The sequence below is a fragment of the Sebastes fasciatus genome, chromosome 11, assembly GCF_043250625.1.
Source record: "Sebastes fasciatus isolate fSebFas1 chromosome 11, fSebFas1.pri, whole genome shotgun sequence".
NCBI classification, from domain to species: domain Eukaryota; kingdom Metazoa; phylum Chordata; class Actinopteri; order Perciformes; family Sebastidae; genus Sebastes; species Sebastes fasciatus.
Genome location: NC_133805.1, coordinates 32725463 through 32869641, shown reverse-complemented (window position 1 = coordinate 32869641; position 144179 = coordinate 32725463). Strand labels below are relative to the sequence as shown.

At 40.2% G+C, this 144179-nt stretch overlaps 4 protein-coding genes and 1 non-coding gene across 16 annotated transcripts in view; 2 read left to right on the top strand and 3 right to left on the bottom strand.

Annotated features, from left to right (window-relative positions):
- The window catches only part of pitrm1 (pitrilysin metallopeptidase 1), a 20343-nt gene extending 5799 nt beyond the window's left edge, over nucleotides 1–14544 (top strand). Inside the window, exons 8-27 of the mRNA XM_074652277.1 lie at nucleotides 24–150; nucleotides 921–1009; nucleotides 1992–2120; nucleotides 2359–2472; nucleotides 2928–3024; nucleotides 3772–3906; nucleotides 4853–4991; nucleotides 5682–5798; nucleotides 5911–6040; nucleotides 7592–7712; nucleotides 8104–8180; nucleotides 8301–8466; nucleotides 9007–9107; nucleotides 9228–9348; nucleotides 9451–9501; nucleotides 11119–11231; nucleotides 11349–11471; nucleotides 13279–13424; nucleotides 13948–14050; nucleotides 14172–14544. Coding sequence (XP_074508378.1) covers nucleotides 24–150; nucleotides 921–1009; nucleotides 1992–2120; nucleotides 2359–2472; nucleotides 2928–3024; nucleotides 3772–3906; nucleotides 4853–4991; nucleotides 5682–5798; nucleotides 5911–6040; nucleotides 7592–7712; nucleotides 8104–8180; nucleotides 8301–8466; nucleotides 9007–9107; nucleotides 9228–9348; nucleotides 9451–9501; nucleotides 11119–11231; nucleotides 11349–11471; nucleotides 13279–13424; nucleotides 13948–14050; nucleotides 14172–14265 — 2293 coding nt within the window. The 3' untranslated portion in view covers nucleotides 14266–14544. The remainder of the gene's footprint in view (nucleotides 1–23; nucleotides 151–920; nucleotides 1010–1991; nucleotides 2121–2358; nucleotides 2473–2927; nucleotides 3025–3771; nucleotides 3907–4852; nucleotides 4992–5681; nucleotides 5799–5910; nucleotides 6041–7591; nucleotides 7713–8103; nucleotides 8181–8300; nucleotides 8467–9006; nucleotides 9108–9227; nucleotides 9349–9450; nucleotides 9502–11118; nucleotides 11232–11348; nucleotides 11472–13278; nucleotides 13425–13947; nucleotides 14051–14171) is intronic.
- A 1755-nt stretch (nucleotides 14545–16299) lies between these two features.
- On the bottom strand, nucleotides 16300–54034 carry LOC141777754 (ATP-dependent 6-phosphofructokinase, platelet type-like). Of its 5 annotated transcripts, XM_074652300.1 has the most exons (23): nucleotides 53767–54024; nucleotides 47227–47300; nucleotides 44192–44269; nucleotides 43573–43762; nucleotides 43318–43483; nucleotides 43158–43202; nucleotides 41641–41749; nucleotides 37540–37635; nucleotides 36697–36789; nucleotides 36397–36522; nucleotides 35854–35918; nucleotides 35473–35542; nucleotides 32579–32725; nucleotides 29593–29663; nucleotides 28954–29041; nucleotides 26412–26564; nucleotides 24399–24551; nucleotides 22121–22285; nucleotides 20875–20936; nucleotides 19934–20045; nucleotides 18707–18806; nucleotides 18486–18591; nucleotides 16300–17348 (listed from the first exon to the last, which is right to left on the bottom strand). In XM_074652300.1, the coding sequence occupies exons 1-23, from the start codon at nucleotides 53879–53881 to the stop codon at nucleotides 17192–17194; spliced, it is 2541 nt and encodes an 846-aa protein (XP_074508401.1). In that variant the 5' UTR covers nucleotides 53882–54024; the 3' UTR covers nucleotides 16300–17191. The 5 variants fall into 5 exon arrangements, with proteins under 5 accessions (XP_074508401.1, XP_074508400.1, XP_074508398.1 ...); XM_074652299.1 differs by lacking the exon at nucleotides 24399–24551 and having other exon boundaries at nucleotides 53767–54034; XM_074652297.1 differs by lacking the exons at nucleotides 24399–24551; nucleotides 37540–37635 and adding an exon at nucleotides 39150–39245.
- trnar-ucu (transfer RNA arginine (anticodon UCU)) lies at nucleotides 40621–40712 on the top strand. Its single transcript is given in 2 exon segments — nucleotides 40621–40657; nucleotides 40677–40712. It is a non-coding gene; the product is annotated as a tRNA-Arg (tRNA).
- Nucleotides 54035–67086: 13052 nt separating the features above from the next.
- Nucleotides 67087–134139, bottom strand: LOC141777741 (nuclear receptor coactivator 2-like). Of its 8 annotated transcripts, none has more exons than XM_074652259.1 (23): nucleotides 133956–134139; nucleotides 119417–119465; nucleotides 101169–101279; nucleotides 99429–99601; nucleotides 94727–94830; nucleotides 92986–93163; nucleotides 92174–92362; nucleotides 89046–89147; nucleotides 88587–88727; nucleotides 87166–87313; nucleotides 82935–84159; nucleotides 78094–78343; nucleotides 77680–77898; nucleotides 76461–76658; nucleotides 76259–76367; nucleotides 75961–76129; nucleotides 75392–75712; nucleotides 71833–71904; nucleotides 70062–70518; nucleotides 68601–68832; nucleotides 68346–68499; nucleotides 67967–68041; nucleotides 67087–67490 (listed from the first exon to the last, which is right to left on the bottom strand). In XM_074652259.1, the coding sequence occupies exons 3-23, from the start codon at nucleotides 101258–101260 to the stop codon at nucleotides 67479–67481; spliced, it is 4620 nt and encodes a 1539-aa protein (XP_074508360.1). In that variant the 5' UTR covers nucleotides 101261–101279; nucleotides 119417–119465; nucleotides 133956–134139; the 3' UTR covers nucleotides 67087–67478. The 8 variants fall into 8 exon arrangements, with proteins under 8 accessions (XP_074508360.1, XP_074508362.1, XP_074508361.1 ...); XM_074652261.1 differs by having other exon boundaries at nucleotides 77680–77895; nucleotides 133956–134137; XM_074652256.1 differs by having other exon boundaries at nucleotides 67333–67490; nucleotides 68346–68514; nucleotides 133956–134137.
- A 2553-nt stretch (nucleotides 134140–136692) lies between these two features.
- On the bottom strand, nucleotides 136693–143977 carry lactb2 (lactamase, beta 2). The gene is made up of 7 exons (XM_074652255.1): nucleotides 143743–143977; nucleotides 143081–143241; nucleotides 142720–142840; nucleotides 142200–142378; nucleotides 141692–141840; nucleotides 141225–141312; nucleotides 136693–138441 (listed from the first exon to the last, which is right to left on the bottom strand). Exons 1-7 carry the CDS (start codon nucleotides 143862–143864, stop codon nucleotides 138398–138400), a joined length of 864 nt encoding a protein of 287 aa, XP_074508356.1. The 5' UTR covers nucleotides 143865–143977; the 3' UTR covers nucleotides 136693–138397.
- Nucleotides 143978–144179: the final 202 nt, after the last annotated feature.

Genomic DNA, 144179 nt, shown 5'->3' with positions numbered 1-144179 from the left:
TACACCCTCTATACGTTCTTCAGGTTCTTCACCTACGGAGATTTGCCGTTGGAGCAGCATCTGCAGCAGATTGAAGAGGAAGCTCTGTCCAAGTTTGAACGCATCAACCCGAACACTGAGGTCCCCTCCCAGCCACACTGGGGCAGCCCTGTGAGTTCATAATTCAGAAATATTACTATAACATCTAAGTGTGAAAGGGTATTTGAGATGACAAAACAAACAATCCACTACAGTCAAACTCAAAGGATTCCTGCTGCTTCTGTTAAAGAAAATCCAATTTGATCTGTATTAACAACATAGGCTGAGTAAAATAACGTGCTTTCATCATTTTATCCAAGGTGCTTGGGAGGTTACGCTCCTGTTGCACCTGCCGTTACTAAGCAACCAAAACCTGTACGATGATGATGAAGTTGCGGTAATTTAGCGGTAAAAGCTTCACTGACTAAACAAAGTCAAAACAAAGATAAATGGATTTGCAGCACCATGAATCCCTCACAGTAGCTGATTGGTTAATTATTGTCACATGACTTCTGCTGTGTTTGCTGCATTCGAAAAAGTTGGGATAAAAAAAAAAACGAACAAAAAATAGGCGTGTTGCCATATACAGTATGTGCACCACGACAACGTTGCTCTCGCTTTTGAGCACGACTTCCGCGCATCTACATAGACAACAAAAGGTTGTCTACAGTCTCACTGAAAATACAAAACAAATAAAGACACAAGTCACGTCTTGCATTTCATTCTTTTGGAAAATGGTTTCCAGTACTATCTAAGTATTGTGTTGATTTCAGTTTGAATTATTTAATCTCATCATGTATTTAATTATCACTTGCATGCATGGTTCCATTGTTTTATTTTTAGAAACAGAAATGCATGGAATAGCCAGTGTGACCTCACTGTGAATCTCATTGGTTTCCCAGAGAGAAGACCATGTGACCTGCAGCCCTGATGCGATGGCTCCAGATCCAGCCAGGCAGGACACGCTGTGTGTGAGCTACCTGCTGGGAGAGTAAGATCACATCACTACTCTCTATTTCCTGCTGTGTTTCACGGAGACATTTGTACTTACTTACTTAAAGGGACTATTTGTAAGATTCAGAAATGCTGCTTAATAGCGACACCTGTGGCCTTGAAATCAACGAAAGTCAGCGTCGAGCTCACGCTTGCTCGCTCTACATAGACATGAACGAGCATCGCTCAAAACAGTGAGGCGGCAGACGTCAGCTAAAAGCACAATATCACTCTTATATTTCAGCTGCTTGGCAGTAATGTTAGCTGACCAGACCAAGGTCTCTCCATGAATCAATGCTGATCCTAGTGTTGGCTTTTCCTGCTCAGCGCAGGCTTCAGAAGCGGGGCTCCTCAACAAGTTACGTTATTGCCTCCCGACCGCAGCCGAAGACACCGGCACCCGGTCGGTTATGAGACGATAATGTAACTCGTTGAGGAGCCCCGTCACTTCACAAGACACGGGAAACCTCTGTTGGTCTGAAGGAGCTGCAGTATTTATTTCTGCACAAACGTCCACTGTACATTCACTAGATATTCTCAGAGCTAAACTAACTCTTCTGCAGTGTGGAGTGAGCGCGCGTTCACGTCTAGAGGTGGAGCGAGACAGCGAGGACGCGCGTGCTGTCTGAGTGAAGGAGAGCAGGCAGCGGAGACGAGGCTCCGGCCACACGCGAGCGCGCATATGCGAACGCGCATGTGTGCCGACCCGCTACATTTATACGCTTAAAAAGTTACAAACAGTCCCTTTTAAATAGGATGGCATTTATGAGATTCTGAAGCCACAGATACGCATCCTCTGTTTCTCCTGATCTTCTTGTTGACCCTTGTTTACAGTGGTTTATATAGTCATGTTGACAGCTTTTGTTTCTTCCTCAGTACAAAAAGACATCATACAGCATGTCTCTTTAAAAAGTGAAGCTTTGGAGTCTGCCCTGTTATTCAGTAACATCTGATCTCCTGTTCTTGTTCCTCTGTTGCAGCATCACTGACACGTTTGAAGGCTTTACTCTCAGCCTGCTGTCATCTCTAATGATCTCTGGACCAAACTCTCCCTTCTACAAGGCTCTCATTGAACCCAAGATAGGAACCGACTTCTCTTCTGTCGCAGGGTGTGTATATGGGCTTTAAGAACAGCAAATCTACATTATACTAAGATGGGATCAGTTACAGTTTGATTTTACTGGTTCGATTGGGAAGCCAACTACTGCATCCCCTCTTGTCCAGCTCATCTGTGGGATAAAACAAATCATCTTCAGTATTTGACCACGTGTCTTTGACGCAGTGCCATTAAGTGTCCATGACATTCATGTATTTGTTGAGAGCGTGTTGAAATGTCCTGTTGTTCAGGTATGACGGCAGCACCAAAGAGGCTTCGTTCAGCATTGGACTGCAGGGAATGGCTGAGGAGGACACGGAGAGGGTGAAACAAATCATCAGTCAAACCATCGATGACATCATCAAGTAAGTACCACAGTCATATTTGGTACTGTGGTTTATGATTTCATGGCTTGATATTAAATGTGCACTGATTCAAGTGAAGAGTACAACTCAAAGTTGATGACAGTATCATTTATTTTACAAAGTTGCTCCTAAAGTTGTTTTAATAAAGCCACGAATGTTTGATAGAACAGCCATAGTTTTATAAAGGTGGAAGCTCCTCATCTTTCATCTCATCTCTGTTCAATGACTATCATAAATTGGTATATTTTGGGGGTTAACTACGTAGAAAGAGTCAACTTTTTACATATAGCACTTTTCAAATGGTTTTGAAATGGTAGTTACAAAGTGTTTAACAGGAAAAGGGGAAAAGAGAAAATAGCATGTTGGTAAATGAGCCAGTTGGAAGAGACAGAACAGATTTCCACAGTATGTACTGTTAGAGCAACTTGACTCACTTCTCTTGTCGTCGTTCACAGGGAAGGCTTTGAGGAGGAAAGAATTGAGGCTCTCCTCCATAAGATTGAGATCCAGATGAAACACCAGTCCACAAACTTCGGCCTGTCTCTGGCCTCGGTGAGTTCACTGCTGTGTATCTGTAACCTTCGTTTTGTTTCCACAAAATAAACACTACATGTACAGTGGAAACCGCTTACAGTGATCACGTCTGTCTATGTCGAATTGATCACTAAGCTGATGATTATTATAACAAATGATATGTATTTCTCATGCAGATTACCATCTAATGACATTTGTATTTTTATTATTTATTACTTGCTATTTACTGGCTCTCTGCCAATTCTTCTGCCTTTTCCCTCACTAAGGGCCCCATGTGGGAGGCATGTTAGCGACACTAGGGATGTTGGTTTGCATTAAATCTTGTGCTTCTATTTGTTCCCCGTGTTTTTCTGTATATTTATATACAAATCAAGAATGTAAACATCCATGGTTATTGTCCTGGGAGACTATCTTGTGACCTGAGCAATTTATTTGCTGATTTCCTCCTGTTGGATATTTTACTATAATTCTAGAGACCTTCCTCTTTGTCCAAAATCCATGATAACAAAAAGAATACAATGTTTAAAAGTTAAACATTTACATCAATATTTAAAATTAATTATATATGTGCATTAGTAGACAACTTGTCTGTATTATTAAGTATAAGTCATGCTATGAAATCCAGCTCTGAAATAAGAGGAAGAAAGAGTAAAACAAGATACTTGACTGCTTTAGCTGTTTGAGGAAATCTTCTTTTTTTTCAGAGCTGCTGTTTTTACATGTTGGTTTTCCTCACTCTTGTCATTTTGTTTGTGTATTTCCTAGTACATAGCATCATCGTGGAACCATGACGGCGACCCGGTGGAGCTGCTGCAGCTCAGTGACAGCGTTGCAGAGTTTAGACAAGCCCTGAAGGAAAACCCTCGCTTCCTGGAGGACAAAGTTCAGCACTACTTCAAGGTGAATAAAAACAATTTTTTGTGTGTCTCGAGTATACAGTAGTTGCAAGTTGATTGCAGATGAAAAAAGGGGGCAACGTGCAGCAGTCTGGATTCATATCTTAACTGACTCCCAGTGGTTGGGAGTAAGAGAGAGAGGGGGGTGTGATTTCGTAATTGAAAGTGTGAATTTGAGGGTAAAAATCATGACTTGTTTGAGTGTTTGAAAATAGAAATAAATAGACATGGGTCATTGAAAGTGCTTGATTATCAATATTATTATTTTTACACAACATTAGTAAATAAATACATATGTCATGTTCCACCTTCTTTGAGAATACGCAACGGTCACGTGCATGAGTGATTAAAGTCAAATCAAATGATGCAGGTTAAACAGCGGCGAGAAAGCCAGCGTTTAGCGAACCTCCAGCTATACCTGGAAAATGTGAACTCCAGGACTCGTGGCTCACCAGACATTTACAAAAACTGGCTTGTTAAAGATCAGTGAGACATCCATATAATTAACCTTGATCCCTGTCTCAAACTATGCCGTGTTGGATCCTTGAATCTGAGGAAATTTGGCCTGAAAAGTCCTTGAATGTAAAGTTTAAGAAGGTGTGGGAACTCTGCTTTTTTAACAAAAAAGTTCTAAATCTGTTAACAAAAAAATATAAAAGCTTACTATTGCAAGGATATATTATTGTTTGGCAAATGAAAAGAACACATACAGGCTGTAACTTTAATGAAATGGAAATCTTTTTTCTATGATGAAATACACTTTAACTGTATTTTCCAGTTGACATCCCCAGCATCCTTTTCAGGAAGAGGTCCGCCCTGGTGCTGGTTGGGTTTTAAGTCTCTTTTCTGGCATCAGCACAGATACTGGCTGTCACCAGTAGCTTTACCTCAAGTCCTCTAGTTGAATTTTAGGATTTAATGCTAATTTGTGTTTTTCTGTCCTTCTGCAGGAAAACACACACAGGCTGACCCTGTCCATGAGCCCAGATGAGGCCTACTTGGAGAAGCAGGCCAAGGCTGAGGAGGAGAAGCTCCAGAAAAAGATTCAGGCTTTGTCTGACGGTGACAGAAAAGACATCTATGAGAAAGGTAAGAATGAGGGCCGTCAGAGTTAATGCAATAATAATAATGTGTTAACAAACAGTTGCCTGTTGGGCTGCAGTTTGCCATGTTATGAGTTGAGCATATTGTTTTATGCTAAATACAGTACCTGTGAGGGTTTCTGGACAATATTTGTCATTGTTTTGTGTTAATTGATTTACAATAATAAATATATGCATACATTTGCATAAAGCAGCATATTTGCCCACTCCCATGTTGATAAGAGTATTAAATAATTGACAAATCTCGCTTTAAGGTACATTTTGAACAGATAAAATATATTGACATATTGTTATAGTAAGTCACTGCACAATGTGTGCAGTTGAATCTCTTTTCCTTTGCAAGAAGGTCAGTTCACAAAGTCTTAATCAATGTTCTTTTGTATTTTTACTTGTGTGATTTTCTTTTTATACATATTTAATTAGCGTTGTTGGAGGGAGCTTGAGACTTGATAGAAGATTTTCATTGACAACTGCTTCTGTAATTGTTGTGTACATGATAACAAGTAACATGAATCTTAAAACAATGTCAGAAATCAACACCAAGACTTTCACCGGTCATAGATTTCTGATGAGTACCCTGCGAACACGTGACTAAACTAGGATGTAATGGAAGGCACTTCTGATTCAAGGGTCTACTCGACATCACAGTGGTGTGTTTTTTTCTCTTCCTGGAAAGGTCTGGAGCTGCTGGCTGCTCAGAGTAAAACTCAGGATGCCTCCTGTTTGCCTGCACTCAAAGTGTCTGACATTGAGCCCACAATACCCATCACTCCTGTTCAAATCGGCACTGCAGGTACAGCACATTGTCTGCGACATTACAGTCATATCACATTTGCATTTTCATCACCCAAGTTAAGAGTGTTCGGTGAAACTCTTAACAGGCATTCCTCTCCTAATCTCCACAGGAGGTGTACCAGTTCAGTACTGTGAGCAGCCCACCAACGGCTTGGTTTACTTCAGAGCCATGTGCAGTCTCAACACCCTGCCGGAGGACCTCAGGCTTTATGTCCCGCTCTTCTGCAGTGTCATTACCAGGTGAGTTAATCTCCCAGTCAGTAAAACCACAACATCTGGAATAGACGAAGTTTAGAAGTCGTAACTTTTTTGTCGTCTATTGTGTTTCTCTGATTGTGTTCATGTTTCATACAGTACATGTACACTGACTGTACAAAAACACATTAGAGGTAGCTTTTATGAAGCACAACGCTGAAATTAATCCAGTTCATCTCGGTTCTTCCTTTTTCATTTCTTTTTATAAATCTATACTGATCACAAGTGGAGGAGAAACAGTGGATCAGTGGATCAGTGGCGGAGTTTGAGGATCCGAGAGCAGTGACGTCTGGATTTTTTTTAAAAAGGCTGCACCTCAATAGCAGGATTTTAGAAATGTTTTGTACAGTCTGTGTATTGTAATTAAAATGTGAGCTTGAGACGGATAGACTGTATCTTTTGTATGTATTTGGTGTGCTTTCACAAGCCAACATTTGGTCTGTTTTAATCTGACTCTGTTGCGGTTCAACCCCTGGTGCGGTTTGTTTTGCCAGTTGTGAACGCGGTAATCGTAGTCTGGTGCGAACCGAAACAATCAGTCCGAGACCACTTGGGAGAGGTGGTCTCGGACCGTTTCCTAGTGAACCCTACGGCAGTTTGATTGAATTGAGAATATAAACCGACCCAACTGCAGGAAGTGAAGCAAAACACAGGCTGCCTGTGCGGGCATTTGCTGAGATGGACACAGGTAAACGACAGGTTAACATGACTGAGAGAGGACGGACCTGGACTCCTGCAGAAGTTAGATGTTTGCTTGACATCTGGGCCGAAGAGAACGTACAGAATATGACAAATAAAGACCACAAAGAATTGACGTTTATAAAGTGATTGGAGATAAACTGGAGGAGAAGGGATTGGAGACAGTAGATCAGTGCCGAGTCAAAGTGGAAAAACTTTGACAGCAATATTTCAAAGTCTGCGTTTCCCTGCAGAGAAGTGGCAGCTCTCAAGACGAAAAAGATACATTCGACCCACAGCGAATTATTGTTTTCATTTTGTCTGCTTTACTAACCAAAAGTGTCCCTTTCACTCTGATTCGGACTAGCTAGCCAAACAGACTATGGCTTGTGAAAGTGCCCTTAAACTGTACATGTTTTATAATAGAGCTGTCCCGAATACCATTTTTTTGGGCTTCAAAGCTTTGGTGATAAATATTTGAAGGTATTTGAAGCTTTGTGGAGCAGCCCAGAAGGCCAATATATATTCTTCCGTTTGTTTCCATTTCCCCCGTTTCAGTGCCTGAGGCAGTGCCGCTGCCGTACTACTGTACACACACGCACCTCTACACACAACAAACGGCGATAATCCATCTGAGAATAACTACTAATAATTATAATGTTGAGGAATTATTCCTTATTTCATGGGCTATTTTGGGATTTATACTTTGTTATTGCATACTTGATTCTATGATACTTGATACTCGATTACCATGGCAACGGTCGAATCTTCGGCGCTTCGAAGCATTCGGGGCGGCCCTATTTTATAAATCGTAAAGCACATTTTAAAGTCTGGCTGTGTTTCTGTCTGTGTAATTAGGATGGGCTGTGGAACTCTGGACTACAGGCAACAGGCCCAGCAGAAGGACCTGAGGACAGGGGGCATGTCTGTCTCCACACAGGTCACCAATGACTCCACCCAGCTGGACATGTACGAGCAGGTCAGTGTCAGCTCGGTGTATTGGTGTCAGAAACAATGCACTGAAGCCTATAAATTTAAAAAGGAAACCTACTGTGTATTTTGCAGAATCAGGTTGGTTTGATTTCCATCCTCAGTGCTCTGTGTGCTGATTACATACGATGCAAATCAGAAACTTAGAAATGTATAAACCTGGGAAGTAGTCCAGTTTGGCTCCCTGATTCCAGCCCAGTGCATGCTGGGATAAGCTCCAGCCTCTTGCCTCTCAAAAGGAATATGTGGATGAAGAAAATGCAGTTAGTGATGTCTTGTCTCGGTTGAGGATGATTCACTGCTGCAGGTTAAAGTACGGCCTCTCAAAACACCAAACAAGGAAGAGTGTCTCTCATTGGACTCTGTGCTCTCTGTTTCAGGGTGTCCTCCTGTTCTCCTCCTGCCTGGAGAGGAACCTTCCTCACATGTTTCAGCTGTGGAGCGACATATTCAACCGGTATGTTCTCCAACACGTCACATCATCAGCAGCTGGAGACGATATTTACACGACAATCAGTTGATGGAGCGGAGTGAGCTGGATGCAGAGAAATTAACATTAGCAAGTGTTCTCTTCCAGCCCCCACTTTGATGATGAGGAGCGCCTCAGAGTGCTGGTGATGATGTCAGCGCAGGAGTTGGCCAATGGGATCTCCTACTCTGGTCACATGTATGCCATGACCCACGCAGGCCGACACCTGACTCCAGCAGGACACCTTCAGGAGACTTTTGGTGGGATGGAACAGGTACTGTGCAGTGAATGCATGAGCAGTCATCACAGGCAAAACATCCATATCACAGTACTGATAAAATATCACTGAACATATGACATATGATGATTTATATTCCATAACAAATACTCATCACAGAAATGATTGAATACAGAAGTCTTCACTAAGACCTCTAGATGTGAGAGCACCCAGTGTATATTTCCAAAATCGTTTTCTCCTCAGAAGCAGAGTGTCGATGTCACCACCTCTGCTAGGAGATATATGTCTGATGTTGCATACATTTTACATTATTGTGAAATAAGAAGTATATGTTTTGGTGGTCCTCTCATTAATATTGTGATATTGGTTTAAACCATATTGTCCATCTGTAGTGATAGTGACACCGGACATCATTATTCTTACTATGGGAGACTTCATGTCTTCATGCTCTGCGTTCTTTATACATGTGTGAGAGAGTTCTTTTTGTTTTTCCCTTCTCTTTGTTTGTACCTGTTGTTTCTCAGCGTCAACAGTTTGTGAAACAGCTGTTTTGTGTTTTGTTTGTTTGAACCTCAGGTGCAGTTTATGAAGAGGATAGCTGAGATGTCAGACCTCAGCCACGTCATCCGGACACTACCCAGGATCAAAAAACACCTTCTCAACCCTGACAACATGAGGTGGGTTCATATTACGGTACACCTCCTTATATCATGTTTTATCATATGACCAGAATATAGCATACTGTACTCTAAATACTTAACATACTTCTCTCTCTTCAAATTCAAATGTCCTTATAGGTGTGCAATCAACGCAACTCCACAGAAAATGTCTGACACCTCAGCACAGTTGGAGAGTTTTATGAAGGATGTCGCCGACAACAGAAGGACAATCAAACCTGTCAGAACTACTATTATTGAGGTATGGAATCAGCAGGCAAACTGGACCAATAAACCAGTCTGAATATTTGTCATATTGAGTTTGTTGATCAAATCAAAATCTAATATTTAGTTATGTTTTTAGAGACCACTAGACCCCCAGGATGACCGCGGACTGAGTAGGAAACTCATCTCTGTAAGTTCATTTCTGCTGATCACCATCTTTAAGTGTTACACTTGGTATTTGTTCCTCTATATATTTCTGTCTTATTGAGTTTACTATAATTACTAAGAACAGAAGTGTTTCTGGTGATGGAAGGTAATTAAAGGAGTGTAAACGTAGGGACGAACCCCTTTCAGAAAAGCAAAACTTTGATGTGAAGAGGCACATTTTGTTCTTGCAAATAGAAGCAACAAGATTTATGAGAAATGTCCTTCTGATTTGAATCAATACTATTTATTAATATTACCAGCCTGGTGGTGAGAGATCATTTGTGTTATGATGGAATATATTCCATAATTGCCTACAACATATTGTATATAAAATACTACACCTTTTTATAGGGGTGACCCCGAATATTTGATCTAAAGAGCCGGATTCGACTGCCAATCTCACAGTTGAATCGTCACAGTGGCAGAACAATGTGGTTATGAAACAAAGGATCATTCCATTCTGGCTATATAAGGGGGGGATGAATGTCTGATTTTACATAGAATTGCTAGGTTTCTCCCAATAAATCATGATATTTAGCCTATTTTGGTATAAATATCAGCATATTGATAAAACGGTTGATAAGAAAATGTAAAATAACTCCTTAGTATACGTGAATAAATCCCCAGACTAAGTTGCGCTGTCCAAATTTGCGGGACCATGGAATTCGGGCCAAAAGTTGTATTTACAACCACGAAAAGCAAGCAGATTAAGAAACCGTGGGTTCATCAATTTCCTCCGCTCTGTTTCAGTACTACGGACAGCGCCGCATCTACACACACATCCCCTACATACAACCAAGCCCCCAGGAAATGCGCCGGTCGTCGACTTTCGTAGTGGCCAAACGGCGGTACTGCAACTTCTGTGTCAGTCAAGAGATGCATTGGACCCAAAAAGACTTTTTCCTATAGACTTAGACATTGGGAAAGAGACGTCTGTCACTCAGAAGATAATTTTTTTTTAGGTGAATCAACTCCCCAGTACGAACACTCTAATAGCCCTTATTTAAAAACTGAAGTTTTTAAAGTTGTAAAACGCACTAATAGCTGAATCCAGAGTTATTTCCTTTCCTCCGTTCATGTGAGTGAGACCCAGACCGAGGCTGGAGCGCAAGCCGTGACGACGGCGTGACGTTAGGACCCCGTGACCAAGTCATGTGACCGAGCGGACGCTACTGTGCCAATCATCTCGGACGCTGCTCCGCCAAGAACCGGGTACTTTTCCAGACGGAAGTGGAGCCATTTTGGCTTCATGCGCCAATGAACAACTCTCATAGGAATGAACGGGGCCCCACCTCCAACGCTGGATCCAGTTCTCTTAATACATCCATGAATACAACACACAGCGTCAATCAATGAGCAAAACAAATGTGCAGCCTAATCAGATCCAACTATGTAAATTCTTGTCGGGGACATCCCTACACCTTTAACTCTATACTGTACGCTGTACTATATGTGAACACCTGTTTTTTTTCACATATTCCTCCAAGACAAAGTCCTGTGCATGTATAGTAGTATGGTATGGTCTTGTTCGATAAATGATGAATAACCCAATTCTGATTTAGGATTAAGCGGTGTGTGTTTTTACTCTTATACTTTTCAGGAGCTGAATTTCCAGCCATGTCAGATGAAAACTTTCTTCCAGCTGCCTTTCCCCGTCAACTTTGTCAGCGAGAGCATTCGTACGGTGGCGTTCTCCCACGAGGACTACGCCAGGTAACCACACCAATGCACGGCAAAGACCAAGCTGACTTGACACTGAATGATTATTTCCAGTAGAACTCACTCCGTCCACATCCTCAGACTGATGTGTTTATTTTCTCTCTTCGTCAGTTTGAACATCTTGGCGAGGATGATGACGGCGAAATTTCTTCATGGAGAGATCCGGGAGAAGGGGGGAGCCTACGGGGGCGGGGCCAGGATGGGAGGAGGTCTTTTCACCTTTTACTCATACAGGTGGGCAGCGGTTCAACACACTGGTCACAGTTTTAGACAGCATTGCACTGTCAAATACACTGCAAAACTGTATATTACCTATTGCACAGAGGTGGAAATGCAATGAGAAATTCGTACCGTAGCATTTGCTGGTTACAGATTATTATTTCATATCTACATTGGACATTTTATATCATTTAGGGATCCTCTTCCTTTAGGAAAACTTGTAAAAGTTGGTGAACTCCTGAAAACAGTCTTCCTATTGTACGCTTCAGTGTACAAACAGTATGGAATAGTTGTACTTTCTTGGATAATCTACGTGAAAGCTATAATCCCTTACTAGCTATGTGTATTAAATCCACCTCATTGGGCACTCTGGTGGCCGAGTGGTTAAGACACCGACGTCCCTGGTTCAACTTTAGCCTGGGACATTCGTTTCCATCTCTCTTACCCGTGTCATCTCTCCACTGCCAACCTAGTGACAAAAGCATAAAATGCTAAAAATACACTCTACCTCAGTTCTGAAGGGGGAGGGAGATGTTGACGGGCTGAAATAGTGTTGTAAGCTTCACGATGAGTTGGAAGTCAATGTACGGGAGAAACAAGAATTACAGCTGCAACAATTCGTCGATTGATAATCATAGTCTTTTTTTTTTTAGAAAAAATACCAACATTCTCAGATTTCAGCCTCTCAGATGTGAACATTTCTGGTTTACTTAAAGTGCTTTCACAACTGTAGTTCCGCTAATTTGGTCCGAACCAAGGGGAACAAATAATGCATCGTTGTGTTTTAGTTCTGGTCCGGCTCCTGTTCACACTGACTTTTTACAAACAAACCAGAGAAGTAAACATGAAGAATACTTCTTTAAATATAGCAAAAATCTTTTTAAAAAATGTAGCCGTTAATTAATTAATTGATAAAATGTGACATAAATTTATATTTCTGTTTAAATTGGCTTCTTTATTTATTTATCTTAATTTATTCCCTTATTTGCTTACTCTTCTGTTTAATTTTCCTTTTTATTATTTATATCATGTGTTTATTTGTATTATTTTTTATGATTATAGAGTATTAAATTCTATAATTAAAAGAAACTGCTGATTCGACAGTTTTGGCGATTGTGATCCTGCATCATCAGGACCCACATGGGGAAATCAAATGATGACGACTGACAGACGTTTATGCACCACTTTAATGCTCCCAGGTGTCTGGTTCCAACACATAGTTCGAACGGCGATCATGCGCACGGACACGTGCATGAGGCGTATTACTGTGGGATTGTTGTCACACACTTTTTACAAAGCACACAGAGTCGGATACAAGCACAGCAGTTTTAACAGCTTTTGACCTAATAATCAGGGAAAATAGCCACACTGACGTGCATGGCCTTAAATACACATCGCTTCCTGAAGAGATTTCACCATCAGCAGATGGATTTATTAATAGTTTAGGTTTTTGAAATCATGCGAAAATCACATATCTGCTATTATAAAATCCGGTGGTTGGTTTGTTTGCTTCCGCTCTCAAAACAAACCGCATCAGAGGCTGCTTGGAGGTGGACCGAGACCCACCTTTTCAAGAAAGAGGTCTTGGTTCGGTTGTTTGGTCCGCACCGGGGATTGATTGACAACTTTCACTCCGGCCCAAAGGAACCGTACTGACCTGAGTTTGTTCCAACCAAACAGGTTAGGTGTGAAAGCACCCTTAGTCTATGTTTTGTAAGATGAAACCACTCTTAGTCTATCTTTTGTAAGATAAACATCTATGTGTTTTAGACTGTTTCACAGTGTGTGTTGACCTCACGTTCATGTCTCATCTGTCTCTAAGGGACCCGAACTCAGTGCAGACCTTGTCTGCGTTTCGTAAAGGTGTGGACTGGGCAAAGTCGGGACAGTTCACCCAGCAGGACATCGATGAAGCCAAACTGTCCGTCTTCTCAGCTGTTGACGCACCCGTGGCGCCCGCAGGCAAAGGTGAGACTCACCCACTGTGCTCAATCATCTCAAAGAAAGTGAGGGTTACTTTTTCACATCAAATCTTTTGAGCATCATTAAATATTATATTCAATCATAATGATCATGGAATACATGAGTTCAGCTTTTTAGACTTCTTAAAATGAGATTTTAAACTTTAACAGTTTTGTTACTAAACTTTCAGTGTTGAGCTGTTTCTGCACAGCAGCTCTCAGTCAAACTGCACCAAGAGAAACTATTCAACAATAAACCTAAAGAAAATATGTCACTTTACATTTACATCATTGCATATAGAGTGTTCTTGGGTTTTTAACTGTTGGTCGGACAATTTAAAGATTTCACTTTGTTTGGTTTAAAAACTTCCCATCACAATTGTTTGATCAAGAAAATAATGGAAAGATAACTTGATCATGAACATAATAATTAGCTAGTCATGTGCCTTGCCTTTTTAAATTTAAGCTGTTTTGGGTTCTGCTGCTTTAAAGCCTGACACTAGTTTGTTCACCGTGTCTTTGTGATGCAGGAATGGGTCGCTTCCTCAGTGGAGTCACAGATGAGATGATCCAGAGTCACAGAGAAAGACTCTTCGCTGTCACTCACACAAGCCTAGTGGATGTGGCCGAAAGGTAAAATGTTTAGAATTGTTACGAAACAGAAATGGAGAGAAAATAAAGAACTAACCATTCTGCATGTAATATAGTTGAAATGAAGTGTAAAACAAATGTCCTTGGTCTTGTTTTCCTGCAGATACCTCAGTGCTGGTCAGAGGACGTGTGGCGTTTCTATCCTGGGCCCGGAGAACGAGACGATTAAAAAAGATCCCTCATGGATTGTTAAATAATCTGATCAGAAGTTATTTCAAAATTGAGAACAATGTTACGGTGTCAAGACGTACTATGTACTGAAAACACAAAGGCACTTCTCTTGTTAGGATTGTTTTGAAATGGTTACAAAAAGGCTGAAGCTTGCGCACAATACCGAGAGGAGGAATGTGGACTGATTAGTGTTGTAGTCATAATCTGATTCTTCAGATTATTGCTTCTCTTTTTATATACTCTGTTGTGTACATATTAATGAAAATGTGATCATGACATTACAGTATAATATTGTCAAAACAAAATCTGAGTCATCTCTTTATTTTTGATTATCTTGTGATCATGAAAAGATTTCAGTGGGGTGAGTTTCTTTTCTCTGCAGTATAATAAGGATTATATGGTTCCTCTGTGGTTCAGGAAATTAACTTTGACCAGATGATTCCTGACATGGGATAATATCAGAAATGTCACCAAATTAAAAACTCATTTTCAACCCAACAGTGATGATAGTGTGTACAAATGATGTAATGTTTTAAATAACAAAAATCACCGGTGCAAACACGCCTACAAAGCTGTGTCATATTAGATTCAATGCAGTTCAACAGTCATCTCTGTTACTTAGATTCTGAAAACCACAGACTATTTTCATTCGTAGCTGTAAATTGATTTATTCTTCTTAGTATTACGTATGTTTTTTTTCCGTCATTTGTTACAAATTCTTGATATGTCAAACACTCTTCTTGATTATGCCTCCATCCTGACCAACTTGAAACTGTTCATAGTGAGGTCTGTGAATTGATTCTAGAAAGACATGGTGATTTTTTTTTTTAGTTCAACAGTTTTGGGAACTACACCAATTCACTTTCTTGCAGAGTAAAACAAGATTGATACCACTTTCGTGTCTGCATGGTAAATATGATATTTCATAACCTGCAGCAGCCGGTTAGCTCAACTCTGCATAAAGACTTGAAACACAGTTCTGTCCAAAGGTAACACAATCTGCCTCCCAGTACCTCTTCATATCATTTGTTTAATCTGTACAAAAGACGAAGTTTAAAAAGGACTCATTGTGGTTATACAGGTGGTTATATGACGGACGATTTCTTGGCCAGGAGTAGTGACTTCTGTGTCCAGGCAACCAGCTGGGACTCCAGGAAGTCACTGCACTTGGCCAAGAAATAGTCTGTCACATAACCTCTCGTAAAACCACAATGTGTTGTTTTTATACAGATAGAGGTTGAGAAGGTTGGTAGGTGTACAGTAGGTGGATTTTATTACCTTTGAATGGCTCCAGGTTAGCTGTTTCCAATCTTTATGCCAAGCTAAGCTAAAGACTTGCTGCTGGTTTACCATACAGTCACAGCACCACAAAAACCAAAACATTGTTTTTAACATACCACTCAAGGTAAGGACATTTTTTTGAATTGTTGATGAGCTGACCCTTTAACTGTATTTTGTATTCTTCCACACAATAAATGCTTCATCACACTGCCAGCACAGTAAGTTTATGTTTTCATACATTTTCCATTTCACTGCCAACGGCAACAGAAGGCAACACCAAGAGACACACACGAGGCCAGCTTTGTTCACTAAACCTCCTGTAGGTCACATTTCCATTTTACAATCAAGATGATGGATGTTTTCCAAGGTGTGAAAAGGCCACATGGGTGTTTACTCATGTTTTTGTCGACATGTTATACTATGACTTTTTTGACATACTATTCGGACTTTTTTCGACATACAATGACTTTTTTGACATACTAAACTATGATTTTTTTCTACATATTTTACTATGTTTTTGTCTACATACTATACTATGACTTTTTTTCGACATACTAAACTTTGACTTTTCGACATATACTATGACTTTTTACGACATACTAGACTTTTTATGACTGTTTTTGACATATTATACTTTGAAAAAATGTTCAATGCCGTGAGCACAAATAAAACAAAAATATTGCTATATACCACTCGAGGTAAGGAAATCTTTAAAATGTGGATGAGCTGACCCTTTAACTTCAGAAGAAGTTACTGATGAATCTCACAAACAGTTCATAACTTTTCACACAATAAATGTTTTATTACTCTGTGACAGGACACACACATTACACTGCCAGCACATCATTAATGTTGCGTACAAGTTTCAGACATTCTCCACTTCATTGCCAAACTACATCAACAGCAGAACCCTACTCACAATACCACTCTAAAGATGCCACATACAAAGCCCAGGGTGGATGCTGAGGCAACACCATAATACACACACACTCATACACACGATTTGCAGGTGATAAGGACACACACACACACACACAGCCAGCTCAGCTCACTAAACCTTCTGTAGGTCACAATTCCATCTAACAGTCAAGATGGTAGATGATTTTCAAGGTGTGAACAGACGTTAGATTAACAGCGTGTGATCCTCCTGGTATATAATATCTCTTTAGAAGCAGCTTTAGGGGATTACATTAATTTTGGGGCTCAAAATGCTGTAGAAAAAAATGAAATGACAAAAGCCAGACATCACCCACCTCAACATGGGTGTTTTCTCAGCTACATAGTTAAAATTAGCTACATTTTCAGGACTAAAACTTAAATACAGTACATAATGAGTGCTTATATATATTTTTATCTCAATAATTACTTTGATTGGGGATCTCGGAATTACGTCAGCTCTAGCTTGTTGAAACTACTTAAGAGCTCTATTCCAAACGACTCACCCTCAAATTTAATCTGTCAATATCTAAAAAATAGAAGATCCCTTCTGTAAAGTGCCATGACTTTACCATACAATATACCTTTTTTAAATTACCAACTATCTTTGAAAATCTACTTTAATTTATTTGCAGTCAATCGGCGTTCGATCAGTCATCGTGTGAGTAGCGTCACTGTTCTGTGAAGCTGTTTTCTTGCAGGAGTGAAGCGCTCCACTGGCAGCGATGCAACGGCTCAGATGGCCGCAGTGGTGTTGGTCTCTTTGGGTCGGATCCGGGTCACGTGTTCCAGCTGGCCGGAGTCGGACACGTCGTAGCTAGTCTTGTACTTGGCAAGGATTTTCATCAGTGGACGGAGCTTCAGCCACCACTGCTCCTTAGGGATCCTGTGGCTGAGGAGACAAAACACAAGGATGACTTATATACTCATGTACTGTGATATTTTTCTTGCTTTTTCCGACACACTGTACAAGGACATTTTGACTATTTTCGACGTATTATACTATGACCTTTTTCAAAATACTATACTATGATTTGTTTTTGCTGTTTTCGACATACGACTTGTTAAAAACTCTAAGTATATGTCGAAAAAAGTAGAAAAAGTCATAGTACTGTATGTCGAAAAAAGTCAGTACAGTATATCGAAAAAAAATTAACACTAAAGTATGGCGACAAAATACTTTTATAAAAACTTTATTCAACATTATATACTATGACTTTTCGACAGACTACACTATGAATTATTTTCGACATACTCTATGACTTTTTTCAACTTTATTTGACATGCTCTACAATGGCTTTTTTCGACATACTATACTATAACTTCTTTAAAATGTTTTTCGGGATACTATATTTTTATAGTATAGTGTGTCGAAATCAGTCCTAAAGTCATAGTATAGTTTTTCAAAATAAGTAAAAAAAAAAAGAAAGTCATAGTATTGTTTGTCCAAAAAGTCATAGTATAGTGTCGAAAAAAGTTGAAAAAAAAAAAATTAAAAAAAAGTCCTAGTATGGTATGTCGAAAAAAAAGTTGAAAAAAAGTCCTAGAATGTCGAAAAAAGTCAGTATAGTATGTTGAAAAAAAGTCAGTTTGGAATGTCAAAAAGTCATAGTATAGTATGTCGAAAAACACAAAGATGTCAGTGTAGCATGTCGAAAAAATTCATAAAAAATTCATAGTATATTATGTCGAAAAAAGTCAGAGTCCTATAGTATGTCGGAAAAGTCATAGTATACTATACTATGATTTTTTTTCGACATACTATAATACTACTTTTTTAACGTACTATACTATAACTTTATTAGAAATTTTAAATTAGAAAATACAATAGTATGATTTTTTTCAACACACTACTATGATTTTTTTTACTATTTTAGACACACTATACTATGACTATTTAATACCTTTTTTGGCATACTATGACTTTTACACTTTGAGAAACTATAAGTGAAGTATAAGTTTGTCTCATCTTTTTAGTGAATCAGGGAGGTGTATTGCTACAGAGGGTAAAACTGAAAGTGTTTCTTACACAAAGTCAGTCTCGTCCCGTAGCTGTGACACGGGCTGAAAGACCAGAGCTCTGCGACGCATCCCCAACAGGCAGGCCGTGTCCTCCGAGTTAGCAAACACTCGCCCTGCGTTGAAGACAAGCATCAGCCTTTATAACCAAACACATAGTGCACCCACTCATACACGGACACGGAGGAATCCAGAAAAACAAGGAACCATGTCTGCAGAGTTTTGTTTTACCTCCTTTGTAAGACTCCTTGAGCGTCCGTGTGATCCATTGTATGGCTTTAGCAGCAACTTTGGTGCCAAAGTTTCTATCAAATGGTGATGGAGCTCCTCCCTGTGAAAAGGGAAGCAGATATTGTTCTATTTTAAAAAAAAAGGCTGGGAAATAATATCACAATATCAAAAAAAAGGATATTTGTATGATATATGTAAAATGCTAATAATGATGATTAATACAACAAAATGTTATATCACACAAAACAACAGAATTCTGTAAAACAGTAACACAATATGATCACATCATCGCAACTCCACTAAAACACAATGTTATTGAATTATCATCCATCCCCAATTTACAATATTTAGCTGACACCCTTATGCACCCCACCTCTCTCTCAGTGCATGCTGGGATAGGCTACAGCTACCTGCGACCATGGAAAGTCTAATGCCCGGGCCACACAGCCTGTGTGAGCAGCGCATGTGCATCGCAAAACCTTTTTCCCTTTTTATTTCGGCACCAATGTTAACAGGTTAAAGCAGCCACACAGCCCGCGTGAGCAGCCCGCGGCACAGCGTGGGTGCCTCTCTTCTAGACATTCAAGGTCTCGCCTATTTTATTTCCCCCATTTACAGCAAAAATAGACAGTGAAAATGATCTTTAGACAGTATATTGACATCGTACCAGCAACATATTCTAGACGTTGAAACTGTAGTAATGTCACAGACATGGAAAAAAGTAAAAATGTATTTCTAACGCAACACTTGTTTCCATTTCAAAATAAAGCCCACTAACATTTTTCTGTGGACAGAATCCCTTCATTACTTAACAAGGCTTTTATTCTGAACTATTTGCAGGACAATGTTGTTGAAAATGCAGTAACTTGCATGGCTTCATAATTAATAAAATACCTGCCTTTAATTGATTTTTATTATAATTTACAGCAACAGCAGCAACGCTGTTGGTGTGGACACCACGCGCGTGTGAGCCGCAGCAGTAAGCAAGGTCGCCGTCTCGAGCAGCTCACGCAGGCAGCCGATTGGCCCAGGCAAAGAGGAGGATTTATGGACTCACTCAATTTCAGGATAACATGACTCCCTACATCACTTCAATTCATTAACTTCCAACAAGTGGAAATAAAGCATGTACAATAAAATGTGATTGTGTGTGTGTGTGTGTGTGTGTGTGTGTGTGTGTGTGTGCGTGCGTGCGTGCGTGTGTGTGTCTCTGTGTCTGTTTCCTACCTGCTGCATATGACCGAGGATGTTCTTCCTACAGTCAAACACTCCTTTTCCCTCCTCAGTGTACAGCTGGTAGATAAAGTCAGTGGTGAAGTTCTCATTGGAGTTCTCATTTCTAAAAAGACGCATTAAAAGGGCAACAGGTTAATTACAGGTTAAAACAAAGAAGTTAGAACCTGCTGTAAAGTTTTCTTAGGAACTACTTTCTACCTTAGAAATAATCCCCTATTGAAAGTTGTTGACGGTGTGTAACAGGGACATAGATTCTGAAATGAGACGTTGCCGTATTTTTTGTAATTTGGGTGTACCAGCCTTTTAAGCAATCTAACTAGTGTCCTCATGCTGTTGGTTCTCTATACCCCCAGTGATCAAGTGCCCTTGAGCCAGGGCATCAGTCCGCTGTCCACCTACCTGCAGAGCCACTTGCAATGCACCACTGTGCTCGAGTGTGTCTTGTAATAATGAAATCATGCAGGTGCAAACCTCAGCACAGGCACACAATGTCACCTACACACTGTCCAAAATACTACATTTGTCCTAGTTCCACAGAATTCCATCCTGCTGGGAGCACTTTAAACAGTGGGATGGTGCAGTGGACTTAAAATAGCCACAACAGATGACACCGAGTTAAGTGTGTAAGGTCGATTAGCTGTCAAACACATTTTAAGAGCAATTCGTTTTGTGTAATTCACTGAAAACAAATACTTATTTACAATAAAGCATCACAAAGAATGATTTACCATTAAGAAATAGATAAATAAAATAAATAGTTTTTACACTCCTATCTCGTGTTCTCTCCCTCAGTGCTATACACACACACACCCATGCAAAATCCCACAGGCTAAACAGTGCGTGTGATGGGGTAATGCCATGGAAACTGCAGCTGAAATGTAACATTTAAAAAAGGAACAAATTGTCTGGCATATCTGAGTGCTGAGACTCACCTGAGCACCATGCCTCTCTGGATACTCGTCTTCATCTTCTGTGTCAGATGCTCCACGTTGGCCTGAAAACAAAGCGCAAAGAATGTTCACGTTCAACCGCAGCGACGGCGGCCTGCAACCTGCAACCTGCACGGGTAGCCGATCCAGCCGTCTCATCACCACCTCAGAACGGAGAGGCTGCAGGGTCTCATCACCACCACAGAACGGAGAGGGTGCAGGGTGACATATACACCACCAGAGGGAACCTGGTGGTATCATACCTGCTGTTTCTCCCCTGCTAACACCCAATCAAACCTAAAACCACTCTTAGCTTACAGGGCTCTTTACCATAGATTCTATAGCAGTCACTTTTTGTTTTCATTTGTCATCATTTCTGCACTTTTCAAAATGTCAGGAGAAAAAAACTTTAACAAATATAACACTTTTTTTTAATCTTGGTTTATGTTTTTGTGATTTGGTCTTATTAATATTGTATAATATCTAATGAAGAATTACTTTACTAACAACCAAATCAAATTCAATCAAATTCAAACTCAATATATTCTCTGTTGCTATGGTATGTTATTATGTGTATGAGCACAAAGTGGCTCACACAAGGCAATCAAAAAACAACTATTATAAAAGCAAATCAAAACCCTAAAAAAAAGACATTAAACTGTACTAGAATAAAGGTAAAATAAAAATAAAACAAGATCACAGACTATCAGGTGCATGTGCATTTGAACATTTTTCATTAGCACTGTGGCGTAGAGGGGTGGCAAGCTTCATCCTTAAAGGGATAAATAAAGCTGTAATGAACTCAATAGAGTTTAAGTCTGACACAATGTGACAGCAACAACATAAACATGGGGACAACCCTGACGCCTCTAATCACCCCGACCTGATCTGTCTGTCATGCAGTGATGCAGTTCAGAGGTTATTAATAAATTGCTTCAGACGTACAGCCATAATCTGGGTCACATACACATTCCTGAAACCTCCAGGGAGAGCCAGTGATGAGCTGTAGGAGCCTCAGAGCCAGGCGTAAACTTTCAAAAGATATATTTATGTATACTACTCAGGTTAACTTAAGGTTATGAAATATAAAGAGACATTCCTGATGATGTGAGGCACTCATCTGAAAACAAGAGGGAGACACAAGGGGAACGGCAGCCCTGTTTTCGAAGTGGCTGTTGTTCTCCTTTAAGTTGGAAACGTTGCCTTATTACAGCTTTACTAAATGCTGAAATGAGACTGTATCTCTGACCTGCAGGTCCCGGATGTTAAACGGCTCCTCGTAGATGTAGACGGTGTCGGCGCCTGCAGCCAGACCGCCCACGGTAGCCAGGTAGCCACAGTAGCCCCCCATGGTCTCGATGATGAAGACCCGCCGCTTGGTGCCACTGGCGGACTGCTTGATGCGATCACATGTCTGAATCATACACGCAGGTTTCACAGTTATTAACAAGCAAAACGGTAGATTTGTTCACCACGGCGACTTCACCAAAGTAGAGCTGAAATTCAATTCAATCAACAGAAAATTTGACAATAATTTTAGATAGTGAGTTAATCATATAAAGAATGAATGAAGTGAAAGGTTGCTACAATTTCTCAAATGTGGGGATTTGTTGTTTTTATCTATTTAAATTGAATTAAATACGTTTGGCTTTTTAGGTTTGCGGTCAGTCTAAGTAAACAATCTGAAATTTGGGCCGTGGAAAATTGTTGGGAATTTAGATATATGTCTATAGACTACACAATAAATCAAAAGTTATCAGAAAAAATAGTTGATGATAATGATCAGCTGCAGCTCTACTTTAGTAGATAAAAGACTGAGTAAACATGCAGTTACCGTTTAATGTCCATGCTACAAGAAGAGTCAGATCAAACATTCTGAGTCTCAGTGATGCACAGGTTAACTCCTTATTAATTAATAAAACATTGATATGCCAGGGCAGTGGGTGCTTTACTTAAGTTTTAACCTGCATTACTGCTTATTTACTTGAAAGCTACATATTATTGTAGGCAACTTTTGCATAATAATTAATGTAATTTCAGTATATTCAGGATTTTACTATTGGATTTGATTGGACATGGTTATCACTTTGTGTTTTGTACAAGGTCTATCTGCTATGAAACAATAAAAGGTTTAACTAACTAACATTTGAACGAGCATTTTTGTTGTTGCAAGATTTACAAAACCTTCGTTTTAACAGTTACAAGCATACATTTTTAAGATTAACTGTAAGATGTTTCACATCAAAAGCCTCTTATTGCTGTACAATAGTAGGTGTAGTAGCTCACACACTGCCTTGGTTTTCTGTAGACACAGGTAGGTTTAGATTCCCATATTAAGAAGAATCATTGAATTGGGATGGCTAGTGATTAAATGCAGACGTGGACATCAGAGTTAATCTGTGCATACTGGAACTCTGTTCTAACTAGGTGAGTGAAGTCGACCAGATCTGAATAGTATACATCAGGGCAGCCTTTTTTATCTTGTTGGTAAACCTCATTGTTTTACCCATCTGGTATCAACAGTACAGCCAACACGTTCTCATCATAACTCGTCACATACTGACGCTTTGTCAGACCCCTCGGTGTCACTTTTCGGTCGCAGTTAACACGTTGTTAATGTTGTGAATTAAACAAAAACACTTGCTTAGGATTAGGCAACAAAACCACTACAGTTAGTTTAAGGAAGAAACAACATGGTTGGGCTTAAAATTACTACGTTTGTACAGTGAAAATGCGTCTCGATGTGGAGAAAACAGGGCACGAATGATCGGTTGATTGTAGCGTTAAAGTGAAACTTGATGCACGGGACACGAACAGCGGCCTCCTGGATGAAAGCCTTGTGTTTGTTGCACCCATCCACCCCCCCGCCCGCCCGCCCGCCATGTGTGTCTCTTTTCCACTTTAGACTATGTCATCACAGCACTATCCCTGAGCCTTTACTGTTGCCGTGGATGGGGTTTCGTTGTAGTTAATGGTGTGTCGCATACTGCCGCCAAAGGGTGCCTTGTGCAGCGGTATTGAACGTTGGCGGCCGTGACAAAGCGTCGGTATTTGACGCCCTGGGAATAAGAACGGGTTGGTGCAGCAGGTAAAACAAAAGCATTGGCAACCAGCATCCAGGCTTGAAAACATATCAGTGTTGCACTCCTCAAACACAAACAGCATCACAAACTTTACTAGCAGGAAGAGAGGGATTTATCACATAGCTGCTTCCAAAATAAAGATCATCAATACAACATAAAAGCAGTCAGCTGACATGCAAATGCATTATGGTCATCAGATTTGCGTATTTTGGATTAGCAGGGAAATGTGTACTCACAGATTGGAGTTCTACTTCTGTTCTCACATACAGCTTTCGAACTGATCATAATTCAACTCTCTAAATATGCAGGACTGATTCTGTTATCAAGGTATCTTCATAGGTTAAACTAGGACTTATCCACATTAACTGTCATTATCATAAGACATGTATCACTAGAAGATGCCTCTAGCTGTTATTTTCCTGTGTTTTTTCCACTGGCCCTTACCTGCACGATGGCGTTGAGGGACGTGTCAGCTCCGATACTGAAGTCGGTGCCGGGCACATTGTTACTAATGGTGACAGGCAGCATGCACATCGGGATGCAAAACTCCTCGTGGTCGGCCCGGGCCTCGTACAACTGCAGCAGGGACTCAAAGGCCTGATGGTGGTGGCCGGTGACATAAGGTTAGACTACCAGGGGTTAACAATGCATATCTGAGACCCAGTCAGTGTGTCCTTGTGTAGGAGACTACAGTGTTTTTACAGGCTGCTTCATGGTGCACAGCGGCTCCCTTGGCTTGTATCCTTCCCTGTAGCTGAAGCTGTGTCCCAATTTGATGCTACATGCTAACTGTTTACAGTATGTACTATGTGTTCATTTTCATATACTATTTTTGCATTATGCAAGAAATCAATGCACTTTTACATTACTTTTTTTCCAGGGATGTTTCTGGAGCTGTTTCACCAACATCTACAACATCATGTATTTACACAACAAAGGAGAACTCAGGAAAACTTAACTCTGAGTTTTAACCACTTACTGTACATTTGGACGTAGCTGATGCTAGTTTAAATATACCAGTTCAACAGTAATCTTTCCCCCTATGGAGTTGGTGAACGATAATCTAAATGCCATTTTAGGAGCTTTCCCAATTCTACATAATTGAACACTTCTAGTCTACCAAGGTTGAAGGACACAAGTAAAGGGAGTCCTTTGAATTAAACCGAGACCATGAAGATGTACCACTGTAACGTGTGTGTATGGCCTGCAGTGTGTGTGCTGCTGCTGGGCTGGCTCTCTCCAGGTGACCGGGGCTTTGGCTTCCCATTGGCTTAGAGGAGATGGGATGGGGGAGGTGGGGGCGAGGGGGGTCACCCTGGCTGACACATAGCGGTGTTGACGCGACAAGATAAAGACTAGGGTGGGTCTCCAGAGGCTGTGGGCGATGCTTCCTTTTATGTGCAAGAATGTACAGAGGGCCTGGCCTGGTTCAAAACAAAGACAAGACTAAAATGTAGACTGCATTCAGCAATGCTGGACTTATACATCACGGCATGCAGACTCTCCAAGAGCACCAACTCTGTGCCATATGGATGCAAGCAGAGTGTCTCTGTTGCGTTGTATATCATCATCGTCCAGTCGTCTGCTGTTTCCCCAAACAAACACAGAGCGGGCCGCATGAACACGCCAGGGCCACGCGCCAAAAACATGCCACAACACGTCACTGCATGCCCTAGCTGCACTTACCTGGGACCTCCGCTGTCCAGCTCGCCTCCAACAACAACCAGTATTGAGGGTTTTTCTGCTGTATGTGTCCTGATGCAGTGTGTGGGCATTAGCTGAATCCTGCTTATTAGCTTCTGTGGTAATTGTGACTATGTTTCTACTGTTCTAGGACCTCTGGTTGCAACATCCACCTCGGTATACTTAATAACTAACTAAATACATTTGTAATTCAAGGATATTAAAAAATATATATACTGTATCAGTGTCTTGCCATTAGCCAATCATTTCCTGTTGCATTTTTGCCTGAAGATGTGTCGCCAAAGCTATATGTGATTTGCGATTTTGGGCTATACAAATAAAATTGACTTGACCTGGCAAGTCTGAATTGTGTTTGAATTTTTGTTCTCATACTTCTTTGCACTGTACCAGTATCATATACTACCATTATGCTATGGTTTTGTTTATGTGAAAGCAGAGGGTTAAGCCTCTACGTTCCATTTAGGTCTAAGGAAGCTCTACTTACAGGTTCAATTGTTGAGTGTCGGGCTGACTGTGTTTACACAGAAAATACTGCAGCCCACTGACACTGTACAGCGTTTGTCAATATCATGTGAGCCCTTTGCTGAACTGTCTTGACTGTCTTAACTTGTCAAATAAAGTCCACCTTCTGGTTGTTAAAGTGAGGATGCGAGCTGTCGATCAGCGAAGCCCCAAACTCTGACAGGCTGGATGGTGTGTGTGTGTTAGGCCAGGGTACACACATACAGTACACTCTAATCCAGCCACACTTACATCAGTAATGGCGTTCAGAGCGGTGTCTGAGCCAATGCTGAGGTCTGAACCAGGTATATTGTTGGAGACGGTGGCGGGGACCATAACCATAGGCACACAGAGCTCGGTATGCTTGTCCCGCGCAGCAGAAAGTTCCAGTAATCCCACGTATGCCTGCAGCAGTGAGAGCCAGCGTCTTATTGGTTGTTGTTGTTGTTGTTGAAGGTGTACAGACAAAGGGGATGAGGTGTGGGAGGAAAGCGAAGAGGCCTAACGCCAAGGACTTTACAAGTACAGCGGACAAGAGGACATAGGAGAGTTTTTAACAAAATCCTGGGGGTAGGGGTCAATTTTTTTTTTTTTTTTTTTTTTATTTATGTGGCATTTAGTAGCTCCAATGTGTATTGCATTGTGGAACAACAGTGTTCACAAAGAACACAATAAAAGGTTAAAGGGATGGTTTGGGTGTTTTGAAGTGAGGTTGTAAAGGTACTTATCCTTAGTCAATGTATTACCTACAGTAGATGGCGGTCGGCATGCCCCTCACAGCAGCAAAACGTATTTTAGACACCTAAAAGAACCAATTTCAGTTTAAGTGTATGCTATATTTAGAATATTTTCACTACTTTACCAGCCCTTTCCGACGGGGAACTGAAGCTGTATCCATCTGTGCTTTTGGCAAAGCCACCAGACTCCACTGAAAAAAAACTGTAATTTTTACGAGGTAAAATTTTGTTTGAAACATAGACTGTACAGCTGTCTCACGGCAACGTAAACCGGCAAAAATATTCTAAATATAGCATACACTTAAACTGATATTATTTTTTTTAGGTGGCTTAAATATATTTTGCTGCCGGCCCCGTCCACAGCAGTACATTGCTTTGCTTCCGTGCGTGCGGTAAAGGCACTGTTACACCAAGCTGACAGCTGTCAGACAGTTTGGAGCCGTCCTAGTTTTTGCAGTGTGTCGGCACCGTCGGCTCTAATCTGCCTGTATTGGAGGTTTTCTGGCCAATTCAGCACGTTGAATAGGCGGCGGAGCCCGTCAGAGAAAGAAATCACTCTGATTGGCTGTTCAGTTTAAACAAATCAGTGCACGATAAGAGAAACGGAAGTGAGGAAAGCAAGCAAACGAAGGCACACAGAAGGCTCTTCTCATTTTTCATCTTCATCACATCATTACATCATTCCAATACACGGATATTTTCACAACGACGGGGCCATCTGAAATGAATCATAACAACGGCTTGTGTAACGGCCTTCGGTCTTTCAGTTTCCCTTTTTGAATGATGAATACAGACTACAGCCGCCTGCTGGAAAATTATTTCCTCTCATGCAGGCACAGAACGTACGTGTAAACTGGCTGTTGGCTCTAGTCTTTGCAGTGTGTTCAAATGCAACTTGTCGACCAAGAAAAGGCGACGTGGGGCGACGAAACAGTCAGCCTTCATCGCCGCTAGTCTTTGATTTGGGCTTGGTGTGTCTGGGTCTTAATTCCTGTCTGCTCCTCCTGAGGGCGTGCCAACCACTATCTACTGTAGTTAATACACTGACTGTGGATAACTATCCCTTTAAGCCAACTTAGCATCTTAGCACCTCTCTGAGTATTAGTTTTATCTTTTCCAGTATGAACACACTAAATGTTGAGGAACATGTAGGGAAGACAAACGTGGCAGGAGGGGCTTATTGAAAAGAGGGCTTTGAAGGGGGACAGGGCCTGTTGGTGTGCAGTAGGAAGATCAGAGACAGCGATGGCGGGTGGGACAGAAAAAAGGTCTGGGGATGACTGTACTGGTGGGAGAAGCCAAAGGGAGAGAGCCAGGCCAATCACAGAGGACAATGAAACTCCACACACAGAAAGACAGACAGGGAGGGAGACAGTGTCCATTTTTTGGCCTAGCTGCCCAAGTCAAAAAAACGCTGTATTTTGGAAAATTTAAAATATTTGTTTAGACATTTAAATATCATTTAAATTAGTGATGGAGTTATACTTTGGGCCCAAACTTTTACCTGCACACTTATATAAATATGAGGCCCATCCTCTTTAACAACTAGTTCACTCTACTGCTGAATATTAAATCCATCGTTTGGTTAAGGTCATTGAGGTTTTACATACAAATCATCATAAGGTTTTGGCTTTGCAGCTTGGCCATAAAGTAATAACCAAATATGGACAGACAAGGAGAGAGCCTATAACATTTACATGTGTCTTAAATGTATACTGAAGATATGGTTATACAGAAGCAGAGACGTGTTTTGCAAACTGAAATGTCCTGTAGGGCAAATCAGTTAAATCAGACAATACAATACATAATGCAGGTAAAATACTAGAAAGAGAGAGCTTAATAATGCTGTACGGCAGGTATAACAAGTTTTATCAGATTTATCTTTCAAAATTACTCAGGAATTCTGCTGTCAAACAATTATCAGTAGCTTCTGAAACATAAAACAAACAGTCAGACTAAAATATTTTAAAAGTATGAGGAAACACTGAAAGATAAAATATTGTGCAATTAAGATAAAACACCGCCATTATGTTCAAAAATCAGGTAGAGTTACAAACCTCGAATCCTCCGATGACCAGCAGGGCGTTGATGTTATGGATCCTAATCTGCTCAGCGATCTTATCCAGATGTTTGCCTGGAAGAGTTCTAGCATATAGAAACAAAATAATTAAATTGTGTTGTTAAGCTATTGTTTATATTTAGAGTCAGCCTTTTTAGTCAGTTAAGGTACAGTTACACTGACTATACACAAAGTGTTTTAGTTGATATACAGTAAATTGGCAGAAGGATGTATTGAGATTTGTAAAGGATTAAACCTCATTCAGATAGGATTAACATTAATATTCTGCCTCGCTCCTTGGTAACTAAGCTCAAGGTCAAGATTTTGTAATTCATCACTTGGTAGAGCAAAGGAAAAGATAGAGTTATTTAAATCTCCCGTCTGAGGATCCACAACTTCCTTGATTTTTAAAGACAGAAATCATGAGCCTAAAGCAAAAAAATAAAACAACAGATGATTAATTTATTAATTTCATTTTAAAAAAAAAAGATTTAATTTGAGAAAAGTAAGAGAAAAAACAGCATCTAATGTCAAGAAACAAAAAAACAACAAATGTATACAAGATTTAAGTCACTAACAATATCAATACAATCTTCAGATTACACATCTACACTTTTTTTCCCCACACACAACTCACCGTTTGGTCCCGAGCAGAGAGCCTCCTTGGCCAGTCCAACCACCAACATCTCCCCATTTGATCTCCTTGATCTGATTTATAAAAACAGGAAGATGTCATAATTATTCACAGTCATTCATTTTTGCAAAAACTACTTCACTTCAAATACTAAACTCATTTTTGATGTGTAGATGATGATTCACAGATCCACAGACTTCATTGACAACAGATTTTATTAGAGCTACTTCCTACAGAAGAGACTGTCCTTTGAAATCTGTCGACAGTGTGTTCTGCGGATTATCCAGACTAACAGGGACACTGATTTCAGAAAAAGATGTGGCTGCTGAATTTCTTTAAATTAATTTTTTTCATGCCGTGAGCACCACAGAGAAAATGTTATTAAAACTAATGTGGTGGAGGCAGAAATCTTAAAAGACCGATATCTCAAAACCTTGGTAAATATAACCAATGGACGATGGAGAGAACGCATGGCTGATATACGACGGCGTATTAGGGCCATTTGAGGTAAGAAAAAAATAATGAAATTTAAAACAAAATTTAAATTCACAGAAACACTGCAGTAACGTGAGCCGCCAAGTGCAAAATATATAAATTATATTAGTATTTATTCATGTTCATAAAAGAACACAGAAAGAACATGAAAGATAATGCATATATGCATCTTTCAGGACCTCTGCCTCGCTCAGAGGCCATCCTTACCGTAAGAATACTACTTTAGGAGCAACAAAATTCAGACAGCAGCTGGCGCTACCACAGTTTTGCACTTGGCATCTCATGTTACCGCAGTGTTTTAACGGTGGCGTCTGAGGTGCGATGAGGTTGATCCAACCTTGCAAAGTGAAGCGATGGGGTTCCTTGACAAAAAAAACAAACTGTTTTTTCAGAGTTTTTTCTCGCAAATGTGTTATGACAATATAATCTCAAAGAATATTCACGTTTTTGTCTCTTAAATTTGTCAGTTATTTCTCATAAATTTACCACTTTAATCTTGTCAAATCTGAGTTTTTTTGTCTGAATATGCCCCCTCCCCCCCTCCCCTGGATACACATTTTTTTTTTGTCCCGTCTTCTTTATATTATCGGTTATTCATTCTTGTCAATGTCCGGTTACTGTGCCAGCGTAGCTACATTTATCCAGCAGCTGTACATTATAATCAGTGTCCTACTTAGTTGGGGTTTTAACAGGGGATCACAGCTTTCCTTTCCAATCAAGTCTAAACCTTCAACATGACAACTCGAGTCACTTCATCGCTTTCAACAAGTCTTTGCTACTCTGCACAGCTGAAAAGGTGTACGTGTGTGTTTGTGGAAAGCATGCATGCAATCGGAGTATAAGTATAACCAAGACTGTGTGTGTATATATGGTATAGCTGCTGTAGGAGTGGAGTAATTGGCTTACACTAAGTATCAGTGTTTATCTGGACACACAGTGTTATCACTGTAGCCAGTGCAGCAGAGGGGAGGAGAGAGACTGCACCGCCACTCTCCTGCTCCCTGCTATTGGTCAGTAAATTCACCATGACCTCCAAGGAATGTAGCTTACCCTCATTGTTTACTCTTAACAATGAGCGCTAGTAGCTTTAAGTAAGTTAATAGTCTGATTCATTGCCCGATGGTAGTATTTGCTCCTGGATCACTGAGGAATGCAGATGTCAGATATAATAAAAGCCATTTATGATAGAGAGGTGCAGAAATAACAGCCACAGAGAAAAGGCAGCATGGCCTGACCAATCATGTCTTAAGATACGTTGGCTTGTCAGCAGTGTCAAGTTCAGGTTGAATAAGGCTCTGCACATACTTGAGTAACATGACAACCCAGAACTACAGCGCTCGCAGCGTGACTAATATTTATTTAGGTTGAATAAACTTCTCTTGTACTTGAGTTCTCAAAATACTGAGAGCAGAGATTTCATGACTGAACTGTGTATTTGTTGTAATTGATAATTAAAACATTTGAAGAGTTTGCTGAAGAAATTGCAACATATACAATGTCATTGCTTGCACTACTGTATTGTTCTGATAAATTGCTGAATACTACAGGGCAAAAGAGGTCCCCTGAATTTAGAAGAATTTAATCTGTACAAAAAAAATGCACATGCACTTGACAGCTAACGTGTATTTTTAGTAGGGCTGTCAATCAATTAATATTAATAAAATATTTAATCGCGATTAATTAAACATTTCTTTTCTGTTCTAAATGTACCTTAAAGGGAGATTTGTCAAGTATTTAATACTCTTATCAACATGGGAGTGGAAAAATATGCTGCTTTATGCAAATGTATGTATATATTTATTACTGGAAATCATTTAACAACACAAAACAATGACAGATATTGTCCAGAAACCCTCACAGGTACTGCATTTAGCATAAAACAATATGCTCAAATCATACTCAAGACCAACAGGCAACAAAAGCTGTCAGTGTGTCAGTGTGCTGACTCGACTATGTTTGTATTTGTATTATCTTAAAGTGGGCATGTCTGTAAAGGGGAGACTCGTAGGTATCCATACATAGAACCCATTTTTTCATGCAACATGGGTAAGATTCTAGATTTTATGTAGATAAATATACTGTAAGTTGAGATCCTTCCTTATTCTGACAAATTACTTTCAGGCAAATTTCTACTGACTGCTGTACTGTGAAATGACAAAAACACTATATAGTTTTTAAAAAAAAAATCTGAATATAGTTAAAATGTTTCAACATTTAAAAAATGTTTTTAATTGAGAGAAAATGCCTATAATTTGGACCAATGTAGTGCTGTTTTATATCACTGTAAATTGAGTTTTGGACGGTTGGTCAGACAAAACAAGTCATTTGAAGACGCCATGTTTGGGTTCTGAGAAACTGATACTTCTGACATTTCATAGACTACAACTCTAATTGATGAATTGAAAAAAAAGAGATTATGTGATGCTGCCCTAGACAAATATACTGAAAACAAATATGTACACTACATAGTTGCATGTTTCTCTTTCACTCTTACCTGTCCCTTGTAGAATCCCTCGAAGCCGTCATTGACGGCAAACATTTTGTGGCCTTCAGTGATTCCCACTCTGACAGCAGCACGCACGGCAGCGTTCATACCTGCTGCCGGGGCACCGACGTTCAGCACCGCAACATTGAAGGAGCTCTGTGGAGGATGGAGAGAGGCAGTCACAAACACACAGTACACACAGAAGTACACTAAACACATAGAGGAGAAAGCAAAACCTGGCACTTACATACAGTATGACCGTATGTTATAACACCCCCAAGCTTTGTCACATTTTAAAACATCTTCACACCTCAGGCTTATATTCAGTGTACAATCACAGCATGTACAGTATGATGCTTGGCTTGAAGAAGATGGTATATCAGCAACTATTAGAGGCAATGAAGACAAGCAGTGATTTCTGTAGCAGACATGAAGTAAGCAAATGACACAAAACTCACTGCAGGTGACTTTTATCATCGCAGGATTATTTTGCAAATTAAGAATAATTGTTCTCCATGCCTGACAGGACAGTTGTCCGTCTCCACTGCCTGATAATACCATCCATGTCTCATTAACTGCTGGAGAGCCAGGCAAGACTTTGCCTCAGAGCAGAACAGCAGCAGGCAAAGATTACCTTGCATGCAAGAAGCCACATGCTGCTAAACAACGCAGTGAAGCAGCAGCTGCTTTCTCAGGACAACCACTGAAAATGTTCAAATGCAAACTTTTACTCACTATCCAAATGTTTTCTTGCTATACAAACTTGAATCATCTGCTCCACTAGTAGCAGAATATACCTTTAGGTCACATTCCAAAATTGCTGCGCAACAACTTTCAACTCCTAATATCAAAATGCACAAGGTCCATATTTCATGACTCACATTTGAATGCAAGCTTCATACACTCAGTCACAAAGGTGTGCTGGGAATTAACGGTACAATAGATAGGGCTTCCAAAGCTTTTCTCCCGCAATTCTTTAACAGGATAATTGAGGACATGGATTGGATTAAAGAACATGAAGACAATGTGGAGAGAATCAAAATGAACAGGCGTCCAACTCTAAGCTGCTGATGAACTTCTCAGTGGCAAAACTCAAGAGCATAACAATATTTAAAATACCACAATTGTGAAGACAAGTTCAGTGAGCAGATTTGTGTTAGTATTAGGGCTGTCAATCTTTTAAAATACTAAATCGCGATTAATCGCATGATTGTCCATAGTTAATCGCCAATTAATCATACGTTTTTAATCTGTTCAAAATGTACCTTAAAGGGATAGTTGTCAAGTATTTAATACTCTTATCAACATGGGAGTGGGCAAATATGCTGCTTTATGCAAATGTATGTATATATTTATTATTGTACATCAATTAACAACACAAAACAATGACAATATTGTGCAGAAACCCTCACAGGTACTGTATTTAGCACAAAATCATAACATGGCAAACCGCAGCCCAACAGGGCTGTTCTGTTCTAAATCATAACTTTCCTAAGACTGTAGGCTGTTTAGGCAAAGTTCTTTTTCAGATACTTCTGTTTGACAACAGTATTAAACACCAATTACTGAGAGGTCTAGAATGTGATCCTATTTTTTTAAAAAAAGAACGGATTTGCATTGGCATCGCTATCAATTTGAAAGGATGCCCAGCCCAAATCATTGTAAAGATGATCAATATTCTTCACAGCTACAAAACATTTCCAGTGTAAGCCTTGTATCTCTAAAGTCTTTAAAATGTTTCAGGGTAAAGAAAAAAAGTAACCACATTCTCAGCATGGCAGCCAGTTTTAAAACACTTTTTTCCAAAGGTTTTTGAGAAATCAAATGTGATAAAAGTTTAAAAATCAGAAAGGAATCATCTAATTCTTTGGCTGACGTTAAAACATTAAAATCACTGGGATCTGTAGTTTTTCCACAATAACATTATTAGTGTCTGCTGCACCTTCACAATGGGTTTACAACTAAATCCAGTTTCATATCAAGACAGTTTGATTTCCCAATCTATTTAATTCCAACATCATATTTTTAAACTCCCCGCACCAGAGCTTTAATTTCCGCAGCCACTGACCATTTTTAACAGAGAGAGTGTGGAGCCTGTCCAGTTTGAGTTATGAATAAGCAAGGACACTCTCGGCCACCATCTCCACAGACTTAACATTAAACTGCAAGGAGGGCTACTTCAGGTTGGTTTGAAGCAGATCACAGCCGACGCTGTGATTGTCCTTGACAGGGAGGCTGGTGGGACGACTTCACTGAAGCACTAATGCAACTCTTTGCGTGTCTACATTTCTTCTTGTAAGCAGAGCAATGAAGGAATAAGCAAAGACAGACAAGAGCGACAGATAATGAGCACTGGCACTGTCATTTTGTGGCACTGTGTTACCATAGAAACATATGTAGTTATAAATGTTCCTCTCCTGTCTCATAAAAGTTTAATAATTAGACTAGATACTGAGCAAAAAAAATTAAATTCACTCATGTTTTTAATTCAATTTGATGTCAGCATGGGGGATTTAGAAGACAAAGTGAATATGGAGGAGGATCAACTAAAAGGTCTAAACTAGTTGCTGAGAAGCTCGTCTGCTCTGTGAACTACGCCTGCAGAAGCTGACCCATAGAGCGTGCTCTGCTGCAGCCTCATTACTCATCACATACGTCAGAACACTCTTCACCCCCCGCCTCCTCCACTCCCTCAGGACAGAGACAGCCACAGAAAAACTGTTAGTGTCACAAAAAGACTGCAGCACCCACAAGGCACCTGACCAGGAAGTACCTTATGCTACCGTACAAATCTCAGAGCTGCTGGTGGAAAGATACATTAGAAGAGTTAAAATTGTGATAATCTTGTCATTTGATATAAATCATTATTTTTTTGTTTATTATTTGGTTGTAAGCGTACTTACATTTGGAAGTTCAGAATCGGCTGTTCGGTAGGAGAGGAGTCTGTAGGTGGTTAGATTGTTTTCAAAGCTCCTGCAGATATCAAATGTGAAAAACAAAGTTAACCGAAGTAGAAAATGTCAGCTCTGTTGCTGCTGGAGGGAAAGCCTTTACACAGTTATACTGGGGCACATACTGTCTAACAGGCAAGAGAGCGAGTGCTATGAATATGTGCAATAAATAAATCTTGTATATCATACAGGACCTCTGATGAAACAGGTGGAAAAAGTGACTTCTTTGCTCTATTTAAGCCTTTTATGTGTTTCATCTACCTTTTAAATTTGTTTGTAGGCAAATGGATTCCATATTTGATCATATTAAAGTAGCTGAAGTTAAAAACATACCTGCCACGCAGTCTCACTGCTTCTTCAAATTTCTTCTCATCCATGGCCTTCTGTACCTCTTGGGTCTGATGACAAAACATAGAAGAGGTTCTTCATCACACACGTCAAAGGCTGCTTTTCTGTTGTGACAGGCTTCTGGGTCTGTTTGTGTGTGTGTGTGTGTGTGTTTGTGTGTGTGTGTGTGTGTTGTTGGTCTTTCTGTCTTGTTGGTAAACGGAGTGCGGGGTTTTGCCAAACTGGGAGCACCTGGACTCAGTGATTCTGAGCACTACCACCTCATTCCTCTTAAACCACATGACACGCAGACTACGGCCCAATCAATAATCTCCACACCCACAGACTTTGAGGCACGTCCCCGCAAAGTCCATGAGGGTTTAGGGCTGTCCCACTGTCAATCATCATTTTGAGCCCTTTATGTACACTTTCCCTAAGTCTGCATTAATGCATTAATGCATTAATGCATTAATGCAGACTTAGGGAAGACTCTGCATGACCTTTCTCTCCAACATGCACACACACACACACACACACACACACTCTTACCATCTGAACACACTCCATAAGTGGTAGTCGAACAGCCTGGTTGCCAACTAGAGACACGACGCAGGCCGGGGTAGTTGGAGAGGCCTCCAGTAACGCCAGCACCGCCTCCACGCCCATACGACTGGCCTGCAAGGGTCAAATGTCATTTCAAGGACATTACTGAGCAGCAGGATGTTTATAGTGTTGGTAAATAAACATGTTAGGGGTCAAGACTTGAGAATGTAATTTTGACTTGACTACCAATTAATCATGTCACAACAAATGTTTCCATTGCGAAGTATTAAATATACTGTGACTCACCAGGATCCTGTCAAAGGCCGAGGGGGTCCCACCTCGCTGCACGTGGCCCAAGATGGTGACCCTGGTGTCAAAACCCAGGCAGCGTACTACCAGCTGGATATGGAGGTAGAGCAAAGTGGGATGACAGCATATAGTGAGGATTAAGTGCTCAATACAAGGAACTGCATTCAATAATGTCCTGTAAAATCTAGTACACAGTATTATATTTTATTACAATTCAGTGTGATTAAACAAAAGAGCTGTAACATGAATTTAAAGGGTCCAAAAGTTACAGATACACAGTATAAAAACATTATCTTAAAGAGTTAAGTTCAAACACATAAAAAAACACAACTCAGACATATAATATAGTATTAATATGTAATTTATTCTTTGTAAAAATTTCACAGCATCTTCAAATGAAACCATCTTAAGAAAATGCCGAAATAAAAAGACAACATAAAAGTGTCAAGCATTAAAAAAAGCAAAAAAAAACAACAACAACAAACAGAAGGAGAAATCATGCAAAATGCATCCTGTCATGTTAGGGAGTGCCAAATAATGTGCATGCGGGAAGTGACCTTGCAGCAGTAAAAAATAAGGGTGCAAAGGGACACGGGATGGGATTCTAAATGCCTGAAGGATATATGGAATCAAGAAACATAAGGGAGTCGGTATTTTAGTAAGAAATATTAAAAATAACTTGAATGAAACGTGCAAAAAATGTGAACACAACAATGACACATAGGGCATTAGACTTTGTGGTGTGTGTTCCCAACAGCAAACCATGAAGGAAAACAATCCATGCTTCTGAAGGAGAGTTTGTGGGTCCGTGACTTGACCAGACTTCTCCACTGTACTTACATCCTTGATATAATCAGGAGTTACTGCCTTGTTGTGGGAATCTATGGCCCCCTCAGCTACAATAATAATGTTCAGCCTTTTCTTATCGGCACGGTTCTAGAGGGATATGAAAGAAGCAAAAGCATTTGAAAACATGACAGAAAACATTTTGCATTGCCAAAAGCTGGATCCGGTAATGGAGGACAATCTCAGATCAACTACTGATAAACCTTAATTTAAAGAACAACAGGGCATTTTGTCATCTTTCTTGAGCAGGCCACCACTTGCCACATTGTGGAAGAAGATTCATACCTACAGCTAACTGGGCCTATTTGTTTTCAACGAGGATTGCTAGCAATGCAGGGAAACTGAAGGTCAGATGAGGAAATTTCTTAAAATGTCATGCACAATAATTAACCTCCTGCAGAGAATGTTTAACTGCATAACATTAAAACTAATTATTTTACCTACTTCTGGTAGGATATTAGACAGAAGAGTTAGCTTAAAGATACCATGTGGGGTTTACTTTGAAACAAGAGTTAGCTTAAAGGGGCGGCAGTAGTAGTAGTAGTAGTAGTGGGACTTGGCTTGGGAACCGGAGGGTCGCCGGTTCAAGTCCCCACATGGACCAAGTACTGAGTGTGAACTGGTAGCTGGAGAGATACCAGTTTGCCTCTTGGGCAATGCCGAGGTGCCCTTGAGCAAGGCACCCCCACCCCCAACTGCTCGTGGTGCCTGTCAGGGGCAGCCCCTTCGCTCTGACATCTCTCCATTAATGCATGTATATAGGTCCTGTTTGTGCATGTGTGTGTATTTGGGCCTGTGTGTACTATGTACTACTTAAAATATAACAGTGAAAAAATTGAATTTCCCCTCGTGATTAATTGAGTGCCTTTCTTCTTCTTCTAAATATACCATGTGGGGTTTCATTTTAAACTAACAGATGAGTTAAATGTAACGTTAGTATGCGTGTTTCCTCGGGGCATAACAAATGTGTTGAATGACTTTCCTTCTTCATAAAACATTTTGAAAGCAAATGTTTTGAATATTTTGAAACTTCCACTCTTTAACTTGAGGAATTCCTGTTTGCTAGCTAGCAATCTTCTTCTTTGCCTTTTTATAGCAAAGTTACAGATGACTAAGATGCACATTACTGCCACCAATTGTCAGTCAGTGGAACTGAGGGAGATCATATCACCCCCTCACTGACAGGCAGGACAATGTTTGAGGTAAATGCCACTTTCATTTACAGACCAACATGTCAGTCAAAGATTGACGTAATTCAAAATAAACGGCTTGAAAGTATGACCATTCAGCGGCTAGTTTTACACATCAGAGAGATGTATTTTCTGCTATTGAGGGTGTCAAAATTGTCGGACAGATTTCTTCCAGTATTATTATTAATCATTGGTGCAAAATGGTAGCTAAAGAAACCACACTGACACCAAAACTTGATTGTAAAAAATATAAAATTTTTCATTCCTTCTCTCAAAATGTGGCAAGTGTCTGGACAAGACAAAAAAAACACTGTGAAAACGCTGTGCTGTAATTTATCACACATATTGCTGTCCACCAGTTGGTCCAGCTTCTGGTTCCCCCTCTGCGTCAGTCTGAAACTGAGCGCTACTCACATCCTTCACAAAATCAGAGGTAATGGGTTGTCCTTGTCTGTCAATGGCTCCTTCAGCAACTATGATAATGTTCAACCTGGAACCTCGAGATCGGCTCTGGACGATAACAAACACACTCACCACATCAAATCTACTGAAAAGGCATCAGTCAGTATCAGATTAAGCAAAATGTGTATTGTTAATTTTTCTATTTTTCTATTTGTTCTATAGAGAACTGTCATAGAATAACAATATTGTACATAGTAACAAATTTAAATTCCTCTTCAAATCATCTGATGATCTAAAATCAATGTCGCAATGTGCTGAAAAGTCTTAAAGGGGAACACCACCCAAATGAAGAATTCCAGTTTGTTATTTCCATGGCCTATGAAAGTTCAATCAATGTTTGTGAACATGAGCTCCTCTCTCTCAAAGCCAGAAACCAGAGAAGTAAGTCTTAGACTTGTGATGTCATGGGGTTTAAAGTCTGGAGCTGCTCCATAGACAATGAATGGATCCACAGAAAGTTTGTTTTCTTTTTTATACCCAGATGAGCTTCATTCTATTGTAGTGTTGTCAGTTGTGAAACAGAAAATGTCCCCATATACTCAGAACATTTCCCTGGGTGCTCTCAGTGTCATCTAGAACATCTCTCCCCATTCATGGTCTATGGAAAAACGCCACACTTTATACCCTAGGACATGACAAGTTTGAGTTTTAGCACTCTGGTTTTTGGTTTTGGGAGAGTTGTTAATGTTTACTAATATTTTTTGCACTGTCTTAGACCATAGGAATAACATGTATGAATTTTGAAAATGGCCGTAGTATTCCTTTAACCCTTTAAAAACGGACCTCACGCAGGCGGCCATGGTAGGTTGCTGTCTGCATGATCCTGTTTAAGTAAATCTCAAATAAAAACCATAAGAGCTAGAGCATTCAATCTTTTTGCAGTGGAAAGCCGAGGCTTCTGTCTTTCACATCATCATGTAGTATGCTCATGATGAGGTCATTAAGTTATGTTATGTGCAGAAAGTATTAAAACTATCAAAACGCCTTTGCACTTTTTCTGCTCATTAAAATGAGCATATCTCAAAAACTAAAAATTGTGCAGAGTTCAGATAACTTATGGGGTGTTAAGAAACATTTTGTCCATGTTGCTATATTTAGAAATCGTTTGGATCAATACGTTTTGTGTGTTTATTTAACATCTGTTTAACATTTTATGAAAAAAACATCCAATTTTTGTATGTTTTTTATTTATGACACAATCTCAATACTTTTGTCAATTACTATAGTTTATTGACTTATATAACCTTTTAGCCTAGGTTGTACAGATTCTAGGGATATGAAGAATTTGAAGATACTCCAAGAAATGACCTCACAATAAGCAAAAATACCAATGTAGGCACTGGCGGACCGTGTCTACTGCAGAGTTCAAAGGGTTAAAGGAGTGTGTGTAGGCATGTGGCTGTGTCTAAAATTAGAAGCAGCCGGCTCTGTGGCGCAATGGATAGCGCATTGGACTTCTAGTCAACAACTTGAGTTGTAATTCAAAGGCTGTGGGTTCGAGTCCCACCAGAGTCGCTCTTTTGTGGAGAGAGAGGACACAAATCTGTGTATTCATGTTCATCAACAGGCTCCTTTTGCTGCTGACATGCACTTTGATTTCCTATATTTAAACAATTGTTTCTCCTATGGAGACGTACCTTTTTTGGCCACAGTAGTGCGGTTGGCCACTGACACAAATAGGCAGCAATATTGACCGGCGTCGCCTTATCCAACTCTCCTAATAAATCCATGGTCGGATTACTCAGAAAAGTGTATTAGTTAAATCACCTTTTAGAACTTGTTGGAAAGACAATGTGAAACATTGAATGGATAAATTATTATTACACCTCTGAAAAAAAGCATATGTGCAGATCAACTAGTCAACTACTATTTTGCAAAACCTTGCAACTTGTAAAAATGAGTAGTATGGGTTTTAGAGGGGAAATATATATATGACTCTTCCTATACATGAATCTCCATTAAAAACAAGCTCCTTTAGCTACCGGCACCCACTTCAAATCCCCACTTTACATTGACTTAAATGGTCAAGTGAAGCTGAGATGAACAACCACAAATTTGATACTGACTTAGAAAAAGCCAGCTGCTCCATGAACTGCTTTTATTCAAGCGGGGTCAGTGTTTGCAGTGTATATGAGAAAAGTTGAGTTAAACAACTCCCTGAAGTGGTAGTCAACTTTTCCTGAAACTGGCAAGTTAGGGAGTTATGATGTCTGCAGATATTGTCCTGTACACGACAGGCTCTGTGGTGCAATAGATAGATAGGTGATTCAAAGGTTGTGGTCGAGTCCCACCCGAGCTGCTCTTTTACACATGAATCTTCTACACCAAAAAGGTCTTTTAGTGTCTGGTCTAGTCTTCTGATGTGTGTGTGTGTGTGTGTGTGTGTGTGTGTGTGTGTGTGTGTGTGTGTGTGTGTGTGTGTGTGTGTGTGTGTGTGTGTTACCTCAGACAGTTTCTGACACATGCTGTCCTCCCAGCCATCTTCAGGAGGCATTTCTGGGATAAACACCCAGTCTGCTCCGCAGGCCAGGGCACTAACCAGGGCCAAGTATCTGCACACACACACACACACATTTTAATAATTACCTTGAATCTTTACTTCCCTGTAACAGATATTTGTTGTGGAATATTTCATTGACACAGACTATTGCCCAACACACACATGCATGGGCCTCATCTATATTTCCACAAAAAATATTTTGACCAAGTCATGACTTATTCAAAGCTCAGAATATGCTTTCCAAAAGAATACGAGAGAAAAAAAAAGTTAATTAATTAATTTAGTTAAGTTAAATCTGCTAATATATATTTAGAATGGATTTGGCTTGTTAGATGAGATTAAATATATTTACTTCAAACATGTAACAAATAAGAAAACAAAACAAGAATAACCAATAAATTGAACAGTAAACATCGACAGCAAATTCTAAATAAACTAAATAAGTTAATATTATATATTCCAAAAGGAGTAGACAGAAGTTAACACTTATATGGTTGTACACTTTTCACCTTTACTTAAATAATGAACTTAATGTTTATCACATACTGTAAAGCTGCAATGATTAATTGATTAGTTGTTGACTATTAAATTAATCACCAACTATTTTAATCCGATAATCAATTGGTTTGAGTAATTAAAAAAAAAAAAAAATCTCTGATTCCAGCTTCTTAAATGTGAATATTTCCTGGTTTCTTTACTCCTCTATGACAGTAAACTGAATATCTTTAAGTTGTGGACAAAACAAGACATTTGAGGACGTCATGTTGGGCTTTGGGAAACACTGATCAACATTTTTCCCCATATTCTGACATTTTATAGACCAAACAACTAGTCGATTAATCAAGAAAATAATTAACAGATTAATCGACAATGAAAATACTCATTAGTTGCAGCTCCTAATATACTGTACACATAAATAATCATCTTAATATAAAAATAAAAGACATCAACGAGCGTCACGGTCCCAAAAGAGGCAAGGCCCCTTCCTCATGCCTGTACCTCTCAAAAACATTTTTTAAAAATTTTTATTAAATTGATTTATATTTGTATTTTGTTTAATTTCTTCATCTGACCCATTCCATAAATTCACCCCACAAATTGAAACATGCTCTTCCTAGTGGTACGAACATAAAGTTTTTTTTTTTTTTATTTAAACCCCCGTCTCTGTCTGAAAACATTTTTGTATGTTGCCAGGAAGTACGTTATTTCTTGCATTGTAAATAATATGTGCACTCTTAAATTCTACCAGATCTATGGACTTCAAAGCATGTGACTTTAAAATGTGCATGTGATATTCAAAATGTTGTCAGCATACATTTTGGTGTGGTTTGTTTGGTTATTGTGAATTAGTATGTGCAGTAACATATCTCACTTGCATATATATTCTTATGTATATGTTCTTATGTGTATGGTGTTTCTATCTCTCTGTGATGTACTGTAACACGAGGTGACGAGCCTACCCGCAGTGTCTGCCCATGACCTCCAGCACAAATGTCCTCTGGTGGCTGGAAAAACAGTGAAAAACAAAAGAAACGTCAGAACATATCAGTGTAATCCCGTGGACTTATCTTCTCATCTTTTATATCATGTCTTGTATGTCTTGTCTTTGGATTTGTTCACCTCTGAGCGGTGGTCATGATGGCGTCCACCACCTCAATGATCCTGTGCAGTGCCGAGTCAGTGCCGATGGTCATGTCGGTGCCGCAGAAGTCATTGTCGATAGAGCCGACCATGCCGACGATATGGAGCTCCGAGTTACTGCGGGCTGCCTCCTTATCGATCAGACCTGAAAGACATGAGAGGGAGGGAGGCGACTCTCTTTACACCTGTAAAGTCAGAGTAGTGTGGAATGTGGAGTCAAGAATGAGCAATCACCTTGTTGGAGGAGCTCATCCAACAGGCCGCTCCACTCCTCTCTGAACAGGTTGGCTCCGGTCAGGCTGCCGTCTCCACCGATCACACACAGGTTGGTGATTCTGCGCTGCACGAGGTTGTGTGCGGCTTTCAAGCGGCCCTCGTGGGTACGGAACTCTTTACAGCGGGCGCTGCCGATGACTGTGCCACCCTGAGGGAAACACAAATTACAATCTGAAATCACATTATTATCTCGTTTACGATATCTACAAGACAAATCGTTTTTCATTGTTGCACTGAATGTCATTTAGACAATGTCAATGACAAACAGTGCAAAGGTCTAATTCAATCACAGACTCATTTGGCTCAAAGCTAAAAGCGTTGCTGCTGAGTCACATCCAATGATCATCACAGATGTCCTACAACACAGCAGATATTCCGCTGTGTTGGCCGAAGCACCAATACTGCTGCTCCTCTGCCAGAAATAATTTACAAATGCCATTTTATGGTGCTAAAATATACAGTGATAATTATAACATTAACACTGGATCAAGTCTTTTATTGATAGCTGAATATAAGAGCCACATGTAACTATATCAAGAGGGCGCGACCTGAAACAGCATCAGAAAGCTCGGCTCACCACTTGCAACATGCTGGAGACGCTTTCCCATGTCGCCTCTTTGATGTAGTCTCCTCCGTCCACCATCCCCTGGTACCCCTGAGAGGACAGACACATATGATAAATGTTCACTGGATCATATAGGACACCTACGTAAACAGTAATCGCGACTGTGGCTCACTATATTCTCATCCTGAGCCGTAATATGTTTAGGGCTACAGCTACTGTAAATGTTATCTTTGCTACAAATTAATCTGTCAAAGATTTTTTTTTTCAAATATTAAATTATTTTTTTAGTATATAAAATGTATGAAAATTGGTAAAATAAAAAAACAGAAGTACCAGAATTAACATGAGAGGATGGAGCTAAGTACAACCGAACGCTGAATAAGACATTTTTAGACGACCAAAATGTTATAATTAACTTTCAAGAACTGAAAACACACTATGAAAGGGTTAAAGTTCTGAGACGAAAACAAGGACGAAACCCAGACGTGGTAGCAACCTGTCAATTGCCCTAAAGCATCCCCTGCTTTATGGTCTATCTGGCTCTAAATGGGACCATAATTTACTAAATGAACATCATGCTGTATTGAAGAAGACTTGAAACTAGAGATTGAGACCATAAACTCATGTTTACAATGTTGACTGAGGTAATAAATCAAGTGAGAAGTAGGCTCATTTTCTTTTCTTCTTTTAGCAACCAGAGGATTCGCCCCCTGCTGGCTATTAGAAATAATGCAAGTTTAAGGCACTTCAGTATTGGCTTCACTTCTCAGACCGAGTGGTTGCCCAAATGTTTGAAAACAATATAATCAAAACAGAATGATAACTTAAATATGATCTTTTGGCGTTGATAGATATGCTTTTTAGGTTCTACATTTTTTTTTCAGTCAGAGTGCTGATCCAAACTACCAGCCAGAGTCCCAACCAAAAGAGAGGCATCATGGCACTCAGCTGTCGTTACTCACAGCCCAGTGGTTGTCTGAGGCTAATGGGGATGACAGTGCAGCCAGAGAAGGATGAAGTCTGCCCCTGGTAATCCAATTATATCCACACTGAGACCAGATCATCTCTAACTGTCATCAGTGGCGTCACGCCCACTCAAACTGCAGATAATATTCTCAGACATTCGATATCGAACGACTTTAAGATATTAATGAAACGGGGATTTATTGTTGCTTTTTTCTGATATTGAATCATAATAGGTCTAACTATGTAAAGCACCATGAATGGCTGTAGTGTGAGATGTGTGACACTAGTGGGAACAAATCCCTCAAAGTTGCATTTACATTTTACATATTCACTGTCTATAAAAGTAGCATTAATGCATGATGGATTAGCCATATGAAACTGGTCTAAGATGCAACAAAAAACATTGAAGATGTTTTATATTTTTGCAAATTCGCACAACTATCTCAGCACACGAGCCATAAATGAAAAAATGAGTGATGAAAGCTTTATCTTTAAATTGTCAAAGAAAGTTCGAATTATCAAAACTCAAATGAAGATACTTGTAAAATGCTAAAACATAAAACAGGTCTTTAGTGAAATAGGAATTACATTTAATAGCTAGAAAAAGAAGTGTAAAGCAAAATGGACATGCATGGTCAACTTTATGCACCGATCGAACAGCCACCAGGCTCATATATATCATATATATATATTTTGTATATTTTTTGCCAGTCAAATTTACACACATTGTGCCGCATGATGGTTTTACGTAAAGCACACAGTCGCACACATCATGTCGTCGATGTGGAAGTTCTTCAGCGTGAGTAAAGAAGACATAAAGCTCCCGCAAGTCCAACATAAGCCATGCAGGAACAACCTTAAAGAAAATGTCTTGTAACAAGAAAGTCTTGTAAATTTAGCAGTTTTGGAGAAAATGTGAGTTATTTTATAGTGAATGTTTTATTGTGAACATACAATAAAATTAAAATTTTCCATGAAAGGAAAGTTACAATAACGTTTGTGCATGCTGTTCTTAGTATGTAGTTCTTATAAAGAAAGAAAATCAGAATCAGTATATTTCTATTATGTACCACTGATCTTCATGTCACTAAACTCAACACATTGAACTGAAAGACTAAATATGAGTTGGCTTTATCTAAATTAGAAAATGTAGCTATTCCCTATGAACAAGCCAGTGTTAACCATCATAAGATCTGTGTTATACATTAAAGTATCTATATGAATGCAAATATTTGCCTTGCTACCAGCAGGTTATAAATAAAGACCGACCTTATAGGGAGTTTAAATAGTTTCAGCAATGAGCAGGAAGTACAATTTACCTCTGGGGACAGTGGATAAATAAGATGACATGGAGACAGGCCCAGAGTCCAGAATTCATATCCACCAAGGAAAGAGGAAAATGGTTATTATTGCAAAGTGCAAATCCCCTGCTTTATGGTCTATTTGACTCTAAATGGGACCATAATTTACTAAATGAACATCATGCTGTATTGAAGAAGACTTGAAACTAGAGATTGAGACCATAAACTCATGTTTACAATGTTTACTGAGGTAATAAATCAAGAGAGAAGTAGGCTCATTTTCTCATAGACTTCTATACAATCAGACTTCTTTTAGTAACCAGAGGAGTCGCCCCCTGCTGGCTGTTAGAAAGAATGCAAGTTTAAGGCACTTCCGCATTGGCTTCACTTTTCAGACATGATGCCGTCCCTGAGTCTAAAACTGATGCTAGAAGGGTACCTAGAGTGTCATAGTCTGAAGCGTAGGGCCACTGACCAAGCGTTGGTATTTGACAAGTTGGGAGTGAGTTGGGAGTGACAGTGTGTTGAATATCAACTATTTTCAGAACCCGGAGTTGCCCACTAATCCAGTTTCTATGTCTCAACACTTATTTAGATTTAAACTTTTTAAGGTCAAATGCAGGGTAACATCAAGTCTTTGAGTCCTGCTGGCTCTCTCAAAGACAATCACAGCCCAACGAGGGAGACTCGTCTACTAATTTAGCTCACTGTCGAGTACGACAGAGACGGCAGACTGCCCAGAGGCCACGTCTGGAGCCTGAGCCATGAGTCACGCCTCACCTCGTAGATGAAGTAGACCTTTGCTCCCACGTAGATGCCCATTCGGACGACGGCCCGGACGGCCGCATTCATACCTGTTAACAGACAGAGAAGATTTAAAGGTTGTCACGGAAACAATTTCTCAATATGCATTCTTGTTGCTGCCATGATGTGTTTGATATGGTATGCAAATAGCCAAAGAATGGAAACGAATAAACTAAGAATGCACACATTGGAGGAGCACAAACAAGTGGAAAATGTGCAAGTCATGAGTATTTGCTATACATTCAAAAATAATAAAATAATTGCCATTGGAAAAAAAGTTTCCTTCTTCCATTCAATTTTGGTAAATCACTATTTAATAAGGTCAAAACTGACAGAGAGAGAAAGAGAGAAATAGTTGACATAACAGCATAAACAGGGAGTGGTAGGAGCCAGACAGACCAGCAGACAACGTGAAAGTAAAAAGGTCAAAAAGAGAAACAGAGAGAGGGAACAGGAGTCTGTCGCAGCACTTAGTGGAATTAGAAACAGCACAGACTATAAATCTCAGACCGAGTCTGTGATCAACACATTGATTGTACAATTTCACATAAGCAGACAGAGGCTGATATTGGTGGTATTGATTGATTAAATGAAAGTATTTGATGTACAACTGGCTGAGAGAGATCCTATCTTGTAGCATCAGCATTGCATCAGATACATGCAGACTGAGAGATATGATTAAACTTTAAATTGGATATGGAAGCCAATGATAAAAGATCACTGCAAAGGGAAATAGTCTACAAATGAGAATTACAGCTGCAATTAATGGTTATTCTCATAATCTGTTCAAAAAACAAGTCATTTTTTTCCAAATAACTGATTAATTGTTAAAGGTACAATATGTATCTTTTCTGCATTAAAATGTCTAAAAATGACTTGACCTGTGTTATATATTTTGTAGGGCTGTCAAAGTTAACGGGATAACGTGTTAACGCAAATTTGTTTAAATGCCACTAATTTCTTTAACGCATTAATGCAATTTGTGATTTTTAGGTGGTAGTTTTAAAGCTAGAGTGAAGATATTATCATATATATCATATCATATGAAACTACAAAAACCTAAGGAATCCATTTGTACCAACCATGTCATACTAGCTTGTCGAGAAGGAGGCTAAATAACACTCCAAACTTAAATTTTGGTGAGGAAAAGCTGGAATGGCCATTTTAAAAAAGGGGTCCCTTGACCTCTGACCTTCAGATGTGTGAATGTAAATGGGTTCTATCGGTACCCACGAGTCTCCCCTTTACAGACATGCCCACTTTATGATAATCACATGCAGTTTGGGGCAAGTCATAGTCAAGTCAGCACACTGACACACTGACAGCTGTTGTTGCCTGTTGGGCTGCAGTTTGACATGTTATGATTTGAGCATATTTTTTTATTCTAAATGCAGTACCTGTGAGGGTTTCTGGACAATATTTGTCATTGTTTTGTGTTGTTAATTTATTTCCAATAATAAATATATACATACATTTACATAAAGCAGCATATTTGCCCACTCCCATGTTGATAAGAGTATTAAATACTTGACAAATCTCCCTTTAAGGTACATTTTGAACAGATAAAAAGTGTTAATTTGCAATTAATTGCGATTAAATATTTTAATCGATTGGCAGCCCTAATATTTTGTTTAGTTGTATACTTACACAATCCCAAATGTTTCCAACCATTTTTAAACCTAGAGAAATCCTTAATTTTAATCAAGGTGTCATAAAATTGACTTTTTATCCAGTTTTAAACCACATTTTTACGATAGACTTTTTAGATATTTGTGGTATATTTGTGTAGTATTTTTCTGGCTCTTAAGTTCTCAGAGAAACAAGCTGAGGAGCTGCTGTGTCTGCCAAACAGCTTTGGAGAAACACTGAATTTGAATGTGAAACTACTTGATTCAGTGTTTTTACTGGTTTTAATCACCACGTCTGTGTGTTTTGGAGAAGAATAACCTCTGCGGATAATTCGGCTCAAAACCTCCTGGATGATGAACGCTGAAGGAATCCTAACCGGGAGACACTGACTGCAATGACTGCAATGGTGGTGAAGACAACAACTCCCATGATTCCACGCTACTTCACAATGTCGCCAAACTCTGTTTTGTTATTGTTTTGATTGAGAGACCCTAGAAAATGACATATTAATGCGCTTAAGTCTGCAAAATCTTAGAAATTAACAAAAAAAATCTAATTAGTAAACCTAAAGCTTGATGGACCAAATTACCAAATTGCTTGTTTTGTCAAAAACCTTCACTGAGGGGTCTCAAGGCCAGCTCACTGTGAATCATCCCACTTATTAAGACTTTTGTCATACGACGCATACTGATATGAAATGATGACTTTTATAAAGGCAGGATGCATTAGATCTTTCTGAGCCCATTCTCTGTGGCAGTATGAGTGAAGCGGAGCACTGAGCACAGCGGGCACAAGCTGCCCCTCCCAGTCAACAGAGCTCACTCTGCCAAATGTCCTCCCACACCGCATGCTTTAAACAACCCGTCCCATTCACTCGCTCTTGTCTGCAGAATGTGCACGGGATGTGACCGCTTCTTGGATGACAACGTCATGATTTAGGCTCTGTTCAGACAGAAAACAGCACTGCATACAACAAACAAATGTAGCCCCTTATTCATTTCACTGAGGTTGGCACACTGCAAAGGGCTCTGGCATAAAAACACAGGATCGTCAGACAGAACAGTTTGAACCTGGCTTGTAGATGACTTTGCAACATGAACCATGTATTTCTACTGGTTGTTTACCGAATGACAGGCACTACAGTGGGTTGTCAGCAATGTTTCTAGGTGCTGTCACGTTCAACAGACGTAAAAAGCATAAAAAATAATCTCAAAAGGCTAAATTTGCATAAACTCAGACGAACACGCTGGGCTGAAGTTAACTTGATCTTTTGGCAGTGTAGACACAGCTGATGTTTGTGGCTGCACTGAACCAGAGCTGCAACAATTATTTTCATAATCGATTAATCTGACGATTATTTTCAGCCGTGAACCCAAAGATATTCACTTTACTGTCACATAAGACAAAAACATGCAGCAAATCCTCACAAGTGAGAAACCGGAACTACGGAATGATTGGCATCTTTTGCGAGAAAAAATGATCGATTATCAAAAACGTTGAAGATTAGTTTTCTGTCAATCGACTAATCATTTCAGGTACAAACTAAACAATCACATCCATCCACAGAAAACTGGATTGTCTCATTTTAAACATGAAACTGATACCAAGTGGAGATTTTTTGTTAACTCGAAGAACTAAGTAAATAAGGTCCCATGCAGGATAGATGCACAAAGGAGGGTTTCCTTCACAGTAGAAACACAGTATGCAAGCTGTGCTGATGGGAGTGCTGGTGGGATGAGCTAGCGTTGCTAAGAGACCAGGACAGAGCTGATTGGTGGGATGGGATCTGTCCAAACATGTGAAATGGGTTTGAATTAGACGATATGTTTAAGAAATTTCACTGAATGACGTATAATGGTGATGAACTACACAAATGCATCTCTTTTCTCTTCTTGTGTGTGTGAGTTATGTTCCAGCTGAGCTCTTGGAACCATTTGTTCTCACAAATCATGAAGTGCTGTGACTATTTCCCTCTGGCCTGAATAAACATATCAAGTGTGTGTGTGTGTGTGAATGTATTCTCCCCAGAGTGGTAAGAAGAACATTTGCCTTGGTAATCATTTTTCATACTGCAGTAAGGTTGAGCTCGGTGCCCCTGTGTGCACAGAACATTCAGTAAAATAAAAGAAGGTTGTAAACGTTTCTCAAAAATAATTAATTATTTTTTAAATAAATTGAATTAATTTGTTAAATCTGAAATCACAGTTTCAAAACTACAGGCCTCGAAAGGCTTTTTTTTTAAAGAAGTCTGACTCTGACCTCCCTGTGAAGGAGGACTTTCTTTGTATCACATACCACAAATTAATATGTAGAAAAGATCTGAACTAGTCAAGAATAGTAAATGAAACCAATAAATGTTCCTTATCTTGATAGGCAGGATGGAAAAGTACTAACCCAATACGGGGAACCTTTGTTAACTAATATTAATTATGCTTAAAGATATAATAATGATACTAATAATCTAGTAATGCATCAGGCTTTCATTACATCTGCAACAGAAAAGCTCATATCCTTGTTTGGCTTTTAATATAACATATTCAGCATTTTAGCTTGTTGCTTTTCTTTGTTGATTTTCTATTTAATTAAATGAACTATATTATTTATTATTATTATTATTATTGCTACTATAATCTAATGTCTGGAGCTAATTTAAACAACACATTCCACTTGTTTGTAACTAATGAAAAATCACGATATGTGTAACATACAGTATGTCTCTTTAGATTCTCTTTAGAGTTTTTGGAAAATAATTCAATTTATTTAATGTTCATGAATAAAATTCTGGGAATAAAATTCTAATACATTCTTAAAACAGTGATTGTTCTTCATCAGATTTATGCAAGCATGGAATAGTTCAGAAACTTTATTTACATATAAATGATGGAAATTAGTGCTTGTGCATGAGGACCAATGACTGATGTTACGGTTTACATAACGGTTACAGCTGCGTTTTCCAAAGTGCTCCGCTTCTGAACTGACATCTACTCAAGACGCAGGCTACATACCCATACAGATGGTAAAGTATTTCCCTTAGACATTGAATCTTCAATTAATAATAAAAACCAGCAGCCAGTAGTTATGAATGGAAGAAATATAGGATGCTGGTAATGCATGTCTGACTCTGTGCATCATCAGTTTCAATTAAATGTTATATGCTGTTTCACGTTAGTTCAACAAAGGTTTGCTGTAATATCCAGCAGCACGGGAGCTGATGTGCTGCAGCCTATAGACACACAGTGTTATGTAACAGCCTGTGGTGAACCTACAGCACTGTATGTAGCTATAGATGGCAGAGCACAACATATATACACCACAGAAGGACAAAATATAAATGGGAATAAAAATACATGTTCTGATGATGTTTCAAATACATTATAAGAGCATTATACAAGGATGCACGAGTGATACAAAAACAGCATAACGTGTTATGAGGTCATTAGTGAAGCTCTAAATACACTTAATACATCCCCATGGAGATATCTCATGAATATTAATTAGCAATGGCATATAATAATTTACTATTTTACTTAATAAAACCCCTCATTTTAAGAGTAACATGTTTTAGTTTATTTGCATTAATTTGACTTCTATTCAGCATCACTACCCACATCACTGCAGTGTTGGTCTACTCGCTGCTTCTCACGTAGGCAGCACAGCCCTCAGTGAAGGATGGGTGAAGTTAACAGCAAACATACCGGAAGTCGATATATAACGCCTTCAAAATTAAAGCGCCACAGAGCAAACTGAAACATCAGATATTTACTTTGAAAGGTTCAATCGGAAGTGGGGTGTTTTACTCTGTCTAACTTGACTCTGGTCCTCTCACTACCTCCTCATCCTCTGTGATGCAAGACAAGTGTTTCTACACATCTACTGGGATATAGGAGCTTTTTTTCCTGATGAGAAGACCATTTGATCACTATTACTTTTCAAAACTTATTTATCCAACTTATCCAAACAAATGACATGGTTTTAATACAACAGGTAACCTAAAAACTCTAGGCAGTCCTAAATAAGGACTATGCATGCACACAGTCCATAATATAAATGCAATGGTGCAGGATGCATGATAATTATAGACTTTATGTAGGGAGATGCATTTTTAATTATTCCATCATCTCTACCACTTGTTGATATTAATGCTGCTTTTTTTTAAAAAATGTTTACAAATTATCCAAAAGCACATCACACTCCAACCTAGACTCATTTTAGCAGGCCTGGATTATTAATATGGGTTAATATAATACTAATAAATGGCTAAATCTCACTGATATTCAAATATATGTGAGACAGGAGTGTGGATGGGAGAGTCAGCTGTTGCATAACAGATTCATTTAGCACCTTACACATTTTAAGGTAGAATAAATATATATCCATATGCTGCTTAAATAAACCAAACTTGTCCTCTTTGATGGTCTGAGACGTTTTTAAACAGCCCCTTCGTCGACTTGCTCTACAGGAGAATGTAACTGTAACGTACTGGATCCTTTATCGGACAAGCTTGCGGCCACACATCCATTATTGGACAGGTCTTTAGCTGACATGTTTCTGTCATGTCTCCTATTGAATATGGAGGATTCATATTGGCAAACCTACACCAAAAAAAAATTGTGAAACAGCGTGAAATGCTACACATAGTTGTCCAACAGCAACATGATGGTGTTATAGCTAGCTAACTAACGTTATAACCTAGCTTAACGCTCCTTAATTTAAACCTTACCAATTTGGGACAATAAATACAATTATCGTGCGTTATTAGAAAAAAACGACCCATGACATGAGAGCTCAGTTATATTCCCCTTGTTGTTAATTGGCAGCATTGAATTGGTAAACTCAAAAGAGGCAGCAGAGCTGTCCGATAATGGAACTCGAGCTACACAACGTTACCTTGAGCATCTCCTCCGCTTGTCAGCACCGCGATGGATTTACCAGCTCCGGTCAGGTTCTCGAACAGTTTGCGGGTGTCCTGTCGCTTCGGTGCTGCCACCACGCCGGCCATCATGTCGGTCTGTCCCTGTCACCTACCAGACCCCCTAAATAACAATGTTGCCCTGCGGAGGCAAGTAACGCTTGACTGTATCTGAGACAGGAGACAGGACAGGAGGAGAGGTGAATGTAGGAGGACTGCAGTGGTGCCCGCCCCTCAACCTGCACGTGCACACCCCCTCAGCAAAGATCCTACATTACTTAAGATGACTCACTCCGTGCTTTAGGACAACAATGAGGCATGAGCAGGTATACGCGTGTATACAATATGTACAGAACTTACAAAAAAAAAATATATATATATATATATATATATGTATATATATATATATTTTTTTTAATATGGCTATCAATAGATACAATAAATTTTTTTAATTAATCGCAAATTAATCACACTTTTTTTTTATCTGTTCAAAATGTACCTTAAAGGGAGATTTGTCAAGTGTTTAATACTCTTATCAACATGGGAGTGGACAAATATGCTGCTTTACACAAATATATGTATACATTTATTACTGGAAATCAATGAACAACACTAAACAATGACAGATGTTGTCCAGAAACCCTCACATGTACTGCATCTAGCATAAAACAATATGCTCACATCATAACATGGCAAACTGCAGCCCAACAGGCAAGATTGATTGCGTTAATGCATTAAAGAAATTAGTGGCGTTAAAACGATTTTGCATTAACGTGTTATTATCGCGTTAACTTTGACAGACCTAGTCTTTATAGACGTGGTTCCCTGCAGAATGGTCAGATAGATATCTATAGCACAAAGTCCAGTTAGCTTACCCTTTTTTAGAAAACAATCTGGATGCCCAAAACGGACAAGTGTCTATGTATAATGACGGAAGCTCAATTGAACTACAAATTGGGACTCACACAAATACCATAAATGCCCATGTTTCTGATATTTCAGACTATGTAAGATGAAATAACACAGCTGTTTTATTACAACTTAAAAGTTGTATTAATAAGCAATAAGACACAACACTCTTTGCTGCTAGCTTATGTTGACTAATGTTAGCAAACTTGTATTAGCTAACGTTACAGCTCTGGGCCATCAGTACCCGACATGTCCGTTAGCTGACTTTAGGACTTTTCTCTGCTTGTGCTATTGGGACACTGCATTTTTTCGCATGTCACAAATTAATATTTCAATGCTTTTATCGCAAAAGAAAAACAGGTTGTCCTTTTAGCTCACCTGGTAGAGCGGGCACCATTGTACCAAGATTGAGTCCTTACAGCAGCGGCCCGGATTGGAGTCCGACCCGTGGCCCTTTGCTGCATGTCATCCCCTCTCTCTCCCCTTTCATGTCTGTGCTATCATTAAATATTGGCAAAAAAAACAAACAAAACTAAAGGAAAACAAAAAAGGTAGCGTTAAACACATTGGAAGAGATCTTTTTGTTGTTTCAGCTTGTTTCGCTCTCAGTTAGCTTCCATAATGATGATGGTCGTAAAACGCAATTACTGGATAATGGCACATTGATTTTCCAACCAGATTAAAAACAAACAAATAATCAAATAAGTAAATATTTTATTAGAAAAATAAACACATTTCAAAATGACAGTATCCTGTAATTCTCACGTGTCCACTGTTCAACAAAAGTTGCATTTTCGTTACATTTAGTTAGTTGGAAACAAAGGATATTTGTGTATTTTGAAATAAAACACAAGTATATAATAAACCAGTGTTAGACATAGAGCTTATTTTTAGCCTACTAATTCTAAAAATTCGAAGATATATTTAACTAGCTTATTCAAAAGAACTGTATTATATTAAGAAAACCAAATTATTTTTGTAAAAGCAAACAAATTGTAAAAAATATTTTCTTTTTCACAAAAATACTTAAAATGAAATGATGGATTTTCTGCTATATACTTGTTTATCAGTAGCTTATAATATTTTTTAAAAATTAGAGAATATCTGTAATATTAGGCCATGCTTTGCTCATTTTTGATCCAGCTCCCACTTTACGGTCTGGAAATAGAGTCGGAGTGAGAGATCTTCACTTTTTCATTCCTTCTTTGGCTCTCAGGAGGCGGGCTTCTGAGCCAGAGCAAGGGAGCCAATGAGACAGGGTATTTCCTGACTGACAGCTGAGTTATCCAATGGGCAGCAAGATCACGTACTGTGGTAGTACATTCCAACCAATTGCAACCCAGACTGTGGTCTCTCAGTCAAGAAACAATAAGCTTCTAGTAACAATTCACAATAAGTTTCTCTCTAATACAAACAGTGAAATGTGAGTGTTGTAACAGCATGACAAGTTGACATAATGCAACACAAAGAAAATAGATTATATGAATTGTGTTATGGCAGCAACAAAGAATTGAATACCAAAATCTCAGATACTATTTTCGTACTTAAAGCATCTCTGTGGTCCAAAGTCATTTTTCTAATGTACATTTCCTATATCATAATCTAAAGTTATGATACTTGTATATAATCATTATTATGATTATTTTAACTCTGTGAGTCACAAGTTAGACAGCATTCCTGACCTTTCATGAAGTTCATGACCTTGAGCAAATGTTTGCCTGCTGGAAGCTTTATCTCAATGACTATATCTTTCCAAACACCGTATGGCATCTCACGCTTGTCGCCAGCCAACAGTTTGTTATATTTCATAATAATAAATTCATGACAAAAACAGGTGTATTTGATAGTGAGTTGAACAATTAGTCATATCTCCGCTGGCAGACAGTGGAGCTGCTGTGTGATTAGATTGGAAGGGCCATGCAGAGGACATCAGGTTCTGGACCAGTTTCAAGTTTGTCACAGTGTATGTCTGCGTGTACGAGCCTACTGGTTCTTGTAGCTCAAATGTGCCCTCGTACTGTATTATATGTGGTTAATCCTCCAGATGACTAAAGACATCTGGCTGCTCCTCACTTCTCCAAAATGCAGGCATAACATCGGAAATAAGGAACTTCTTGCACACCACATGAATCTGAGTGTGTCATTAAACAGTCACATGGCCAAACAATGTTTATTACCGCTACCCACATAACCAGCTGTGCTGCTCATCCCACAAATGCAGGATCATTACAAGTTGGACATCATTGTGAAGGTACATAAACAGGCTTTCCAACCATGTAAAATACAATGCCAATTAGCATTGTAACAACAGAGAAATTATCCACCAAACACGAGTTTCTGAACTTTTTTTCCCCCAGTTTATTACATTCAAGATTCCTATCAATATGTGAGGATGAATAACAGGGAACTATGTATAGAATTATGAAAGAGACCAGCTAATTTAATGGTACAACCGTGGCATATTAAATGAGAACACTAGTGTGATATAGCTTCAATAAAGCACCAAAACAAGCAAATATGCTGTATATATTGTATGTGACACTCTCATAGGGTATAAACATTTTGTTGTCAAACTTTGAAACCAGTCAAAGTTAGATTTTAGCAGAACATTTAAAGGTGCAGTGTGTAGGATCTGGCGGCATCTAGCGGTGAGGTTGCAGATTGCAACCAATGGAAACTTCTCCCGTGTGCCAGGCGTGTAGGAGAACTGACATGAAAACGTTGAAGGCTCTCTTTAGAGCCAGTGTTTGGTTTGTCTGCTCTGGGCTACTGTAGAAACGTGGTGGTGCAACATGGCGGACTCCGTGAAGAAGAGCCACTCCTTTATATATAAATGGCTCATTCTAAGGTAACGAAAACACAACGATTCTTATTTTCAGGTGCTCGTACATTAAAGAAAATATACTTTTTTAATATTATATTCCAATTGCTGCCAATAGATCCCCCTGAATGTTACACACCGTTCCTTTAAGGGGGCAGTGATTCAGCATCGTGTCCATAAAGTCAGGGGTCTTGTGAGAGACTGATTTTTAAAAAGACTGATAGAAGTAGCAGAAACAGCAGAGGCACACATCCTGATTTTTTAATACAGGGTCAAGCTCCAAAACTACTGGATCCTACACTTCCCATAATGCAACTCAATGCCATATCTTTACTACACCCTCCCTGCCTGCTAAATTCCTACATCTTTCAAAGTTCATATTGCAACACAGATGTGTTATGTAATCTAAGAAACAAGCTGAGATAAAGATGATGACGATTGTCCCTCAAAGTTTAGAAAGTTGCAGGCAAAAAGGTTACTGGATCACGAGTTAGGACTTACATATATATATATTTATATACAGTGCCGTGAAAAAGTATTTGCCCCCTTCCGGATTTCTTATTTTTTTGCATGTTTGTCACTCTTAAATGTTTCAGATCATCAAACTAATTTTAATATTAGACAAAGATAACCCAAGTAAACACAAAATGCAGTTTTTAAATGATGATTTCATTTATTAGGGGAAAAAGATATCCAAACCTACCTGGCCCTATGTGAAAAAGTAATTGCCCCCTAAACCTAATAACTTGTTGCGCCACCCTTGTCGGCAATAACTGCAATCAAACGTTTGCGATAACTGGCAATGAGTCTTTGCAGAATTGTTTTAATTCAGCCACACTGGAGGGTTTTCGAGCATGAACGGCCTGTTTAAGGTCATGCCACAGCATCTCAATCGGATTTAAGTCCGGACTTTGACTAGGCCACTCCAAAATCTTCATTTTGGTTTTTTTCACCACTGTTCCAAGCTTTCTCCATTTGTGGATAATGGCTCTCACTGTGGTTTGCTGGAGTCCCAAAGCCTTAGAAATGGCTTTGTAACCCTTTCCAGACTGATAGATGTCAATGACTTTGTTTCTCATCTGTTCTTGAATTTCTTTCTATCGCGGCATGATGTGCTGCTTTTTGAGATCTTTTAGCCTACTTCACTTTGTCAGACAGGTTCTATTGAAGTGTTTTCTTGATTGAACAGTGATTGAACAGTGAAATTTAACTCAGCTTTCCAAAACATGTGGTTGATCACAGTTAATTCATGATTTAAGAAGGGGGGGCAATTACTTTTTCACATAGGGCCAGGTAGGTTTGGATAGCTTTTTTCCCTTAATAAATGAAATCATTATTTAAAAACTGCATTTTGTGTTTACTTGGGTTATCTTTGTCTTACATTAAAATTTGTTTAATGATTTGAAACATTTAAGTGTGACAAATATGCAAAAAAATAAGATATCAGGAAGGGGGCAAATACTTTTTCACGGCACTGTATACTGTATATATATATATATATATATATATACTGAATTCATGTAACAACTCTGGCAAGCAGGTAAAAGACGCCAGGCGGCCCACTACAGCCCATAGGATGATTTCAATGTAGGTACATGTCTGATTACAGATTCGTGGCCATTCATGCTTTTATACAATCAAATGGATGCAGAGATTGCACAGCCTGATAGTCAGAATGAATTGCCGTTTGGTTTTCAATGCATTGATATTTAAATTGATGAATGAATATATAACAAATAACCACAATGTAAATAAGTAAAGACAAAATGCTGAGAAGTGGGATCTATTAAAGGGGCAGTAGGCAGTACATTTTTGGCATCATTGGGCAAAAATCCCATAATAACCTTTCAGCATATTGTAATTCAAGTGTTCTAGGAGATAACTAGACTGCTGCTCCTCCTCATGGCTCTGTTTTCAGGCTTTAAAAAATCTAGCCCGTGACGGGAGACTTTGACCAATCACAGGTCATTTCATTGAGAGAGCGTTCCTATTGGCTGTGCTCCAGTCACATGGAACTTGGCGTTTCTTCACCAGATTTCACAATGGCGTTGGCGTGACAAATTTTTCTCATTTTACAGCTAAATCGTGCACTACAAGATGATTCTGAAAACATTTGAGGAGAGAAATAGGCATTAAAGTAACATAATATTGATTCATATTTGATCAGCGCTGCCTAGTTTGACCGTTTGGTCGGAGTTCGCGAGTGATTGACAGCCGGCTCTCATAGACGGCAGCTGGACAGCAGACCTCAGATCAGCTCTTATGGCTTCCTCCGGTCTGTGAAATCTTGCAGATGCTGTTAGAAGGACCGGAGGACACCGGTGAGCACAGAGGGACATGATTTTTTTCAGGTTACCTGTTTCATGCACTACTGTCACGATATAGCAACTGTTTTATGAAAATAACTATTTTTAATCATATTTGCTCCAATCTCTCCTACTTCAGCTTTAAAGGTGTTAAATATAAATGCCAGAATGGTGTAAATAAGAAATTAATAAGAATAGTTTTTTAAATGTACTAAATGCAGTATTAATGACAGTATTGCACAGTGGAATTATTGCACAAATTATTGTGCAGTTATGTGCTTCACACAGATCATATTTATATCTATACAAGCCTAAGAAAAGTTCAATGATATACCGGTAATACATCCTAACCTGAATCATCCCTAGAATATTTAATAACCCGATATATTTTGTTTTGGCATTTTGTCGGTAAGTGAGGGGAACTTCATTAATTAATTAATTCAATAAATGCTGGAGCCTGACCATTTGTTCATCTCAAATTCCTGGAGAATGTCGCCTCCTGTTGGTGTAAAGAGAGGATTGCACACACAGTTGGAGAGCTGCTCTCTGTGAAATGTATTTTACCAGATTACAGTGATGAAAAAGTCATACTTTGTGGCTGGATGATGGTCTTTTTATTCATGTGATAGTCTGTGTCAGGTCTGCAGTCCATTATTGTTCATGTAAGTAGTGTATATAAAAAACAGCTGTAATGCAGAACACCACAACGAGAGCAGATTTGCTTTCCTAGTGGATGAAATCAAAAGACAGAGGCAGTCCTGCTCAATAAAAATAATTTATTTACAGTGGCATGAATCATAAATTAACGAGCAGCATTGGCAAAAGCAACATTAGAGTCGACAGCTTGCATAAAGTGGCGTGAACGTCTGGACTTTTGCATAATAAGACAATCCCACTCTGAATAAACTGTATGTACCGGACTGTGCCACGGTCTCTGAGATTTTAATATGAACATCAGGGCAAGGAGAATAATAATAATAATGAAAACAAATCTCTTGAACACCCATTTACTGTGAAACACTTTCAGTTTCAGGATATCACCTGACAGCTGATCACAAAGAAACTCAGGAGTAACAAATATTCTAAAAGGGGAAAATAAGTATGTTTACTAAGCCTTGTATAAATCAATAACTCCCTGCACACTGTTGTATAATGAACCATCCATCCATCCATCTTGAACCATTTCAGCTATAAAAGGCTACAAAAAGCATGGTGGCATATCTGCTCAGCAGCACTGTTGCAGCTCAGCTGTAAATATCCCAATCCTCAGTTATTATGCAACAGAATAGGAAAAATAATTGTCATTTTCTGCTTGCATTGCTGTTTAACGCAGACCGCTAGTGTGATCTTAAAGCCACTATGTGTAGGATTAGAACATTTAGACTCTGGCGCCATCCGGTGGTAGAACCACAAAACACACCACAACACAGAGACGCAGATAAATGAACGCTTCGACAGCACAGTTTTTTCAAGGATTGTTGCATTTTTCTACAAACAAGAAGTTGGAACTTTCAATTTAAAGATGATATTATCACATTAAAAAAAGTCTACACAAAGTGGCTTTAAATAGGGAAAAACTAAATGAGAAAATGTGAACAGTATTGACAAAGATCTCAGTGAAATATAACTTAAAGAGTGATGCCATTCCAGTTTGTGAACAAGGAAGAACCTATAAGCCATCTTAGTTTTTACATTCCTTCTATCGAGTATAAAGGCACGGTCACACATGCTAAATTAACATTTGCCTCTCGTTCACTTCTATGTGAACAAAGGGGGAAAAATACATTTGCTTCCGGTAATAAATCAAATTCACATCTGTGTGGAGTTCAACTCTGGTGACCATCGGCAGACACTGGTCACTCGCCTGCATTCGCGCATGTGTGACCGTGCCTTAAGAGATTTTTTCAGGTGCATTCAATCAATTTAAGAAGTGTTTTTGTTTTAAGTTTGGACAATTTTAGAACATTTTATTTGGGCAAAGACTTTTTTACGGCTACATTATTTAACTTTGGAGAACTTTTAGCTTCTCTTCTTAATAAATAAAAAAAAGTTTTTTGAGAAAAAACATTGAAAAAAGTAGTTTGGTATTGGTACTGAAGCTGAAACATTTAAAATGAAAATGAAATCTCCTCAGCTGTCGCAGAGAGGCCGAACTTCTCCGCTCTGATTTTTCGCCAACATTGAACATTTTAAGCATTTAATGTCAGAAATAGGTGCTTAATTGTATTAGTACTACAGTCCTGCATTAGGGGTTAGATCACTACTATTTTTCGGCAACTCAAAGCCGCCATCTAGAGATACACTGGTGTTGCTGCGGCCCCTACTGGTCACCAACAGAGGTTAGCAAAGGTCAAAGATCACTTCATATTTAAAATGAAGAAACACTGTGTTAGTGAGGGAGAATCTCCCTGGTGCATTGTGCACTTACAAGGTGCAATAATACAGTTGAACTACAAACAAAATCATTTGCAATTTAACTGTCAACCCAGTATTATTGTAATTTCTATGAGTTGATACGCAGGTTAAAACAGATTGTTCTGTCACTTCTTGGGGAGAATATATATAAAAACCCTGGTTATCTAATTATTACACCTACAGTATGAAGTGGTAAAACACTCACTCAGCAGTATGTGACACCTTATATAACACACCTGTAAACCTCACAGTTATACACCAGACAGAGAATCACAGATCTAAGGCAGTATGCTTTGTATTTAGCATCTTAAGGTACTTACATGAATTACAGTATTTTGCAACTGGTAAAATATTAATCTATGGATACAGAAAAAAATCTTCAATAATATATATATGTACCTGTATCAGTCAAAATCAAGAGGAAATATTTCACTTTCATTTACAACATTAGGAGTTACTGTACATGAGTTACGCTCTTGATTGCCTTTGCAGAGAGTTTGACATTCAGGACATTTCAATGGCTTACATTTTCTCTTAGAGGTTTCTCGTAAAATCTTTGGGATTTTACAATATGCCAGCACAATGGAATAGAATCTACTGTGCTGAAAACTGAAAGGAAAAATGGGATCAACGCAAAATGTTCTAAAGACAAATTGTCAAAGATACTTTTCAGAGTTTGATTTTTGTAGTTGGTTTGCATTTTTACGTTCTTCTTTTGGGAAGAAAAGTCATCTAATTGTTACAGTTTATGTGCTAAACAGATTTCTGGACCATCTGAAGTAGAGATGAAGGATTCAAGAAATTCACGTTGCCAGTTAAGGGTCAGTTTTGTTCTTAATTCCAAGCTTATGTGAGACAGCACCTAAAGAATAGAGAGAGCACCTTTCAAATTGATTTGATGAAACTATGCTCAGAGGTCCAGTCTGTAAAAGTCCATATAACTAGCCTGATCTTCTTTGTGAAATAGAGAAGGTTAAATTCAGCACTATTGATCTGTTTATTGGGCCCAGGTCAGACTTTATTCTTGATGCAACACCTGACATCCTTCTGGTATGAAAGATTGAACCGGCCAAAATCAAAAATCAGTCAATCAATAAATAAATGACTTGATAAATAAAAAAAGAAGTAATTAAATGTAGCAAAAATAATATTACAAATAAATGTAGCCATTAAATAATTGATCAAATGTGACATAAATTGATATTTCTGTTTTAATTTGTTTCTTTATTTATTTATCTTTGTATTAATTCCCTTATTTATTTACTCTTCTGTTTAATTTTTTTAATTTATGGATTTATTTGTATTCATTTTTACATTTAAAAAAAAAAGGTTTTTGCATTTATTTTTTGATGTATTTATTGATGTATTATGAAAATTGTGCATAAATGCAAAAAAAAAATTATAATTTGAAAATGAACTCGAAAATGCGTTTCCTTCTGAAAATGCGTGGGAAAGCTGACAGCTGAAATTAATTGCAAAGTTGAAAGCTGAACTGCGTGACCCAAAAAATTTAAAAGCTGAAATATATTGCTAGAAAAGCTTTCAAAAGGTTGAAGTTTAAATTTATTAACTCGTTGGACAGAAAGTATTTTTTTGATGGAATGAACCTTTAAAACTGCAAATCTTTAAACAGAAAGTAGTATTTGGCTGGAATGAACTTTAGAATTATAAGTCGTGAGACAGAAAGTGTTTTTTGGGTGGAAAGTAGCAGTAGTAGCAGTAGTAGTAGTAGCAGACGGAGCAGGAGCAGCAGTAGTAGTAGTAGTAGTAGTAGAGGCAGTAGGAACAGCAGCAGCAGTAGTACTAGTAGTAGTAGAGGCAGTAGGAACAGCAACAGCAGCAGCAGCAGCAGTAGTAGCTAGAACCTTTAAAACTGCAAGTCACTAAACAGAATATAGTAGACAGAGTTACACTATAGAAATTTGCACCAATCAGAGACTGATGGAGCTCTAATCAGCCAATCAGAATCACCTGTGTGTTTGTGTCTGAAAGTGCTGACTCATGGTTGGGTATGACTGGTGAAAACACAGAAGGTACTACCTGAAAAAGACTCCCTCAGTTAAAAACTATAAGTTGTATACCTGCAATCTTTGATGAAGATGTAGAGATGTCGTTTGTGTGGATAAAGTTAAAAATGACTGAGAACTGGCAGTTTAAATAGTCTCCACATATGTGTTTTTGCTTCAGACTTTCAGAGGTGAATTAACATTGCAGCGGATGAGAGAGAGGAAGGGATCTCTTGGTGCTTTGAAGCAGATAATTCCCAAACTGTAAGACCTATTGTTTAAATGGGCACATCATCTGAAGAAAACAAAATATCTACATTTTAATGTATTAAATTGTGTATGAGGAGTGGAAGTTGTGGAACCTACAAGTTTTTTTGCCAGAAAATTTTATAAAAGGAAAAATGCAGTGTTAAAGTGTCAGACAAACTCAGAAAAGAGTATAAAACTTAAACTGTGATAATCCAGAAACTGTAAAAGATATCAAAAAGCTAAATCGTGCCTTTATAGTTCAAAGTCTTGTAAACTGTTTAAAGTTTAAATGAAGTCTGTAGCTGAAAGTATGCAGAAGCAGTAGCATTTCAAAGAGGAGTATGTTTAAGAGGAGCTACATTGTAAAAAAAAAAAAAATGTGACAAAATTGTAACATTTTAAAAAGTATAAGAGGTAGAAACAAGAAAGGTCATAGCACGAATGTCCTTAAAGAGCTGAATATTTTGATAGTTGAATGGTTTCTGTGCCTTAAAGTATGCAGAAGTAGTTAAAGTCCAAAAAATGTACGAAAGAAATAAGCCTTAGAAGAACAATACTGGGAATGCTGAATCAGTAAGTAAATAAGAGGGAAATTAAACAGAAGAGTAAATAAATAAGGGTATTAATACAAAGATAAATAAATAAAGAAGGGAATTAAAACAAAAAATTTCAATTTATCAATTAATTAATGGCTACATTTATTTTTAATATTATTTTTGCAACATTTAATGACACATTTATTTATTTATCGAGTCATTTATTTATTGATTGATTTATTTTTGATTATTTTGAGGTTCCCTCTAGAACTTGGTTTGTATTTGAATTTTAATGACCGGCATATAGAGTGGGTTGAGACTGTCTTGTCATTCAAAGATCACAGCTTCACCCACAGAAAGACCCAACACAGAACAAACAACACACTTTTGAGTTGTCCTTCAGTATGACAGAGAGCTTCAGCTAAAAGCCTGTGAACTCCTGCAGGCCAGTGCATCACAACCATGACGTGTCATTTTAAAGTGAATCACAGAAGCATGGAGTTGTACGCAGATTTATTTCTTTTAGAGGTAAAGCTGCTTTGGAGGCAAAAATCTTCTCATTGGTTAAATCTCAGTGGGCTGAGCAAACAAACGATGTCTGACTAAGTTAAATACAGACATTCTACCATGCTCACAATAACATTAACATGCTGATGTTTAGCGTGTTAGCATGCTAACATTTGCTTATGAGCACTAAATAGTACAGCTGAGGCCAGTGGTGGAAAGTAACTAAGTTTTTGGTACTTTAAGTATATTTGATGCTAATACTTTTGTACTTTTACTTTAGTCAAATTTTGAACTTTTACTTGTAACAGTATTTCTGCACTGTGGTATTGCTACTTTTACTTAAAGGTGCTGTGTGTAAGCTCCGGTGGCATCTAGCGGTGATATTGCATATTGCGTGTGCCAAGTGTGTAGGAAAACTACGGTGGCGGTGAGTGTTGGCGAATGTGTGTAATGTTGTGGGTGAACTAGTGACCCTTTGAGAATATCTAGTGAATGTACCGTGGAAGTTGCAGTTTGTGCAGAAATAAATGCTGCAGCTCCTCCAGACCAACAGAGGTTTCCCGTGTCTTGTTTCCCTGTTGCTGAGCGAGTAACGTTATCGACTCCGGCCCAAGCAGGAAAAGTTAACAGAGTGTTTGGTTTGTCCGTTCTGTAGAAACATGGCGGCCGGCTACGTGAAGAGGACCCGCTCCCTGTGTACAGTAGACATAAACGGCTCATTCTAAGGTAACAAAAACGCAACGATTCTTATTATCAGGTGACTATACACTAAAGAAAACATATTTATTAATATTATGTTCCATTTCTGCCAATAGATCCTCCTAACTGTTACACATTGTTCCTTTAAAAGTTAAATATCTGAGTACTTCTTCCACCACTGGCTGAGGCTGATGGAAATGTCATTACTATTGGAAAAATAAAAAAATCGATGATGGTGTTGGATGAAAAGTCAGGGGGGAATCAAAGATATTACATTTCATGTAGGGGAATTATGACGATCTATGCACCAAAATGGCGGACCGGCCGACATATCGCAGCTAGAATGGCTAAAAAGTAAGAGCTAAATGCTAGGAAAAATATGATGAATTGTAGCATTTTGCTACTTAATCGCAACGCTTCAAGCTGCAGATACTAGATCAGCTAGACTAGGTAGTTACCTTAGCTGATCTTTCAAATTCAAAATAGCTACAGCTAGCTGATTTCTAGCAAGGAAAGCCAGTTAGCATGCTGACCAGACAAGATTTTACAATGAATTGACTTTCACTCTTGTGGTTCTTTAGCTCCTCCCACTGAGGTTTCACAACCAATGACATATTTCTGCTCTCTGTTTGTTGGACTAAAACTCCAAACTGCTATTTTGCAATACCACATAGAGGAAAAGGGGTATTTAAAATCTAAGTATGTACACTATCTATACACATTCACTTTCATTCAAAGAGTCATTAAATAGGGATACAGCTCCCCTGTAACTACAGCAGTTGAAATATATTAATTTTAAAATCAAAATGTACCATTTTTGAGAGATCTTCTTAAAGAAAGATATCCTTGATTTTTTTTTTCTGTCATACAAATAATCTCTAAAACTTCTTCAAAACTATAAATACCTGTAAAATATTTTTTTCATAAACCTTCTCATTTTGACATTTTCAGTCGGGCTCTAAAAAAGAACCATAAAAGATAAAAATCCAGAGGCTTCATTTGTCAACCATTCACTTCTCCAGTGTCAACCTGTTGTTTCAGTTTCACACTCAACCGTGCACACAAACATGTACTCTCTCATATACACTATATATGGTTGTCCTCTCCCTATAGTGCCTCAGTGTTGGCTGGTGTGACAGAGGGAGCCGTGTTTCCATCACGTGTCCTTGATGCTCCGTGAGCTGAGCTGAGTAGGCGTCAGTGTTTTTGCATGTGTTACCTTCATCTCAACCACAGCCGGGGTCAGCAGAAATTCTATAAAAGACAAAGAGTCACATTAATCATCGAGGGAAATAAAAAAAAACTAACAAATAGTCTCACAATTATTGCAATAACAGAAAACACACACGCATGCCGTGATTGGAGAACAGGAACTCGTAGGGACCTTATTTCAGGCAAATGAGGCAGAGAATAGAAATTTAAAAAATAGAATAAGACAGGTATAAAATACAAGAATAATAGTTACAGTGTAGTGTAAGAAATAATTAATTATTTGATTTAATAAAAGGTAGCGGCAAACAGGAAAGCCTTGATTTAAAAGAAGTGAGAGTTAGAGTTTCTTCCAGACTATACGGAGCATAAAAACTGAACGCTGCTTCTCCATGTTTACTTTTGACTCTGGGTACAGAAAGCAGACCTGTCTCAGACCACCTGAGAGGTCTGGGTGGTTCATAATGTAACAGAAGATCAGAAAATATATATAAGTAAATGTGTTCAAATCTTTCACTTACAGAATTGGCTTCACCCTCTTGCGTCAACATGTCCATCCCCGCCAGCTGCTCCAGGATCAGGTTGCCATCCCTCACCTGTACCAGAACAATGACAACAAACATGATCACTCCTGGATACTGAGAATAACTATTAAGGAGATATATTTACATGATAAAAAAGTTCCTTTTCCTTTTTTTTGTCAGGTTCATTAACAGAATACAAAAAATAATTGCTGAAAAGGCCATGTGTGAAAACTCATGAAGGTAGTAAGGAATAACATGAAGCTAAAACATCAGCGTAATGATAAAGATAACGCAATGAATATAAATCAAATGATAAGAATGAACATTAATCATAAGTTTATGCATTGACATGAAACAGTTATTATGCGTCTCTCACCTGCTCTGTATTCATGGATCTCATCTGTCCTGACATTTGGTTCATGTTGCCACCGTTGCTGGCCATGACTCCCAGGTTCATGTTGTTGTTGCTGTTGTACATTCCTCCGTTGACTTGTGTGGAGTACTGGGACTGGGACTGCTGGGGGTACACACTGGATGGAGGCAAACTGAGTCAAAGATGTGTAATATTCACACTGAGATCATGGTATATTAGTTGTTATGTGAAGTCAAGAACTGGTGAACTGTTTGTTACCTGCTGCTGGTGGAGATGTTGGCAGGTTGGGGCCACACGGTGCTCGGCTGGTAGCCCGGAGGTCCTCTCTGGTTCGGACCCTGGGGCTGGCTTTGGGGTTGGCCCTGGTTCTGCTGCAGCATGGGACTTTGACCCTGCCCCATCCTGGGGGACAGGAGGGGGCTCTGCGGGGTCGCAGCCCCACATGGAAAACCTGACACGGGATCCTGGTGTTGCTGCTGCTGGCTCATTCCTGCAGTAGATAAACGGGTCATGAGCTGCATGGACGGGATAATGAGGGTGGGACAACTAACCAGACAGACACTAACATCTAAAAGTAGTAGATTTGACCTATAGTTAGTAAGTGACTCTACTTCTACTATACTCTTAGATCCTTAAGAAGGAATCAGACATTATTTGGAACACAAACAAAACTAATTATGGAGAAGTAATGTCAGTGTTTCTGAGCCGGCAGCTTGCAGGTAACGGTGCTAACAGCGCTAACAGTGGAAACAACGGCAAGACTGCTGACAGAGCTAATAATGTTAACCTGGGGGGGAACTGGAGGGTGGGTGCTACGCTTCTGCAACGGCGCCGTTGGTCAGGACGGCGTTATCAGCTGTAACCGCCGTATGAGAGCAGTGCAGAGCGGCGGCCGTGAGCTAGCCAGTGGGGCACGCTAATGTGCACCAACATGCACGTGTAGGTGGCCCAGCAATATCAACAAAGTACGGAGACACTCGGGTTACAACACACACAGAGGGAGAGTGACTTAATTCTCTGCTCAGGTAGACATTACTCCTCTATATCTTTACATAGACAATAGTTGTTTGATGCTATATTAATGCTCTGAATATATTATATAGAGCACCTTTAAGGAAACCTTACAATTGAAAGACCAACCAATAACCTGAAGATAACAAGCTCAATGTCCACAACAGCCAACATGTCAGTCTCTGTCAAAATAACCTGGGCTGAACTCTTACTGTAGAAAAACCTCAGGATGCTATTCTTTCAGAAGCGCTCGAGAAGAATCAATTTTTTTTTTGTCAAATGAGATTAAGAGTGCATCAACACTGACAGAAGACACATGAAGTCAACAAATGAAAGAAAGATTTTTGGTTCACCAGTGTCACCACCACCAGAGCTATTTCTCTACAAAATCCCCACATGTAGTCTCTGATTGGTATACGAGTTAAAATCACAGACAAGGTAAAGAATGGAGTGTTAATCAGAGCGTAAAAGCAGAAAATCTTAAGCAACACTGTTGACTTGCACACGAAAACAAATCCAGCGCAAGAAAACATTTTAATCATGCAATCTTCAACCACATCCAATTAATGAGGAAAAGGACAAACAACAAGTCTGAACAAAGATGATTATATTTGATTGCCGAACACCGCAACAACAAAAAAGCGACTATGACGCCCATGAAGCAAACACAGACTACTGCGACGGTGCTGCCGTGATCTAATTATATACCTGAACTGCTGAACTGGTAGGCACTGTGCTGTGATGGAGGACTCATTACACCGCTGTACTGCCCGCCTACATTTCCCACCATGCCCTGGCTAGCCAGATGATGGCTGGGGGAGAGAGGGGAGGAGAAGGGGCTGGAGGAGCCGGGATGAGGAGGAGGAGGTGGAGGAGGAGAGGGCAGGCCGGTACCGTAGCTGGAGGCCGGGTAGGGGAACTGCTGCGGGTTGCCCTGTGGGAGCCGCGGGTTGGTGCCACCTATGGGCATCGGCGTGGGAGCGGCGCCCCCGCTGGGCATGTTAGGGGTCATGTTGATGCCCTGAGTCTGCATCATCATGGCACGCTGCTGGTGCACGTGTTGCTGCTGCTGCTGCACGTGTTGCTGCTGCTGTTGGCGTTGGCGTAGGTGGTTGCTGAGGTACTCGCGCTGACGCTGGGCCAGCATCTGGGCGTTGAGGGTTCCCTGCAGGAAGAAACGCAGTAAGGTGATGAAAATGAAACCGGCGGTAGACAAGACTCTGAGGTAAGCTAGGGCTGTCACAGTTAACTCCATAATAACACAAATGAATTTTAACGCCACTAATCTCTTTGACGCATTAACGCAACTTGCAACTTTAAGGTTGTAGCGAGCTCAAGTTTTAAAGCTGAAACTGAAGATACTGGCATCATATGAAATTAGAAAACATAAGGAATCCATCGGTACCAACCATGTCATACTAGCTTGTCAAAAAGAAGGCTAAATAATGTTCCAAACGTACGCTACATTTTGAGGAGGAAAAACTGGCGTGGACATTTTCAAAGGGGTCCCTTGACTTCTGACCTCAAGAAATGTGAACGGGTTCTATGGGTACCCACGAGTCTCCCCTTTACAGACATGCCCACTTTATGATAATCACATGCAGTTTGGGGCAAGTCATAGTCAAGTCAGCACACTGACACACTGACAGCTGTTGTTGCCTGTTGGGCTGCAGTTTGCCATGTTATGATTTGAGCATATTTTTTATGCTAAATGCAGTACCTGTGAGGGTTTCTGGGCAATATTTGTCATTGTTTTGTGTTATTAATTGATTTCCAATAATAAATATAAACATGCATTTGCATAAAGTAGCATTTTTGCCTACTCCCATGTTTATAAGAGTATTAAATACTTGACAAATCTCGCTTTAAGGTACATTTTGAACAGATAAATAATGTGCGATTGCTTTGCAATTAATCGTGATTAACTATGGACAGTCATGTGATTAAATATTTTAAACGATTGACAGCCTTAATTTAACCCAATCATAAATAATCGTGAGGGCTCCAACATTTTATCAATTTGGTGAAAAAGAGCAAAGGCTGGGCTGTTTTAAATCACGTTGCAAAATGAAGTCTTCTCAGTGACTGAACTTGAGATTGTTATTTTAATACTCAAAGCTTGAGTTGCAAATGTTCTTCAAAAACATTTTTTTGTTATATTTTTTAAATTTTCTTTACATCCCGACAGCAATAATAATAATAAAAAGCCGTTATCTGTGGCTGTCGCAGGACTGTAATAAGCCTGTCCAATCATTTCATTCGTCTCTGTCTGTCTACCAACCTGAATCGGATGATCTAAATTCTGAAGAGGCTTTTCCAGCCAAACAATCATACAACACACAACATGCTGAAGACATAGACCAGCAAGAGTGAATGATGGCTATAAACTGTGACAAAGGATATTTGAATGATATTAACAAGTGAGGTTGGGGTAAAAGAGAGTGAGATTCTTACATACGATATACATATATAGACTGACCTGGTTTGGTACATTAGACCTGAGAGGTAGATTCATATTGGACACTCCGCTCATCTGGAGTGGCTGACGGTTCTACGTGGGGGGGGATAGAGAGAAAACTTTATTAATCTCAAAAGAAAATTACAGGAGAGAGCAACAACCACTAGGCATAAACAAAATAAATTCACTTTCAAAACCCCACCCTGACATATGTCAGTTTATGAATGTTAAAAATACTTGCAGTTAGTCTACATTTGATGACCTCTTTTAAGGTGTGATAATTTACCACCTCACTAAAACATTGTTTTTTCATGCACTGGGCAATTTCGAGATGTTGGGCTATTTTGCTTCCATAACATGTTTTCTTTCAGACTCGTGGAAAGAAAAAAAGACACATTTAGGTGTTTATTTTACTACTTTGTCTATTTGTGTCTATAGATTTCTCCTAAATTCACTAAAAGTTAGCATTAGATAATGCCTCTTTTGGATATCTAAACATAATATTTCAGAAAACTTTCAAAAAGTAATTGTCTTAATGTAGGTAATCAACTGGGGAAGTTTCATGGAGATATCTATTAGTTTGTTTTACCCTATTCACCTGTAGTGTCTTGTATGGCATTTTACAATCCTGAGAGGCCGTTTTCTCAAAATGAGTATTTTCTCAGACTCTGAGCCAGAAATCTCAACTTCAGTAGCACTTACATCCACCAAACTTTCCAGTTTCATTCCTATCTATGTTCTAAAGGTTTTTATAGAAGGATTTGTTCATATATCATTGATAGCTTGACTTGTACAACATTTTATTCCTAAAAACATGGTGTAAATTGATTGATTTCTTTTATGGGTCTTGGCAGTATTTTTCTGATTTATGGAGTGATAAAATATTCCCTCAGTAAAAACCTTTGACTGAGTAATATATGAACAAAATGAAACATGAATTTTGAACCTGGCTTATCCAATGTTCAGATTTCTGTTCTGGAAATGTATGCAAATCAGCACATATGTAACAGCCTCAAAATGAATGTAAAGTTTGTGTGTCCTGTATCTTCCATTCCTGAAGCACTAATACTGTTATGGTTTGGGTCTCGTTAGACTCCTGTGGGGCCACCAATGCAATATGTTTGTAATAATACCAAACACAACCAAAGATATTTTGTATCACAGCTGCATCGTACGGTACATTTTAAATTTGTCCAATATAGTATAATTTTCTCAATTGCTTAAAGGTCCCATATCATGCTCATTTTCAGGTTCATATTTGCATTTTGTGTTTCTACTAGAACATGTTTATATGCTGTAATGTTAAAAAACACATTATTTTCCTCATACTGTCTGCCTGAATATACCTGTATTTACCCTCTGTTTTTTGTGCATTTCAACGGAATTGCAACAGAATTGTGTTGCTAGGCAACAGCTTGGGTCCATATTTACTTCCTGTTAGCTGATGTTATTTACATACACTGCAACAGGAAATAAACAATTCATAATGTTTTTTAGCTCTTACTTTTTAGCTTACATTTAGAATGTTTACGTTTGAAACCGTGTAATGGTCTAAATATTGTATATTTGTGACATCATAAATGGAGAGAAATCCTACCAGCTTGTTTCAAACGCACAATTTCTGAATACGGGCTGTGTGTATTTGTCAGTATATTGAACGCAAAGTTTTTGTATAGCACTTAAACCTGCTTTATAATGTAAAAGACTGAAAATCTCACTTTTTACAATATGGGACCTTTAACATGTTATTATTTCAGTGTTAAAACCTTCAATTATACATTGACTGTCTCATTTATGTGTTTGCTGATGGCAGGGGTTTATTCTGGAGTTTTCTGATTTCACCGTTTCCCCGCACTGACAGAAATGTAAAGATGGAAGTGCAAAAGTCGTGTCTCACACCTGAACTCACTGCTAAATCATCAGTGCTATTTTAGTTGATATACAGAAGCTGTTTTCCCTCAACTCTCCACCGGGTGGCAGTCTAGACGTAAATATGTAAATATGGAGCAGGAAGTAAGTCCATTGTGGTGAATTATTATATTTCAAAATGTAGTGATAAACCCCGTTAAGATTAAGTATTCACGGGGGGTCCCGACACATGAGAATATAAAAACTAAATTAAAAACAAGTATGGGAAAAAATTTACTTAGAAACATTAATTGACACATGCAGACAAATCTAGTATTAGAACATAAAGGGCCTGTATATACAATCACAAAGAGAGACATTATGGAGAAATGGGGTTAGTCACAAAGGGTACAGTCTGTGTATGCATCATCTTCATGAGCGAGTGTATGAATTGTGTGTACATGTCATGTGTGTTCATTGTTAAGTGTCTCAGCAGCGGGGAGTTGCTGATGGAGGCAGAAAGCCGGAGCACGTTTGTTCCTTTCTGACTGTTGCTGTTTGAACTCAGTGAACCCTGTAGGCATCACGGCGTGCTCTGTTGTTGCTTCACTTGTAATAAAAAGAGCAAAAGGAGACTGCTTCGTTTTGAATTTGAGTGTCTCATAAGACAACAGTGTCTTTTTCATGGAAATGAGGCACTTGAATAAGGATGAAAGAAGGATTCCAGGTGTGTCAAGAATCCATGAGTGAATATTATTCACAAGAAGGAAGAGAGAGAATGTGTGTTTGTGATTGTATTAGAGCTGCACGATTAATCGAATATTAATTGTGATCGATTTTGGCTTCCCACTTTTAAATGAACATGATAGACTGCGATATCGCCGTTAAAAATGCGTGCTCTGCTCATCGAAAACTCCCCTGCATATCAAATCAAGCGCTTCTTAAACAGCCAGCCACCGGGGGGGCGGTCAATATGTTTTGGCTTCACTTTTGGGGAGCTGTCTGTGCACTCTGCAGCGGCAGCCGGAGAAAAACTTTCCTGAATGTTGCGGCTGCAGTTACAGGTAGAAGAATAATATACTGTATATTTTATGGGCAAAAAGAAAATGCACTGCACAGTCTTATTTTGATGCAAAGATTTGTACATTAGCAGGAATATAGCACAACATGGAAGTGAAATTTATTTAAATGTGAAAGTGCATTGAAAACATTTTGTCCCTAAAATCAATGAATAATCTTAATGAATAAGCGTGATCACAAAAAGGATAAAAAAATAATTGTGATTATCACAAAGGACACAAAATAATTTAGCTTTAGTTGTCCCACCTGTTGACCACAACTTCCTGGTTTGTAGCCAGGCCTGTTGAAGGAGGCTGGGTCATGCGTCATCAACGCATCATATCTTTGGGGGTACAACACAGGTGCAGTAAAATCTGGTCAGCCCTCGCCGAAATTGAGCCAATCGCAACGCACGGCCGCAACTTCAGTCACACTGCGCATGTGTTATACCCCATACCCCAAGAACCATGTCTGCCCGTGACCCAGCTTCCTTCAATAGGCTTAGATAGATTGTCGGATGATCCGGGTACTTTATCCATCGGCAGTCGAGCCATTTTGGCCTCTGAGAAACTCAGCTCGCCTACAACGCTGTACCAAGTTCTCTTTATACATTCCTCGTTTGTAGCCGATAAACATCACAACACGGCAATATAAAATATTTGGTGCCACCTACCAGCTGGGCCTGGAGTCTGTACTGCAGCTGGAGCCTCAGGTTGTTGGGCTGAGACGGCACTCCTGGATTAGGCCCCCCTGGCCTCATTCCTACCGGCCTGGGCCCCACGCTCCCGGGCATCCTCATCATCGGGGGGTAACCAGCGGGCGTCATCCTCTGTGGCCCCATGTGGCCGCTCACAGAGGGGCTGTGGAACCCACCGTCGGGAGGCATGCCGCCATAACCTGGTGGGCCACCGTAGTGTTGACTGTATAGGAGAGGCTTCATGTTGGCCGCCGGGTCCGAGGAGCCGAGGTACTGGTCCTGGTCTGACATAGGACCCTGCAGGGTGGGAAGACAGGATATGAGTGAGAGGAATCAATCATTTTCTGAGTAAGTTTCCACTATTAACTGCCGTCTTACATATTTACATATTTAAAAATGAGGCACTGAAATTAAAACAAGCTATCAAACATTTGATAAAATACACTGAGAATATAAAGAACTTGATTAAAATGGGCAAAATCCTCTATAAAAAGTCCATTATTATTACATATTGTCCCCCAGGCGAGTGATTCTGAGTCAGTTACCTGTCCAGCCAGCGTCGGGATCCCCAGCATCTTGTCGATCTCCTCCAGACCCTCATAGTCTTTCAACACCGAGCACAGCTGGTTCAGCAGGGCTCCTTCATCTGGCTGGCCCTCAGGCCCTGGACCGCAGCACCGCATCCCGTCCTCCTGGTGGACGCCGTACGGTTGCCTGAAAGGTTATCTTGGTATTATTGTCAGACCACACTCCAGGATCCCCGACACATCTGAACCCTAGAACTGCTGAAACTTTAATGGATGACTCTTCTTTTAATGCTTTAAACTGGAATGAATGCCGTACCTGCTTTGGTTTCCATAGTGATCCACAGCTATCATTCGGTTTGCCCATGGTGCAGTCTGATTGGGCGGCGCTTGATGCTGAGGGTAGGCGGGGCTGGCCATCTCCATCTCTGAAGGGAAGAAAAAAAGCAAATATAATGTCAGTTTTGATGAGAGCTGAGGTCAGTTTGTGACTTTCTTTCCGTCTTGTTTCGTCTTCTCACCGTTGCCCATCATCTGCATGTTGATCATGGCTCTGGATCCAGGCGGGCCTCTCGTGGGCAGTACAGAGTTTATGTTGGGGACCATCCGACTTGGTCCGACCCCTTGGCCCATCATCGGCCCCGCAGTACCACCTATGGGCCCCTGGGGACCCCAGCTCTGCTGCATGGAGCCCCGCATTGACCCGTTATTCAGCATGCCTGATTTGGGGATCAGATTTTGAGATTATTAGAGTCACTTTATACCATACAGAATCTTAAAACCGTAAGCTGGTTTTTCACCAAAAGTTTCCGGAACTTTTAGTCCCTGAAACTACTTTTCAAGGAACTAAACCACTGTTTTCTGTGTTTCCACGGAAGTTTAAAGACCTGCGAAGATTAGGCAAATTAGTCTGCTGAAGTATGAAAAAGCAACATAACATGTGACGAAAAATAAACGTTCACTGCGATGATGTTTACTGCTGCATATATTTACTAATGTACGTTGGAAGAAATTAATGAAATGCAGCGGAGGAAAGTGAAACTAAGAACGTCTGTCTCCACAGTGAATCATCTGTTGAGTGTTTGATGGTTATTTGTTCGTGCTTTAGAGTGTTAACGCCGTGAAACAATCAGAAAATAACTTTTCTTTCTCTCATTCACAGCACGGCCACGCTATGTCACTCTCTCTTCTCGCTTGCACGATCTCTCTCTCTCTTTTTTTCTCTCTGTCTTTTTTTTAAATGAGTCGGGAAGCGGACAGCAGAGCCTAACTTTGCTTTTAATGTTATCAAACAAAGAGAAATGCTCTCCCCTCGTCTTAAAATGGTCCCTAAATCAATTAGAGTACTTCCTTGTTTTATGAATGAAGCAGTACAGTTGAAGCAGCAGTGCTGTGTGTGTATTTCACCAATCAGCGATGGTCATCCCTGCAAACTCCACCCCACAAGTTATGGTACTTTCACAAAGGACTACTCCCCCGACTTGGGCCTTTTCTGGGGGGTAAAAAGGCCCTGTAAAATGTCCCCAGAACTTAATTTAGACCCTGGTCCCTGCAGTCAAAATGCAATGGGTTCCTCTAAAGGTTAGTTCTGGGGGGGGAGATCCTGCAGTGGAAACGGGGCTCTAATTTTCTTAGAAGGAACAAAAAGTTGAGAAGATGTGTATCTGATGCAAGTCATTCTAATGCATCAGAATGATAACAGGCAGCACAGACGGGAGACCATTTATTTTCCTGCCTGACCTGGATTAGCCATCGCAGCCTGGTTGGCCATGCCTGCGTGGGTTCCCATCATGCCTTGCTGCTGTTGCTGCAGTAAGGAGTAGGGGCTGTTGTTCCTGTGCTGAGGAGGAAATGGCCGGCCAGCGTTGGGGTTGGGGCCCATACTGCTGTCCAGAGATGTGCTTCTGACTGGAAGAGCACCTCGAGCCGGTTGTCCCAGCCTGGCACCATTAAAGCCTGCTGGGAGGAAGACAAGTGTTTCTTTATCTTATGCATTATTTACACAGCTGTACATAGAAAGACAAAGACATGATGATGGTATCCATTCTCGCTCATAGAAATTATAACATTTTGTTCGATTCTAGACATCTTTAACAGCCAGAAATCATCAAATGAGCTCTCCAGACCGACACAAACACAGTGTTGCAGACGTACTTGCAGGGCTGATGGGAGGGAAGGCTCTGTGCTGGTTGGGGGGGCTGCTGCTGCTGCTGCTGTCTGTCATCTGCAGGATGTCGCTGATGATTCTCTGCTTGTCCACAGAGGAACCAGGCGGCGCAGAGGAAGAGGAGGACGAAGAGGAGGCTGGTCTTCTGACTGGTGGCTGGCCCGCAAACAGCTGCTGCTGCTGCTGGCCGCTGCCGCCGCTCTGCAGGTCCTCCAGCAGGTCCTCCAGCTCACTGGTCTGAGAGCAGCCACAGGAAAAAAAACACAGGATCAGAAGATGTCTGCTGAAATACAACAACTAAAACTATCCACGTTTCAGAGAAAGACACGACATTTTCTGCATATTGGACTCCTGACTGTGTCGTGGTGAGAAATCCTGTTTTTTGTATTTTTGAAAATGTTGATTTCTGTCACAGGTTACCCTAATTGGGGCACAATTTCAACACCTTTTATAAAGCACACACATTTTCGAAAGGAGCATTGCAGGAAGGCTCTCTCTCTCATGCAGGTGATGAAACTGACTTTGCCAACAAGCAAAGCAGGGAAGCTTTCAGTTCAGGTGCCAACATCAAAAACATCTCAAGTACACTTTGAAGGATTCGGGTGCTTCAAACAGTTTGCTACAAAGAAAATATCTCTTCTTTATCCTTCCTAAAGTTGATACTATATAAAATATTCATTAAAAGTAGAATAAGATATTCTTTATCATCGTTTTGTTGTTTAATAAACATGCAGAGAAAATATGGACATGACTAAATGGCACCGTTGATAAGGAGCGAAACAAAAAATAAAAAAGAACAGAAATATGCAAAGAAACTTTCATACAAAGTGTACACACACACACACACACACACACACACACACACACACACACACACACACACACACACACACACACACACACACACACACACACACACACACACACCACTGAAAGAGATGGTTTCCTCGGGCCGTTTGGCTGATGAATAGAGGAGGAGCTAAAAATAAACTGCCAGCACTAATGAGGTCATGTGTGATGTACAGTAAGACACACAGTCACTGCTCTGTGTAGCCTGGGTGGATATGCACACAGCGAACACATCAAGGGCATACTTTAAAATGTGAGGGACATGCCCAACCTCCCCCACAACTTTTCAAAATCCAGTTTTTGTTGGACAGGTAAAGAACCTGCGGTGTTAGCCAAGTAGAGCTAATGTCTTTGTTTATGCAGTATATTAAACGTCAGCCGGCCACAGCACTATTTTACAAATGTCCAGTGGCTCTTACATTGTGCCTCAAATAGCTCTCTGTTTGTCAGTTTATACATAAAATCAAATACAGAGATGACACTTTGAATATTAGCACACTAACTTTAGCTTTTACTGCTAGCCCAAGCAGTGTGGCACCACCTCAGCTGTACCGATAGTACAGTAACAGTGAGTACATTCAGAAGGTCATCAATTCAGAGGGTCATCAACTCTACCCAGAAACTCATTGGCTGCCCTCTGCCCTCTGCAGAAGAACTTTACACCGCCCGCTGCCTCAGCAGAGCAGCCAACATCCTGAAGAACCCTTCCCACCCTGGACATCAGCTGTTGGAACCGCTGCTTCCTCTGGTAGACGGTTCAGGTCCATCATATCACGGACTAATAGACTCAAGAACAGCTTCTACCCCAGCGTCATACCTGAGCTGAAACTGCCAGACACTCACAACAAACTGTACGGAATGGAAGGGAACTGATCTAAACACTGTCAGATACTTGTCAGATAACATAACCCTTGCTCAACTTATTACATGTTTACATCCTACCGCACCTTATATTCAGATACATTATTTCTTGTAATTTATCAACTGCACTACTGATACATGTGCAATATGTGCTCTTATTACTGTGCAATAACTCACTGCCTTGATTGTACTGTATAGTGCCTTGACCGTATTGTAATTGTATTGTCTATATTGTATCATAGATCAACATTTCTAGTTAGATATATATATTTACTTATTTTATTAGTAGTTTAAGTTAAGCTTGTATTGAACAAAGGTTTTATCTTATCTTTTATACTGTATGTTATGTGTGATTGCACCATCAGGACTGCTTCAAATTTCGCTGTACTCTGTGTAGTGACAATAAAGGAATCTTGAATGTTGAATCTTGAATACTAGACGTCATTGTGATACACAGGCTCAGGTATCGTGTCTGACGCAGTATCCTATCGACAGACTTGGCGAAGTTAGCAGAAGTAAACACGTGTGACTACGTCCGGTTCTCAGAATAAGGTGCTAACAAAGGGTATATACAAAATACATATGGAAATGAGATTAATTGGATTATATTCACAAGAAGTTCATGCTACCTGCTAAATCGCAATAAATCGTAATATCGAATCGCAACACTTAATAATCGCAATAGATATCGAATCGGCACCCAAGTATTGTGATATAATCAAATCGGGAGATATCGTCAAAGCCCTAGTATCAGTAAGCTAACAGGTGCAGTGGATTTTGCAAACATTGTAGTTTTCCACAGCTGCCACTAGATGTTAGTAAAGAAACTACACCTTACTGGTGGTAAACTTAAGTCTTACTAGAATTCATACTTGCCAACCCGAGGAGACTCCCGTTTTTCATTGCCCACTCCTGGTTTCCTCCCGGGTTCACGAGTCTCCCATATTCCTCCCCATTTATGACAAAGTTTCACACCTTTTTTTCCCCTTTTCCTTATCTGAGCTTTTCAACATTTCTGGCACTGTACAGCGTGTATAAGCCTGCCGCGGACGACAGCAGAGCTACACCAAATGTCGTTTCCCAGTGGAAGACACGCTCGCGACACAGTGTGCAAAATTGAGCTTTGCTTAATGCAGCAAAAATCGGTTGTGGCATGGCACAAGCCATTTGAAATAATGGGTGTCAGAGCACAGTGGTGCCATTGTCGCATTGTGTCTGAATGAAATTATTTTCATTCTTTAAAAGTCACCAGAATGCAGGAAACAAAGTCTGTGAAACTCTAAGTTTTCTGGAGGAGGACCCCCCAGACCCGCTTTGGTTTTGAAATCCTCCCTTGAGGTCTCAAGGTTGGCAAGTACGCTAGGATTTCACACCAGACAAAGGCCAATATTTTGAATGGAGATTGCTGCTGCCCTCTCCTGAGTAACCACCATAGGGGCCCACACTATCAGGTGCAGGAGAACACAAACAGATGCAAGCTTACTTGGACTCTAGAGACCTGCTGAACTTCGGTTCGTCAGCTACTTTGTTCTTTGCTTTGACTTTCTGTTGTTCTGGAATATCATCTCAACAGCCTCGGATGAAAAAGCACGTTCCTGGCACCATCACGAGTCGCGACCGGCTCAACAAAGCGTCTCCACCATATTCTACAAACTAAAAACCAAGCCATCCAGGGTGGGAGCCACTGAATTGTTACCTCCCCTCCGGCAGCAGCCTCCGCTGTCCGGAGGCACAACTGTTGGTAGGAGCGTTGCCTGAGAATGTCAGACTTTTGAAGCTCAGCCGTCCTCCTTCATCCCCTTCCTGGAACTAACTTCAACTACGTCAGTGCAACCTGCACTTTCAATAAGCACGACAACACTCTGAGTTTGGTGCCAGACATCATCTTTCACTCTTCTGGGAGGCACACAGTACAACATACACAGATCCACTCTACATACATATGCATTAATGCATATAAACAGACTCACATGCTGAGCCACGTAAACAGAACTCCTCTGCTATTCCCGCAAGAGCTTCTTATATTTCAAATACAGCTGCACACATTTTTGAATTCTCGTTCCCATACACCCTTTTTTCTCACTCCCTCACTCACGCTGAGGTTTAAACAGTACTCCTCTGCCTCCCTTGCCAGAGCATCTTGTGTTACAGGGAGTGCACTAACTAACTCCTGACAGCCTGCCATCAGCTGCCTAAAGAGGAAGTCAACACACATCCGACAGAATCAAACACCGAGTGTCAGCTCACTGTGCTTCTCACTTGGAGGTGTTAAGCCGTTATGTACGTCCATATGGCAATTTCTTAAGTGGACACATTGGTTAATTATGTTTATTTACTCATAACAGACCAAACTCTTCATGTGTGAGAGGATAAATAAGGCGATTTGGACTCTGAATTTAGCGCAAGTTTGGAGCGTTATTTAACCTCCTTTGCTACAAGCTAGTATGACATGGTTGGTAACAATGGATTCCATAGTTTTTTCCAGTTTTATATGATCTTTTTATCTTTTGATTTTATATGAGTATCTTCTCTCTAGCTTTAAAAGTGAGCCTGCTACAACCTCAGAAAGATAGATTGCGTTAATGCATTAAAGAAAATAGTGGCGTTAAAACGATTTTGCGTTAACGCGTTATTATCGCGTTAACTTTGACAGCCCTAGTCTTTATAGATGGTCTTGAGGTCAGAGGTCAAGGGACCCCTTTGAAAATGACTATGACAGTTTTTGGAGTAAGTAAGTTTGGAGCGTTATTTAGCCTCCTTCTCGATGAGCTAGTGGTTACACGATGATACCAATGGATTCCTCTGGTTTTCTAGTTTCATTGGATGCCAGTATCTTCACTCTAGCTCTAGCCCACTACAAGCTCCGATAGATCGGCGGTTAATTAGGTTAATTAAGGGTAGTGCGTTAAAGAAATTAGTGGCCTTAAAATGAATTTGCATTAAGGTGTTATTATCGCGTTAACTCTGACACCCCTATCACAATATATTGCATATATTGAATCGTAACCCCTGTATCATGATGTGTACTGGCATACTGTAACCCCTGTATGCCAGTCAGTCCACTAACAGATTGATCGTTAAAGCACAATCCATGAATATTACTGTCAACAACACTGACCTGGTCCGCCATGTTGAAACCCGCATCCTGTGTTTCTGTCTTCACGTTGGACAGCTGGGGTCCGTCACCGGGTTCCACCTTGATGGCTTTATCCAGGACGCCGTTATCGTCCCTATCCAGCAGATAGCGCAGCAACGCATTGTCCTTCTTCTTGGGGCTCCCCGGCTCCTGTTTTGTGCAGAGTTCACCTAGGGCGGCCATGTTGTCCCCTGAAGCCGACTCTGGACCAATGGGGTCTTTTCCGGTAGCCTCGGCCGTTAGCTTGGCCAACTCCACCGGTGAGGTGCTGTTCTGCAGCAGCCTGTGGAGGATCTTGTGTTTCTCCTTTAGCGAGGTGGAGTGGTTGTTATGCCCGGCCCCACCCGCACCCCCGATCCCGCCCAGCTGGTCCTTAGAGTTCTGGTCGTCCCCCAGGGGGGGTGATGAGCAAGGATCAGAGGGCTCTACTTTGGTGGTGAGGAGCTGGAGCAGCTTAGTGTGCCCTTTTGTGTTCAGAAGGCGATTTTGGGCGTCGCTGAGCTCCCCTAAGCTTCCGTCACCTTCGAAGCTGTCAGGGTCGCCGTCTTTCTCCTGCTCACCCTCCTGGTTTGGGGACGACGGCGAGTCTTGCTGCTCCCCAAAAGTTCCCAATAAGTCGGCCTCTAAGCTGGGATTGTTCTTGGCTTTTTGGCTACCAGTGCTGCTGTGAAGAGGGCTCTGAAGGCCAGTCGGTTTTTTGTCAGGCGACTCTGGATGCTGCCCCTCGATGAATCCCTGGGAAACCCTGGGGCCCTGGCTGAGGGCCTGCAGTGCACTGAGGGAGTTGAACCCTTGACTGTTTCCAGTGCTGCTGCATACGGATGCTGGTGAGTGAAGTCCAGCTGCAGGAGAGAAAGAACCAGGGGCATGTTGAGAGAGGTGAGGGCTACTACAGCTGCTGCTAGCCGCCATGCTGGGGCTCTGGCGATGACGAGGTGACAACATGGCACCCTGGGCCCCTGAGGTGACGCTTGGGCTACCCAGGGCTGAAGGGCTACCCAGCTTGAGTGCCTGAGGCGTGGGCGCCCGACCTGGTACAGCCCCGAAACCACGTCCAGGGGTGCTGGAGGTCATGGTGGAGTGGTGCGTGTTGCTGGTGACACTGGCATCAGGTGAAGGGGAGGGATCACTCACACTGCTCGGGGTCATTGGCTTGGCCACGCCCTGGCTGCCTGGTGTGTCTGCGCTCATGCCACTCATGTTCTCCCTGGAAGGAAAAGAAAGCAGACACAAGAATCAGACGTGCTCCAGGAGAGTGCTGGTTGTAAACAGGCAGATCGTACGTGAGAAAATGTGTAGTTGTATGAATTTTGAGAACGATGTTATTAAACAATTAGTAAATGTTTCCCTGAGTAAATTAGGCTATAAACAATACATGTGTAATGTGGATGACGAGGAGGCAAGAACATAATTCAGGCCGGGAACCTAACGTCAGCCCAGGCCAATCTCCACACATTCACAAACAGACCACATATACTGTACCGCTACATTTTTCTGTTTACTGTTAATACCAGTAATATATCTTTTAGTGTGAACTACACGCAAAAACGGCTTCTCGTTTTCTCGTGAATCCAAATTAGTAGGCCTATATGACTGTATGAAAATAATGAAATCTATGCAAGGTGGGCATATCATTTGTTGTCATGAATGCCCGAATAGTGCGTCGCTTTAAATGTTGGGGCGGCAAGGAATTGTGGCGCGGCATTATCTCCTTTTCTTTGGTAAAGGATGGTCCAGTGTATCCTCTGCTAAAGGAGATAAGAAAGGAAGCATTGAAACACCTTTCCTCAGCATGAAGAGAATTTGAACAGCACTTAAAATGGCTGCCACTAAGATACTTCCAAGTCATTTCACTCCGTTAGGGAACCTTCCTAAGCCAAGACGCAGTTCTTAAAAAAGCATGACCCAGTATTACAACAAACAGCGATATTGTTACTGGTGCAGTAAATGTAGAGAATAGCATTTGGAGAGGTTGAGTAACTAATACTCTAGAGCTCTAAAACAGTGTGCACAACTGAGAAAACAAAGTTGTAGCGAGGACTGAAGCTGTAACAGAAAGAGAGCTTTAAACAAGGACCGGCTTCAGCCCCACACCAAACACACAAAGCCCTCATTGTGCCAAGTGCCGGAGCGATAATTTTCAATGTGAAACTTGTGGAAGTAAAAAGGCCAAGTTCTAGCCATTGATGCCCGAAGGCTCCGGGTAACAGTCCTGGCATTGTTTCCTGACCGCCGTCCAATTTCTGACTCTGAGCGGTCACACTAAAGGCTGGATGCTGGCGGAGTCGCAGTCGCTCGCGCTGGTGGGAGGGAGGGATGGAGGTACTGTATACTGGACTGGCTGGTAGCGCTTGTGTCAGATTTGTTCTATACATATGGCGGCGGTTCTGAATAAGAGGCTCTTTGTTCTTACTCCACATTGCTGTGTCGCCCCACAAAAAATAAGGAAACCGCAAACACAGAGAGAGAACATGTGATAAACACAGAGACTGAAAGAAGAGGAGGGAGATATGCTACAACACTTTATAATAAACATTAATAAATGGTAAATTGATAATTAATTAAAACTTAGTTAACAGTTATTTTACTGTTCAAAAACAATGAAATCATAATTAAGTATGTTTTTCTAATTATTAGTAATGCCACCATTTATGTTATTTTGACAGTTTATTGTTACACACATTATACATTTTATAGACTATATTAAGTATTTGATAATGACTACAAAATTATTTGTAAACCTTTAAGACATAGTCTATAAACATTACAGAGATGAATATTTGTAACACTTTGTTAATGGTTAATAATTGGTATGTAAACTGTCTATAAACATGATTTGGATGACTATTATGAAGTTGTAACTGATGATTATAATATCTTGTTAAATGGTTAATAAATACTTTGTAAAGCGTCTATTAACATGATCTAGATAGATAGTTAATACTTTGTCAGTGGTTAATAATTGTTTCTGGTCCTTCTATCTATGTAACGTTTATAGATGTTTTACAAGCGATTTCTTAAAGGTTTACAGATCATTTGTTAATCATTAACAAATACTTAATATAGTATATCAAATATAATGTGTGCAACAATAAACTGTTAATAAATACTTTACTAATATAATCAGAATGTAATTGTTGTCGTCTCTCATCAGCTATAATACAAAATATAATTTATAAACTAAATATTTCATATTACACAAACTAATGATAAAATAACAGAAATTGTAGCATTACTAATAATTAGTAAATTATTAATTATCATTTCATTGTTTGTTAACATGGAAATAACCACCCCTTCGAGGAGGTCTTGGTCGGCTTGTTTTGGTGCGCACCCGAGCGCGATTACCGTGTTCACACCTGCCCAAACGAACCGCACCAAGAGGGTAAACGCTCCAGGGTTCCATTCAACCGAAATAAACAAGGCAGGTGTGAATACGCCCTTAAAGGTCCGGTGTGTAGGATCTGGTGGTATTTAGCGGTGAGGTGAGGAGATCAACCAACTGAAGCCTCTCCCGTGTGCCAAGTGTGTTGGTGGCTGATGCAAAATACGTCAGTGTGTAGAGTGTGTGTGTAGGGAAGTGGGAAGTGAGTGGTGAAGCAAGAGAAAGAGAGGGGGGGGGCAACACGAGCGAGTAACGTTATCGACTCCGGCCCAAGCAGGAAAAGTTAACAGAGTTTGTCCGTTCTGGCTACTTTAGAAACATGGTGGTGCAACAAGGGCGGACTATGTAGATATAAACGGCTCATTGTAAGCTAACAAAAACACAACGATTCTTATTATCAGTTGATTATACAGAGAAAGAAAACATACTTATTAATATTATACTCTATTTCTGCCAATAGATCCCCCTAAATGCTACACACGGGTCCATTAAACACTGCTTCTTTTGCTGGGATCGGCAGACCACAACGCTAAATCTTATCTTGACTTAAGTGATTCATTTTAAATCAATTTCTTGAAGAAAAAAAAGGTTAGAGGTTAGAGACCTGCAGGTGTGAAAAACGAGGGGAAACTTTGAAAGACGGAATCTCTAACAATATACAAATGATTTTCATTTAGTCGTTTCTTCTCTATTGGACAGGAAACAAAGAACAGATCTTACAAAATGAATTACACTGATACATGCCAGCTCCTAAAGGGTAAAGACAATGTTTTTAGAAAGACAGACACTTTGCAGTGGAGGCAGAGGGAGAGACAGAGTGGCTGGTACCTCTGCAGGATGTGCAGGGACATGTAGAGCTGTGGTTCATTGGTGGATGGAGATCGGACCAGCTTGCTCTTGGTGTGAGCCGAGACGATGGTGCCGTCAGCCAGGGAGAATCTGTACAGAGGGCTGAGTGCATGGCCGTTCCTCAACACTGCAAAGAGACAGACAGAAAATTATTCTTCAACATCAACATCATAACAGATGGCTGACAGCCATTGAGTGAGACAGAATATTGATTCTCCGAAAAGATAAATAAATTGAGAGGTAGAGTGAATAAAAAAAGTGTAACAATTTGTCTATTTATTGAGAAATTGATCAAAGAGAGAGAAAATCATTTTGAATTTAGATTCTAGAATGCTACAGGTGTACTTAAAAGGGATAGTTGGGGTTGTACTTCTCCATAGTCAGTGTATTACCTACAGTAGATGGCAGTCGGTACGCCCGCAGTTTGGAGAAACCGACAGGAGTACCAGCACGGGAGCAAAGCAACGTACTGCTGTGGATATTATCGAGTAGTTTGTTTGTGTTATTGTGTGACTTTGGGGAATCTGATCTAACCCCATAAATCACCAAAGTCTAGGGCAGCATGATATGTGGAAAATATGCGATTACTTCGATGAATAACACGATAATGATATAGCTTGTAATAAATAATCATACTGTATATTGAAGTGTACTCAGTTTTGCTGAAATACAATTTATTGCTATTTTTTTATTTATTAAACAAATTGAACATTTAACTTAACAAAAAAGGCCCCAATAAAAAAAAAGAATTATAGTTACATATTAAAGTGTCGTTTTCTACTGATACTCAGTCAATGGAGTCTGGTGGCTTTGAAGAGAGCATAGATGGATATAAGGGCTTCAGTTCCCTGTTAGAAAGGGCTGTCTGACGGCAAGATAAGGCGGTGAAAAATATTCTAAGTATAGCATACACCTAAACTGATACAGATTTCTTTATGTGGGTTGTTTTAGCTGGCTGTTTTGCTGCTGCCCCCGTCCAAAGCACTGTATTGCTTTGCTCCTGTGCTGGTACTCCTGTCTGTTTCTCCAAACTGAAGGCGTACTGACTGTCATCTACTGTAGGTAATACACTGATTATGGATAAGTACCTCATACAACCCCACTTGAAAACATCCAAACTATCCCTTTAATACACTGAACATTTCCAGTACGGATATTAGGTAGATTATATGCTTCTCATACGATTGATTCCTCAGAGAAACTCTCAAGCTCTGAACTCTCAACAAGTCCACATTGAACCTAAGAAAATCAAGAACTGCAAAACTCAAAAAGAATGAAAAGAATTCAGGTACCAAAAGAAAAGAATGTGGAGAAAGTTTTAGTATCACAGTGATAATGTTTAGACTGTATTAGTTCATTAGTTACAGGCTGCAGGGTGAGCTCTGGGTTGTCTTACTCACCCTCTTGCTGGTGTTTCTTAGCGAAGGACATCTCCCCGTCATTCTGCAAATGAAACCTCTGAATGCAACGCCGAACCAGGTCCTCCCAGCCCGGTTTCATGGAAGCACGGAGCAGACTGGTGTCCAGGGACGTGATCTTACCTGGACAGGTAAAAAGACCTGATGTTAGCAGATTACTGTCATGTTTGAGATGTTTGCCTGTTATGGGGCGGCAGGGTAATTATTACTGAGTAGTGGAACTTCACCAGCGGACCAGAGTTCAATCCCATATTTCAGAAAACCCTACAGAAGAAACTCTGACACCTTTTCTATCTTGTTCCTGATCTCATAATACAAAATGATGGATGTTCTAACAACATACTTATCAAATGGGATGTGGACAACATTATATATTGGCTCAACACTATACTGATTGACCACATGGCGTATTAACAGCAGAACCTCCTTTTCCATTCCTACCTTGAAGGTCCTGTCGCGTGGTGAAGCTCTCGTACGTGGGCATCGCAGGTCTCTCTTTGACAGGGACTCTTCTTGCCACACAGATGAGACATGACTGGAAATCTGCGTGTTTGGAAAAGCACAGGTTAAAATGATCCTTCACTAACATTTACACACACACATAAATGCAGTAGGATATAACATGTATAGAAGAATACAGACAGGGAGGAAGAGAATGGGGCTGTTACAACAATGTGATTTTAATTGTAACTGCCTTTTTCCTGGGCCCACCACCTCTCCCACACAGGAGCAAGACACACACTGTAGAATTGTTTAGCCTCTTTTTGTAGTTGTTTTATGTCTCCTTGTAGTCTTTACGCATCTCTGTGTTTTTTTTTGTCTCCTTGTGGTCATTTTGTGTCACTTTGTATTTGTTTCGGTCTTTTTGTAGTTAGCTTTTGGTTTGTTTCGCCCTGTTTTTGTAGTCATTTTGCATTTTTTTTGTAGTTGTTTGGCGTCCCTTTACGATTGTTTTAAGTCTCTTTGTAGTCATTTTGAGTTCTTCGTAGTTTTTTTGTGTCCCTTTATGATTGTTTTGTGTCTCTTTGTCGTCATTTTGAGTCTCTTTGTAGTTGCTTTGTGTCTCTTTGTAGTTGTTTTGAGTCTCTTTGTAGTCATTTTGAGTCTCTTTGAGGTTGTTTTGTGATTTATTAGTTGTTGTGAGTCTCCCTGCAGCCGTTATACTTTGTGCCCCTGGGCCTGTGCCCGATAGGCCCTTTCAGTTATCAATCCATCGGTGGGAGTTAAAGGTTACCCACTCTGTGTGGGTTGAAATGTGAAATGTGTGTTTGTAGGTACCACTTCCCACTAAATGTTACACTGAACTATAAATCACAACCTACACCCTACTGTAGGTATCTACGACAGGATTCTTGTTAACCCCTTACGTTGACCATAAATACGGCTTGAACTTAATTTACGACCTAAACTTTATTCTAATCTTCATTTTCAACTGCAGCTATACATTAACCATACTGAAGCATTGAAATCAGACTTCAGCCTCAACATTGATGTCAAGACCTTCCAATCTCAGACTCAGCCTAAACCCCGATCTCAACCTGCAGCCCTCAAACTGTCCACCTGACGTCCTCCTCCAGTTGGCGGAGAGATTAGCACAATATGTGGTTGTCAGACATCTAAAATTAGAGTGCCAGACAGATTCTTTTCCCCAGTGTGTATGTGTGTGATAAGATAAGATGGGAAGATGACAAAGTGCCACACGCTAATTAGTCTCTCCCGGTGGATGGGAGGAAAAGTAGAGAGGAGTGGTGATGAAAGGAGGACAGGACACAAGAGACTGAGGAGAGAGGGGATGGATAAAGTGATGGAACAATGACAAAAAGTCAGACCAGAGATGGAAAGATGGAGAAAGAAGAAAATAATGAACATGTAGGAGTGGAAGGGCAAAACTAAGAGAACTTCAATCGTGTTCAAAATCGCATACTAACGTACTGTATATATCATATTATATACTCAGTATGAACTGCATACTGCCTACTAAATGAACGATTAAGTATGCCATTACAAGCAGACTGTTCACACTGAAGTAAACTCTAGCAATAGGCTCGTTGGAGATGAGCCAGGCCTTGTGCAGAGTCAGTCACCAGTGATCGCCACACATTGCATGCCGGTTAGATTCGAGTCCGACTTGATTGCCGACTTGCTCTGACGTCATACACACGTATAGGCAACGATAAACTCACGAGATTGAGGCGGCCGCAGTTTTTATGGCCAGGCGCCGCAGTTGCTCTCCACAGACTGCAAGATCCAGGGCATGATGGGAAACGGCTGACTGTTGCCTGATCAAAGAGCTCATTGGCTCTTAGTTTTGACAGCGAACACCACGTGTTGTAGAAGATCCTACCTTTCTGTTTAATTGTAATATTTAACACTAGATTGTGTATTGATATTAGTCTCATGTTGTGAAATGAAGGTTTCATCTGTTAGCAAACATATCTTGCGTGGTTAATAATAATATTAGTGAAGGTTATTCATATAGCACGAGTGCTCATTACAAAGTGCTTTACGAGGCGGACATAAAAAGAATAAAGGATATAATCCACTGCCAAATACATGCACATTTCCACATATATTTACAAAATTTTAATTTAAATAAATCCAAACGTGGTCTGCAAACTACAAGTGGCCTACAGATCGGATCTAACAGGATGTCACCTTTTCTGTGACTTCCTGTAAATTCTTTGAAGGCGGCTGGAAACGGCTGGAAACTGTCCGACTTGACCGCAGCTTTTTGCCACCGCCCCCTGCTGCTGCTGACGCCTGATCTTGTCTACTTTCCAGGCGACACGCAGTTCATCTCCAACGAGCCTAATATGTCTTCTCTACATCATATGACTGTATCGATCACATGACTGGATGGATTACAACGTTACCAGTCCGATTACCGTTTAATGAAAATTGTTCCTCGCAAATATAAATCAACATTACCTCTTCCACTCTATTTGATATTTCCCAGTATTATTTTATGGCAAATTACAGTTACTATAGTACACTATTATGTGAGCTTCCAATGTTTTTCCTCTTAACCGTCACTCGCCATCATTCGTAAGTATTTTATCCAACGGTTAATTATTTAAACCGTCTGCCTGGCAGTCCGCCATTAGACGGTCTGAAGAGCCGCAATGCATTTTGGAGCGGCTGATTATGTCCGGTAAGCTCGTGTCTCATATTCATAAATTCTTGCTAATCTAGTATAAATCCGGGCATTTCTTGTGTACACATAATCCATAGACTATGCAGTTGGAACACACTACATACTCAATTTTTGTGATTTCGAACACAGCCAGAGAAACAAATAGACGTGGAAATAACAACAAGAGGGACCAAATCAAGAGACAGAACGAGAGAGTAAAAAGAGGAGTGCAAAAGAGAAGCAACAAAGCAGATGCTTTGAAGAGGCTGAATTTTTTAAAATTTAAATCCAAATAAAAGACCAAGAGAGAGATACAATAAAAGAAAGAAAGAAATGAATAAAAAAAGAAAAGAGAAACAAACAACCAAGATGGAGCAAAACAGTAAAGGCACGAGAGACGAAGTGAAAAAATACCAGTAGAAGTTAGAGACCGTACCTTCCCCCTCTTCCTTGATGGACTTGGGTTCGGAGACGGCAAAACACTGCATGGTCTCGTACTTCTGATGCGACGCGTCCTGCTGGTCAGACGCCGGCCGGGCTTCACCATCGGCATGAGGGTTGACCAACATGCGGCAGTTGAACGTGTGGCTGTTCCTGTTGGACGAATCACTGCTGCGATGATTGACTGGAAGGTAAAGAGAGACACCAGAACAAAGACGAGGTGGTCAACATAAGCATGTTGAATAAAAAAAGCTGGGGATCATATTTGGCGTTTTAAGTGCAACACCAAATTGCCATATCCTATATCGCAAACCTCCCTGGTAAAGTATCTCACTTGCTAACACAATTTTAACAGTTTTAGTGTGGAGCGAGTTGAACCCAGAAGCTGCACATCCTACCAACAGGATATAGCTCTGAGCTCAACCTTTTTCTTCAAGGTCTGTCAAAAATATTTGGCTAATGAGACGCTTGGATGTACTTATGCAGAAACAGCAACACTGGTCGCGTTCTCTGTACCATGATATTATAGGTCTGTAGTAAACCTGCAACCAACTGTGTTCTTTCAAAATGATCTTGAGCCTAAATGTCTCCCAGTTCTCCAGCCCTCTGTGAACTTGTGGGGAATAATGTCAGTATGATATTGATCTTGCGTTGACAGATCTCTGTGTCAACGCAAAATCAACATCACACTGACATTATTTGCTCTGTTAAATGACTGACTAATGGGTTGACAGCTAGGGAACATTTCACATTATCTCCACATTATCAGACCCCGTTCCAGTGAACTGAACCTGTGGTTCTTCTTACCCAGGCTCTTAGGCAGGAGGTTCTTGACGAACTCAGCGTGATCTCCAACATGCAGCACGCTGTATACGCTGGTGTTAATCAGCTCCTCCTGCTGGCAGCGCAAATACTGGCTGACGTTCTCCGAGACAAACACTATGTTGCCCTCCATGTTGACCACAAAAAAGAAGCCGTCCAGGGCCTGTGGGGTGAGGAAGAGGAGACGGGGACGAGGAGATGAAGGGTGGGAATGAGGAGAAGAGCAGGAAGGCAGAGGAGAAAAACAAGATGGTTGGACAGACAGAAGAGGTGGAAGGTAGAGATATGGGGAAGTTTGGAGAGAGGGAAAAGGAAGAGGCAAGAGTGATGGAAAGGAGGAAGAAGATGAGGTAAAGAGAGATTAGAGGAAGAAGCAAATGTACAAGGTCAGTGTAAAAGAGAAAAAGACACATGAGGTAAGAGGGATAAAAAGGGGAGATTGGATGTTAATTAAAGTTCATCTGAACTTTCCACCCAAAGCTAATTAGACCAAGTTATTAAAAATGAATGTGAAACTTGAGGTGTTCCTCCTACCTGCAGTAAATACATTATAAAACATCATTCAAAAGTTTCAATGTGGTTTTATGTGAGCAAATTTGGCACTTGATCAGCATGTTTTTTTCTATTATTTTTGTCTTCACATTTTATTGCCAGAAGTGTATTCTGATATATGCTTGCCACCAGAGAACCTTGTTTACTGTAAACTACAATAAACAGCGTCTTCCAACAGATTCAACAATTTTGGATTTGTGTGGACATACATTTTGTCTGCTTACTTTAAATATTTTTTTCTGTTAAATTGATAAAAAAAATCTAAACAAAGGCTCCTTTATTATGTCACGAAGAAAATACTGAGCAGTAACTTGCAGTGTGCTATTAGAATTCAAGGTATTACAGCAAGTCTACGGCCTACCTCTCTAGCACTGTGTGTATGTATTTTTCCATTCTTTCATTCCTGTCAACTCAGCGTTTTCTACCTATGTGCACACTGTGATTTGTCCTTTAGGCAGCCACATGTCTACACAGGTCTCCTGTATGTCTGCCTGCTTGTCACCCTAACGCTGGTGGAGAACAGAATAGAATAGAATAGAATAGAATAGAAAGGGTCTTGGCCAGAATGATATTATCTCAGAGCAGACACCTCAGCCAATGTTGCGGCTGGTGAAAGCTATATATAACGTGTGTTTGTGGGTGTGTGTGTGTGTGTGTGAGTGCGTGTGTGTGTCTGTGTTTGTGTTTGTGTGGTCAGGCTCCGCCCCTCCTCTTCTAATCTGGCTTTTCAGGAAGGTATTTATACCTCATTGGGTCCCATGTTATACGTCACCACACACAAGTGCACAGACACACACACACACACAGACATGCATTGCCGCTAGCCAGAGGAACTCTTATCTCTCTGTGTCACTGTAAAGTGCAACGCTATTGAAAGTCAGAAAGACGCTCCACCAGCTCTAAATGTTTCAGACGACAACATACATGAAAAAGCTGCAGGTGTAATTATGGTACAGTGCTGTATGTTTTGAAACATAAGATTATTTAATTCACTTCTTCCCCCTTGCTGTGTGTACTACTTAGTAGGTCAATTACAGGTCACTGTTGTCAGTAGAAACTCGTTTGAATAATCAGTCCTGGTGTCACTGTTTTCTTGTCACTATCGCTTTGACCTTTACACTATTTCCCTCAGAGCATGATAATGGAGGCGGACTAAAGTTTGGGCGGAACATACCTCCAGCATCATGGGCCCGAGGGCGTCTTTATCAATGACACCCTGTCCTGTGGAGGAGACGTCAGCCTTCTGCACCTCCTCGGCGTCAGCCACTGGAGCTTTTTCTGTAAAAGACAACAAGAAACGTGCTTAACTGAAAGAGAAATAGGGCTTTCTGACATTATCTTTAGGTATCTGCAGATAAGAAGCTATGTCTGACTGAATATACAGTGTTTCAGAGTTTCAAAATGTACCCACTCACTCATCAATTGCACACTCTCATAAAAAAAACCTAGTTTCCAGATTGTATAGATCTATTTACAGGGCACTACACAATTCCCACAAAGCATTGTAAAGAAACCTGGGAGGCAGATTTTGGGGTAGAAATCTCAGATGCTCTCCTGCAGAGTCCTGTTCTTTTAAATCAAGTCATCAGCTAATCCAATATAAGATAGTTTATTATGGAGGACAGAACCTGCCAAAATAAAAAAAAATGAATGAATAAATAAAATAAATGACTTGATAAATAAATGAATATGTCATTGGATAAAACATAAATAATATTAAAAATAAATGTAGCCATTAATGAATTGATAAAATATGACATAAACTGATATTTTTTATATTTGCTTCTTTATTTTTGTATTTTTGTATGAATTCCCTTATTTATTTACTCTTCTGTTTAATTGTCCCTGTTATTTATTTATGTATTTATTTTTATTACATTTTAAATGTATTTATTTATTTTTGCACGATTTTCCCTTTGCATTTCACTCCTTATTTATTTCCCCAAACTGATGTATTTCTGTATTCTTTTCTTTATACATTCCTTTACAGATTTATTTATTTTTTATTTTGGCATGTTCCGTCGCTCATAATTCATTGACTACACCTGCATCTAACAACATTCATTTAACCCTTCAGTCTCTTCAATCTGCCTTAAATACAAATGTGCCAATGGATTCCACTGTATTTTATTTTTTTCTGTTTTTGTGTCCGTTTCTTCGTTGTCTTCAGTTTGTAAAAGAAAACGTCATAAATAAAGTATAAAAAGAGACAATGAGGAACATGAAAAGAGGGGATTAAAACACTTTGAAATGTCTCAGGTTTCAGAGTTTGCAAACTATAATTGGTCATTTTTAAAATGCATTTCTTTGTATGACGAGAACTAACATGAACTAAGTAAAAAAACACCTCAAAAGACAAAAAACTTCTTTATTTATCTTTTTCATTATGCTTTTTAATAAAATAAAATAGAAAAATCACCCATCCATCGCTTTTAGTTCAGAATTTAGTGAATGCATGACTCGATAATGATATGATGAAATAGCATGTCAAAAGTTAAAGTTCTAATCTCGGAGATCTCTGTTTCCTTCTCTTTGGCGGCACCTATGGCGATAAGCGGTAATAGCAGGTGTGTTTTTTCTGCTTGTGATTTTTTCCTGGGAATGATGCCACAGACACCCAGTTGCCAATACTGCAAATAAAAGGTAAAACGCAATATGCCATAGGCTCGGTCACCATTGTGTTACCTCATTTGGAGATAGATAGTGACTTCACAGACATATGTTTAAAGGTACAGTGTGTAGGATTTGGTGGCATCTAGTGGTGTGGTTGCAGATTGCAATCAACTGAAAACCCCTCCCCTCACTCCTCCCTTTCCAAGACTGCGGTAACGTGACCTGCCGAGTGTAAAACCGTGTTAACCATAATAACACTACTTTAGGAGCAACGGGAGTCAGATGGCGGCTGGCGGTAACACGGTTTTGCACTCTGCTGCTCACGTTACTACAGTTTCACAAGCTTGTCAGAGAACTGCGGCCTTCAGGTAACGTAAAAACGTGGCTTTCTAGAGCCTTTTACGTATTTATCCATGTAAAAGGCTGTTAGTGTCCAGCGTGTTTGGTCTGTCCCTTCTGGGCTACTGTAGAAACATGGCGGCGCAACATGGTGGACTCCGTGAAGAGGACCCGCTCCCTATGTAGATATGAAGGACTCATTCTAAGCTAACGAAAACACAACAATTTGATTATACACTAATGAAAACATAGTTATGAATATTATATTCCATTTCTGCTAATAGAGCCCCTGAAATGCTACAAACGGTACATTTAAGGCCCAACATTAAAAGGAAGGAACTGACTGTAAAAAACATTTAGTCAGAATGTAGCTTCTTTTTTTTTTAACTCTGTCTCTTAGTGGTATTTTATTTCCCAGAAAACACTGACAGTGTTGTTTTTGTGACGATGTCCTCCTCAGGCAAACACAAACCCACACACACACCCACACACACACACTTTGTGTTTGCATGAGGACGTTTCACTGATTACATTAATTGGCTAGCCCTTCGTTAACCCCAGGTTACACCAACTCAAGCCCTCCTCCACCAATGTGATGATGATGATGATGATCAAACCCGGAGGTTTGAGTGCCTGGAATGTCATGGAGAGCAGGTACCACTGGACTAATGTGTAGTACATTACACACATTTATAGTCATATTAGAGGCCAGTCGCCACTCTCCTCCCTGGCTGTACCACTGGACTGTTAAGCCTCCCATGGCCCCATTAGGCCACATAGCTGACATTCCTGCTGTGGGACCAGAGCTGTACAGAGTCATCAGCCCTTAAACCCTGTCACTGCAGAGCCTGGAGTGGCCCTCATGTACTGTAGGTTGGAGGGTATTAATGTCGCAATACGCATTCTTTTTTTTTTCTTAAATCAATAAATCTGATTGATACACTGTATTATACATGATCAGTCTGTGAGCTCAGGAAGAGCCCAAACGAACGAAGGAGGTCAAAAAGTTAATCATGTGACACCGTGCACCCTCAGTGTGGCAGATTTTAGCCTTTGCATGTTCACAGCTGCTTCAAAAACTTCAAAACGAGTTAGGTGGAAAAAAGAATAGTCTACAGAGTTTCCATTAAATCTTTGGTTACTGTTGTACAGTATAACCTAAAAGAGTTTTGTGCTTTATTTTGAAATCTTATTCATTGATTCTTATTATTATTATTTATGTCAGCTTGTGTAACACTTTAATGTGCTATATGTGATACACACACACTCCTTACATTGGGCCGCATTCTCAAGTAAGCTTTCCAGCTATACACACGCACGCACGCACACACACACACACACAGTATACATAACACACACCATTTATTATTGGATACATGATGTTTTTTTCTAACAGTCTGAGCATAGAGACAACTGCTGAGCTGACAGAAATGGGGGCTCACATGCACACTCATCTTGCATCTATAATATGATCACTAATTAAACTGCCCACACACACAAGAAGAGAAAATACCATTTTGCTATGTGTGTGTGTGTGTGTGTGTGTGTGTGTGTGTGTGTGTTCTATTTTTCTACTATTTATTAAGTTGTAGTGATTTAAATGTTTCTGCTGGTTTGATTTTATGCATGTCTTTTGTTTGATATCAATACATTTTGAGTCACATCCACCGCATTAGTTAAATACTCTGAAGTTGAGCAGACAGCTGTGTGACTTGTGTTTTATCTATGTGTGTACGAGTGTATGAGTGTGTCTGTGTGTGTGTGTGTGTGTGTGTGTGTGTGTGTGTGTGTGTGTGTGTATGTGTGTGTGCTTATTCAGCTGTTGTTTTCAGACACAAACACACCGGGTGGACACCAACTGGCTGACCGCAGGAACAAAAAGAGGAGAGGGAGAATGATGGAGAGGGGGGAGAAAGGAGAGAATAGGGAGAGGAAAGATAGAAGGAGAGGAGAGAGAGGATAGAGATAGAGAGAGGGGAAGGGGAAGGGGAAAGGAAAAGAAGGAAAGGAAAGGATCAATATTGTTTGTTCAGTATTGTTATTGAGGGATGGATAGGACAAGATATATATGAGAATAAAAAAGAGAAGGAAAAGAGGAAAGGAAAGAAAATGAGGACAAAGGTGGTTGAGGAAGGATGCAAGATGGAGAAGAAAGGGAAAGAGGGGAGAAGAAAGAGACAAAAAAGACAGGAGATGGAAGGAGAGTACTGAAAAGGAAAGGACAAAAGGTGGACAGGAAAATGGTTATAAGAAAGAGAGGAAAAGAAAAGAAAGTGTAGAAAATGAAAGGAAAGAAAGTGGAAAAAGGTGATTTGAGGAAGGGTGAGATAGGGATAAGATAAGAAAAGGGGGAAGAGGAGAGGAAGGATGATGGAGAGAGGGAAGAAAGGAGAGAAAGAGAGAAGAGGGAGAGGAAGGATGGATGGAGATGAGAGGAGAGAGGAGACAGAGATAGGGGAAAGGGAAAGAAAGAAAGGAAAGGACCAATATTGTTAAGGGGGATGGATAGAAAAGGAGAAAGAGGACAGAAGAGAGAAGAAAAAAACACGGGGAAGGTGTAAAAAAGGAAATGGTCTTTTTCCATTTCCATTTTTTACACTTTCCCTGTGTTTTTTTTTTAGGAAGGGTTAGAGAGGGATAGGAAAAGTAAAGGGGGAAGAGGAGAGGGGGGTGATGGAGAGAGGGGAGAAAAGAGAGAAAGAGAGAAGAGGGAGAGGAAGGATGGAAGGAGAGGAAATAGTCTTGTGAAGCATTATTGTTCAGAAGATCCTGTACAAGGTATTGACCGGACAATGTGTTGTCTGGTGAATGTGGCAATAGTAATATTATAGCACTGTTATGAATATGATGCCCATATATGACGAGACAAAACTCTAAAAAGTCTAACTAACATTAGCAAGAGTGTGACCAAAGTGTATCCTCACCCTGCTCCTTGATCTGCCTGATCTGCTTCACTGTCTCTTTGAGGATGGCACATTTGTCCGGCTTGACGTTGAGGTCGTCCATGTCGTTGATGTTGGCGAAGATCAGCTCGGCCAGCTCCTCGATGTACTTGTTCTCCTGCTCCCGGTTCCTCCTCTCAGTGCTCCTCTTAGGGCTGCAGGGACAGGGAGGTAACAAAGACATTGTCAAAACTTGTACACAGAATGAAAAGGAGGACACAAATTTGGATAGTTCACCATTCAATATATGAAAATTCAGGTTAAATTAAGAATGTTCATGTTCCATGCACAAGATGAACATTTGCTGTTTTACACGTTTTCATTTGGGTTGGATGTGCATTCGCTAATTGTATGGCATAACGTCTACAACTGTGGACATCACAAATGCTGCATTGTGTTTGCTGGACTTCCTGCCTTGCGTGACTTTGTGCAAAGATTATTTTGTCTTTTGTGAAACACAGACATCCTCACTCTAACGTCCTCACAACCTCGCTACAACCTGAGATACACCATCCACATGTCCTCATTATATCCTCAGTGCGGTGCAACTCAGTACATCGTCACTACAACCTTCACACATCCTCTCGGACACTGAAAGCACAATGACTTGTTAGCCCTTATATAAACTGTCGGCTGTAAAAATGCTGCAGCAGCATTTTTTCTTCACCGACCTGCTGTGTGAGCCTCGACTCATTTCACCAACCTCTCCCTCTCTCCCTGCTTTTACTCTCACTCACTGGGTAAAAGTATTTTTATTTTATTTAACCCGTTTATGAAAAGAGCCTTAACAATTCTTGTCATTTACAGTATAAGACATGAAAATGTTGAAAATAAAAGCCTATTTGACTTATTTGACATATTTATGGTTCATTTTCATACTCACACAGTGGGACAAGAATCAAATACAAGAATAAATAAGGATATAATAATAATAATAATTATTATTATTAATAATAATAATAATAATAATAATTAGGGCTGTACCGAATGTCATTATTTTTTAAATTCATAGCTTTTATTGAGGTTGTCGAATGAAGCTTCAAATGTCTGTAAATAAAAAAATATAAAAAAAATCGAAAACAAAATCCTCAATTTAAATAAAGTGATTCATCGGATTAAATGAGTTAGTCTTTTTTTATTAAATTAACTTTCTTTAATGTATATAAGTCGTTGACTGGATGAAAATGTTGTCTTTGAAAGGCTAAATGCCAACACATATGGATTGAAACAGCATATTTCGTATTTTGGAATTTTGGAAATGATTACATCTGTCTTAGTTCAATACATTTTGACTTTTGGACTTTACAATGCTTGTTATTGGAAATATTTGGGTCACACAAATCAGAAACAATCCTTTGCAGCCACCACTGGAATCTAATTCTACTAACAGTATAACACTAATAACATTAGTGTAGCATGATCTTTATCTGCAACTGTGCAGAAATACCGGCTTTAAACAGAATGAATAGAAATGCAAAATAAAAAAATAAAAAGCTGTGTAGCATTCAAATATTGATTTAGAATTTGAATGTTATGAATGAAGTTTCAAACTATTCAGTACAGCCCTATTTTAATAACTTCCTGGTGAGGGTATGTGACATCCTGAAGTCATTGTAATGTATTGTAAGTGTTGCGGTTATTGCTAGGAGGCATGTGCTGATGCTACAATGAGGATTTAGTGGCGTTATATAGTGAAGGTGGACTGAGGATAAAGGTCTTCACCTGGGCCCCAGGAGGTCTGACTGACAGTCCTTCCTCTTCAGAGACTCTCCCCCTCTGGGGGGCTCCGGGGTGTTTCCCCCCCCACTACTCATCTTCAGCAAATATCAGCACCTAGAGAGAGAAAAGATGAAAGAGCATCAGAACTGAAAATGTAAGCATATTCATAATGGTATATTATTTATGCTCTTAGTAATTCTTCTAAAACATTAAATACATGTGGAAATCGGCACTTAAGGCAAAAGTAATACCTGTTTGTAAACCTGTTTGAACCATGCAAATGCAGATCTGTTACCGGAGGTGCCTGACATAATATTTAGACACAAACGGCTCCAGTACAAGGACAAGGAACTTCCACAATACTCTCACTTCTTTGGCAATTTACACTTAATGCACATGTAAAATATAATGCTAAATAGTACAGCCTATGCCATTATGAAGACGCTTTTAATTTAGTGCATTAATTCCATGTGCAACTGAGCACTGTGGAAATTAAAATCCTCGTCACCACTGACAATGAAAAGTGCTCTTCTCTCTACTCTGCACATCATTATTAACCGCTGTATGATAAAAAGACAATAATGAATGTGCCGAAGGTGTACACAGCCTGTTTGAATGGTGCTCATGACTCATGAAAACAATGCATCGTTGTAATGAGCCTGTAGGCAACATGTGGGAGGCCCAATGGAAATACAGTAGGTGTCAATAATGACTTCAGTTAGAAGTAGGTATTCACATTGTTCTTACATGAACATTTCTGCCAATAAAGTCTTTAATAGAAGACATAATGTTGAGAGCCAAATTGCCTTGATAATATTTTTGTGTTCTAAAAGTATTGTGTAAGAATGAAAAGAAGAAAAGTGTAAGTAGGTGGGAAGAACACACACCGGCTGGGAGAAGTTCCACCATATGGTCGACTCATGCTGCTAGACCTTCTACCAAACACGGATGACAAAACTCATTTTGTTGGCCAGACACCAATCAGCACTGTGCTTGTCTTTGTGGGATTTTAGGAACCCGCTAGCAACATGTCAACAAGTCTCAATGACTATATTTACATGCAAACTCATATTCCACTATTATTCTGAATATGACAATATTCAGAATTATATACGGGTCAATTAAACAGCATGTCTTGTTTGGATATGCTGATTAAGGCCTTATTACGAATGGAGCATTTCCGATTAGGACATGTGGGATATGCCGATATTATTCAGGTTTGAGGAGCATTCTTTGGACATGTATACAGTACATTCAGAATATGTGTCTCAACTGGGGTTTTTACGGCAGTTTGCGACACACAGCTTCTTGCCTGTTTACAGCCAGCTCTGTGCGTTGTACACAAACACACCTACTTTTAAACGTTACGAAGGACTTGGATATCAGCAGGTTTTGGATATGCGCAAATCTCGCCAAACTTTGGCTGTGTTTGCATGGTCCAGCGAGTCCGCCACCGGTGAAAAACTTTGAAAAAAACTAAACATTTTGATGCAAAGAAGCAAAAGGGCACAAGCGACTCCTGCTGTTCCATTTTTTTAATATTTTGACTTGCTAAACAACACGTTAGAGCATCGGGAAAAAGTATATTCTTACGTGCAAATTAGTTGCACAAACAGTGTTTTACCTTTCTCTATCTTTGATGATTTTTATGGCGTTTTTAACTTGTGGCGTTGCACTTATATGTTAGAGCCCTCGATTTTGCTTCTTGGATTCAAATACTACGAAGAGCTTCAACAAAAAAACAGCAGCAAATCCAATAATGTAAGTACTGTAGTCCAACAAGACTGAAATCAACACTAGCAGTTATTTGATTAAGACAATAGCGCTGATGTCAGTGGGAGCAATACCTGTGGCAGTAAGTTAGGGTTAGTTTTTAAGCATACAGTTTGAAAGCATTTGGGGTTTAGGCCTTTCAAAAAGTCATTTTTATAACTTTCCTATCCTGATATGACTTGAACTGAGCTGGTTACTAAACAGAGGCTTAGGAAACCAAGAGCAAAAAGACAGATTATCTTCTAACAAGATTATATACATTGAAACAGAATATGAAAAAAAAAAACTTGATTTATGCACACAATCATACCCAGTGATGAGGCAGAGTCTATCAGTTACTAGCATGGGAGAGGCAGTGTCTGTCAGGACGCTAGGCCTTTAAGGGCTTTCAACGGGCCAACACATCACCTGACTGTTACATAACAGCCGGTCTGTGGAGCTGACACTGAGCAGATGAAGGCAGGAAAGAGGGATAAGGGAGAGAGAGAAAAACAACAGGGAGGGAGAGAGAAAAGAAAGAAAGATGAAAGAGAGAGCGGAGGAAAGAAAGAGAAAAATAATGGATCAAAAAAGGGCAAGTGGAAGGGAAATAAATAATAATAAATAGGATAGTAAAGGGTCAAACGGATGAACAATGGGTTTATTAGTATGTACGTACAGACATCAAGTCAGCTAGTGTAAATGTTGTAAAATAAGCCAAGTAGGTGTTGATTGGGGGGGGGGGACAGAAGGAAGAAAATGGGAAGAAGGGCATCTGTTGCTCTGAATAATAAGGCCTGAGGAAGGAGGAGAATATGGCCTAATTACACCAAGAGAGGGGAGGAGAGGAGAGGAGAGGAGAGGAAACATGACCAATATTTTATGAAGAAACAACAGGTAGTTTCTGCCAAGTGATGTCTTTCTCTCCCAACTCGTCAAATACCGCCGCTTGCTCAGTGGCCCTCGGCATCGGAGACCGACGCACGAGGTAGCCCTCTTGCATTACTTTTGGACAGACCGGGGACGGCGTGTCAAGATATGCGCAATACATGCATAGTGTCCTTTCAAAATAAACTTCCATTTTCACAGGAAGTTAGGTTTAGGCAACACAATCCCCTTAGTTAGGGGACACGGACACGGGACACAAACAGCGGTCTCCTGTGTTTGTTTGACCCCTCCTCCGCCCCTCTCGCTCGCCCTGAACGAACTCTCACGCTATTAATACTACGTCACTTGCTCCTACCGTCGAAGAACGCCGTGGGTGGGTTTAATTGGAGTTAGTTGAAAGCCCGATTCGTCACATACTGTCGCTAAAGGGTGCCTCCATGAGTTGGATTCCGATGCCGAGGTGCGCTGACCAATTGGCGGTATTTGACGAGTTGGGAGTGAGAACGGGTTGTCTAGAGATAGCAGTCAGTCTGTCTGTCGCCCTGTCTGTCTGTCTGTCACTTGGTACATAATGAAATATCTTGACAGCTATAGCATGGCCATGAAATTCTGACCAGATATTCAAGGTATTGAAAGGATAAATTACAACAACTTTGGCAACTTTTCCTCTAGTGCCAACAGCAGGTCAAAGTTTTTACTATACTAATACTCAACATCTATGTGTGCCGCAGTGGGCACACATAAACACAGAGTGGATTGGATGTTTGAAAATATTCTCATTTCTTTATTAAGAGTGAAATTAGCAACCTAATAAATATGCAACATGTATTGTTAATTAGTGAGACCTGGCATTCTTCAATGGAGAGATTTAAACAGATGCTGTTTCTAGTGTTTCCATCTCATTATCAAGTAGCAAAACTAGGCTAGGCTAATCTCACCATTCAATAAACCCTCAAGCTGCACATTAAAAAGGCATCAATGAGTTTTTATTAAGTAGGAAAAAAAGAGATTCAAGGTTCGGAAACATTGAACACTACGTCAAAGTGCTGTCATCGCTTTTGATGGACAGCAGGTTTATTATTGGTTGTATGAGGTGACATCATGTTGACTGGAGATAACATCATCATCATCATGAGCCCAACTGGGTCACTTCAGAAGTTGATGAAAGCCTGGTTGAGAGTCTCAATCAGTCTCAGAAAAGTGCACATGCACACAATACACACACACACACACACACACACACACACACACACACACACACACACAAAGTCATTGAACTCAACCTGGATCATTTAAACATTTCAATTTACGTCTGAAGCAGATCCACACTCACAAATACATACACACATACGGAGAGACACACACAAACACACGCTGAATTAACACTAATGTTCCCCGTCCAGCCCGGTACTAATGCAATCAGAGGAGCCGAGATCTTCACAAAGCGAAGCCATTTAAACACAATTTGAGGCGGAGAGAAGAGACGAGGCCAGAGGGTCAGACCGGCCATTAAGGAATTACAGCTCAGGATCGATCACAGCCTGCTTAAGTGGACTCTGTTTCCAATAGAAACCGTCGCTCATCGGCTTCTTTGTTTTGGGTTAAAACCACTAGTGACAGGGCGAGGCTTTCACAGGTGTGTTTTTTTATTCTGTTTACTTGTTAGAGGCTGCTTCATTTTGACACGGTGAATAATTATTTGAAGGAAGGGAAAAGGATGGTCCTGGAAAATGTTGTTTATGAAGAACACTACCACCAATGATGCCTCTGTAATAATATAGAATCATTAGGGCTGTCAATCCATTCAAATATTTAATCTCGATTAATCGCATGTTTGTCCATAGGTAATTGCACATTTTTTTATCTGTTCAACATGTACCTTAAAGGGAGATTTGTCAAGTATTTAATACTCTTATCAACATGGGAGTGGACAAATATGCTGCTTTATGCAAATGTATGTATATATTTATTATTGGAAATCAATTAACAACACAAAACAATGACAAATATTGTCCAGAAACCCTCACAGGTACTGCATTTAGCATAAAAAAATATGCTCAAATCATAACATGACAAACTGCAGCCCAACAGGCAACAACAGCTGTCAGTGTGTCAGTGTGCTGACTTGACTATGACTTGCCCCAAACTGCATGTGATTATCATAAAGTGGGCATGTCTGTAAAGGGGAGACTCGTGGGTACCCATAGAACCCATTTTCATTCACATATCTGGAGGTCAGAGATCAAGGTAAAGGGCACTTGCCAAAGTTTAGCGTAAGTTTGGAGCATTATTTAGCCTCCTTTACAATAAGCTAGTATTGGTACCAATGGATTCCTAAGGTTCTAGTTTCATATGATGCCACTATCTTCACTCTATAGCTTTAAAACTGAGCCCGCTACGACCTCTGAAATCGCAAGTTCCGTTAATGTGTTAAAGAAATGAGTGGCGTTAAAACGAATTTGAGTTAACGCATTATTATTGTGATCATTTTGACAGCCCTAAGAATCATATTAAGATGTCATAATGAATTTGACAATGATACACTGAAAAGAAAAAAGAAAAAATACTTGAAAAACAAAATGGTTATTAGCTTAAAAAAATATTCAGAAGTCTCCTGTCTTCATTACTAACCTAAATGGTGCTTTACCCTCATGGCTGCAGGCAGTACATGGGACAGTGGGTTCAGATGTGTTCTCATTTGTTTAATTACAAACTGTCTTTCTGGTCTGTTCAGCTCATCTCTCGACATCTACTTCCTGGTATGTTACAGGTGACAGGGAGCAGGTAGGTGTCGGATTACAGCCAGATGGAGGTCAGGTAGGAAGACAGAGATGGGAACATATTTGCAGTAATTATGAGTGGCTGCTAATAATAATAATAATAATAATATAAAATAGCACACAAAGTGCAGGACAGAAAGAAATTTACAAGAAACACTACAATACAATAGAGAATGGCTGTACAGCTGAATAAATGGTTGGGAAGCATGAGAGACGTACCCTGACAAAATGATAGTTGTCATGGAAGTAAAGCACACTCTGGGTTGTCATTACAGTAATGAGTCATCCTCAGGCCTTAGCTTGCAGAATAATTGAGGTTTTGAGCGTGTAACAAAAAAATGACACTGACCACGCAGTCTTATGTAATGACTGACAGCACACAAATTAAAGCTAGTGTGTTTCTGCAGGGATAGTGGAAAACTTGTAAAGTAATAACACCTTTGCAGTGTGGTTCCTATATACTTTAAGGACATTAAATATTAAATGTCAAAGTTGTTTTCACCAAAATGGTCCATCAATTGTTGTGAGAGACAACTCAAAAATCACACCGATGTTGTGAACAACATTAGACATTCATAATTACAGAGAGTAGGCCTACACTAAGGTCACCGACGTCCAGCTGCATTACACCCTTGACTTAAAGCAGCAGTAGCAAATATTGGAGCAAATATGAATAAAAAATGTTAGTTTTATAAAACGGTTGCTATATCCTGACAGTAGTACATGAAACTGGTAACCTGAAAAAAATGATGTGCCTCTGTGTCCTCCGGTGCTCCTATCGGCATCTGCAAGATTTCACAGACCGGAGGAAAACAAGCAGTCAGAGCTGATCTGAGGTCTGCTGTCCATCTGCTGTCAATGAGAGCCGGCTGTCAATCACTTGCAAACTCTGACCAAACGGTCAAACTAGGCAGCGCTGATCAAATATGAATCAATATTCTGTTACTGTAATGACTATTTCTCTCCTCAAATGTTATCAGAATCATCTTGTAGTGCACGGTTTAGCTGTAAAATGAGAAAGTTTGTGACGCCACTGCGAAAATGTGAAATGGTGAAGGAACGCCAAGTTCTGGTCACATGACCAGAGCACAGCCAATAGGAACACTATCTCTCTGAAATGACCTGTGATTGGTCAAAGTCTCCTTTCACGGGCTAGATTTTCTAAAGCCTGACAACAGAGCCTCGAGGAGGAGCAGAAGTCTAGTTATCTCTCAAAACACTTTGCCCAATGATGCCAAAAATATACTGCCTACTGAAGCTTTAAGGGTTTCCATTTCTATATCGTCCAATCGTGGTAAGTTAAAATCGCAATGGGTGGTCCTATCGCCCAGGGGTGGCAGGAGTAGAAGGGGGTGGGGAGAGTTATGTCACAGCACACTAGTAAAATGCCAGAATGGATGACTTAGAGTCTTGGTGTCAAAGAAAAACGTAACCTCTTGTATTTAGGGATATTATTGACGGAGCTTTGAAATAATACAACTTTTAAGCTTTCTGAAAGGAAGTTACGTGAATAAGCATCTTTAAAAGAGTGTGAACAATTTATTTTAAATATTTAAACATTAAAAACTAATTTAAAAGCGATGTCTCCTCTACTCAAACAACAGCTCCCCTTTAAAAAGTCTATTTGTCTGTGCGACTATATAACAGCATCGTGTTGTGTTTAACATTATTATCTTATCTAAGTTTTGGTGAGCAGGCATATGGATAATGGAGATGCGGGGTGTCAGATCCATGGAAAGGACGGAAAATGGGTTTGCTGATTAATGGGGCTCGGCCGCTCCACCAGAAACATCTCTAAATGCACAGTACGGCACAGATTCTAGATTATAACATCTTAATTCTGATAGTAAATTAGTTAAAAATGCCTCAGTATCGGCGCAGGAAAAAACATTCGTCGATATATGAGCCGATCGGCAATCAGCACAAGCCCAGTCGGGATACAACAGTTTTTCCAAGCCTACAGGTCGGCCATTTATCATACACCCTGCCAGGGGGTTGCAGCACTCCCGACACACAATTAGGTTTATTAGTTTTAGACTTTCTTCTAATCTTTTTTCATTTTTTTCTGTGAATTACTGGAAAATATTGTCCTCCTCAGGACTCTAAAAAGTATTAAAAATAATCCGATGTGGAATAATGAGCAGGTGCTCGAACTGGATTCTTTTTAAGGGGTCACAAGCCAAAAAGTCTGGGAAGCAATGGGAGAGCCATGGCCGCGATGCTCGGCTGCTGATACCCGGAGCTTTCTCTGTTTTCATGTAGAAGAATGTGTGGACCAAATCAATAAAACGAGGATGATGTTTAGCACTTGGAGGAGGTAAACATGACAGCGGCGGGTTTGACAGCGGTGACTGAGAGGTGGGACCCTCCTCCACTTGGTGTCTAAGCTTTCTGTCAAGGCTGCGGTCTACACCAGCGAACCCCCCCATCACACACAAACATAAAGTAGATTTAATACCCTGCTGCAGCTGGATTAAGAACGCTGGCTTCTCCCACACTGAGGGGCCTGCATCATATGCATGGTGGGAGTGTGTGTGAGTGCATCTCCGTGCATCTGTGTGTCCGCATCAATACGTCCAATCTCTTTACATCTCTGCTGTTTGGTGCCACGGTGATGCTGCTCTGAGCCGGTGGCTTAGCGCCTGTTTCTAGGGACAACAAGCGTTTTGTTGATCTAGCCGGCCTTATATCTCTGGGTAGCATCAGAGACAACAACACGTATTCTACATCAGGGTAACTACAACTTCAAAAAAAAGTACAAAGTGTACTGTACTGTCACAAAACAAATATATCAAAATGCAACAGTGGAAGGAAACTTGTACAGCTGCTTCTATTGACCCCCTGAGGCTCACTAGAGTTCCGGTTAAGGTTACTTCAGGGGAATTGCAGCCTCAAAACCAAACAATCAAAAAATAAAAGAAACACATGATTAGCAGGAGATAAAAAAAACAGCCAAGCAAATTAGTCACAAGCCATTCACTCTCAAAAACTGTGAAAGATTTCATCTCAAAACATACACACCTTATATAAATTACTAGCAGGCAAACACATCTCACTTTACAGGCTTACAAGCAAACATACATTGAAACCAACCGCATTAAAAACCTACAGTTATCTGAGTTATATTTGCTCACTCAACAAATATTTACAAGCTATATAAGACTTCCTTTCTTTTTAAACTAAACTAACACAATGTAAAGAGCGCAAACACAAGTTACCAGTTAGGCTACAAGGTAGAGGGCACTCCTCCACACATCTCTGCTGCCAACAAGGATCAATTCTCCAACCTGGTGTTACGGCCACAACACTATTTCAATTGGTTCTGTTTGACTTTAAATTGATATTTTAAAATCTGTTTGATTTGGAATCAAAACTGTATCTCCATTAAGTTTGTAGTTATAGTTAATCAAAGATAATCTCTCCACCAACTTTCATTAATTGTGCTGATAGACAGACAGTTGATGAACTGCTTGATGGAACTAAAGGCCAAGACACACCATGGGAACATCAAAGAACTAATGGTGATGAAGGCTGACTGTTGCGTCGCCTTCGTCTTGACCTGACAAGTTGCATTTGAACACACCGCATAGACGACAGCCGACGGCCAGTTAGCACGTATGTTCTAAGCCTGCGTGAGAGGAAATAACTCTCCACACCAGCAGGTCGCGGTAGTCTGTATTCATCATTCAACAGGAAGACCGAGGACGGCGGATATACATGTTATGATACGTACGTGAAACAAAGCGCCGTTTGCCGTCCATTTTCCCACCACTCTCACTCACCCATTAGCTTCATTCCAGATGTTCATGTGGTTGTGAAAATATCCGTGTATTGGAATCTTCTTCCTTCCTCATGTCCTGCCATCTTCTATATCACGTCTTTCCAGTGGTTGGCGCAGGCGAGCGCAGCGGCATTTGGTTCGGCCAGGTCATCTTCGGTACATTGTGGAGCTCGGCTACATCACATGATGTGTTCCATGGTTTGGGATTCGCCACACACACACATGCATCGGAAGTAGTTATTTTCCATTTCTTCATGGACACCTTGCAGCGTCCTTCGCCGGCCCGCAGGCGGTTCAGTGTTTTCCAGACAGCCCAAGGTTGATCGTGGCCTGTAGCGAGGCATTCGTCTCTCTCCATCCATTGGGTTGTCTGGCTGCCAAGGCTGTTCCACTGGTTCTGCCATTCAGTAATCCTGGCATCAGTTTGGGTGTGTTGGAATGATCAGATGAGATGAAGATGAAAAATGAGAAGAGCCTTCTGTGATTTTCCTTTTGACTTTACTCGTTGGCTTGCTTTCCCTCACTTCCGTTTCTCTTCTTGTGCACTGATTCATGTAAGCTGAACAGCCAATCAGATTCGATTCATCGTGCTGAATCGACCGAAAAACCTCTGACAGGGCAGACTAGAGCCGACGGTGCGGGACACACCAAAAAAAAATTAGACCGACAGACGCTCACCGACGGCCCCAAACTGTCCGAAGGCCGACCGACGGCTTGGTGTGTCAGGGCCTTAAAACTCATCAACACTAATTTACGAGAAGCAAATTACATGGCAACATTGCAGTGTGAAAAATGTATAAATGACAAACACATTTTTAACTACAATTACCGAGAATGGACCGCACAACCAGAAAACATAATGCGGTCGTCGGTGCGGAGAGTCATAATAAAGTGGTGCATTTCTGTATCAAATGATGCCACAAAAACAAAAAACAGACTTGAGGTTTGCTCGTGACAGCAGGTGTTTAAATCCTTCTTTGTCACACTTATTCACCAAAATCCAAATGAATACTGTCACTGTCCTGTTACAACCTCCGATGTCCAAAATGTCAGCTTTTTAGGAGCAAAGACATACTGCCTTCTAATTAGTTTGACCATACAATGGATGGTGTACGAGGCCTAAACTGAAACGCTGTACTAAACCTGAAAAAAACTGTTACGACCAAAAATAGATTTTTTTATGATTAGCTTTTGCATTGCCTGCTTATATTAAGCCTTTATTTGGAGCTTAATTTGAAGTCTGCCTTATGGCTAACATTAACACACTGGATATGGCAAAAGACCTGCGGTAACAATTGAGGTCGCTGGTAATGTCCTACTGACGTCACTGCACCATCCAACACCCAACACACGTTTAGTCTGAAGACTAAATCATGTTATTCAGCAGCATCTTCCTCCTTCACTTGTTGTCTGTTATCAGAACTTCATTACTTAGATCCATTCACCAAAAATACTGAATTTGTGTTTGCTAGAGTTGGCACCTTATATTGGACAGCAAAGGATGGTTTGGATGTTTTACAAAAATCCAGGTATTGGCCAGTTAGTGTGTTGCCAACTCTTATTATCTACCTCTAAGATGTGAGTGCTTGATTTGGCGGTTACTCCCTAAACGCAAACTTCAAATTTGAACTCATGTTTGGAACGGGGAGTTTTTCTCAGGTAGTCAACCCATTTACGACTAAAATCTAAAATTCTGTCATCACGACAACAAAGCAGTCGTCCTCTCTCTTGCCACCTGGCAGCCTGGTCCCTTTTTTATTGAATTGCAGTCAAAGCTTCAAAAGACTCCTGACACTGGCGTGTTGGAATGGAAAGCAAACGCCTTTCTGTGTGCTGTGAAGTGAGTCGCAGTAAAATTCAAGCTGTACACATTGACCCACTTCAACCAATTCCCTTTATTGGCAAACCAGCCACCCCCAACCCCACCCGTCCCTGCCACAACAAATACAGACTAATTGGTATTTGAATAACCTCACAAGTCAAAGTTTTAACGATTTAGTATCACGTGAGCACTGTTAAAAAAATGTCTACTTTTCTTTACTTTTTTATTTTTATTTCTCGTGATCAATATTACTAGCATTAGCCGGAGCCACCGCAAAATGAGGAACCCGTTAACATGACCCATATTATGTTGATGATGATTCAAATTGTTTACTACTAAATCACCTAAACCTTCATGTATATATAACTCTCTTGGAAAATAAGCGCACCGCATAGAGAAACTCAAACTGCATCAACTGAAAATCCAATAAAAACATCTATTTGAATAATAGCTAATGTCAGGCAAGCACTGCATCAAAACACACAGAATCAAAAGAGACAAAGACTTCATGACTTTAAATAACCTGTTTATAGTTGGCTTGTTTGCTGCTCGACCAGCAGTTGCTCATTACTCTGCATGTGCAGCTTCATGTAACGCGAGAGCCCGATCGATTATAGACCGGAATCAATAACATTGAACATGCCTGCTCAGATGCTAACTCAATTATGGGTACACACAATCACACAAAACACATCACTAAATGCAATTTCCCCATCCATCCATCCATCCATCTGCAACCGCTTATCCCGTTAGGGGTCGCGGGGGGGCTGGAGCCGATCCCAGCCGACATTGGGCGAAGGCAGGGTACACCCTGGACAGGTCGCCAGTCCATCGCAGGGCTGACACATAGAGACAGACAACCATTCACGCTCACATTCACACCTACGGGCAATTTAGAGTCCACAATTAACCTAACCTGCATGTCTTTGGACTGTGGGAGGAAACCGGAGTACCCGGAGAAAACCCACGCTAACACGGGGAGAACATGCAAACTCCACACAGAAGGGTCCCAAGCCGGATTCGAACCTGCAACCCTCTAGCTGTGAGGCGCCAGTGCTAACCACTGCACCACCGTGCAGCCCTGCAATTTCCCCATGTGCTCTAATTTGACAAACACTTAAACAGGACATATCATGAAAGACTCACTTGTTCAGTGCTTGTGCTCACTCATTTGGGTATCTGGAGTGCCAACCAACCCACAAACTGTGAAATAAGACAACCTTGTCAGTTGTTTGTGGGCTGCCTAGATCAGAAAACATGTGATTCAACAAGCCATTCAGGCAGGGAATGAAATTAGCACCTGCCACCTGCCAAATACAGGCTGAATGTTGGCTGTGGCAGGTACAAATTGCAGGTAACCTGACACCATGGCAGACAGGTTTTCCTTATATTAAGAAATGTGATTTTTTCAAAGCAATTCCTAACTTAAAAATAGCCAGGGATTAAGGTTACATGATCCATATTTCTACTGTCTGTTACCTTTGACTCAGTGTTTACTAGGGGTGAAAGAAAATATCAAATCAATTCACAAAAATCTTGTATTGATTACTAATTACTAATTTATATTCAAAGATTAACTCAGTCAATACTTTATTTTATTTGCAAAGATATGCGTCCTCTGTGATAAATGCAAATGCAGATCCTACTATTCCGATTGGATAAAAAAGTAATCTTTTTTTACGCCGACGTTATGCATATGACATTGTGTTCTTTACTGTTTGTACTATCGTACTTACACTTGCTATTTTGAGTGCATAAGTGCGTTCACACTGAGAAGTACGGCAAAATGCAGTGAACTCTAAGTGCCCGGATGTTGTACTCAAAACGGGGGGGGGGGGGGGGGGGCTTAAAGAGACAGGCGCTAAAACGGAGCGTTCAGACAGGATGAGGAATTGAATGTGTTTTTTGAACATTAAAGCATGTTAACATGTTCTAGTAGAAACCCAAAATACACGTGTGAACCTCAAAATGGGCATGATATGTCCTCTTTAAATCATCCAGTACTGTACATCTGATGGAGTTCAAGGAACTTATCAACAAACAGACTGTATATTCTGATATAGCACGATACAAAAACTACTGAACCGCACGGAGTGCAGGAAAAATTTGTGTCCTGATTCAGTCCAGTGGTTAAACTCTGGACCCTTGAACATGTCAAATTCTCCAACATGCGGAAGTCAGGCCGTCACAGTGATGCTTGTACAGACGGGTGGGGGGGGTTGGGGACTTTGTTTATCATCAGTGACACTCTCTCGTCATGCTCTGTGTAGTGGTTGAAGTGTTGTGCTACATACAACATTCAACAGAGGCCAAATCTGGACACAAACTCCCGAGCGTGAAGTCTTCTCGGCTCAAGTTTCAACATCAAGCCTCTCAGATTAGTACGATTTCACATAAAGGACAAAAACTAGTCTCAAGAAATGAAAATAAAAGGGGTTTTAACCTGATCTATAGTGGGGAGTGTAACAATACAGCGAGCTTACAAATCAGGTCAATTGACAATACGGGAGTCAGTTTGAACAAAGTATGACTGGAAATAAACTAGATGACAGTTCTTTCATCAAAATCCCTCTCAACACCAGAGGCCATGATAACACTACTGTATGCAACATTTCCTACATCACTATTGCAAATTAAATGTCCCTTCTGGTAATAAATGATATCCTGTAATACACTGACAAATTGGATATCAATACAGCTTCTATCTGATGACTCAGCTGATGGGAGATTAATTAACTGATACGACGAGGAACAACATGCAACACAAAATGAAAGCAAAAACACTGCTGGAGGTTTCACATTGTTCCACTGGCCTCGAGGTCAAACTCCACCTTCAACTCACTGATGACTTATCTCGCAGTTGCAGGTAGTGTCGGCGTGAAAATTAGCATACAGTCACACCTGAGCGACTCTCTAGAGCAACTCTCCTGCCTCATTCTTTGAAAACCTCTGATCTAGATCCTCTCTCCCCCCCTCCCTCCCTCCCTCCCTCCCTCCACATTGTAAGTTATAATTTGGTCAATACAGTACAAGGGCACATTGTGCAATGATCATTAAAGGGCACCAAAGCATTGTTTTTTTTCTTGCACTATGTGTCATGTTTTTCAGATAATGGATATCTATCTACATGTATATATTATCCTGTGTAAATACTAGGGCTGTCAAAGTTAACATGATAACGTGTTAATGCAAATTCATTTTAACGCAACTTGTGATTATCTCACGATACTGATATCATGTGAAACTAGAAAGGAATCCATCGGTATCAACCATGTCATACTAGCTTGTCAAGAAGGAGGCTAAACAACGCTCCAAACTAATGCTACATTTTGGTGAGAAAAAACTGGCATGGCCATTTTCAAAGGGGTCCCTTGACCTCTGACCTCCAGATATGTGAATGTAAATGGGTTCTATGGGTACCCACGAGTCTCCCCTTTACAGACATGCCCACTTTATGATAATCACATGCAGTTTGGGGCAAGTCATAGTCAAGTCAGCACACTGACACACTGACAGCTGTTGTTGCCTGTTGATTTCAGCATATTTTTCTATGCTAAATGCAGTACCTGTGAGGGTTTTTGGACAATATTCGTCATTGTTTTGTGTTGTTAATTGATTTCCAATAATTAATATATACATACATTTGCATAAAGCAGCATATTTGCCCACTCCCATGTAGATAAGAGCATTAAATACTTGACAAATCTCTCTTTAAGGTACATTTTGAACAGATAAAAAATGTGTGATTTATTTGCGATTAACTATGGACAATCATGTGATTAATCGTGATTAAATATTTGAATGGATTGACAGCCCTAGTAAATACTCTTGTAAACAAACAGTTGTTAACACAGAACTAACGCCTCACTAACCGGCTTCCTACTTCATATTTTTCCACTGTGAACTTGAAACTGTGAAACTGCATGTAAAACTGTGAACGTGTTGCCGGTACAGCGTTCCCTTGACGTATTCTCTGCACATACAGTGAACCTGCTGCTTTCTGAATGAGTGCTAACAACAGTTGTTATTGAAGCAAACTAAGTAAACAGTTGGCTAGTTAGACCTCAGGTGACAGAGCAGCTAGAGGCCTGCTGACTGTGCACTGTCTGTGTGTGTGTGTGTGTGTGACCAGTCATTCATAACCACTCCCCCCAACACACGCACACACACACACACACACACAGAGTCAAAACCACAATAATACATGACAGCTCAAAGTCCAAGTCTGACTAAGACAGTGCTGCATACTGTTGCATCCAACTCATCTTGGTAATAAATAGACATAATGATACTATTATAACTATTACTAGAACTTGAACTGGTGTTCTGTGGTTTATAATAAATTCATAATAGAAGACAAGTATTGTGGTTGTATAATAAAACATAAGACTGTTATTGGAATAAAAACATAACATTTTCCAACAATTTATAATTAAAAATGGAAAAAAAATAAACAAAACAGTAGCTCAACTATCCCACATGTGGAACATTGTATGACTGACAGGTGCTTCAAAACAACTTCATCTAAGTTATTAATGTTTTGAAATGAAGTTGAAGGTTTGTTCACATCAGTAAACACAGGAGTATTACACATAAATATCCATCTACAAACTCACGTAAACACTTCAATTGTGAATGTAAAGATAGCTCACTTACAGAGTGGTCCTTTAAATCTGTTATTCAGAATAGAATTAAAGTGTGATGGTCACTTACCGCTGCTTTGGTTAAACCAGTCCATAACCGGTCCAGAGCCGGCCGACCGTCCGATGCCGGCCAGGCGGACGCGCTGGTTTTCACACCACACACACACACACACACACACACACAGTCAACACGGCAGTTCGCAACACACACACGCCACTCAAAACACACACTTGTTTTGTATTTCCCCTCTTTTCTCTGTGAGATTACCTTTGTGTGTGTGTGTGTGTGTGTGTCATCTGTGCCTAATGACAGCTGACAAACTACATGCCACAAATCCTCTCTCTCTCTCTCTCTCTCTCTGTCCCCTCCCCCCAACATGTAGACACACACACACTCCTCCCTGTCTCCTCCCACAACACACACACACACACACACACACACCCTCCTCCCTCCTATTAGCCAATGTGCAGAAAAAAACCTCCCTCTAGATACTGAATGATTTACATGACCTGCTGTTCTTAAATGTTGGACTCGTATTGTGACAGTGCGAAGTATTATTCCATGTCAATTTTACACCGATGTAATTGATTAACTTGTGTCGCATGTATACAAAAATACTGAAGGTATAAAAATGAGCTGAATCTTTTGAAAATGAACAAATTTCAATAAATTCTCAAGCACTTAAATTGCTTATGGTGAATTAAAAAAAAAAAAAAACTAGAATTCTGCATGTTTTGTCAGTTACACATTAAGCCTCGGACATACTTTCCGTGCACAGCTGCAGAGTTGTACCGGTCACACGTACACGGTTCATACATACAGTACTATTACTGTACTAATAGAGTGCTACAGGAATGAGTCCTAAAACCCGGAAATGAGTTAGGGATTTGCTCCACTTCCTGTTCCAGTTCATCCCAAAGGTGCTGGATGGCAGTTTTAACCTTTTCTTTATGAACCTGGCTTTGTGCACGAGGGGCATTGTCATGTTGAAACACAACAAGGTATTTCTCAAACTGTACCAATAAGTACACAAACTGTTGTCTAAAAGTATGTAGCATTAACATTTCCCTTCACTGGAAAGAGGGGCCTATAGCCCGAACCATGAAAACCAACCTCAGACCAAAGACGGGGGTGTCCATGTACTTTTGGTGTCCATATCACATATCTACATTAACACCTTGTCTACACAGGCTGTGTAGTGAAAGCAGACCATCATCACATCATCATCATCAGCAAGGTACAAGGTACTTTCACAAAAAACATTGTTTTTCAGTCCACAAACTTTCAAAAGGAAAGCAAAAAAAAGAAGTCAGTCTTTCTCTGTCACTCACTGGCTCTACTGTTTCTGACAGAGAGAGGGTGTGAAAGTTTGATACTTTACACCCATCACACGCATAATAAGCCTCTTCCCTGTTTGGATAATAAGCCTCACACGAGATGGCAGAAACGCAAGTGAAAGTGAGAGAGAGACAGAGAAGGGTAATTTCAAAAATGACAAAAGGTGTAAGCGCTGGTGGAAGGAGCAGCTGTGCTTCACAGGCCACACACACACACACACACACACACACACACAGAGCTAGCACATGTATTCTCATAAACACACAAAATGTGTCAGGCTAGCTGTCTCACTTAAACAAATGCACACGTCTTTCCCTGTTGACATGCCAGGATGTCCCTGTTTGCTTTTTGAGTCTGTTGCAGTTACAGGGAACCAGTTTTAAAGCTCAACTATATAAACTCAAGCAGGGTTTCTCAACCTTTGATCCGACTGTGGTCACATCAAGTTCTCACAACACCAACTCATCTTCCTCTGATGATCATATTTCCAATAGATATACTAAAATTCACATTCAGATTCAGGTTTCTGTGGTGCTGTGCAGTAAAACGTTGTATTTTGCATATATGCTATCATGCAAGTTGCTATGTGAATCTGAGATCTAAACAGATTCTATAGAAATGAATGATATATTTTCAAAGTGTTCCCATGTCGTGTAGGGGGGTCACAATCTAAAAGTTGGGACATGCAGAACACCAACGTTAAAGAGGACCTATTGTGCGTATTTTCAGGTGCATACTTGTATTTTGGGTTTCTACCTGAATATGCTTTAATGTTCAAAAAAACGCTTTCGTTTTAGCTGTGGTGCAGCACCTCTTTTCACCCTCTGTCTGGAACGCTCTGTTTGAGCTCCTGCTCCCTCCTCCAGGAAAGCCCAGTCTGCTCTGATTGGTCATCTGGCCTACTGTTGTGATTGGTCAACCTAACCAAACTCTTTGGACTCCGCTCCAATTCCACTCTAACTATCTTTGTTTGAGGGCGTGACAAACTGACAGTTATGCAAATGTCTTACTTGGTGACATTACCCCGTTACGGAAGAAAAGGCGGGACTTCAAGCAAGGGCAGACTTTGGGCTTTGTAACTTTGCAGACATTTACATTCACAAAAACTATATAACACAGTAAAGTAAATGGAAAATAGGCCAGAGTATGGCGGTCTTGGAGTGTCGCTACCCCGGATTATATGCATCTGATCATGATACAAAAAGCAAAAACACATTAATTATCATAATTAAATGAGATCACTCACCTCATATGCAAAGCATCCTGGGTAAACATTCATCATCGTTTAGTCCTCTCTGTAAGACACAAAGTAATATGTTAAAAGAGTATGCAATAATTTGGTTTTGCACTTATAAAACATTGGAGGACTTTTGAGAGAATTTTTCAAAAGAATGGTCAAAATGAATACAACAGAGGCTGAGACATCCAAACTTTTCATCCCTAATATGTGTCAAACTCTACTGGAACCTAAACTTCCCATAATCCAATTCAATAGAGGATTTTTGTCAGACATAATGACGTCCTTCAAATTTTCAAATTCGACGTCCCCAGTCAACACATTCTGACTCCCAACTCGTCAAATACCGCCGCTTGGTCAATGGCCCGACACTTCAAACTATGACGCTCTAGGTCGACGCCCTCCAGCGACGGTTTAGTGCAGGGACAGTTTGTGGTCATTACATGCATGGTGTCTTTTCAAAATAAACTTCTATGTTCACAGGAAATGTACAGTTTCTGCTCGTTACATGCATACAATCTTGTTTCAAAATATACTTCCAACGTACGTTTACTTACGTAACAAAACTACTTGGTTAGGTCTAGGAAAAGATTGTTGTTTAGGCTAAAATAAGTCTGTTTAGTTACGTAACTGGCATTAGTAAAGTCCAGAAGTTACGTAACAAAACTACGGTAAAATAAGTCAATGTTGACTTGGTTTCACACGGGACACGAACAGAGGTCTCCTGGGTAAAAGTCCTGTTTATTTGTCCCGTCCATCCACCCGACCTACGCAGAATTTCTCGCTCTTTATACTACATCAGTTTCTCTGCCCGTCTAATAATGATGCAGATGGGTTTACATTAAAGTTAGTTGAAAGCTTGCTGCGTCTCATACAGACACTAAAGGGTGCATCGGTGCTTCAGTATCAGGCGCCGACAGGCACACGAGTTGGGAGTGGGAATGCGTTGCCCTGGTTTGCAAGGCAGGTTTTCTGTTAAAAAGGTTTACTCTCTATGCTGAAGCTGAGACAACCCTGGTGACATCCCTGGGGTTATTTTCTCACAAACTGTTTTCACAGGCTGAGTAGTACTTTCCAAGACCAGTAAACTAACCATTATGTGTAAACTTTGCTGGACGTTCCCTTTAATACAGAATGGATTAATGCATTTACACATAAAGTGGAATAAAGTTTCAACAGGAGTTGATCTGTCATTGAGTACAACTAGGGGCCACACCCAGGATCAAATGCATGGAAGTGTGTGTTTGATAAATATGCTATTGAGTTTTTACAGTGTAAAATAATTTGGCAGAATTTCACCTTAACCATCACCCACTGGTTATGCTGGAAGTCTCATGCTTGCCCACAATAACAAGAGAACCTGCTGCGTTTCCCAGACACTGACCCTGCCTGGGAGGACGATTCAGAGATGTTTTGAGGCCTTTTTCACACTGTGATGCTGACCTGGGCCAGTGTGGTGCTGGTCCAGGTTCATCGAGTTCCCACTGGCTTCGGTTCACGTTCACAAACATCCTATTTTACGAAACCATTTGTCTCACTTTACTTGAACAGCTGAGCTGATGCGGAAACCTGCTTGACGCTCTGTCTCTTTTGAATCGTACTTTTGAGAAGCACTTTTATTTTCATGTTGCAGACAAACTGTGTCTCCGCTGACAAGTTAGATCACATGTTCTGTTGCAAAGACACTGAAAGAGTTTACCTGCTCACTGGATGTCAGTCGCATATGTCACCCCACCTTATCTGATTTAACTGGCTGAAAACTCATCTTTTCAGGAAATATCACCCGTCACATGGTCTCCTCAGTGAATCACATCCTCTCTCCCACCTCTTCTTCCCTATAATGGGATGAACATGTTTCCCGAGAAAGGTTACTATGACTTTGATCCTTGCTATTTCTGGTTTGTTATTTGCTGAAATTGCAGCTTGTAGTCAGATCGTGAAATCTGTAAAGTGATATTTAATATATCAAGGGCAGTACTTCCCACTCAGCCCAAAGAACTAGAAATGGGCACTTATTTATTGTCAATGATGTTCTTATTGAGTAACATACAATGTTTACCCAGAATCAGTGTCACACATGTCGCAAGATCCACACCAAAACTTCTTCCTTAAGCCTGACGGGCAACTCACACCGGCAGCGCGTTGACGCACTTCCACCAAATATAATGTGCATGTTTTCAGGGAGGTGAACACAACAGGAAACCAAAAGTCTGCATAACTTGTTTTTTGTTTTGTTTTGTTTTTTACAGGGATTCTACAAAGACAAAATGCAACCTATTGAAGCTTTAAAGTTTATTAATCTGATTAATTTGTGCCATAAAGTGGTAGATCTTTACCATGAACTAGACTGACCTGCCAAGTCATAACAGTTGAAAAGCTGCAATAGTTATCACACGTGTGTGTGTGTGTGTTGGGTTGGTAAGGGTTACTGTAATTGAGAGGACCAAATGAAAAGTAGTAAAAAGAAGAAGTGAGTTTTTTTTGGTCAGCGGCCAAATCTGAGACATCTGCTGGCTCTTCCCCCCTGGTGTGTGTGTGTGTGTGTGTGTGTGTGTGTGTGTGTGTGTCTGTGTGTGTGTGTGTGTGTGTGTGTGTGTGTGTGTGTATGCATGTGTGTGTGCGTGTGTGTGTGCATGGGTGAGACAGACAGCCGCCCTCTCAGTCAGTTGGACACAGCGGACTCAAATCACACAACACTTCAACATGCACCTGCCACCACTGAGAGAAAGCTGCATATGTGTACATCATGTGTCAGTGTGAGTGTGTGCGTCTGTGTACTTATGTAGGAGGGATGGACAGCTGATCTCTACCCAACTGCTTTGTGAATTGCACGTGCAAGTGCAAATGTTTTTCCTGCACACACAGTGACAGAAAGACTCCGCGGCTGTGATTCAGCTCAGTTTGTGCACTTAACTGTTGTGTGAGTCAGTGACTTGTTGTAGTTTTTCAACAATAATCCCAGGAGAAAGAGGTTCTTGAAATATTCTATTTTTCTCAGGGCTTGAATATTCTTCGGACAGTGAGATGTGATTAAAAGCTAGTTAGAGGAACTTGAGTTAAGATTACTTTTGTTAAAAAAAGTTTTGTTTCCTGCTGAAAGAAGACACAGCTCACCAAAGAACCTTTCACTGAGGACAGCTCAGAATAGGCATCTGGAGGGTAGGAATGCAAATAACTTTATCACACAACAAACTCCCTTGAGGTACAGTAATTAAGTCCAACTGACAACTATAGCCATCCCCTCCTGCAGCAAACAATGACAAAGTGATTTTAAATTCATTGGGGTTTTTATTATTATCAATGAAAGGGATAAAAAAAAAAAAGGCCTTTGCATATACAGTACATGTCAAAATGCAAAATGCTTTCTCTCTAACCCTTTTAATGGTCATATCAGAGTCCATGTTTGATTGACAGCATGAACCATGAAAGGGGAGAAAAAGCTAACAAACTTGCACTGTAGCTTAAAAGCAGTGTCTTGTTAGCAGTGAACAAGATGCTAAGGACCATGCCAGCATCTAAACTGACCAGTCAAACATGTTCAAGCTGTTCCAGCTGTTCTAACACCTGCAAAATAACACAGTGCACTTTTCCCTGGTGGACTTTGGTTTGGTAGCCTGTTCAGCAAGCTAACGTGTGGGAAACAACACGTATCTTAGTTTGTAGGAAATGAGACAAGCTAATGTGGGTTGTTGTTGTTCAAACTGGGGGGCTCTTGTTGTGCGAGGGAAGGCTGTAGTCTGGCTATTAGTCAGCGTGACACAGACAAAAAACTGTAGATTATGTTTTTATGTTGATTGAGAACCAACAATGTTCCAACTGGTTAATGCACAGATGGGGGGGGGGCACCATCCTTTTTATTCGGATACTGCTTCTTTCTCAAAAGAACGCACAGGACATGTGGCAGACAAATAAGGAATGTATTTTTTTTACTTTTCAATAATAATGAACATAGATTGTATCCAAGTATATTTAAACTATAGGCCTATAAAAATAAATGTTTAGAAAAATAAATATTAAGTGCTTAGGTATAGTGGATTTTCACCCTACTTTGTTTTTAACATGAGGGAGGAAAAATCCACACACAAATTCACACATACAGAGCCATACTAATGGTTCATGTTCGAGACCTAATTTTGCTGTTAGTGATGGAGAGTTTCACTGTTAGTTATTTGCATATGAGGCATTGTGGTAGAAAGCAATCACACACACACACACCCACACACACACACACACACACGGTCTATATAACACACAGAGAGAGAGGGAAGAGGACGAGAGCCACAGAAAGTCAATGAGAGACACACAGAGAGACGGCCTACTTCCTGACTGTGATTAATTTGTGTCACTAAGCAGCTCTATGGTAACACGGAGGTCCACTGCTACACTGTGCTCAGAGCTGGTTTACTGTACGACCACATAACAGAAGCTGATCACAGTCTCATAATCCCGGCCAGAATCAAGAAGTATAACACCAAACATAAACCACACTGCACTCTTTCAAAGGATGCTCCATCTGCAAAACAATAGATCAGTGATTCTAGATTTCAGTGACAGGGATTCATCTCATTTTGTTTAGCTAAGTTTCAGTGCCAGTGCATTTACTGTACATGCATCACATTAGAGAATATGAATGGAAGTCCCACATGCCATTCTGAGCTGCCACCATATCAATAAATGGTTGGTTGTCTCTGGGCTGCACATTAGCGAGCGTACACCATGGATATATTATAATAACTGGATACCGGATCCTAAGATGACGCCTATTCAGTCCAACAAGAATTGCTTGCCTGGCGCATATACGCTAAAAACAGTTTTCTAGTTTCCGGGTTTATTTCTGGGGTATGCAGCCCACTGAATATGCCAACACATTCTCATCCCAGCTCGTCACACAGTGACGCTTTGTCAGACCCATCGGCATCATTTTTCGGTCGCATAAACACGTGCTTAATGTTGTGAATTAAACAAAAACACTTGCTTGGGATTAGGGCAACAAAACCACTTAAGTTAGGTTTAGGAAAAAACAACATGGTTGAGCATAAAATTAGCTTAGAAAGAATTGAGCTTAAAATTACTACGTTTTTACAGTGAAAATGTGACTTGACATTGTGAACACGGGAGACGAACGAACAGCTGATTGTAACGTGAAAGTGAAACGTAACACACGGGACACAAACAGCGGTCTCTTGGATGAAAGCCTTGTGTTTGTTTTCCGTTGCAATACCACGAGTGACCACTGGAATAAATCAGAAGCAAGGCTGAGCGTATCCAGATCTTATTATACATACATGGCATGCACGGGTGTCGTTCAAAACACGTTTGTATATGTGTTTTTTTTTATATATACTTGTATGGATTGGAGGTACATGGTAGCCTATATGTCCACTAGGAAGCAGTGTCACGTTTAGCAACATTTAAGAAATCAGAAAACAGAAATCAATTTCATTCCGGTGACAGTGTGAACAAATCCCAACATCCATGAAACAAACATAAAAAGAATTTGTACACATCAACGTAAAGGGACTGGACAATGGCAAGATGGGAAACAATATTAAGTACCTTGAAGTGGAATTCATTTCCCTATGCTCAGCTGGAAGATCATGTGGCACACAAACTTTCCTACAGTTGTTTGACACACAGGTCCTCACTACGTGTTGCTGATATTTGGAAGGTGTGTCCTTTGTCTTTAGACTTGACTCCAACTCCTTAATAATGACAGTAAGAGTCATTCAGAGATTAATCTGGCTTCTACTAAAGGACAACTATTATTTTTACAACCGTCCTTTATCCTCAAATGCCTCACAGCGTGCACCCTCCTGCCACATTCAGCGACGCTGAATCAAAACACAATAAACATGCTCGTGTCAGTCTCAAAGCTGCTTGTGGAAAAGGAGAAGTTGTCTTCAGACTGAAGCTTACAAGCTGCAAGAGTATTTCCTGATGCACCAAATTGAATAACTCACGATGAAACAACTATAATTTGTCCGCAGTGTTTCAGGTGATTCTGACTACAGTGTGAAATGGGATCAGGCTGAGTATTGGATTATTAAAGCATTACCATGAATTTCACCTGCAACAACCACAAAAACACTTTTCTGACTGCTCAGTCTCCACCCTGTCATTTTAGCAACAACGTCCTGCCGCCAAAAAGCGATTATGAACATCACAATTAGCTCTGGCCGTGGCCTACGTTTCTTCTGCAGAAGCTTGTTATGCTATTAGCTTGTATTATCCGGCTGGAGGCCTGTGGACTCTCTCTAACTCTGCTGTCACAGAGCTGGAGAATTACAGCCGCCGTCAGCTCCAGCTAACCAAATTAGCACTTGTTATGCAACCTGCTACACTTGGCTCCCAGGTCTGCTGCTTTCAACCCTGCACAGCTTTCATTACAGTTTGCATAGGAAGGCCCTGCTGCCAAGCTGACTGTACAGCTGACTGTTGTTTGTTTCCTTATTAAAGTACTTTAATGTTTAAGTCTAATATGCAACAGAAGTTTAATATTATGCTGCCTTTCAGACATTTAGTCAATGTCAGGAACTCAGACTTTCTGTAACAGCCCTGAGAGTCACAATTCAAAGCAGGAACCTCGAGTCAAGTGAGGTTTCTGAAATAACTAGTGACATTACATTCACATGGCGGCATACAGTGTTCATCTTTGATGACCTTTGACCTGTAAATTCATACGACTGGCCAATAGAAACAGTGCAGTCTTACTACACTACTAGTCTACGCACTCTCGTCGACTGTTCACAATAGTAGTACGTTTATTTGTTTACATCCAACCCATGATATCACAACCTGTTCCGGTGTTGTGTCGAATACCGTTTTCCCATCAATATGTGTTTCCCCCAATTTAAACCTGGAGGGTTTTCATTTCATTTTAACAGGAGGGAAACACTATTCGATGGGGAACAGACTTGGACAAAGTCTCATGGCAAAGTGTGTAACAGGCCCGCCTGTCCACCGGCAGTGTTGTGTAGTGGCGGAGGTCTAACTTCAGGGTTAGTTACGTAGTATATAAATTGAGAAAGAAAACTAATGGCGGTGGGTGGGGAGGTGGATGGGTCCAACAAACACAGGTCTTTAAAGCAGAAGACCGGTGTTCGAGACCAATAATTTGTTTTACAAGTTACATTAGTGACGTTTGTCACATGTTTTGTAGTGACGGTTGTCACGTGATGTTTGAAATGTGTCTACCAGACTGATGTCACGTTATTTCCGTACGTGTTTTACTTAGTTTACATACTTATTTGAAGCCCAACCATGACATTTTCCCTTAACCTAACTACAGGGTTTTCTTGCCTGTTCCTAAGTCAGTGACCATGACGCTTTCCTTCACTTCACAAAGCATTTTCTTGCCTAAACCTAAATCAGTGGCTTTGTTGTCCCCTGCTGGTACTGCACGATAATACAGGTGTGTAATATCCCCGTCTCTGTGAGGCAACTCTGACACGCTATCCTCTGGTGGACAGGTTGAATGGCGAGTCTAACCGAGCCTTAAACCTACTTGCTATACCTCAGAACATTTCAGCTTTCATATTACTATCTTTCTCTCTCTGAAAGAACAGAACAGGATGGCTTGACCCACCCATACTATTTTATATTTGTCGTTCTGTCACAAACCCTTGCAGACATCTGTTTGACAGATTAAAGCAGCTAAAATTTAACAAAAAAAAAGTATACACTTTTTATTTTTTAAAAGGGACTGTTTGTAACTTCTTACACGTATAAATCATTGCAGGTCGGTGTCCCATGCGCGCTCGCGCGTGGCTACGCTGTTCAGACAAGACTCCAACACAAACTACACGGAAGCACCAAAACCGCAAAGTTGTATCTAGTGAAGCCCGTCTGTTAAACAGTGTTGGTCGCGGTCGGAGGACGCGGGGGAGACCATAGCTTTGGTCTCCAGGACCGGAGTCTCTGCTGTACTCTGCTCCTCTGCCTGCTTGCCTTCACTCACACACCGCGCTCGTTCTCACTCTCTCGCTCCACCTCTCACGTGCATGCGCGCACACTCCACACTGCAGAAGAGTTAGATTAGCTCTGAGAATATCTAGTGAATGTTCAGTGGACGTTTGTGCAGAAATAACTGCTGCAGCTCCTCCAGACCAACAGAGGTTTCCCGTGTCTTGTGAAGTGACGGGGCTCCGCAGAGAGTTACTTTGTCGTCTCCGACCAAAACTCCGGTGTCACCACCGCTCCTTCTGACCGCGGTCGGGAGGCCGAGGCAGGAAAAGCCAACACCAGGATCAGCATTGATTCATGGAGAGACCTTCGTCTGGTCAGCTAACATTACTGCCAAGCAGCTGAAATATAGAGTGATATTGTGGTTTTAGCTGACGTATGTGGCCTCACTGTTTTGAGCGATGCTCGCTCACATTCAGGTAGCGCGTGCACATGGGTCAACAGGACGCTGACTTTCGTTGACTTAACAGCCACAGGGGTCGCTGTAACAACCAATTTCTGATTCTTACAAACAGTCCCTTTAACATTTTCATTGGCTAGCTAGTTAACAAACAGGTGTTCTCTTATAGGGCTTGTGATTTTGCCCGAGCAATGGCTACAAACTGTTGATGAGACTGGGAACTATGGAGAAATTATTATTAACAAAATAAAACTGTATAGTCTTCAGATTTGTAAAATGTACGTTCTTCAATGACTAAAACATATTGCACCAGATGGTACATGTGCATACATGTACCCTGACACTGTATCTATTAATTATTATTTATAAACTGATGTGTACAGTCCTGTGTTTATGGGATCAACTTACAAGATGTCAGAGGTCACTCAGCTCTGGTCTGCTCATTGTTTCCAGAATTTAATCTTAACAAGGTGAAACAGCTTTTACTATCCTGCCCATACATCTTGCTGCAACACCTGCTACTTTTGAATTAAAAAATACTTTTAGTCTAACTTTGGGATGTAACCAACAGAAATTCCCTGCACATTTGATCAAAGTGTTTCTGATATATCTAAAGTGAGTGCATACACCTTTCAAGGTGTAGCTACATCTCAGCTGCATCACCTTGCCTGCAATGTGAGCAGTGATATCAGTGCTGCCGATTCTCCTCCTGACTGGCTTTGAGGAACCAAAAGACAGATGAAATAAAACCTCTGCGCTTTCTTCAGCGCCACTTGTGTGCTCTAAATTAGACTGGAGATCAACAAATAGCTTTTTCTGAAACGCAATCATTATTTCTAGAGTGAAGATACTGTCATCATATGAAACTAAAAAAACTAAGGAATCCATTGGTACCAAACATGCTAACAAACTAGCTTCTAGTGAAGGAACCTAAATAATGCTCTAAACTTGCGCTACATTTTGGTGCGGAAAAACTGGCACGGACATTTTCAAAGGGGTCTCTTGACCTCTGACCTCCAGATATGTGAATGAAAATGGGTTCCATGGGTACCCACGAGTCCCCCCCTTTACAGACACACCCACTTTATGATCACATGCAGTTTGTGGCAAGTCATAGTCAAGTCAGCACACTGACACACTGAAAGCTGTTGTTGCCTGTTGGGCTGCAGTTTGCCATGTTATGATTATGTACATATGTTTTATGCTAGATGCAGTACCTGTGAGGGTTTCTGGACAATATTTGTTATTGTTTTGTGTTGTTAATTGATTTCCAATAATAACTATATACATACATTTGCATAGGCAGCATATTTGCCCACTCCCATGTTGATAAGAGTATTAAATACTTGACAAATCTCCCTCTAAGGTACATTTTGAACAGATAAAAATTTGCAATTAAATATTTTAATCGACTGACAGCCCTAATTCAAATAACAAAAGTGCTGCATATAAAATAGCTGTTGTGATGATAGTCAACCCCAGGTTGAGCATCATGTGATCAAGACTTTGAGTTGATGATTACATTTGAGTCACAGAAATTATGCCGGTTTAGACTAAACATTTTTATAAAATGGTCACTATATTCTGACAAAGGGGCATGAGAAAGGTAATTTGAAAAAATCATGTGCCTCTGTGTCCTCCGGCGCTTCTAATGGCATCTGCAGGATTTCACAGACAGAGGAAAACAACCTGTCAGAGCTGATCTGGAGCCTGCTGTCCAGCTGCCGTCTATGAGAGCCACAAGTCAATCACTCGCAAACTTCGACCAAACAGTCAAACTAGGCAGCGCGGATCAAATATGAATCAATATTAAGTTATATTAATGCCTATTTCTCTCCTCAAATGTTTTCAGAATCATCTTGTAGTGTACTGTTTAGCTGTAAAATGAGAACGTTTGTGACCCGGCAGCCATGTTGAGATCTGTTGAGGAAATACCAAGCACCGCCCACCGGCCGGAGCACAGCCAATAGGAACGCTCTCTCTCTCTGAAATGACCTGTGATTGGTCAAAGTATTCTGTCAAGATTTTTTAAAGCCTGTAAACAGAGCCATGAGGAGGTGCAGAAGTCTAGCTCTCTCTCAGAACACTTGAATTACAATAAGTTGAAAGGTTATTGTGGAATTTTTCCCCAATGATGCCCAAAATTTTTTTTGCCTACTGAAGCTTTAAAAATAGTGATTTTAAAAAAATATGTACAAAAACTGTGACCCAATACACTGCAGTTTAGAGAGGAAACCTGCTATGATATATATTGTTAGCACATCCTCTGCATACATTTTGGTGAGGGCATATTACAGTAATTATGGTGTTCAGTGCACTACAGGAGGCTTTCAGAGGAGTCATGACATTGCTGTGTGTGGTGCGTGCGTGCGTGCGTGCGTGCGTGCGTGCGTGCGTGCGCGCGCGTGCGTGCGTGCGCGTGCATGTGTGTCTGTGTGTGTGTGGTGCTGGTTAATTAGAGCACTTGGTCTCAGGAGGATCAGACCTGGAAGACGACTGTCTCTGCTACGTGACAGAGAGCCAGGTGGCAGTGTGTGTGTGTGTGTGTGTGTGAGTGTGTCTGATAAGTTGGTGGGAGTGGGAAGAGCCAGACATAAACAAACACAGTTTAGTTGAGCACAGACCCACACATAGCCTATACACCTTGGTGAATACCAGTAAATGCGAGATGGCAGATGAACCAGCAGAGTGGGGATCAAGAACCAAAAATAAAAACTGAGGTCTCTCTTTAACTCCTATTGAAATCAAATGGACAGGGTGCATCCGGAAATTGTTATCAGGAACAAGAAAATTAGAACAAGGATTTGATGAGGATGGTTTAAAAAATGAGCATATGTGTTTCTTTAGCATGGATGTGCCTGCTGAGGATAAGACCTGGTAGAAAACCTGCCATGGAGAACTGCACAGTCAAGCCTCTGCCCTTCCTCCTCCTCCTCCTCCTTTTCTTCCTCCTCCTGCTGCTGCTGTTGTCATTGGTCAGGGCATTAGTTGAGCCCTCACGTGGTTTAGTGAATTCAAGCCACTAAGGATCCCTCACTGGGCAAGCTGCCAATCTCATGTTAAGATCTTGGTCTTAAGTACATTCCTGCACTCTTGCTGCAACACTAAAAGGTAGTTTTGGCATTGAAACGGTATTGAGGCATACTGACAAATCACTACCCTGGAGCATTAAAGCAGAGTTGACCAAATTATAGTAAAACAGAAGCAAAACAACAATAGAAGCAAATCCAGGTAGATCCTCGAACAGAAAAAAACAAGCATGCACAATATCATGTTACTGAGCTGTGCAGATGCATTAACAGCATCGGAAAACAACAAAGACAGAAATTATCTCTCAGAGACGGGGGATAAACTCAGAACCTGGCAACTTTGTGTGCATGTCGCAATCCTTTACAAAGTTCACTTTAGGGTGTAGGAAAGAGCAAATACGCTTTAAAAAAGAGCCAAAAAAATCAAACCTCAAAGATAACATAGCCAGAGGAGTCAGATGGCACCTGTCACGTAGGCAAACTTACAGGTTCTCTACAGTAACATACCAGCACAACAGCAAACACAGACAAACCGGCACAACAGCAAATAAGGACAAACATTCCTGAACCTGCTGGTAAATGCCTACTGTACCTGACTGTTAGACAATAAGGTTTAACCTGCGCAGCGCACCTGTGCAGCATTAAATCACAGCCCTGCAGCTCATCTCATGCCATGCTGCTTTCAAGTCCAAACAGGATTATTATACAAGCACATATAAAGACATTGATTTACAGTCTGCTCTTCCAAAATAAAATGGCCCAGCCGGGTTGCATGGACCTTTCACCACAGGCTTTCTATGCAGATGCTTTGTCTACTATGAGGAACCAAAGATTCTGGGCTTTTTAAAGAAAGACTTGAATGACTTGGTGAACTCAAGAACTCAGTGGTTCCTAAACATTTAGGACCCCTACACTGACACAACTAAAACTATGTCCCAGGCTCACCAATCTGATAGGATTGTTGCTTTTAGAAATTTTATTCCAGAAAGTGTATGAAATCCATGACCAAAATAGCCATAGATTATGTTATGTGTTACTTATGAAAGGAATTATAGTGGAAATAAATGATTCCCCTTTTTGCTGGGGAACTCCTACTGTGTTCCACCTGTTTTTATTCCCATTGCTTTGAGTGGGAAATAATACATTCTTTCAAATATTTATATTTTTTTCAGGATTCATTTTATCATTGTTTGTTTTTTATTATTGGATATTTAAAACTTCTGAACTGAAAAAAAAATAATGATAATAGGGGGAGATGCGTCTCTTCACTGCCCAAGGCTGATCAATAAACTGTCAAGTTGATAAGAATGAACAGAAACAGAACCGGAAGCTGGTCAATTCACTCATCAAAATACAAGCAATAAATAAAACGCTACAAAATACCAAAAACACTAGAGTCATATATTGTTATAATGAATGTTGGGATTACGAATACCGGTTGCTTGTCTACAACTACAATGTATCTAGCTGTAACTCTGTATATGGGGTTACCTCAATGAACAGTTCTTGGATACTCCATTTGATTTGAAAATTACCCTTCAACACAGCTTCAACACAAAAACATGCTAGTACAGTGGAAACTACACATCTTAAACTATCTATCAATACGCAATGTAATAATATATCAGTAAAGAATGAACACTCAAAATCAAGTGGTGTTTTATTTTGAAACAACAGAACGGGACTGTGTTTATTCCACTTGACGCTTGAGTCGGTTGAGGAAGTCCGAGTAATATCTACTATATCAATATCTACCGGGAACAAGTCACATCTTTCACAGTGAAACTACAACATGTTAACCTTAGTCAAATCAACATCTCAAAAAACAACCGAGGCTTTTACATTTTGAGGTCGTGAGATTCTACTTTGACAACAGCAAAACACGAGCACGCTTGACGTCCACGGTTCTAGGGATGGGAATTTCGGCTCTTTTTAGTGAGCCAGATCATTTGGCTCAGCTCACCAAGAAGAGCCGGCTCTTTCGGCTCTCAAACGGCTCTTCGTTTTACCACTTCTGCCTTTTATAATTCAGCCAAATTTAGCGCTGTTTTGACCTATGATTAGTATGTGTGCACATATATCACTTAAATTATTCAATATAATTATACGAAACCTTATAATTTCCAGAATACCATAATTTTACATGCTGCTTCGTTTCCGACTGTCACTCATTTTTTCTGCTATTCGCGCACCGCACTCCTCTCTCTCTTTCTCTCCTCCTCTTCCTCCTGCTCTGTACCTGTAGACTGTCAGCGCACTGCGCACCCCCGCCCCTCCCTGCTTGATGGTATGATCCTTGTCTTTCATCACCTGATTGGTCGCACGGACGTCATTAACACAACATCCAGTCACAGTCAGTGCATGGAGTGCCCGTGGCGCGGAGAAGATCGTCCTATCATTCTGCCTTGAATTAAGTAAAGAAAAAAAAAAAAAAACGGCTCTCGGACGGGAGCCGGTTCTTATCGTTCACTTACAAGAGCCGGCTCTTTAAACCGGCTCGTTCTTGACCAACACATCACCACACGGTTCAGCCGCAGTTGTCGCTTGTGTTGATCAGGAAGGGCTTTTAATGGCTTTTAACGGCTTCTAACGGCTTCTAACGGCTAACTAACCGTTAAAGTTCAACAGCAAAGTCCCGTTTGGGAGATTTGTGCTGCTAACAAAACACACAATGTTTGAAGACATTAAACAAACAACAGCATATCAGCGTTTACTTTCAGAAAAACCGAAAGACTTGAGACCTGACAGGCAGACAACCGGCGGAAAGTAGCATTTGTATCCGTTTAACGAGCGATAATGTCTCCTATAAACCCGGTTGGGTGTTGACAGCCATCAGTCACTCAGTCCAACCGACAGGTCTCAATATGTCCACCCGCTAACAGTTCATTAAAGAGGCTAAACCACTGTTAAAACAACCTGCACCATAAATACAGGTCGGTTCTAACGCAGTTGACCCTTTAATATATGTTCATAACAGCATACTAGTGTCATAACGGTGATGTCGCGGCGCTACTGGAGGAACTGTTCATCCTAAAGTGAGATAAGCTCCGTTAAACTGGTCCAGACACTTTACACCAGAGCCCCCTCAGGAAGCGCTGTGTTGGGGGTGTGATTGAAGGGCTATGGAGGGGTCAAGAGAGAGAGACAGGAAACTTACCTGAGAGTTCAGAAGCCATGGAGGTGTGCGGGTGTGCGGGATGTATCGCTGCTCGGTGCGGAGTGTCGGTCAGCGGGACGGAGCGGCAGCGGCGTCCAGGGCCGGAGCCGCCATGTTGCTCTGGCTCAGAGGCTCCTCGGTCGGCTGTTTCTCTTTACCAGTAGACCCCCTCCCTCTCTCTCTCTCTCTCTCTCTCCCTCTCTCTCTCTCTTCATCACCACCACCTCCACTCAGCTCATCTCACTACCACACTGCAGAGACGGGTGTCTCTCTACCATTCTCTCTCTCAATTCAATTCAATTCAATTTGCTTTATTGGCATGACTGTCAGGCGTCAATTCAATAATAAATAAAAATAAAAAAATAAAAACAAAAACATATATATACATGTATACAATTCATTAAGCAATTTACAATATATATATATTTAAAAAGAACATGCATGGAAGAAAACAATAAAGAAGTAATTAATGTTTGTTGTGTCAATAAAACAAACAAACAAATAAAAAACAATTAATAACAATATATTGCTATATCAAAGGATGAATGTAAGAAACAAAAAAACAAAACATGAAGTAGAGGAGTAAATAAAAGGCAGAGTGTGAGTTACATCTATTATGTGTTGTTGTTGTGGTTGTCTCTTAGGCTGTGACATGCTCTCTCCACCACACATTCACAAACACAACACTGACAGCTCTTTAACCTAACCTACAATAGTGGCTTTTTAATATTTGGGACAGTTTGGAGGAAATCATTTTGAATAAAAATCAAGTAAAGATGATTTTGAAACTGAATTTTTACACATTATTATGTGTTTTAAATTATTGGTTTTAGACGTTTTAAGGTGTAATATGGTATGGTATGTCTTGCAGCCTTACAATAATAATAATAAAACATTTTTTAACATAATATTCCTGTAGTAACTTATAGAATCTATGTTGTTCTCAATGGTTGATTGTCCTACTTTTTTGGGTAACTTTTTTATGTAAAGGTCCCATATTGTAAAAAGTTTTGAAAATGTTCATGTCTTTTTTCTTGTAAAGCAGGTTGAAATGCTATATAAATACTGTTAAAGTTTTAAAATGCTAAATCCATGGAGAAAGATACACAGCCCGTATTCAGAAACTGTGCCTTTGAAACAAGCTGTCAGGATTTCTGTCCATTTGTGATGTCACGAATCTACAACACGAAGACCATTTCACAGTTTTAAAGGTAAACATTCTAAATGTGTCCCAATTCATTTCCGGTTGCAGTGTATGTGAATGATATCGGCTGACAGGAAATAAACTTGGACCCAAGCTGTTGCCTAGCAACGTAATTCCGTTAAAGTTCCGTTGCAATTCCGTTGAAATGCGCTAAAACGAAGTGTTTCAGACAGAGGGGGAATACAGGCATATTCAGGAAGACAGTATGATGAAAATAAAGGGTTGTCTAAGCATTACAGCATGTAAACATGTTCTAGAATAAACATAAAATACAAGTATGAACCTGAAAATGAGCACGATATGGGATCTTTAATTTTCCACTTTTAACAAAGCAGAACAAAGCAGAACATTCCCTGACATAAGACCTCACAAAAAAGGAATAAATAAAAAAAAGAAAGAAATAGACTTTTACAAAAGAGGGGGGGGCAGGGGGGGGGGGGGGTCCAAAATGAATGTTCTGTTTATCTCTGTGGAATATATCTGGCTTGTGAGGCAATAGTAAAACAACCTTGGTATCACGTGTTATCTCTGTGTCGTCAGTTAATGTGGTAAATATGGATAAATGTCTGAGATTGATGGTAAGTGTCTGGCAATGACTTGTTGTGAAGTAAATGTAATGGAACGGGGGAAAGAGAATGTGATATCTAGTGGCTGAATGTTATCAATAGCACCTTTAATATTCTGTGTAATTTACAGAGAGATCTCAGCAGTGACTATAAAGGAATTTAAGGAACGTTTCTGGTGTGTTTAATTCCTGACATATTGTTATACATTGTAATATCCCTATAAAGGATTTCAAATGTGTATCCAGCCCCATTATTGTCTACAGACCTGCTTATTTTTCTGAAATCATATTTCTAATGCTATTTTTCTACCAATGTATCCCTAATATATTCATTGAAAGTCTTACAGTTCATTTTGTGCGACTAGTTTATTGCCCATTGATCAGCAGAAATACTGTAAAATATCAGATTTTTCCTACAAGGCTTATTCCTGGCCATATGGTAAGAGACATCCTAAAAATCTAATAACATGATTTACAATGTCTGCGCAAATGTCCGCATGATTCATGCACTGTAGCTGTTTACTGTAGTGGTGAAGTTGCGTTCAGTAAAGTCGCCTCTCAGCTCCAAAATGAGCAGTTTATGTAGAACAACCTACATAGACAACAGATAAAAAGCTCTTCCTGTATCAATAAAAGAAAATTCCCAAACTGTCAGATTGCATCAGAGCTGTTAGTCAACATGAAAACAGATGAGACTCACTAAGGGGTCAAAAGTACATGCAGTAGATCTGATTATTACTCTTTGGAATACCGGGTCATCATGATGATTTAGCTGAGATCATATTCAGCTGTTTGAACTGTGATGAACTTCAGTATTCATGAGTTTCATAATTGACATATGAGCTATCCCTCAGGATGATCTAATAATCATCACAAATACACAATCATTCTCATTCATGACCAGAAAAACACAACGGCACCTCACAGTAGAATACTGTAGAATAGATCATTCAATATTTTTCAACATCTTTTTTTATTAACAAATACAAAATATTTTTAATGTTTGACATATGTCGCAATACATGTAAATTAATTGATTAAAATAAATCATGAATTACAATTATTTATATAATAATCATAAGTTCAAGTTCTGCCCTAATTAAATTAATTAGCAGACACTGCCACCTAGTGACGGACTGAAAACTTGTGCAGACTTTCAAGAACAAGAGCTTGATTATCAAGACTGAAAAGACAAAGAGATAAATCAAAGTTTTAATAAGGGGACAGCAGATGAAAAAAATGGTGGTCTGGATAGAAATATGTATACAGTATCTCTTCATGTAAAAGCATCTGTCATCTGTCACAGTCAAGTCTCTGAGAGGACTCTACTAGTCATAGTGCTGACCTTCCTTCCCCCAGTGCCTCCAAACCGCTATGCCTTTGTACCCTGAGGTCTATTAATTAAGTTTGGCAACTGCAACCTCTTAACATCTATTTTATACACAGATCAACTGATTTCCTTGAGTTAGAGAACATAAAGAAGAAAGAGAAGAGGAGGAGGGAGAAAAGAAAGAGGAAGAGGACAGGGTTGTGTGCCAAACTTCACTAATAAAATGTCTATTTCACTAATCACATAGCTGTTTGAGATTATGCTCTCAACGGTTAGGTTTAAGGCCACAGCCGTGGTTATCTGCTGCTAAGTTAAAGGGACTCTATGTAAGAATCAGAAATTGCTTGTTAACATTGACACCTGTGGCCGTTAAGGCAACGAAAGTCAGCGTCCTGTTGCTCGCGCTTGTGCTCGCTCTACATAGACATGAACGAGCATCGCTCAAAACAGTGAGGCGACACACGTCAGCTAAAAGCACAATATCACTCTATATTTCAGCTGCTTGGCAGTAATGTTAGCTGACCAGACGAAGGTCTCTCCATGAATCAATGCTGATCCTAGTGTTGGCTTTTCCTGCCTCATCCTCCCGACCGCGGCCGGAGGGAACAGGGGAGACACCGGAGTTTTGGTCGGAGACGATAACGTTTCTCTCTGCGGAGCCCCGTCACTTCACAAGACACGGGAAACCTCTGTTGGTCTGGAGGAGCTGCAGCAGTTATTTTCTGCACAAACGTCAACTGTACATTCACTAGATATTCTCAGAGCTAAACTAACTCTTTTGCAGTGTGGAGTGTGTGTGCATGTGAGAGTGGAGCGAGCTAAGCGAGTGAGAACAACCGCGGTGTGTGAGTGAAGGCAGGCAGAGGAGCAGAGGAGCAGAGGAGCAGAGACTCCGGTCCTGGAGACCAAAGCTATGGTCTCCCCCGCGTCCTCCGACCGCGGCCAACACTGTTTAACAGACGGGCTTCACTAGATACAACTTTGCGGTTTGCGGTGGTGCTTCCGGGTAGTTTGTGTCTTGTCTGAACAGCGTAGCCACACGCGAGCGCGCATGGAACACCGACCCACAATGATTTATACGTGTAAGAAATTACACGTATAGAAAAAGGAAGAAAGATTTGTCTGAAGTCAACAAAAGTGATGCCTGAGAGGCTAAAGGAAACATGTGTGATAACCATCCCTGATTTATCATTAACATTTCTGTCAATCAGCAGATCTAAGCAAATTTAGCCCTAAACATTATGCTGAAAGACTGAAAAATGATGAACTGTCGACCAGATGCATTTTCATCATTCTTGCCAAATGGTCGATTAGAGTGCATTTCTTCACGGTCTCCGTGGACATCACAGGTTACTCTTCCATTTCATGTTCTTTGAAGATTCATTCACTGAGGGGGAAATATATATATTTACATTTGTATTTTAGCAAACAGTCAGTGAGTGTAAAGCCTTATTTTAACCAACAACACAAGCAATCAATCTTCACGGATCCTTAACCGTGCTACAACGGACACGAGTAAATTAAAATAGTGGTTTGACATAAACCAATTATCATTCAATTTGAACAAAACAAAGACTATATTATTTGTAAAATTGTAAGATAAACACTCTCATACAAGTGGCGATAGACAATAGGTAAGGGAGAATGTAGAGCGAGCAAATCACTGTTGTGAAATTAACCCCCGACAGGGCGATGCGGCACCGCGACACGAAGCGTAGGAGCCCGCTTATTACACGGCTACTTACTAAAGAAATCAATCATTTGACACAAAAATGGTCCGTCAGAGTTCGAGATCAGAACTGCGTCCATAGCAACGGTCTGTTATACATAGCCATGATTGACCAATCAGAATTGAGTATTCAACAAAGCCGTGTAATAATAATATAGAAATAGTAAATGAAAATACATTTCTGGGTGTGATATTAGACCACAAAATCAGCTAGAAACCCCATATAAGATATGTGCGATTAAAGTTAACAAGGAGCTCTGTCTTCCTATATGTATGTTTAAAGGTCACATATTATACTCCATTTAAACTAGTTATTATAGGTCTCAGACACCTCCAAACCATGTCTCTGAAGTTTTTTTTTCAAAAAAACAATCAGATCATGCATTCCAGCATGTCTCTATAACCTCTGTTTCAGGCCATTTCCAAAAGTGCTGATTTCTGTGTCTGTAGCTTTAAAGGTCTCATATTATGCTCATTTCCAGGTTCATAGATGTATTTTAATGTTGCACTAGAACATGTTTACATGCTGCAATGTTCAAAAAACCCTTTATTCTTCTCATACTGCAGCCTGAGTCTGCCTGCCTCAGAGCCTAATTCAGCCTCTGTCTGAAAACCCCTGATTCACAGCCTGTCTCCTCCCACTCTGCTCTGATTGGTCAGCGTTTTCTGTCAATCAAACGTCCTCAACAACACAGCGTCACACTCCCCGCCCCCTCACAGTCTGAGAGCAGGGAGAGAGAAGCAGAAGAGTAAAATAAACTACTTTAAAGTTCATAAACCAGAAACTTCACCCAGCGCACGTTACCGGAGGAATCTGATCAGAAATCGGCGACACATGATCAACATCTGCGGTCCAGATTCCAGGTTTTCCTGACGGTTTCTCTCAGGTAAATAATGCTATTTATAGCTCTGTTGGTTAGCTCAGTGTTTACCTCATGCATCAACTCTGTAAACCGTAAACATACACTCTGTTTTACGTTTGACTTTACAGATCCATCTGTGAGAAATGACCGACAGAATCATCCCAGAGGAGAGCAGACAGCTGAGAGCAGATGGGAGATACAGAGCTAACCCGTTAGCATGTAGCTACATGCTAACGGGTTAGCTACATGCTACCGCTATGACACGGTGTGTAAACACAGCGACCATCAGGGTGGAAAATAGAAGATGTGAAACAGTAGTCAGTTCATTATTTCTGCTAAAAGATAAATGTATGGAAGATCAGAGTAATGGTATATTATTTACAGTAGTAGCTGTCTCTGTGTTACCATGACTACAGACCACCGGAGCTTAGCTTACCGTAGTTTACCAGAGCTGAAGACTTTCTCCTGTACCATGTTAACATAACTAACTAACAGGTGAGATGATTACAAATGCTGTGAATAATTAATATTGTCATCTGTCAACTCAAATAAAGTTTGACTGTGAAACAGAAATGTGTTGTGTTGCTTACAGTCACTATTTACTACCTGTACTCTTCTACATGCATGACATCAAATATATATAATATATAAATATCATCTGTTTAAACAGTGTAATTACATAAAGCCTTTGTGAAAGAACATGTTATATTTAGATGATGGGAGTACATGAAGCCTGTTCTGCTGGTTCTTGCAGACTAACAGTAGGAGCTACTTTGCTCAAGTTCGGTTGAGGAGGAGAGACAGTGGCGCGCTGTGGGGCGGGGTCAGCTACTGAAGGTTCTGCTCTGGTTCGACCAGGAAACCCTTATATGGCTAATTCTCTAACGACGTCAGAAGAAAAGAAAAGCTGCGCAGCGTTTTTCGACACCCATTTCCGGACAAACGGAGCAGGAGAAAAAGAGAGAGGATGGTCTTTTATGATACTATGGTGACTTGTAGACACACTGGGGACAGATATTGATGTTTAAAAGACATGGAAAAGTGCATTTTGCATAATAGGTGACCTTTAATATAAATCAATTCAAGAAGATGTACAATTTTAAGAGGTATGGGGATTGGTTTGTTGGGATGGACCTGAGGTAATTGTTTAAGTTATATCTGATTGACAATGGGTGTATATTTGGGTTGAACATAATAGCAGTGGGTCGTTGTTTATGGGTTGCATATATGACAAATATTTAGTTAATTGTTTTAAGTTATGGAGAAGGGGTAGGACCATATGTCTATACTTCTTCCTACTCATTTTCAGACATATAATATTTACTTATGTTGTTTAGGAGAATTTCTATACTGAGAGTTTGCCATATGTTTACTGTTCATTTTATTTGTTATTCTTGTTTGGGTTTTTTTAAACTTTATTTTGTTCGAAATAAAATCTAAATCTAATCGAATACCAAAACTATCTGCATTGCCAGAAAGGGTCTGTTTTGGTTTGACAAATTTAAATTATGGCTCGCCAAAACTGATGCTCTAAAACCGTCCCAGTATTGTTTGCAGTGGTAGTAAGAGATGACGTACCCAGGCTGATCTTGCCCTCTTTCTCCAGCTTCTTTAAGTGATGGACCAGGTTCACATTAGCCGCCTTGTGCAGGTATTCTGGAGTGTCCTGGGAGAGAAGCAGTGTGTGAAGCATCTGTCATTTTTCTCCAAACAAAAACAAGCATTTCACTGTGATCACCTCCATGACAGGTACACAGACAGGTAGCACGCGTGATTGCTTGCAGGCTGCATATTTTGCATATCCTAGTTTTGCTGTCTTAGTTTGTATATTCAGTATGTTTACTTTGTATTTTGAGGGCTTGAAAGCGTCTCCATCCAGTGTGGATGACAATGAACAAGCTTATCCAGAGCTGCAGAGACAACAGTCCAAATGTGGTGAAGGTGTACTACAGCACACTGCTGGTCTTAGCTTCACTACTCCCACCGGTCTGCCCTTGACAACAGGCTGGACAAAGCATCAAAGGAACAGACGGTTTTGTCCTGACCTTATAGACGATCTTGACGAGCTCCATTGAGGAAAAAGCCTTTCCTGCTCCATCCTGAATGGCTGCCAGGATCTGCTGCTCTCTTTGGTCCCGGTGGCTGATGTAGTGTCTGATCTTAGAGCCAGCATCCTGAACCACCGGTCCGTGACCTGCACAGAGAACAGCAGCGAGGGTTTTATCCAAGCATCTGAATGACTTCACAATGAAACATCAGACTGACTGATGGAAAGTGGCAATTATGTATAATCTAGCTTCATTTTGCATCAAAAATAAAGTAACTGCAGAAGCTTCTTGTTTTGGTTTGTCGGTTGGCTGGACTGGATTGACTGACAGGAGGTGGGTCTTCCCACACACCCCCAGTAAGGAACAAGTAGAAATCAAAGAAGCAAAACTGGTAGCACTGAAATGATCAGTCAAAGCTGATCAAGGTTTTAAAAGAAAGCATTATTCAGGGAGTCTTTCAAGAAATACAATAGTGTACCACTCATACCGATGTATGCTCACTCACCAGGGTAGATGATGTCGGCCTGAGAGTCCAGCAGGATCTGTAGAGATTTCATGTAGTCGTAGAGATCCTCGAACACGGCGGTGCCTTCGCCCAGGATGCAGTCTCCAGAAAAGAGCACCCGCTCCTCCTCCAGCAGCAACGCCATGTGGTCATCAGTGTGGCCCGGGGTGAACAGCACTCTGGGATAAAGAAAGGTAAAACATGACTCTCTGGATCTGGTTACAGTCAGTTATTTGAGCAGACATTAGCAATGACAGGGTTTGGTAAGATACTCACAAATACATGTTAACACATATTTAGCTGTTACTGTGGTACAATTCTCTTCTCAAAATACCTTCATTTTAAGAAAGGCTTCTTTAAAATGATGTATTATTTTTGAAATATGTATCTCTATTGCATATTATCTACTGTACGTCTTTGGTGTGGCCTTTAGATTGTTGTTTTTATTTCCTCTAAAGCGAGTGAAAGCCCCGCTAGTTTATCTCAATATATATTTAACTTGCTCATGAACTGAACTGACTTGAGTGTGGCCCCCTCCGTCTGGACAACATCTCCATCTTTTAGATAAGTAAAGCTTTTGTCTCCGGCTGTCTCAGTGACTTGGTTGGAGCGAGGCATTTTGCTGACTCGGACCTCAGAACCTGCAGGAGGGAAGACAGAGAAATATTGGACTGTCTAACAAACAATGATTAAATGTGTTTTTTTCTGAACTATATAATTTTTGCAACTACACAGGTACTATTAAGACAACTAGATCCTGAGAAAAAGGGAACTGACCCTTGAAAACTTTCATAATTGCATGTTTGTACTGATTTCAAATGTCCAAAGTAAGAATGATAATCTAGGGATCCTTAAACCTGTTCCACACATACTGTCCTCACCAGTGATGTCCCTGCAGATGTCCTCCACTCCACCCGTGTGGTCATGATGCCAGTGTGTGACGATTATCTCTTGGATGCTGGTGTTGAACTGCCTCAGTGCCTGTTTCAGACTGTTGATGTATTCAGGCACAGCAGGCTCTCCGGTGTCTATCAGCACTCGCCTGCAATAGAATCACACATTTTATACAGTATGCATATTCAAGGCTTTAAAAGTAAATATCTGTATTCATATACATCAATTCTGCTAATTTTGTAAACTAGTTTACTATTTTACCTACTTTTATTTTTATTTCTTACTTTGCATATATATATATATATATATATATATATACACACACGTTTATACAGTATATATATTAAATTTAAAAATACTCCAAATTATTTATATTTCTTACAATGCCGAAATAACCCGTGGACCCTATCAACTCAAGATACATTTTCAGTCTTGGTCTATACTCTATGTATTGAGCCTACAAGCAAGAAAACATTGAATTTACAAAATGTTGAATGGAATTTGGCGTGACGTCCTTTTTCATGAGTCCAGCTGTCACGTTTTTAGCCGATCGTTTCCAAATACAGATATTCTTGAATAGAAAACATATCAAAGTAAGCTTCATTTGTCGAACATAATAAACAGTGAGGTTAAAGTTGACTGCTGTCACCTTCGCCCGGTGCCGACCAGGTAGGTGTTGGTTCCCTGCAGGGTCATCGGTCCCGGATTACAGCCCAGAACCCGGATCACTCTGGCAGACAGCTGCTCTACCCGAGGAAGCACTGCACTCATACTGGAGCTGAACCTGGAACAGTAGCTGAGGAGTAAAACAACTAAACATCCGGAGATAAAAGTCAAACCCGAACCTCGTCAAAAAGGATTTAAAACGGAAACTGCATGTTTGAACAATATTTACTTCCTGTATGTCCCAACATAGCCTTCAAAATAAAAGTCTCGTGTTTTTAATATTGTTAGTGCTGTAGTAGTGGTTAGACTTGGTTTCAATTAATGGCGTTTCCATACTTATATATTTATATACTGTATTATTCATTATTATGTTGATGGAGTAACACATAACTTAATGACTAGCAGTTGCTTACATACAAC

Coding starts and splice junctions, on each gene's coding strand:
- LOC141777754 (XM_074652300.1), bottom strand. CDS start 53,881: ATGATGGCCGGCGTGGTGGCAGCACCGAAGCGACAGGACACCCGCAAA. Junction 44,270..47,226: donor AGGTCTACTTCATCTACGAG/GTGAGGCGTGAC, acceptor CTGTCCTCTCAG/GGGTACCAGGGGATGGTGGA. Junction 26,565..28,953: donor TGGTCATCGGAGGATTCGAG/GTTTGTAACTCT, acceptor TCACTGCTGCAG/GCATACGTGGGATTACTGGA.
- LOC141777741 (XM_074652256.1), bottom strand. CDS start 101,260: ATGAGTAGTGGGGGGGGAAACACCCCGGAGCCCCCCAGAGGGGGAGAG. Junction 93,164..94,726: donor TCGGGCCCATGATGCTGGAG/GTATGTTCCGCC, acceptor CTCACCCCACAG/GCCCTGGACGGCTTCTTTTT. Junction 71,905..75,391: donor ACAGACTCCAGGCCCAGCTG/GTAGGTGGCACC, acceptor CCCCCCACGTAG/AACCGTCAGCCACTCCAGAT.
- lactb2 (XM_074652255.1), bottom strand. CDS start 143,864: ATGAGTGCAGTGCTTCCTCGGGTAGAGCAGCTGTCTGCCAGAGTGATC. Junction 143,242..143,742: donor CTGGTCGGCACCGGGCGAAG/GTGACAGCAGTC, acceptor ATTCTATTGCAG/GCGAGTGCTGATAGACACCG. Junction 138,442..141,224: donor AGAGGGCAAGATCAGCCTGG/GTACGTCATCTC, acceptor TTTCCCCCTCAG/TGAATGAATCTTCAAAGAAC.